Source organism: Phyllobates terribilis, unplaced genomic scaffold (genome assembly GCF_046119375.1).
Source record: "Phyllobates terribilis strain yellow unplaced genomic scaffold, ASM4611937v1 Scaffold_11__3_contigs__length_659146591, whole genome shotgun sequence".
Lineage (NCBI taxonomy): Eukaryota > Metazoa > Chordata > Amphibia > Anura > Dendrobatidae > Phyllobates > Phyllobates terribilis.
Window position 1 is genome coordinate 191,704,518 of NW_027362771.1, and position 144,179 is coordinate 191,848,696.

At 48.2% G+C, this 144,179-nt stretch overlaps 1 protein-coding gene across 1 annotated transcript; it reads right to left on the reverse strand.

The window, feature by feature from the left end:
- Window positions 1-55,106: 55,106 nt before the first annotated feature.
- On the reverse strand, window positions 55,107-114,694 carry TES (testin LIM domain protein). Its single transcript, XM_073651917.1, has 7 exons — window positions 114,537-114,694; window positions 71,165-71,250; window positions 67,817-68,069; window positions 67,136-67,471; window positions 63,230-63,445; window positions 60,912-61,070; window positions 55,107-57,361 (listed from the first exon to the last, which is right to left on the reverse strand). Exons 1-7 carry the CDS (start codon window positions 114,561-114,563, stop codon window positions 57,170-57,172), a joined length of 1,269 nt encoding a protein of 422 aa, XP_073508018.1. The 5' UTR covers window positions 114,564-114,694; the 3' UTR covers window positions 55,107-57,169.
- Window positions 114,695-144,179: the final 29,485 nt, after the last annotated feature.

The following is a 144,179-nucleotide window of genomic DNA, read 5'->3' on the forward strand; positions in this document are numbered from 1 at the left end:
AGGTTTGGTGGGGATGCGGTATTTCTCAACCAGGGACTGTGAAATAAGGTTCCCGGCTGCTCCAGAGTCAAGTTGGGCTAGTTCGAAATAACGGTTCTCCCCGTAGATGATCGAAACTGACAACAGCAGGGATGGAGAGGATTTATTCTTGTCTAGGTGGACCTCTCTGAGCGAACCTAGACACAGGCGTTTCCCGACCTCTCCGGGCAGGCACGGATCCGGTGCTCCTTACTGCCACAGTAGAAGCAGCTCCCCTCGGCACGGCGTGAGTCCTGACGGGTTTTGACCATCTTGGTCTGGTCGACCCGCATAGGCTCAGGAGAGTGTACCTGGGGAGAGATGGAGGGAATGACGGGTTTCTGGAAAGTAGGAGCTAAACGTGGAATCCTTCTCTCACGGGTGACCTCTTTGGCACGCTCCTGGAACCGTAGGTCAATCCGGGTGGCAAGAGTTATTAAGTCATCGAGAGTGGTAGGAATGTCCCGACCGGCAAGTTCATCTTTAATACGGCCGGACAGACCCTCCCAGAAGATGGAAACCAGAGCGTCGTTATCCCAGGCCAGCTCCGAGGCAAGGGTACGGAACCGTATGGCATATTGGCCCACGGTGAGACTCCCCTGACGGAGGCGTAGCAACGATGATGCAGATGAGGTCTTCCGTCCGGGTTCGTCGAAGACTTTCCGGAAAGCCGTGAGAAAAGCAGGCAAGTTGGACACCAGGGGGTCTCCTCTCTCCCATAGAGGATTCAGCCAGGCCAGGGCCTCCCCGGTGAGATGGGACATGATGAAGGCAATTTTGGCCCGGTCGGAGTTAAACTGGTAGGACAAAAGTTCAAAATGCAGGGTGCACTGATTTAAGAAGCCCCGAGCCTGGACGGGGTCGCCTCCGAAGCGAGGAGGTGCAGAAAGCCGGGGTCCGGGGTAGGATACCATAGTATTAGTGGGCAGCGGAGCTGCCGGATTGCAAGATATGGCACTGGCGGAGGTTGTTGGTGGATCAGACAGAGTGTTCAGGCGAGTATTAACATTCCGCAGGTGACCCAGGATGGCCTCCTGTTGGGACCTCTGACGGGTCAGTTCAAGACAGAGGTCCGAGAGCGAGGGAGCTTGGGTGCCACCGGGTTCCATGGCCCGAGCAAACTGTAACGGGTCTGGGAGGCGGAACCTCTGAGCTACTATACAAGGGGGCGGCCCTTGTAAGGGAGCGGGTGGCAGTCTCTGGATGAACGGACAGGGAGATACGGCAAGTGATCAGGGCAGTCTCTGGGTAAAGGGTAGGTACGACCTGTGATGGCAGAGCCTCCGGGTAGGCTAGCAGGCAGATGGTAGATGTGTGCTCCCAGGTGAGCAAGCGAGAGTCTCTGGAATAACAGGTGGTCACGGCACGTGACGGCGGAAGCTCCGGGCTGGCAAGCAGGTAGGTAAAGGAGAAGCGCTCCCAGGTGAGCGGGCAAGAGTCTCTGGAATAGCTGATGGTCACCGCACGTGACAACGGGACCTCCGGGCTGGCAAGCAGGCAGGTAACGGAGATGCGCTCCCAGGTGAGCGGGCAAGAGTCTCTGAGATAGCTGGTGGTCACAGCACGTGACAACGGAGCCTCCGGGCTGGCAAGCAGGCAGATAACGGAGAAGCGCTCCCAGGTGAGCGGGCAAGCTGGTCCATAGACAGACTGACCGGAGTAGTAAGGCAGACCGTCGGACCTCAGGCAAGCAGGCAGGTAGCTGATATGCGCTCCCAGGTGAGCGGGCAGGCTGGTCCTTTAGACAGACTGACAGGAGTAGTAAGGCAGACCGTCGGACCTCAGACTGGCAGACAGGTAACAAGTATTCAGGCAGGAATCAGGCAGGTAACTGGCAGGTAACTGGCAGGTAACTGGCAACGGGACCTGAGGGCTGAAGCACAGGTGAGACACAGGTGCAAACAACATTGCTCGGGCACCTCCATTTTGGAGGAAGTGCCTTATATATGATGAAGTCCTCCGGCCATTGGCCGGGGACTCTTTAGGGCGGCGCGCGCGGCCCCTTTAAGAGGAGGGGAGCGCGCGCGCGCGCCCTAAGCACAGGGGCCGGGAAGGAGCGCGCGCTGAGAGCAGAGCAGGAGGAGGACGCCGGGACGGAGCGCGCGCTGACAGCAGAGCGGGGGGAGGAAGCCGGGCACGGAGCAGAGCGGTGAGGGGAGCAGCGTCCCTGCCTAGCAGAGGGCAGGGACGCCGGCACTACACTTTATTCGTCACATCTTCCGTCTTCATGGCCTGCCCCTCCACATCGTGTCGGATCGTGGGGTACAGTTCACCTCACGCTTCTGGAGAGCCACTTGTAAACTACTAGACGTCACCCTGGACTTCTCTTCCGCTTACCACCCACAGTCCAATGGTCAAGTGGAGCGGATCAATCAGAACCTGACCAGTTACCTCCGGCACTTCGTTAATGCCCACCATTCTGACTGGGTGGATCTCCTACCATGGGCCGAGTTCTCTTACAATAATCACGAGAGCGAATCCTCCTCCAAATCCCCGTTTTTTGTAGTCTTTGGTCAGCATCCTCGGATTCCTTTTCCTGTCTCCACCTCGGTGGACAACCCGGCTGCGGAATCTCTCGTTAGCAAATTTTCCTCCATTTGGGAGAGTACCCGATCCGCACTCCTTCAGTCTTCCGAGCGTATGAAAAGACACGCTGACAAAAAACGTCTGGACCCTCCTCAATTCCGTCCTGGGGATAAAGTCTGGCTCTCGTCCAAATATATCCGGCTCAAGATCCCTTCCTATAAGTTAGGGCCTCGGTTCATCGGCCCACTGGAGGTCATCAGTCAGATCAACCCGGTGGCCTATAAATTGAAACTCCCGGCCAACTTACGGATCCCTAACTCCTTCCATGTATCTCTCCTCAAACCTGTGGTACTTAACTCTTTTTCCAAGTCTACAGGTACGCCTCCTGCTCCGGTTTCTGCTGAGGACGAGTTTGAGGTAGAGAACATTCTTGCCACCAAAAGGGTAAGAGGAAAGACCTTTTTTCTGGTAGATTGGAAGGGGTTTGGTCCTGAGGAGAGAACGTGGGAGCCCCGGGAGAACATCCATGCCCCTCTCATCCTAGCTAAATTTCTGTCTGGCCTAAAAAAGGGGGGGCCTAAAGGGGGGGGTACTGTAGCGCTGGCGTCCCTGCCCTCTGCTAGGCAGGGACGCTGCTCCCCTCACCGCTCTGCTCCGTGCCCGGCGTCCTCTCCCCTCTCTGCTGTCAGCGCGCGCTCCTTCCCGGCGTCCTCCTCCCGCTCTGCTCTCAGCGCGCGCTCCTTCCCGGCCCCTGTGCTTAGGGCGCGCGCGCGCGCGCTCCCCTCCTCTTAAAGGGGCCGCGCGCGCCGTCCTAAGGAGTCCCCGGCCAATGGCCGGAGGACTTCATCATATATAAGGCACCTCCTCCAAAATGGAGGTGCCCGAGCAATGTTGTTTGCACCTGTGTCTCACCTGTGCTTCAGCCCTCAGGTCCCGCTGCCAGTTACCTGCCAGTTTCCTGCCAGTTACCTGCCTGATTCCTGCCTGAATACTTGTTACCTGTCTGCCAGTCTGAGGTCCGACGGTCTGCCTTACTACTCCTGTCAGTCTGTCTAAAGGACCAGCCTGCCCGCTCACCTGGGAGCGCACATCAGCTACCTGCCTGCTTTCCTGAGGTCCGACGGTCTGCCTTACAACTCCGGTCAGTCTGTCTATGGACCAGCTTGCCCGCTCACCTGGGAGCGCTTCTCCGTTACCTGCCTGCTTGCCAGCCCGGAGGCTCCGTTGTCACGTGCTGTGACCACCAGCTATTCCAGACTCTTGCCCGCTCACCTGGGAGCGCTTCTCCGTTACCTGCCTGCTTGCCTACCTGGAGGCTCCGCCGTCACGTGCTGTGACCACCAGCTATTCCAGACTCTTGCCCGCTCACCTGGGAGCGCTTCTCCGTTACCTGCCTGCTTGCCTACCTGGAGGCTCCGCCGTCACGTGCCGTGACCACCTGCTATTCCAGAGACTCTCGCTTGCTCACCTGGGAGCACACATCTACCATCTGCCTGCTAGCCTACCCGGAGGCTCTGCCATCACAGGTCGTACCTACCCTTTACCCAGAGACTGCCCTGATCACTTGCCGTATCTCCCTGTCCGTTCATCCAGAGACTGCCACCCGCTCCCTTATAAGGGCCGCCCCCTTGTATAGTAGCTCAGAGGTTCCGCCTCCCAGACCCGTTACAAAATGGAGCAGTGAAAATTGTTTTATTATATTGGTTTTCACCAAAATTAGCAGGATTAAGAGCAAAAAGAACATTGTTATCCCTGATATCTAGGGCTATTGATAGGAGTTCCAGCAGCAGAAAGAATATGCAATGGACCCTATTCTGTACTAGACTAGGTCTCCACAAACTCTGGCTAACTAGTGCTATCAGCAGGATTACTATTCATCAGAATGAGTCCTTACAAGGACTGTTAGAGTAGATTAATAATTGTAGAATCTCTGTTTAAAATAACCGCCAATTCTCTCCCTTGCTCAGCTGCAGCTCTCCCTAATCAGGCTCTTTGACCGGTTGACTGTGACAAGCATAGGGTCCCTGGTCTTGTATAGACCCGATGACGCTATTAGGCCAGCCAATCACTGTAATGCCACAATTAACATGGCTACGGCATTACAGTGACTGTCAGGCAATCCCTGCATGGTAATTGGCAGCCTAATATGCGCCAAACATGAGGAGCGGGGACTCGAGCTCTCGCCCGACCATTCAAAAAATAGCCGCCGAGTAACGAGCATCTCGAGCACTGTGATGCTCGGGCGAGTAACGAGTTGTGAAGAGCATGCTTGCTCCTCACAGTGTTGCCACTTCTACACAATAAAAACAAATTTTATTGAAAAATTTTTGTCCACTGAAGGAGCTGTATTGGGGCTTGTTTTTTGCAGGACAAGATAATGTTTTCAGCTATTTCATTTTTATTTACATTCGTCTTTTTTCCACTTTTTTCCGACAGTATGATGAAAAAATGTGGTGAAAAACTATGTTTGTTAATTTTTTTATGGTATTCAATGTAGGGGTTAACTAGTGAGAGTTTTATATAGTGTATTGTGCTGGATGCAGTGATACCAAATATATGTACTTTATTTTTTATTATTGGTGTAATTTTTTTAGTTCTTCATTTTCTTTTCTTGGTTTTCTTTATAATTTTTTTTTCAATATTTTTCTTAAACTCTCATAGACTAAGTAAAAATGTTAACTTTTATTACGCTGATCACTGGTCTCATACATTGCAATACAGATGTACTACCCTTCCTATGGCTGGGTCTAACAGGCTACCCTACTTGTCACACCAGGAGGTCACTGTTTGACTTCCGGGTGCCATGACAACCATCAGCTCCCCGTGATTTCATCGCGGGGGTGCCGAAGGGGGTGAGAGAGGTAGCCCCCTTCTTCTCATAACTATTTAAATGCCGTGATAGCTATCAATCGTGACATATTGAGGGTTAATCGGCCAGGGGCGGTGCCTGCCCTCGCTGTTACCGCAGGAGCTCGGCTGTCAGCTTAGAAGAGCTACCGGCTGTGATTATGCAGGGAAGTTCTGATATTTCTGCATCTCCCTCTGATCACATGTTGTGATCGGTCAGTCAGACTGACTGACCTATCACAGCAATCAGAGCAGGGACAGCTGAAATGGGTCCCCACATCTCTAGCCATGAAGGTCAGCTGTCAGCGACTGCTGTCAGCATGGAGCTGTCACTGTGTTTTTTCACACAGTGACAGTTAAAGTTCATGTTGGGTATAGCACTTTTACATGTACCACCTACCCTAACCTTTTTTGCATACAAAATATACCCCCTTATGGAAACTGTGCCTTTCAGCCGGATAATGCGCCTAGTCACAGTGCAAAAAATGTTGAAGAATGATTTGAGGAACAGGAGTATCTGTGAGATGGGTCATTTATAATATCGGGGCTAGGAAAGGGACTTTTGGACCCCCTCATGCATTAGGCATGGTGGTAACTACTATATACAGTTGTGCTCAAAAGTTTACATACCTCAGCAGAATTTTTCTTTTCTTGGCCTTGTTTCAGAGAATATGAATGATAACAAAAAAACTATCTTCACTCATGGTTATTGGTTGGGTGAAGCCATTTATTGTCAAACTACTATGCTTTCTCTTTTGAAATCTTAATGACAACCAAAAACATCCAAATGACCCTGATCAAAAGTTCACATACCCCAGTTCTTAATACCGTGTATTGCCCCCTCTAACATCAATGACAGCTTGAAGTCTTTTGTGGTAGTTGTGGATGAGGTTCTTTAATTTCTCAGATGGTAAAGCTGCCCATTCTTCTTGGCAAAAAGCCTCCAGTTCCTGTAAATTCCTGGGCTGTCTAGCATGAACTGCACGCTTGAGATCTCCCCAGAGTGGCTCAATGATAATGAGGTCAGGAGACTGAAATGGCCACTCCACAACCTTCACTTTGTTCTGCTGTAGCCAATGACAGGTCGACTTTGCCTTATGTTTTGGATTATTGTCATGTTGCAACGTCCAAGTACGTCCCATGCGCAGCTTCCGGGCTGATGAGTGCAAATTTGCCTCCAGTATTTGCTGATAATGTGCTGCATTCATCTTTCCTTCAACTTTTACCAAGTTTCCTGTGCCTTTGTAGCTCACACATCCCCTACACATCAGCGATCTACCTCCGTGTTTTACAGTAGGAATGGTGTTCCTTTCATCATAGGCATTGTTGACCTCTCTCCAAATGTAATGTTTATGGTTGTGGCCAAAAAGTTCAATTTTGGTCTCATCACTCCAAATTACCTTGTTCCAGAAGTTTTGAGGCTAGTCTCTGTGCTGTTTGGCGTATTGTAGGCAAGATACTTTGTGGCATTTGCGCAGCAATGGCTTTCTTCTGGCAACTTGACCATGCAGCCAATTTTTCTTCAAGTGCCTCCTTATTGTGCATCTTGAAACAGCCACACCGCTAGTTTTCAGAGAGTCCTGAATTTCAGCTGATGTTATTTGTGGGTTTTTCTTTGCATCCCGATCAATTTTCCTGGCAGTTGTGGCCAAAATTTTTGTTGGTCTACCTGACCGTGGTTTGGTTTTTACAGAGCCCTTGATTTTCCATTTGTTAATCACAGTTTGAACTCTGCTGACTGGCATTATCAATTCCTTGGATATTTTTTGCATCCCTTTCCTGTGTTATAAGCTCAACTACCTTTTCCCGTAGATCCACACTGAACCGGGCACATGTTAGCTGATTATTACAGCTGACATGTGCCCGCAACAGCCGTGGGTGGAATCGCGATCCACCCGCAGCTGTTGACATGTTAAATGCCGCTGTCAATCTCTAAATCTCCAAAAAAGAATTAATCCGATCGGTAAAAGGCGTAACGAGAAAAAAATTCTAAAACGCCAGAATTAAGTTTTTTGGTCGCCGCAACATTGCAATAAAATGCAATAACGGGCGATCAAAACATCAGGTCTACCCCAAAATGGTATCAATAAAAACTGCAGCTCGGTGCGCAAAAAATAAGCCCTCATCCGGCCCAGATCCCAAAAAATGGAGACACTACGGGTCTTGGAAAATGGCGCCTTTTTTTTTGCAAACTTTGGAATTTTTTTTCACCACTTAAATAAAAAAGAACCTGTACGTGTTTGGTGTCTACAAACTCGTAATGACCTGGAGAATAAGAATGGCAGGTCAGTTTTAGCAGTCAGTGAACGTGGTAAAAAAAATAAAATAAAAACATCTGCGGTAATGCACTTTTTTTGACATTTCACCCCACTTGGAATTTTTTTCCCGTTTTCCCGTACACGATATGGTAAAACCAGTAATGTCGTTCAAAAGTACAACTCGTCCGGCAAAAAATAAGCCCTCACACTGCCATATTGACGAAAAAATAAAAACGCTATGGCTCTGGGAACAAGGGGAGCAAAAAACGAAAATGCAAAAACGGAAAATCCCAGGGTTGCGAAGGGGTTAATCTTATAAATGTGCCCCTGTGTAATGGCTGTGTCTGACCGTGTACGGAACATAGTCTGATCATACCACATCTCCTGGACAAGGGAGGAAGCAAAAGAGTATACAGTGTATTGCCTCAGTTCACATTGCCCGCATTCTCCACCACATTGCAGTGCGGCGGTGTTCACAACATGCGTTAATGAGGCAGTGACCCAACTAAAGTTCAACTTAAACATCTTTATTTTTCCAAAACTCACAAATTAAAGGCAAACGCTATTCTCCAGTTCACAGCCGGGTTGTTAAAGAACAGACCGTTTCCAAACCCGTTGCCAGGGGCAACTACGCCGCCGTATCCCTCTGAGGTGTGACAGAAGCTTTGCCTTCTTGGGCTATGTGTTCAGGTCACACAGGCCTGTATTGTAGAGCCTCCTACTCTGCAGCTTGCAAACACAAAACTGACACACCCAAACCTTTGCTGCAGGTTTTTAAATGAAAATTGTGGACATGAGCCACATGCAAGACCTGGGCTGGAGAGTGTGAACCGCCCCATTGCCATCTTGTAGTTCACTCCAAAAATAAAAGCCCATGCCGGGTTTTCTTAAATCCGACTTGGTCAAATAGAGTGACCAAGTCCAAACTTAATTTTATTTTGCACTGCAACCACAGATGTGTCTGCGATTGCAATTAACTCCAGCAGGTTCAATATGCCTCTATGCACATCCTAGGGGATACACACTGTCCCTCGCATATAATTTCCCTCACTGTCTCACATATCTTCCCCCCCTTCTGTTTAAACTTGTGGGGTTGAACACTTGTCACCATACAGGGTGCCCGTGACAGGGCATCTGCATTTCCATGCGGCTTCCCTGCTCGATGTTCCACTGAGAAACTAAAATTTTGCAGTGACAGGAACTATCTGGTGACTCGAGCATTCCTCTCCTTGGCATTTCTCATCCATACCAAGGGTGAATGGTCCATCATCAAGCGAAAATGTCGCCCGAGCAAATAATAGAGTAGGGACCATAAGGCCCATTTAATAGCCAAGCACTCCATCTCCACTATGCTATAATTTTTCTCTGCCGGGGTAAGTTTCCTACTCAAGTAGGTGACCGGATGTTCCTCTACATTCACCTCTTGCGACAGTACCGCTCCTAGGCAAACCTCAGAGGCATCCGTTTGCACGATGAAGCCTTTCGTGAAGTTGGGGCTGGTGAGGACCAGCTGTCTGCACAATGTCAACTTCATGGTTTGGAACGCTTTCTCCACCTGAGGGTTCCACCGAACCATGACCGACTTCTTCCCCTTTAGGAGATCGGTCAGGGGCCCTGATCTTGAAGCAAAATTAGGTATAAACCAGCAGTAGTACTGTCATGCAAGGTGTGGGAAAGACTAGGTGCAACACAAAGGGAAGAGGGAAAGGGATCCCAGACTCTAGGGAAAGGGGGAGTGGAGACCTCCTAGGCTGATCTAGTGTCACCCTGTCTCCATTAACGTCCCTACATTGGTTCTTCACCAATCGCCGCACGTGTACCTCGCCCTATCTTTCCCTGGCGTTAGGCTCAGGCTAGGGAAGGGAGAGGATGACAACTAGTTAATCCCCACTGAACACTAAAGACAACAAGAGGGGACAAACAAGTGAAAATCGCTTAGCTTTAGTTGACTGCAGACAAATGCACACACGTCCTCTAGCACCAGAGAGGAAGTACTGCTCTAGCTCAAGCCTTCACAAGGAGTATTAAATATCGCCGGCATCTCCCTCTGGCACACAGTAGATATTTATATACCCAGGCCAGGGTGTTAATTAGCCAGAGGAAGGAAGCCACTGGGTCCTAGAAATACAGCTTCTAAGAAGTTGTCTGTAATGCCAAACAAAGAGATCTCCTGTGACCAACTGTTTGCCACTTCTGACACACCCATAACAAGTCCCCAATGATGCCGAGGAACGCTCTCACCTGTTTAGCAGTCAAAGACCTGGGCCAGTTTTGAATGGCCCTTAATCTTGTTTATTTGGGGTTTAATAACCCCACGGCCAATCACATACCCCAAGTACCAGGCTTCCTCAAGACCTATTGCAAATTTTTTTGGGTTTGCTGTTAACCCTGCGACACTGAGTGAATCCAGCACCGCTTGTACCTGGGACAGGTGGGTATGCCAGTCGGTACTAAAGATGATGATATCATCAAAATATGCCGACGCGTATTTCTGACGAGGCTCTAACATTATCTCCATCAACCTCTGGAAGGTGGCTGGGACGCCATGTAATCCAAAAGGCAAGACGAAATAATGATAGAGGCCCTCTGGTGTTACAAAGGCGGTCTTTTCTTTTGCTGATTCTGTCAGTGGCACCTGCCAGTAACCCTTGGGGAGATCAAGCATGGTGAAGTACTGGGCCTTCCCCAGTCTCTCGATCAGCTCATCTACCTGAGGCATTGGATAAAGGTCAAATTTTGACACCTCATTCAATTTATGTAAGTCATTACAAAATTGTAACGATCCGTCTGGCTTCGGAATCGGCACAATGGGGCTAGCCCACTCACCCCTGGATTCCTCGATGACTCCTAACCTGAGCCACAATGGCTTGCCTCCGGGCCTCTGTCACATGGTACGGTTTCGTCTGCACCTTCACCCGAGGCTCGGTAACAATATCAAGTTGGATGACAGAGGTGCGGCCGGGTAGTTCGGAGAATTCGTCCGTATTCTGCTGCACTAATCTGCGAGCCTCCCGCCGCTGCTTAGTGAGAGCGTCACTTATCTTTAACTCTCCTGCGGCCTCCTCCCGGGTCAGCGTTGGAGGGTCTATGAGGAAGTGAAGATGGATCCAGCTCAACACACCAGGCAATTGATTAAAATTCAACAATCTTTATTGGCAAATCCTTTTAAAAATTTGTAGAAAAGACAAGAAATGGACATCTCAGACGACAAAGCATATATTATGGGGTGGTGTGTATAAAAATGCCATATGCGTTTCGAGTAAAAAACTCTTGAACACTGGCTATGAAAGGAGGGTCCACAGACAAAACGACTGGAGTCGCATCTGTAATCATACATTCCCGGTCTTTCCAGGCTTTAAGCAGATTTACGTGATATACCTGTTTGGGTTTCCTCTTCCTGGGTTGGTACACTCTGTAATTTACCTCCCCAACCTTTTCCCGGACTTCATATGGTCCTTGCCACTGGCCAAGAGCTTACTCTCTGCAGTGGGCACTAATACCAATACCCAATCCCCTTCTTTAAAGGACCTAGCCCTGGCTTTTCTATTGTATGCTCGGCTCTGCGCTGCTTGAGCATCAAGGAGGTGTTCCTTTACTAAGCGCATGACCACCGTGATCAGGTCCTGCATACTTGGCACATGTTGTATTATACTCCTATGTGGGGTAGGCTCCTGTTCCCACGTCTCTGGCTACATCCAGCAAACCCCTAGGATGCCTGCCGTACAATAGCTCAAAGGGTGAGAACTCTGTGGAAGTCGGTGGTACCTCGTGGACAGCAAACATTAAATAGGGCAGTAACATGTCCCAATCCCTCCCATCTTTGGAAACCACCTTTTTTAACATGGAGTTGAGGGTTTTATTAAACCACTCGACTAAACTGTCGGTCTGTGGATGGTACACCGACGTGCGCAACTGTTTTATTTTTAGCAGCTTGCACAGTTCCTTCGTCACTTTGGACATAAAAGGAGTCTACTGATCTGTAAGGATCTCCTTAGGCAGCCCAAGGAGAAAGAACGTGGCAAGCAACTCCCGGGTAATAAGTTTAGCCGAAGTGTGGCATAGCGGAATGGCCTCTGGGTAATGGGTGGCATAATCTACGACCACAAGTATGTGTTGGTGGCCACGAGCTAACTTTACAATGGGTCCCACCAAATCTACCGCAATCCATTCAAAAGGTACCTCTATAATTGGCAGAGGTACCAATGGGCTACGGAAGCTTGCGGTGGATGTGGTCAGCTGACATTCCGGGCAAGATTCACAATACCTCTGTATGTCAGCGTAAATCCCAGACCAAAAGAACCACTGTAAGATGTGCTCTAGCGTCTCTTTAGCCCCTAGATGCCCTCCCAGCATGTGTGTGTGGGCCATCTCGAGTACCGCCCGACGGTACGACTGAGGCACTACTAGTTGTTCCATGAATTCGTCCTGGATCTTGTCAATGCTATAGAGTAAATCTTGGTTGACCAACATGCGCGGAAAAATAGTCTTTGCACTAGGTTGCTGAGCCATCCCACTTACCTCTATTACCCTTTCCCGTGTCTGGGTCAGGGTAGGATCCTGTAGCTGAGCTGTTCCAAACGCTCCCCGGAACACTTCCAGCTCTGGGATCGATGGGGTCTCCTCAATCTATCCTACCAATACCTCTAGGGGAAACCTATTGGGTTTACACTCTGTCCCTAGGTTGGCGACCCCTATGGCAGGTATCCCTGATTCGGGATCTTCAGGTTCCGCGCCCGGAAAGACATTTACCCTGGGAGGGTTAATCTTATTCTCACACAGGGACCAGAACTGGGGCAAGTCTCTTCCCAAAACAGGTCTATAAGGAAGGGTCTTCACCACTCCCACCACGTTTCATCTCCCCACACGGGTTGGAAAAAATAACCTCCGCTGTCGGGTACTCTCCGAGGTCCCCATATATACAAACAACCTCCACTTTCCAACCGTCGGGGTTGTCCTCAGCAACCAATGATGCATGGAAAAGTGTCACTAGGCTCCGTGAGTCCAAGAGGGCCTCTGTCAGGTACCTGTTGATGAGTACTGTACCTGGTACAGTTGCGGTTCACTGCGCGTAGTGTCTGCATTCACGGTGCAGACTGTTTGGGCATACATGGACACCTGGCGAGTAAACGTGCAGTCCATGGGTTCAACAGTTAGGGGGCAATTGATAGCCACATGTCCTGGCCCTTGGCAATGCCAGCACCTGATAGTGGTGGCACTGTTAGTCCATGAGACCAGTTTAGGAGTAACTGGTCCCCGTCCACCGTCACTCCGGGGTACCCCATCAGTATGGGCTCGGTTCTGACTGTCCCCAGCAGAGGGATGTGACCCTTTCCCAGGGCTTGCAGGGTCCGGCGTGATAGCCGCAGTGGGGCAGAGTCCTGAGTGGCCATATAGCTCTCGGTCAGGCTAACCACCTGGTCTAGAGTGCCCAGGTCCCCTTGTCCCACCCAACGCTGTATAGCAGCTGGCAGAGTTCTCACAAGCCGGTCGAGCACCACCCTCTCCACTATCTGGGACGGAGTCAAGGTCTCAGGCTGGAGCCACCTTTTAACTAGCTGCAGCAAGTCATATGCCTGAGACCTGGAGGGTTGGGCCTCCACAAAGGTCTATGAAAACACCAGTTGGGCTGTCACATAGGTATTAACCCCCAGGCATGCAAGGATCTCACCTTTCAACTTCCCATAGTCCTGGGCTTCCTCCCGATTGAGTTCAAAGTAGGCCTTCTGAGCGTCGCCCACGAAAAATGGAGCCACCACTTCAGCCCACTGGTCGGCTGGCAGGCTCTCCCTGCTCCGCAGTGCGCTTGTAGATGGTGAGGAAGGCTTCCATGTTGTCTTCCAGACTCAGCTTCCTCAAAGTGGAACTGACCTTGTCCTGGGCCTCACGGGGCCTTGTCCGGGGTCATGATGGAGGTGCTTCATATAGGGTCGCAATCTGCTGCAGCAACAGGTTATTCATCTGTTGTTGCTGTTAGAGGACCAACTGTCTCAGGATTTCCTCCATCTTGTCAGCGGGCCTGGGCTGCAGTGTGCCAGGCCTAATGACAGACATGCAGCTGGCGTTGGGGTATGCCTCAGTTCACATTGACCACATTCTCTACCATATTGTAGTGCGGCGGTGTTCACTCTGTGCGGTAATGAGGCAGTGACCCAAGTAAAGTTCAACTTAAACATCTTTGTTTTTCCAAAACTCACAAATTAAAGGCAAACGGTATCCTCCGGTTCGCAGAACAGTCCGTTTCCAAACCCGTCGCCGTGGGCGACTACACCGCAGTATCTCTCTGAGGTGCGAAAGTAGCTTTGCCTTCTTGGGCTATGTGTTCAAGTCACACAGGCCTGTATTGCAAAGCCTCCTGCTCTGCAGCTTGCAAACACAAAACTAACACACCCAAACCTTTGCTGCAGGTTTTTAAATGAAAACTGTGAACATGAGCCACATGCAAGACCCGGGCTGGAGGGAGTGAACTGCCCCACTGCCATCCTGTAGTTCACTCCAAAAATAAAAGCCCATGCCGGATTTTCTTAAATCCAACTTGGTAAAATAGCTTGACCAAGTCCAAACGTACTTTTATTTTGCACTGCAACCACAGGTGTCTGTGATTGCAATGCACTCCAGCGGGTTCAATATGCCTCTATGCGCATCCTAGGGGATACATACTGTCCCTCGCATACAATTCCCCTCACTGTCTCATAACAGATATTACAGTACGGGATCACAGCTGATTCTTTTTGTAAGGTAAAACATTTCAATGCATGTTTTTAAACAATGTTTTACTTCAAAGAAAGAAGCTGTGATGCTGAGCTGTAATCTCTGTATACTCTTTTGCTTCCTCCCCTGCCCAGGAGATGTGGTATGATTAGACCGTGTTCCGTGCACGGTCAGACACAGCCATTACACAGAACACAGCAGGGGCACATTTATAAGATTATCTCAGCACAGGAACATTTTATTTAAATACATTCAACTGTGGAACTTATTATCATTCCAAGATCTATTGATTAAAATGAACCTTTGTTCATGAGAAAACCCCTTTAAGGGAGTGGCTTATATACAAAACCCTAGAATAGACTATATACCTACTCTCCATGCTTCTAGCTCAGGCTTCATCCATCAGGCCCACAGGCTTCTATCACTTTACAGCTAAATAGCAATCATCACTTGATAGAAGTCATATCATCTTATAAAGCTATAATGTAATTAATAGTATAGCACATCTCAAACTGTAATAAAAAGTTGGAGACGTCACTCTGTACACTTCCTCCTCCCCATTCAGCATTCAAAGCATTTTGGTTGTGCCCTGATCCTGAACTCCACACACACCATAGGCTTTTGCTACTTAGGGAGAATAATAACACCTGAGGCCACCAGGTCTATGGGGCCTTTCCGCTCAAGAACCTGCAAACAAGGTTCTCCTCTACAATGTCTGGTTCAGTAGAACTGGATAATCACCTTTCAAATGTAGTGTAGGATCTGTAATTCTCTTCCTGTCACTTACTGGAATATATTGACGTCATAAAGTACTCGTATAGTTTTACAACTCTGGACTACCCTTTTATGAGCCCGAATGACAAGTCGATCTGGTGAGTACGGTTCTTCCATAATTGCATGGTTTGAATGGCAAGACCTGATGCCAATTCTCTGATTGTCCCCCCCAAAAAAAGAATGAAACGTGTTCATTTTTTTATCTGATTTACAGATCCCATTGGATGGGTGGTCAAATGAATGGCTTGGTCAAAAACACGTATAGTACTCAGATGCCGTCTATGGCTCAATTTTTTACTGTCTCATAGGTAGAAGGAATCTTTTCGTGGATGAGAAAATTGGAAGCCAAACTTATGGTAAAAATGGATACACGGACCAAAAATGGCTGAAACCTGGATCTAGCACACTAATGAAAACATCCATTTTTTTCTTGTACCAAAAAAATGGACATCTGAATGAGGCCTTGTGCTACACACACCTCAGCTGGCTATTGGTGCTACATATGAAAAAAAATGAGCAAGGCGGCATAACTTGATTAGTTCTGCTTATCTTCAAATGTTTTACAAAAGTAGAGGACAAATTATATATTTAATTATTAAGTCACAGAAAATAATACGTGGCAAATATATGATTTATTCTTGGCTGGCAATAAGTTTGTGCAGAGGTAGCCAAGAATACCCACTTTGAATGGTGAGGTGACCCCTATTTTTTGTTGTGGTCATATGTAATGAAATCCCCTGATAAGGCATTGTTTATCATAAACTTGGCACTAACTCATGTAACTCATTTAATCTCTTGCTTCTCTTATCCTGTGATTGTGCATTGTGTCTTAAGGAAAATGGCATTTTTGTTCTTGACACTAAAATGTTCCACACTATGTACTGTAACCTGATTATATGCATCAACAATTACATTTGAAGTCCAAAATATTCATTTTTTATCATTGTGCTAATTGCATTTAAATTTAGGTCCAATATGGATATCGTTATATATACTGTATGGTGTAGCGTCGGCGTCCCTGCCTCCTGCTAGGCAGGGACGCTGTTCCCCTCACCTCTCCGCTCTGTGCCCGGCGTCTTCCTCCCGCTCTGCTGGCAGCGCGCGCTGCTTCCCGGCCACGGTGCTTAGGGCGCGCGCGCGCTCCCCCTCTCTTAAAGGGGCCGCGCACGCCGTCCTAAGGAGTCCCCGGCCAATGGCCGGAAGACTTCACCATATATAAGGCACCTCCTCCAAAATGGAGGTGCCCGAGCAATGTTGTTGCAAAGCCTTCACTCTGCTTCAGCCCTCAGGTTCCGTTTCCAGTTACCTGCCAGTCACCTGCCAGATTCCTGCCTGTTACCTGCCAGTCACCTGCCAGATTCCTGCCTGTTACCTGCCAGTCACCTGCCAGATCCTGCTTGATACCTGCCAGATATCCGTTTACCTGCTTGCAAGCCTGCGGTCCGACGGTCTGCCTTCCGACACCTGTCAGTCTGTCTATGGACCAGCCTGCCCGCTCACCTGGGAGCGCTCATCTGCTACCTGCCTGCTAGCCTACCTGGAGGCTCCGCCGTCACTTGCCGTGACCACCTGCCTGTCCAGAGACTCTTGTCTGCTCACCAGGGAGCACTCATCTGCTACCTGCCTGCTAGCCTACCTGGAGGCTCCGCCGTCACTTGCCGTGACCACCTGCCTGTCCAGAGACTCTCGCCTGTTCACCTAGGAGCGCTCACCTGCTACCTGCCTGCTAGCCTACCTGGAGGCTCTGCCGTCACTAGCCGTGACCACCTTGCCTGTCCAGAGACTGTCCCTGTCACTTGCCGTGAGTACCCGTCCTTCTACCCAGAGACTGTCCCTGTCACTTGCCGTGACTACCTGCCCTTCTACCCAGAGACTGTCCCTGTCACTTGCCGTGACTACCTGCCCTTCTACCCAGAGACTGTCCCTGTCACTTGCCGTGATTACCTGCCCGTCTCCCCTGGGAGCCACCCGCTTCCTTACAAGGACCGCCCCCTTGTATAGTTGCTCAGAGGTTCCGCCTCCCAGACCCGTTACAGTTTGCTCGGGCCATGGAATCCGGTGGCACCCAAGCTCCCTCGCTCTCGGACCTATGTCATGAACTGTCCCGTCAGAGGTCCCAACAGGAGTCCATCCTGAGTCACCTGCGGAGGGTCAACTCTCGCCTGGACACTGTCTGCTCCACCTGCAACCACCGCTAGTGTCATGACTCGCAACCCGGCAGCGCCGCTGCCCACCAATACCATGGTATTCTGTCCCGGACCCCGGTTTTCTGCATCTCCTCGTTTCGGAGGTGACTCCGCTCAAGCTCGGGGCTTCATAAACCAGTGCACCCTGCACTTTGAACTCTTGTCCCACCAGTTTATCTCCGACCGGTCCAAAGTAGCCTTTATCATGTCCCACCTCACGGGGGAGGCTCTGGCTTGGCTAAATCCTCTGTGGAAGAGAGGAGATCCCCTGGTGTCCGACCTGCCAGCCTTTCTCACGGCTTTCCGGAAAGTCTTTGACGAACCCGGACGGATGACCTCATCCGCATCGTCTCTGCTAAGCCTCCGTCAAGGAGATCTCACCGTGGGCCAATATGCCATATGGTTCCGTACCCTTGCTTCGGAGCTGGCCTGGGATAACGACGCTCTGGTGTCTGTCTTCTGGGATGGTCTGTCCGGCCGTATTAAAGATGAACTCGCCGGTCGGGACATTCCTACCACTCTCGACGACTTAATAACACTTGCCACCCGGATTGACATCCGATTCCAGGAGCGCGCCAAAGAGGTCACCCGTGAGAGGAGGTTTCCACGTCTAGCCCCCACCTTCCAGAAACCCGTCACTCCCTCCGTTACTCCCCAGGCACACTCACCTGAGCCTATGCAGGTCGACCAGACCAAGATGGTCAAAACCCGTCAAGACTTACGCCGTGCCGAGGGGAGCTGCTTCTACTGTGGCAGTAAGGAGCACCGGATCCGTTCCTGCCCAGAGAGGTCGGGAAACGCCTGTGTCTAGGATCGCTCAGAGAGGTCGCCCTAGACAAAAGTAAACCCTCTCCATCTCTGATGCTGTCAGTCTCTATCACCTGCGGAGAGAACCGCTATTTCGAACTGGCTCAACTTGACTCAGGAGCTGCTGGAAATCTCATTTCTCAGTCTCTGGTAGAAAAATACCGCATTCCCAACAAACCTCTGGCCGTACCTTTATCTGTCGCCGCCGTGGATGGGGGCCTCTTACCACATCCCATCCAACTCATCACCGAATCCATAACTCTGCAGGTGGGAATGCTGCATTCTGAGAGCATCTCCTTTCATGTTTTGCCTGGACTCTCTCACGCACTCTTGTTAGGCCTACCTTGGCTCCAGAAACATGCACCCGTGCTTGACTGGCAGACCGGAGAAGTCCTTCGCTGGGGACAGGACTGCCATAGGACTTGTCTAGTTCCCGTTCATCCTGCTCATCCTTCTCCTACCCCAGTCAGTCTACCCGGTCTACCGGTTCCCTATTGGTCTTATGCGGATGTCTTCAATAAAAAAGAAGCAGAGACATTACCCCCTCATAGACCATACGATTGTCCAATCGACCTGATACCCTGCTCTACTCCTCCCCGTGGGCGTATCTACCCTTTGTCCGCAGCGGAGACCCGGTCCATGTCAGAGTATATTGAGGAGAATCTGGCCCGGGGATTTATCCGGAAATCTACCTCCCCGGCGGGAGCAGGCTTCTTCTTCGTCAAAAAGAAGGATGGCTCACTCCGTCCATGTATAGATTATAGAGGCCTTAACCAGATTACAGTGAAGAATAAATACCCCCTCCCGCTCATTCCTGAATTATTTGACCGCCTGAGGGGGGCTAGAATCTTCACCAAACTGGATCTCCGTGGGGCGTATAACCTGGTCCGTATCCGTCAGGGGGATGAGTGGAAGACGGCATTCAACACCCGGGACGGCCACTATGAGTACCTTGTAATGCCCTTCGGTCTCTGTAACGCTCCTGCCGTCTTTCAAGAGTTGGTCAATGACATCTTCCGTGACCTTCTCTACTCCTGCGTGGTGGTGTACCTGGACGACATCTTGGTCTTCTCTCCGGATCTTCCTACTCACCGGAGGGATGTTCGTCAGGTCCTGCTCAGGCTCAGGCAGAACCACCTCTACGCTAAATATGAGAAGTGCATCTTTGAGCAGACCTCTCTTCCATTTCTGGGCTACATAATCTCTCAGACCGGCCTACAAATGGATCCTGAGAAACTGTCTGCCATCAAGAAGTGGCCCCGACCAGAGGGGTTGAAGGCTATTCAGTGGTTCCTGGGCTTCGCCAACTATTACCGCCTCTTCATACCGCACTTCTCTTCCCGGACTGCCCCTATCTCTGCGCTCATCCGTAAGGGTACTAATTCCAGAAGATGGCCGCCCGAAGCTGAGGAGGCCTTTCTTTCCTTAAAACAGGCCTTCTCCTCCGCCCCGGTGCTGCATCGTCCGTACGGCAACAAACAATTCTTCCTAGAAGTTGACGCTTCCTCCTCCGGAGCCGGGGCGGTACTTACCCAAAAGTCATCTTCCGGAAGAATGGTAACCTGCGTTTTTTTCTCCAAACTCTTCTCCTCTTCTGAGCGCAACTATTCTATTGGAGACCGTGAATTGTTAGCCATTAAGCTGGCACTGGAGCAGTGGCGTTACCTGCTCGAGGGGGCTCTTCACCCGGTAATAATTTACACGGACCACAAGAACTTGGCTTACCTTCAGAGCGCCCAGAGACTTAACCCGCGCCAAGCCCGGTGGTCCTTGTTTTTTGCCCGCTTTGATTTTGTTCTTCATTTTCGCCCGGCAGACAAAAACATCAAAGCAGACGCCTTGTCCCGATCCTTCCTGGTATCTGATCTAGAGGAGGAACCTAAGCACATCATTGATCCCGCCAGAGTAATGCAAGTGGCTCCCGTGAATCTAAATAGTCTCCCTCCCGTTAAGACGTTTGTAACTGTACCTGATCGGAAGAAGGTCCTACACTGGGGTCACTCGTCTAAGCTAGCTGGCCACGCCGGTCAGAAAAAGACCCTCCAGCTCATTACCCGGCATTACTGGTGGCCTACCCTGCACAAGGATGTAATAGACTTTGTTTCTGCCTGTGTGTCCTGCGCCCGCAACAAAGTTCCGAGACACCTGCCAGCCGGTCGCCTTCTTCCTCTTCCAGTACCTGCTGCCCCGTGGCAGCATATTGCTATGGACTTTATAACGGATCACCCAAATGACCGGTTGTACGGTCATTTGGGTGGTCGCTGATCGCTTCTCCAAGATGGCACACTTCATTCCCCTGCCGGGTATCCCGTCTGCACCCGAACTGGCTAAAGACTTTATCCGCCACATCTTCCGTCTCCATGGCCTGCCCCTCCACATCGTGTCAGATCGTGGGGTTCAGTTCACCTCACGCTTCTGGAGAGCCACATGTAAGTTGCTTGACGTCACTCTGGACTTCTCCTCCGCTTACCATCCACAGTCCAATGGTCAAGTGGAGCGGATCAATCAGAACCTGACCAGTTACCTCCGGCACTTCGTTAATGCCCACCATTCGGACTGGGTGGATCTCCTACCATGGGCCGAGTTCTCTTCCAATAATCACGAGAGCGAATCTTCCTCCAAATCCCCGTTTTTTGTAGTCTTTGGTCAGCATCCTCGGATCCCATTTCCCGTCTCCACCTCGGTGGACAATCCGGCTGCGGAATCTCTCGTTCGCGAATTCTTCTCCATTTGGGAGAGTACCCGATCCGCACTCCTTCAGTCGTCCGAACGGATGAAAAAACACACTGACAAGAAACGCCTGGATCCTCCACAATTCCGTCCTGGAGATAAAGTCTGGCTCTCGTCCAAATATGTCCGGCTCAAGATTCCCTCCTACAAGTTAGGGCCTCGGTTCATCGGCCCACTGGAAGTTATCAAACAGATCAACCCGGTGGCCTATAAATTAAAACTCCCGGCCAACTTACGGATCCCTAACTCCTTCCATGTATCTCTCCTCAAACCCGTGGTACTTAACTCTTTTTCCAAGTCTACAGGTACGCCTCCTGCTCCGGTTTCCGCTGAGAACGAGTTTGAGGTAGAGAACATTCTGGCCACCAAAAGGGTAAGAGGAAAAACCTTTTTTCTGGTAGATTGGAAGGGGTTTGGTCCTGAGGAGAGAACGTGGGAGCCCCGGGAGAACATCCATGCCCCTCTCATCCTTGATAAATTTCTCTCTGGCCTAAAAAAGGGGGGGCCTAAAGGCGGGGGTACTGTAGCGTCGGCGTCCCTGTCTCCTGCTAGGCAGGGACGCTGTTCCCCTCACCTCTCCGCTCTGTGCCCGGCGTCTTCCTCCCGCTCTGCTGGCAGCGCGCGCTGCTTCCCGGCCACGGTGCTTAGGGCGCGCGCTCCCCCTATCCTAAAGGGGCCGCGCGCGCCGTCCTAAGGAGTCCCCGGCCAATGGCCGGAGGACTTCACCATATATAAGGCACCTCCTCCAAAATGGAGGTGCCCGAGCAATGTTGTTGCAAAGCCTTCACTCTGCTTCAGCCCTCAGGTCCCGTTTCCAGTTACCTGCCAGATTCCTGCCTGTTACCTGCCAGTCACCTGCCAGATTCCTGCCTGTTACCTGCCAGATCCTGCTTGATACCTGCCAGATATCCGTTTACCTGCTTGCAAGCCTGCGGTCCGACGGTCTGCCTTCCGACACCTGTCAGTCTGTCTATGGACCAGCCTGCCCGCTCACCTGGGAGCGCTCATCTGCTACCTGCCTGCTAGCCTACCTGGAGGCTCCGCCGTCACTTGCTGTGACCACCTGCCTGTCCAGAGACTCTTGTCTGCTCACCTGAGAGCGCTCATCTGCTACCTGCCTGCTAGCCTACCTGGAGGCTCCGCCGTCACTTTCCGTGACCACCTGCCTGTCCAGAGACTCTCGCCTGCTCACCTAGGAGCGCTCACCTGCTACCTGCCTGCTAGCCTACCTGGAGGCTCTGCCGTCACTAGCCGTGACCACCTTGCCTGTCCAGAGACTGTCCCTGTCACTTGCCGTGAGTACCCGTCCTTCTACCCAGAGACTGTCCCTGTCACTTGCCGTGATTACCTGCCCTTCTACCCAGAGACTGTCCCTGTCACTTGCCGTGACTACCTGCCCTTCTACCCAGAGACTGTCCCTGTCACTTGCCGTGATTACCTGCCCGTCTCCCCTGGGAGCCACCCGCTTCCTTACAAGGACCGCCCCCTTGTATAGTTGCTCAGAGGTTCCGCCTCCCAGACCCGTTACATATGGTCTCCATTATTTGCAAGTTTAATTTAAAGAATATTTGATATGTTTAGTTTTAATTGATCTAGATTGGAATTGTTGCATTAAATATGCAGACTATATTCTGATGACACACACAAAAAAACTAATAAAAAAACCCTATAAGAGCACTTTATTAAATATCAGTAACTAAAATATGCTCCATGGAGTTCCCATATCAAGGGAAAATGCACCAACATCCACTATATCCAAAAGTTATCTCCTAGAACGTGGGGGAAGAAACCAGGTGTGTCTCTTATTTGGCATGTGTAGTACAGTGGAATACACATTATACCATGGACATTACACATATTGAAGTTTGGCAAAGTGCACCAATCTCTGTAGTTAATGTGTTGGATGCCTCCCCCTTTTCCCTAATGGACCTCTACATCCCGAAAGGTAAAGGTGTTAGGAAATGTGACTTTGCCTTGGAAGAATAGCTCAAGCATGGGCCACTGGGACCATTGTTCTTAAAGGGTTTTTAAGACATCATGAACTTCATTATATTAATGCACCGATTACATTGTTGCCCAGTATCTATCTGTACATTTGAAATTAGTTTTGTGTACATTTGAAATTAGCTTTCTGTGTATACATTTTTGTTTTTTCCTTTCACTGTATCACTCTGTTTAGTCTGTAGGGCATCTTATGATTTTCAAGGGACTGCCTTCGCTGAGAGGGGGCAGCATAAAGTTGTTTCTTAGGTTGCCAACCGCCAGGGACTCTTTTCAAATTACGATATTTATAAGAGTTAGTGTAGCCCTGATTAATTTTTTGTGTTCTACTGTCCCCCCCCCCCCCTATTATTTCACAGTCTCTCAGTACTATAGCCACATAGTGGTATTGTTGCTATCTTTGTTTGGATACAATGGTTCTTATATTTGATAGTGACCATTTATTAGCTATGCATTTTTTTACTCATTTTTTGGGGTGCAAGTTTACCTTATTGGTTTCATCTAGTCCATTTTTTTTGGTCTATACGGACCTTGGTCCCTTTCTTCACCCACTTTCTATTTCTATTTAAATTGGTCACATAGGCAGCACAGAAAGACTGTCCACTGCACACAGAACAGAGAGATAAGTAGGGAGAGGTTGTAGCCAGAACAAGGATTAAGATATTAGCCAGTGAGTATTCAAGGACATGGTTAGATTACTTTATAGAGGTTACTAGGCTACAGGGAGATTGAATATAAACGCCTCAACATTGAAATTGCAACACAAAGAGTGAAAAGTTGGGGAATTCGGAAACTCACAGACATGTTAATGATATGCAAATCACGAAAAATATAGGTCTAGTCAGTACTTTTAACTTTTTGTCATGTTCCCCAAACCATTCCTGAACATTTTTTGCAATATGGCTTTATCTTGATTAAAAGGTCACTGCTATTAGGTAATACGGTTGCATTTGGATGGCCAAAAGGTTTAGCTAGGTGGTATGTGTCATATAAATATCCAAATGAATGCAAGCGTCCAAGATCTACCAGCAAAATATTGTCCAGACTATCACATTGTGTCCGAAGGCTTGTGCATTCTGATGCTAGACTTTCCAAGGTAAGACACACACAGCCTGTTGGTTCTCCACATCTTTCATGGTCCAATTGTGATGCTCACATGCCCACTCTAGATGCTTTTGGCGGTGGACACAGGTCAGCATGTGACTCAGCTACATAGCACACAGTGATGCAATGTTATCTATTCTGACATAGTCAGCTAACATTTTTCGGCAATTTGTGCTCTTCTTTGCGATTAGACGAAATGGGCTAGCCCTTGCTCCTCACATACGTCAATAAGTCTTGGACGTTCTTGACGTGATGCCACCTATATATAGTGTAACTAACTTAGTAAACCATCTGGAACTCTGCCAGTGAAACCTGTAACATGAGATAAATCCTATTGGGGCATGTTTCATAACTTTACAGTCTGGACAGTTTATTAATGCTTTAATATTGAGATGTCAGTTAATTTAACCACAAAAATCAATAATACTTTCTCTATTTGCGCAAAAAGTATGTATTTACAGCAGGTGAAATAAGGATTGAACACATCACCAATTTTCTAGGTAAATATATTTGCAAAAGGTGTTATTGACATGAAATTCTCACCAGGTGTCGGTAACAACCCATTCAATCAACACAAAGAAATCAAACCATAGATGTTCATAAATTAAGTTGTTATGTGTAATAATGAGAAATTAGACAGGGAAAAAGTATTGAACCTGCTTGCTGACATTTAATACTTTGTACAAAAGTCTTTGTTGATGACAACTTCAAGATGCCTCCTGTATGGGGAAACTAGTCACATGCATTGTTCAAGTGTGATTTTGGCCCATTCTTCCACACAAACACTGTTCAAATCATGAAGGTTCTGTGGGCTCCATTTATGAACTCTGAACTTTAGTTCCTTCCATAGTTTTTCTATTGGATTCATGTGAGATGATTGGCTGGGCCATTGTAGCAGCTTTACTGTTTTTCTCTAAAACCAATAGAGAGTTTCCTTGGCTGTGGGTTTGGGATCACTGTCTTGCTGAAATGTCCATCCTTGTTTCATCTTCATCATCCTGATAGATGGCAGCAGATTTTTATCAAAAATGTTTTGCTACATTTGTCCATTCATCCTTCCTTCAATTATAAGAAGTTTGCCAGTGTTGTATGCTGAAAAACAGCTTCACACCATGATCCCACCTCCAAACTTCACTGTTGGTATGGTGTTTTTGGGGGGATATGCAGTGCCTTTTGGCCTCCAAACATGGTGTATATTATAGCATCCAAAGAGTTCAATTTTGGTTTCATCTGACCAGACTATATTCTCTCAGTATGTCACAGGCTTGTCTAAATGTTGAGCAAACTTTAAAAGGAGCTTGAACATGCTTTTTGTTCAGCAATGGAGTCTTGTGTGGTGAGTGTACATACAAGTCATTGAGGTTGAGTGCACTACTTATCATTTTTTTGAAAAAATAGCACCTGCTGATTCCAGGTCTTTCTGCAGCTATCCACAGGTGGTCCTTGGCTTATGATCAACTCTTCTGAAATCTTGTGAGGAGCACCTGGTCGTGACAGGTTTATGGTGAAATTATGTTCTTTCCACTTGCGGATTATGGCACCAACAATGCTCCCTGCAAACGTTAAAAACGTAAAAGGTACTTAGTGTTTTTTGATCAAAGAGAGCAAAAGCCAACCAACTACGTCAAGGTGACCTTTTAATATAGATGGTCCCTAGCCACTAAATATCTTACCTCTCTATGTGCCAAAACAGCCTCATGTAATGTAGAGTGAAAAGGAAACCTGACATAGCTCACAATTAAAACCTTATATGGGACAGATGGGTGGATAAGGGTGCTGAGCCCTGGAGGGGGACCATACCTAACATATTTTGTGTAGTACATATCAGAGTGTGGCCTCCTCCAGGGCTCAGCACCAGGGCCGGCTCCAGGTTTTTGTGGGCCCTGGGCGAAAGAGTCTCAGTGGGCCCCTTTAACACATACCACGATTCATGATACACAGATATCACAGAGAAATATATATACAGTACAGACCAAAAGTTTGGACACACCTTCTCATTTAAAGATTTTTCTGTATTTTTGTGACTATAAAAATTGTACATTCACACTGAAGGCATCAAAACTATGAATTAACACATGTGGAATTATATAGTTAACAAAAAAGTGTGAAACAACTGAAAATATGTCTTATATTCTAGTTTCTTCAAGGTAGCCACCTTTTGTTTTGATGACTGCTTTGCGCACACTTGGCATTCTCTTGATGAGCTGCAAGAGATAGTCACAGGAAATGATCTTCCAACAATATTGAAGGAGCTCCCAGAGATGCTTAGCACTTGTTGGCCCTTTTGCCTTCACTCTGCGGTCCAGCTCACCCCAAACCATCTCGATTGTGTTCAGGTCTGGTGACTGTGGAGGCCAGGTCATCTGGCGTAGCACCCCATCACTCTCCTTCTTGGTCAAATAGCCCTTACACAGCCTGGAGGTGTGCTTGGGGTCATTGTCCTGTTGAAAAATAAATGATGGTCCAACTAAACGCAAACCGGATGGAATAGCATGCCGCTGCAAGATGCTGTGGTACCCATGCTGGTTCAGTATGCCTTCAATTTTGAATAAATCCCCAACAGTGTCACCAGTAAAGCACCCCCACACCATCACACCTCCTCCTCCATGCTTCACGGTGGGAACCAGGCATGTAGAGTCCATCCGTTCACCTTTTCTGCGTCGCCCAAAGACACTGTGGTTGGAACCAAAGATCTCAAATTTGGACTCATCAGACCAAAGCACAGATTTCCACTGGTCTAATGTCCATTCCTTGTGTTCTTTAGCCCAAACAAGTCTCTTCTGCTTGTTGCCTGTCCTTAGCAGTGGTTACCTAGAAGCTATTTTACCATGAAGGCCTGCTGCACAAAGTCTCCTCTTAACAGTTGTTGAAGAGATGTGTCTGCTGCTAGAACTCTGTGTGGCATTGACCTGGTCTCTAATCTGAGCTGCTGTTAACCTGCGATTTCTGAGACTGGTGACTCGGATAAACTTAGCCTCAGAAGCAGAGGTGACTCTTGGTCTTCCTTTCCTGGGGCGGTCCTCATGTGAGCCAGTTTCTTTGTAGCGCTTGATGGTTTTTGCAGCTTCACTTGGGGACACTTTCAAAGTTTTCCCAATTTTTCGCACTGGCTGACCTTCATTTCTTAAAGTAATGATGACCACTCGTTTTTCTTTCTTTTAAAAAAGCAGCTAACAGTCTATTCAGTAGGACTATCAGCTGTGTTTCCACCAGACTTATGCACAACACAACTGATGGTCCCAACCCCATTTATAAGGCAAGAAATCCCATTTATTAAACCTGACAGGGCACACCTGTGAAGTGAAAACCATTTCCGGTGACTACCTCTTGAAGCTCATCAAGAGAATGCCAAGAGTGTGCAAAGCAGTCATCAAAGCAAAAGGTGGCTACTTTGAAGAACCTAGAATATAAGACATATTTTCAGTTGTTTCACACTTTTTTGTTAACTATATAATTCCACATGTGTTAATTCATAGTTTTGATGCCTTCAGTGTGAATGTACAATTTTCATAGTCATGAAAATGCAGAAAAATCTTTAAATGAGAAGGTGTGTCCAAACTTTTGGTCTGTACTGTATATAGTACAATGCAAAGATTTCACTTACTACATTACATGAGCGATATCTATTGTAAATTCTACAATAGCTCAGAAACCGGCAAATCCTCACAGCGCACAGTGCAGACCGGACAGCATAGTCCTCCATACAGTATAATGGACCCCATATAATGCTCCATACAGGATACTGACCCCCATAAAATTCTCCATACAGGATACTAGCCCCCATATAATGCCCCATACAGGATACTGACCCCCATATAACGTTCCATACAGGATACTGGTCCCCATATAAAGCTCCATACAGGATACTGGTCCCCATATAATGCTCCATACAGGATACTGGTCCCCATATAACGCTCCATACAGAATACTGGCCCCAATATAATGCCCCATGCAGGCTGTTCCCCATATAACGCTCCATACAGAATACTGGCCCCAATATAATGCCCCATGCAGGCTGTTCCCCCCTTATAATGCCCCATGCAGGATGTCACCCCCCTTATAATGCCCCATGCAGGATGTCACCCCCCCCTTTTAATGCCCTATGCAGGATGTCACCTCTCCCCCCCTCCATATAATGTCCCATGCAGGATGTCACCTCTCCCCCCCATATAATGCCCCTTGCAGGATGTCACTTCCCCTCCTTTAATGCCCCATGCAGGATGTCAGACCACCCCCTCCCTTATAATGCCCCATGTAGGATGTCACCCCCCCCCCTTTTAATGCCCTATGCAGGATGTCACCTCTCTTCCCTCCATATAATGTTCAATGCAGGATGTCACCTCTCCCCCCCATATAATGCCCCTTGCAGGATATCATTTCCCCCACTTTAATGCCCCATGCAGGATGTCAGACCATCCCCTCCCTTATAATGCCTTATGCAGTATGTCACCCCCCCCTTATAATGCCCCATGCAGGATGTCACCCCCCCTTATAATGCCCCATGCAGGATGCCACCACCCCCCTTATAATGCCCCATGCAGGATGTGTGACACCCCAGGGGTCTGGTTGCCACAGTGATAGAGATGTTATGTCTGAGAGCAGGTGGGAGGTCCTTTGGTCAGGGATCCTGTGCATGCCACACCTCCTGCCCAGTCTTGGGAGGGGAAGAACTTCCCCTATATAAACCCGGGGCTGAAGCAGGGTTAGGAGTCCAGGAGAGTAGAGACAAGAAACAGTCATAGGAAGAAACAGCTGGAGCTCAGTGGGAGCAATACTACTACGAGTCAGGGGCTGGCAGCTGCAGAGCTCGCCCTGACTGAGAAGCTTTCTTACCGGACCCGGCGTCCGAGGCTGTGGGGACTAACTCTTACCCAGCAGCAGAAGCCGACCGGCAGGGGATTTCAGGTCCTCAGGCCCAGAAACCCGAAGGCACGGTCACACGTGTGGGACCAGCACCGCCATCGTGGAGCGGAAGCCAATAGAAGGCCCCGAGTCACCGGCCATACGGGTGAGCACCACACGGTACACTCAGGGACGTGGGCTACTTATATCCGCTTCTAGCAAGGTAGCCAGAAGAGTACAGTCCGTTTGGGAGGCCTACAACTCCGCCTGGCCAGGGGAGATCCCATCTGCTCAAGGACTGACCAGGCCCCGTTCGCTAGCAAGTACTCCGGGAGGGTCTATCGTTGTTACCAGTAAAGACCCTGAATTACACCGCACCGTCTCTGAGTGGTTCCTGCTACCCCCATCTTCCACGTCGGCTGCCCTGAGGCCATACCCCTCCCGTTGGGGGTTATACCATCCACGCTGCACCATCCTTCCACCGGCCTCAGCGGTCTGCCCTGCAGCGGCAGCTCCATAGCTGCATTCAACGGGTGGCGTAGTCATCCACCATCTACTGCTAATAGACTGCCACTTAGTCTGACTCCCTGGGCACGGACCGGGTCACCGCCACGAGACTACTACCCCCATCTGATCCGGCTCCGGGTAGGCTCCCGCGTGCGCAACGCTGCGCGACTCAGGCCCAGGGGCGCGTCAACTTTGGCGTAGTCGGCAGGATTTCGTGCCCGCAACCACCGGGTACTGCGTGCCTGAAAAGCAAAGACTGTTCAAACTTACCAGTGGTGAGGTTTCCCGCCATCCGGCGCCATCTTCTGCCTTCTTCCCGCCGTCCGCGAAGTTTTCCCGCCATCCGGCGCCATCTTCGGCCTTCTTCCCGCCATCCGTGGAGATTTCCCGCCATTGGACGCCATCTTGAGGACGCCGCGCGGGAAGAAGAGGGGCGTGGACTTCGAAAGCGCGCGAGAACTGAAGCCCCGCCTCACGTCCGGACGTTGCGTAAGGTCCTGGAAGGAGCCCAGCAGACGCCGACGTCACCGGAGCGCGACGGAAGGTCCTCAACCCTGACGATCTACTGCGGAGCCGCGGCCTACGGAACAGGATCATCGCAAGGTAGGCCACGGTCCACTAGGGGGGAGGAAGATGTCGGATACGGAGGAGAGCTTCACTGCCTCAACCCCCGCCAGCGCCACCGCTGCTGCAGTTATGCCCTTCACCATGCCCTATATCCCGGGAGCAGCTTGGCTACCCCAGTACTCAGGGGAGTCACATACCCTGCATGACTTTAGAGAAAAGCTGGATAGCCTCTTCCAGGTGTACCCCCTCACAGAAGAGCAAAAAGTGAGCATCCTGGTGGCCCAACTAACCGGGGCAGCTAAAAGGGAAGTAAAATCCTGGCCACCTGGGAGGAAGACTGTCGCAGGGATACTAACCCGGCTGAAGGATACCTTTGATACCCGCACCTCAGCCGAGATTAAGCTTAGATTCTACGGGTGCAAGCAGCGAGCGCATGAGAGTATAAGGGACTATGCACTAAACTTACAAGAGGCCCTGAGGGCCATTAAGCAGACCGACCCTGATGGAGTGGGAAACGAGGACAGGCTGTTGACTGAACAATTTATAGAGGGACTGTATTGTAATGCCCACCGAACCCAGTTGCGGGCGATGGCCTTACAGGATCCCCATCTGGGCTTTGCACAGTTCAAGGACAGAGCCATCCGGGTGCTCCGAGAACCGGCACCGGGTGGCGTTATGACCCACAGGCGCCCAGCTATTACTTACCACCAGGAGGCGGCGCCCTTGTCGGCAGGGCCTGTGGGAGCTGATGCGCAGGCTTTGGACAATGACCCGGCTCCAGACCTACACCATCAGGTCCAAGAGCTAGTTAAGAGCGTTGCTGCGCTAACCCGAACTGTGCAGTCTTTACAGGTTTCCACCCCAGGGAAGATCCAGCTGGCATCCGGACCGGAGGACATCCCGTGGCGTCGACCAAGGAGGACCCCACCGGCCAGAGGAAGACCCAGTGACCGATACAGCGAGGACGGACGACCCATCTGCCGCCGCTGCAATCAACCCGGACATATGGCAAGGTACTGTTCTTTAAACGGGCACAACCTGGGGTAGAGGGCCAACCCCCAGGAAAAAGATCACCAGGCCCATCGAACTGGCGCGACAGATATGTGGGAGGACGTCCAGTCTTGCCTGTGGTACTGGATGGCATTCCCATGAGTGCCCTACTGGACACGGGGTCACAGGTCACCACCATCCCGTACGTGCTCTTTAAGCAGTACTGGAATGACTCGGATATTACCCGCTACCCTGACGACGACTTGAGTATCATCGCCAGCAATGGCCAGCCCGTGCCACAGATCGGATTTAAAGAGGTGACCATCAAAATCGGTAGAGTCGAACTGGCAGCACAGGGACTGATCATTGTAGATATTGACAAACATGAGAGTCACCCAAAAATAACTCTAGGAACTAATGTAATTGAAAATTGTCTTGCAGAGGTGATTTTCCTTTTACAGCAGGTTGCCAAGAACGCCAGCTCCGGCGAGCAGCGGGTGCTCCAGAAAGAGATCCGGGCACTGATGCGACGGCAACAGGTGGAACTCTCCGGCGGTGAGATTGGTAGCGTAAGAATGTGTGACCCTTTTCCTATTGCCATGCCCCCAAAAAGTGAAATGATGATTTGGTGCCGGGCAGCTATTGGTCTGAGAGGTAGGGATTACCAGGCAATGGTAGAACCAGTTTACTCAGACAGTAGGCCCACCATTTTGACAGCACGGGGGGTGGTTGATGTACGCCATGGGAGGGTGCCCGTTCGCATAATAAATATCGGGGAGAGGGAAGTGTACCTGCCCCGGTATGCCACGCTAGCCAAATTATATACCATTAACCAAAATTCTATACAATCTGTGGAACCCTTGCCTCCATCTCACCCGGAGGAAGGTAACGGCTCTAAGAAAAACATGGAGGACTGGTGTCAGCAACTACATCTGGGTACTGACTCCACTCCCTCACACCAGAAACAAGGAGTCTATCGGGTGGTTCAGGAGTACGAGAGAGTGTTCAGTAAACACCCGTTAGACTTCGGGCGAGTCAAGGGGGTAGAACACCACATCCCCACGGGAGACCATCCTCCTATAAAAGAGAGGTATCGACCCGTACCCCCTGCCCACTACCAACACGCCAAGGGGATGCTTAGAGACATGAAGGAGGCTGGGGTGATCAGGGATAGCTGTAGCCCCTGGGCAGCTCCACTAGTCTTAGTCAGAAAAAAAGACAACACCATGAGGATGTGTGTAGATTACCGGAAAAATCAACCGTATCACACACAAGGATGCGTACCCCTTACCAAGGATAGAGGAGTCATTGGCTGCTTTAAGATCTGCTAACTTCTTCTCTACCTTGGATCTCACTAGCGGGTACTGGCAGGTTCCTGTAGCAGAGGCGGACCGGGAGAAGACCGCATTCACCACCCCGATGGGACTTAGCGAGTTCACCTGCATGCCGTTCGGACTCTGCAACGCACCAGGAACCTTCCAACGACTAATGGAGTGTTGTCTGGGCCACAGAAACTTCGAGACGGTCCTGTTGTACCTGGACGATGTCATCGTATATTCCAAGACGTATGAGGACCACCTGAAACACCTGGCGGAAGTGTTCGAAGCTCTGGCGAGTTACGGCCTAAAGGTGAAACCCTCCAAGTGTCACCTCCTGAAACCAAAAGTGCAGTACCTGGGACACGTGGTGAGCGCTGACGGAGTGGCTCCCGACCCTGATAAGATCACCGCAATTAAGGAATGGCCAAGCCCCTCCAGCGTAAAAGAAGTGCGGCAGTTCCTCGGGTTGGTAGGCTACTACCGAAGGTTTATTCCCGGTTTCACCAAAAAGGCAGCACCTATGCAGGACCTCCTGATAGGCCAGTCCCGGAAGGCCAAGAACCAGAAGCCGCCCTTCAAATGGGAGGAGCTGGAAGAAGAGTCCTTCCGCCAGCTGAAGATGGCCCTCACGGGGGACGAAATCCTGGCGTACCCGGATTATAGCCAGCCCTTTATCCTCTACACCGACGCCAGTAACATCGGGCTAGGAGCCGTACTGTCCCAGATCCAGCAGGGGAAGGAACGAGTAATCGCCTACGCCAGCCGAAAACTGCGACCCACCGAAAGGAACCCCGAGAATTACAGCTCATTTAAGCTAGAGTTCCTGGCCGTAGTATGGGCAGTCACCGAGCGCTTTAAGCATTACCTCGCTTCTTCCCGGTTCACCGTGTACACGGATAACAACCCGTTGACACACCTGGACACGGCAAGACTCGGTGCCCTGGAGCAGAGGTGGATGGCCCGTCTGTCCAACTACGAGTTCACAATCAAATACCGGGCCGGACGCTCCAATACCAACGCGGATGCCCTGTCCAGGATGCCCAACCTGCCGGACGAAGGAGAAGATCCGGAGGGACTGGAAGAAGTTGAACTCCCTGCGTTCCACCGTCATGGGACTATCCAGTATTCCCACCGGGTAAGGAGTAAGCAGGCTGCTACGTTGAACCCCTTACCTCACTACACCTGGGCGGAAACGCAAGACAGCGACCCTGCCGTCCGACTGGTGAAGGAGATGCTGACTCGCCCGGAGGCTTGCCTTGAACCAGACGCTCCGGAGGAAGCCAAACAACTATGGGCAGAGAAGAGTCGACTGTTCCTTTACAAGGGGAAGTTGTGCCGCAGAATGGTTAACTCCCGGACGCATGAACTACTCTGGCAAGTAGTGGTGCCACGAAGAGACGCAGCCATGGTGATGGAGGCATACCACGACGGAGCTGGACACTTCGGGTGGAAGAAGCTGGAGTTCCTGCTGCGTGAGCGATTCCACTGGGTAGGCATGAGGGGAACCATTGAGAAGTGGTGCAGAGACTGTGGCCCGTGCAACCTGAGAAGGAAGGACCGTGCCAGCCAGAAGACTCCCCTGCAATCCATCGTCCCCCGGCAACCGTTGGAACTGGTAGCCTTGGATCATGTAAAACTGACCCCAAGCAGAAGTGGCTACGTCTACGCGTTAACCATCGTGGATCATTACTCCCGGTTCTTGGTTGTCGTCCCCGTCAAGGACTTAACGGCTCAAACAGCAGCTAGAGCCTTCCAGCAGCACTTTTGCCGTCCACACGGGTACCCGGACCAAGTGCTGACGGACCAGGGACCTGCCTTTGAAGCGGAGGTCTTCCAGGAATTCTGCAATCTGTATGGCTGCCGGAAGATAAGGACGACACCCTACCATCCGCAAACTAATGGACTTTGTGAGAAAATGAACCAGGTGGTAATGGATCTTTTAAAAACGTTGCCCCTGGAAGAACGCAGTTTGTGGCCTGAGAAGTTGCCCGATCTGGTGGACCTATACAACCACATCCCGGTAGGTTCCACCAACTGTACCCCGGCTTACCTAATGAGGGCAAGACCTGGTAAGTTACCTGTAGACCTGGAAATGGGAGTCCTGACACCCGAGGACACTTCACCAGAAACAGACTGGGACACAGAGAGGCAGCAGCAGTACCGGAGAGTACAGGAGAGCGTGGAGCGAAGTCTCTGTCAGGCTAGGGAAAGACAAGAGAAAACTTACAACCAGTATGCTCCTGCTGTTCCCCTGGTACCCGGAGAGCAGGTTTTGAAGAGGAAGAGACGGCTCCACAAGTTGGACGACCAGTGGGAAAAGGACCCGTACACCGTACTGCCCTCAAGCCACGAGAACCCGAAGGTTTGTACCATCAGTAAAGACGGAGGGGAAACCACAGCTATTGTATCCCGGGACCACCTGAAGAAGTGTCCCGAACAACTGAGGAACCCTGAAGAGGAACAAGAAGACCATCGACCCGTAGAGGAAAGGGAAGATATGGTTAGTACTGTGCTCGGGGACTTCCCTCGGTCTTGGACTCAAGTCAATGGTGCGGTTGTGGTACCCGTACTCACCTTCCTCCAACCAGCCTCCCAAGCACCTACGGAGCAACAGGTAGAGCTGGAAGAACAGCCGGTCCAGGAGGCAGAAGACCCCACACCCGCAGACCAGGAGGATCAACCCTCTGCTTGCAGTGAGCCTGCCATATCCCTAGTGAGCCAAAGAGCCGGTAGACAGCTGCCCAGTTTACCCTTGACAGCTCCTACATCCTGTAGTTCAGGGCTAGGCAGTCAGCTCCGTAGGTCCACTAGGGCCACTAGAGGCCAGTTACCCGCACGGTGGAGGATTTGAAGTGTATAAATTGTTTTATTTATGTTTACCTGTGTATTGTTGCTTGTGTATAATTTTGTGTTTCTAGTTATTTGTAGGAGTCCTTGGTGGATTTACCGGGAATCCTGTGTACATAGTTGGAGCGTAACCCAGGACGGACTAAAGACTGTTAAGGACTCGGGGTAGGACAAACCCCTACCTGGTTACGTCTCCCTGTTTTGGTGAAATGGACACCTTGCTTTTCTTCAAAGACTGCACCCGGTTACGGACATGCCGTAACCATCTTTATATGTTTTTCTTATTGTATTATTATTGTTTTTATGTTGTTATGTTTTTCTAAAATATGTTTAGTCCCGGAGTACTAAATTTCACTAGGGGGGAATGTGACACCCCAGGGGTCTGGTTGCCACAGTGATAGAGATGTTATGTCTGAGAGCAGGTGGGAGGTCCTTTGGTCAGGGATCTTGTGCATGCCACACCTCCTGCCCAGTCTTGGGAGGGGAAGAACTTCCCCTATATAAACCCGGGGCTGAAGCAGGGTTAGGAGTCCAGGAGAGTAGAGACAAGAAACAGTCATAGGAAGAAACAGCTGGAGCTCAGTGGGAGCAATACTACTACGAGTCAGGGGCTGGCAGCTGCAGAGCTCGCCCTGACTGAGAAGCTTTCTTACCGGACCCGGCGTCCGAGGCTGTGGGGACTAACTCTTACCCAGCAGCAGAAGCCGACCGGCAGGGGATTTCAGGTCCTCAGGCCCAGAAACCCGAAGGCACGGTCACACGTGTGGGACCAGCACCGCCATCGTGGAGCGGAAGCCAATAGAAGGCCCCGAGTCACCGGCCATACGGGTGAGCACCACACGGTACACTCAGGGACGTGGGCTACTTATATCCGCTTCTAGCAAGGTAGCCAGAAGAGTACAGTCAGTTTGGGAGGCCTACAACTCCGCCTGGCCAGGGGAGATCCCATCTGCTCAAGGACTGACCAGGCCCCGTTCACTAGCAAGTACTCCGGGAGGGTCTATCGTTGTTACCAGTAAAGACCCTGAATTACACCGCACCGTCTCTGAGTGGTTCCTGCTACCCCCATCTTCCACGTCGGCTGCCCTGAGGCCATACCCCTCCCGTTGGGGGTTATACCATCCACGCTGCACCATCCTTCCACCGGCCTCAGCGGTCTGCCCTGCAGCGGCAGCTCCATAGATGCATTCAACCGGTGGCGTAGTCATCCACCATCTACTGCTAATAGACTGCCACTTAGTCTGACTCCCTGGGCACGGACCGGGTCACCGCCACGAGACTACTACCCCCATCTGATCCGGCTCCGGGTAGGCTCCCGCGTGCGCAACGCTGCGCGACTCAGGCCCAGGGGCGCGTCAGATGTCACTTCCCCCCTCCCCCTCTTATAATGCCCCATGCAGGATGTCGCACCCCCCCTCACCTTATAATTAATGCCCCATGCAGGATGTCATGCATGATGTCACACTCCCCCCACCATATAATGCCCCATGCCCCCATACATGAAAAAAATAAAAAAATCCAATACTCATCAGAGACGTCACAGTCAGAGGACGCGGAAGACGCTGCGGAGGCACGGGGAGGGGTAAGTATTGTGCCGGCAGCCGGGGCCCTGAGCAAGCAGGGGGGGGTGGCGGGAGCTGACACCGGCACCGCACCCCTCATGGGTTCCATAGCGCGGCGGGTGCCCAATGGCAGTGGGCCTCTCAGCCTGCTCAGGGCCCCGGCACTTGCCCGGGTGCTGATGCCGGCCCTGCTCAGCACCTTTCTCCTTTTGACTCTAGATTCAAATGAGGCTGTTTTGGCACAGAGGTAAGACATTTAGTGGATTGGATGTTACAGGCATCAGATAAGAATTTCATGTCAATAGCACCTTTAGAAATATATTTACTTAGAAAATTGATGACATGTTCAATACTTATTTCACCTGCTGTACATGTCTTCTCATCCCAAGGGAATAAATTACACCTCCCAGCTCTCTAATATCTTTTTCATGAACGGGTGCCCAAATTGGGCAAAACTTTCAATTTATTGCATCAGAACTCTAAACACCATGGGCCCGAGTCACCAATGAATTTGCCAGTTTTTTGGTGTAAATACTACTCCACTAGTGGCTGTAGGATTTGTGACAAATTCACTTTACGATTTGCGCCTTTTTTCAAGTTGTCTTATGTATTTTTACATCAGTGTAACTTCTTCAGATGATTTAGACAGATTCATCAAATGCAACTAAAGCTGCAAAATTTGGTGCAAATCTACTCTAGTCCTCCCTGGAGTGATTTTATGTACGATGGCTATTTTGACACATTTTTTGCAACATTTTGCAAAAACTGATCTTTTTTTGCACTAGAGAATCACAAAACCAGTTGGAGGCAGAAAAAAAAGGAATTTTGGAGAGGATTTATTTTATTGAATAGTATATGATAGTCACTGTCACATTAGCCATTGTCTATGCTTTCCAGTCATTGTTCTATCATAGTCTCTGATGATAGATTGGAGAAAGTTCCCTTTTATACTCACTATGACCTGACAAAAGTTATACTTATAACTAGTGTTGAGCGAGCATGCTCGACACTGCTCGGTACTCGCCCGAGCATCTCACTACTCAGGATGGTCGGCGAGCACAGAGCATTTTCGGGTTACTCGGGCGGGAGCTCGGGTCTCCGCCCTGCATGTTTGGCGCTCTTTACAGAGCCAAATGAACATGCAGGGATTGCCAGCCAGTCACTGTAATGCCGCAGCCATGTTGGTTGTGGGCATTACAGTGATTGGCTGGCCGCACAGCGTCACCTCGAGTATTTAAAACCGGGCGCCGCCATCATGGACACAGTCGCTCCGAATCAGACAGTGTAGGGAGAGTGCTGCTGAGCTAGGGAGAGTTTTATACTGCGAAATAGATAGTGTAGGGTCTCTAAAGCCTGCAAAATCAAACAAACAGTACTTCTGAGGACTAATAACCATCCCAGATATCAGGCAGGCAGGCTGTATAGGAGACGCAGTGGTTATACCAACAAACACTGCATTACAGTCCTGTGTGCTGCTTCTCAAATTGCTAGACTTAGCCCCAGGTCTCAGGGGCCAGGAAAAATCCTTTTTTTTTCATTTAAATCCTCTTTTTTTTTTCCCTCAGTCAGACTGTACAAATACCCATCTTATTAACCTTTTGGCACCCCCTCCCCCCCAAAAAAATTGAGTGTGTCTGTGAGTGTTCAGACGCAAATATATCTGTTTAAAAGATTCTGGTGTAGGCCAGAGAACTAGAACTGTGGTTTTCCTCTTCCACGGTTCTAATCTCCATTTTATTACCCTTTTGCCATTGATAGTGCGAGTGTAAGCTATTTTACTTAATTTACAATGGGCAAGGCGCGTGGCAAGGGACGTGGAACTGGACATTCTGATGGTGCGTGCAGAGGACAGGGTCATGGCCAAGGTGAAAATGTGCCACAACAAACAGCTACATCTTCTTGTTCCAAGTTCTTGACCGAATTACTAGGGAAGCACACAACAACACCACTGTTGCGAACTGATCAGTATGAACAGGTTATTAATTGGATAGCAGATAATACTTCCAGTCACCTGGGCACCACCACCTCCGGTCTGTCTTCCACATGGTCAAGTCTTAGTAGCCGTGAGTCTCGACCGCATACTCCTCCTCACCCTGATGCTCCTTCCTCCCACCATGCCGAATGTCATCAGACAGAAACTGATCCCACAGTTGGACACTCTGAAGAGCTCTTCACTGGTCCATTTCCAGATTTGTGCCCCTCGCCTGCTCCGCTTGAAGTGGTGGAAGAGGAGATCCCATGTAGAGATGGCCAAATATTTGAACAGCCACGGCCACAGGAAGGCGACGCTGGCAATTTGTCACAAGAGGTGGACGATGATGAGACACAATTGCCACGAAGTGAGGAGGAGGACCGTGGTGCGGAAGGGGAAGAGGAGGAAGTGGTGGATGATCTAGTAACTGACCCAACGTGGCAGGAGGACACGCAGAGCGAGGCCAGCAGCACACAGGGGGAGGGAGGCAGAGTACCCCAACAGGCAGGAAGAAGCAGTGTGGTGGCCGCAGACAGAAGGCGGGCAACCGTTCCCAGTAACACCAACACGAGGGACGTTGCCAGTACAACCGGTAGGTCTTCCAGAGTCTGGAATTTTTTTAAAGACTCTGCTGATAACCCCAAAAGTGCCATTTGTACCACCTGCCAGGCCAGCATCAGCAGGGGTGACAAAACTACCAGCCTGACAACCACCAGCATGATCAGGCACATGTCAGCAAACCACCCGACTTTGTGGGGCGAACCCCAGGGTCCACGACCAGTGTCAGCGGGTGTCACCACTGCTTGTTCCGCTGTTGTGCGTGTAAGAGCACCCCCTGTTGTGTATGCAAGGCAATCCCCTGTCCATACTGCATGCAAAGATGCCCCCTCCTCTCAGTCTTCACTTGTTATGGCAGTTTCTCAAGAAACAGCATCAACGTCCACGTCCCACCGAAGCGTTCAATTGTCCATATCCCAGACCTTTGAACGAAAGCGCAAATTCGCAGCCAACGCCCCACAGGCCACAGTCCTAAATTCGCACATTTCACGACTGCTTGCGTTGGAAATGCTGCCTTTTAGGCTGGTGGAGATGGAATCCTTCCACAACCTTATGGCGGTGGCCGTCCCTCGGCACTCGGTCCCCAGCCGACACTATTTTGCTCGGTGTGCCATCCCCGCACTACACAAGCACGTGTCCCAAAACATCTGCCGTGCCCTCAACAACGTAGTTACTAGGAGAGTCCACCTGACAACTGACATGTGGACAAGTACCGTCCCTGGCCACAAGCACAGTACATCTCCCTGACGGCACACTGGGTAAACATAGTGGAAGCCGGGACCCAGTCGGACCTTGGGACGAACACATCCTCCCCACACCGAGGATTGCGGGCCCTATGTCAGTCAGTTGCCCCCACAGTGTACAGCTCCTGCGCATCATCCTCCTCCTCATGTTCAGCCTCCATCTCAGATATCACATCAGTTACAAGCTGGAAGCACTGCAGTACTGCCTCAGCCAAGCGGCAACACGCTGTGCTGAAACTCCTAAGCTTAGGTGATAAACCTCACACTGCTTGTGAGTTGTGGACAGCTGTGAAAGAGCAGGCAGATCTGTGGCCGAGACCGCTGAACCTACATCCAGGCATGGTCGTGTGTGACAATGGCTGTAACCTGGTGGCGGCTCTGAGGCGAGGCGAGATCACACACGTACCATGCCTGGCTCATGTGTTTAACCTCGTGGTTCAGCGGTTTCTTAAATCATACCCAGAGTTGCCAGATCTGCTTGTCAAAGTACGCTGCCTGTCAGCTCATTTTCGGAAGTCGGCTACAGCTTCCGCCGCCCTTGCTGTGTTGCAGCAGCGTTTGCAGCTTCCGGCACACCGACTGGTGTGTGATGTCCCCACACGTTGGAACTCTACCCTCCACATGTTGCTAAGGATTTGTGAGCAGAAGAGAGCAGTTGTGGAGTACCAGCTGCAACAAGACCGTCGATATTCAGATCAGACTCCATACATAAGACATCAGGAGTGGACCTGGATTGTCTGACATATGTACCATCCTGACAAACTTTGAGGAGTCCACCAAGATGGTGAGTGGCGATGACACCATCATTAGCGTCAGCATCCCACTTGTCTGTCTTTTGCAACGCTCTCTGCAGAGAATTAAAGAGGAGGCATTGCAGCCAGAGTATGATGAGATGGATCAAGAAGCCGTAGCGGGCAATTACACACAGCCCAGCCTCATCTCATCCCAACGTGCATTGGGGGACAATGAGGGAGAGGAGGAGGAGGAAGAACAGGAGCTGGTATCATGCGCTGTAGACAGTAGTACCTATACAACTGTCATACCGTCGGTTCAGCGTGGGTGGCCTGAGGACAGGGGGCAGGAGGAGGAGGAGAGCATGGTCAGTCGTCATCTTGGTGAGGACACGGAAGTCTTGCCCGTTACCAGTCTGGCACGCATGGCTGACTTTATGTTACGCTGCCTTAACTGTGACCCTCGCGTTGTCAAAATGTTGGGTGACACTCATTACTGGTAGGTTACACTTTTACATCCCCGCTACAAGGAGAACTTTCACTCTCTTATTCCTGAGGTGGAGAGGTCTACAAAAATGGGACAGTACCAGAAGGCCCTTGCTGCAGAACTGTTAAAAAAAATTCCCATCTGAACAAGCTAGCGGCAGAGGTCACAGTTAGTTGCTCAACCAAGGCATACAGGCGAGAGAGACGCAACTCCAATCCAGCAGAAACAGGGGAACACTGTCAACGTTCTGGGACAGTTTTCTGAGACCCGCCCAGCTTACAGGCCCTGGGGCGCGGAGTACTCTCACAAGGAGTGGAAAGTTTCAAAAGATGGTCGGAATACCTTGCCGACTGTACCAGCGTCCTCCGTGATTCCTCTGTGCCTTTCAATTATAGGGTATCCAAGCTGGACACTTGGAATGAACTCGCTCTGTAAGCCTTGGAGGTCCTGGCCTGCCCTGCCGCTAGCGTGTTATCGGGGCGTGTTTTTAGTGCCGCTGGGGGAATTATAACTGATAAGCGCACTCGCCTGTCAACTGACAATGCTGACAAGCTGACCCTTATCAAAATGAACAAGGGCTGGATTGGGCCAGACTTCTCATCACCACCAAATGACAGCAGAGTAACAAAGTCAAATCCACTGTGTTATTTCGGGAGGTGTATTCCCATGCACCGCTTCACACCCACACATGGGTATACGCTTCCTCATTTCGGCTGTTTTTTGCTCTTCTCCTTATCCTCAGCCTCCACCACCACTATACCACCAGGGTGACTGTGGTCCTTGTTGCCAGCATTGCAAGTTCCTCCGTCCTAAGTTTTGGCAGCTTTTGCTTAGAAGGCATAGGCAAAGACTATGGGAGACCCACTCCCCAATAATGGGAATAATGTTTTTAATATGCTGTACTGCATGGCTCTTGTAAGGGGCATTAAAACCGTCTTGTTAAGCTACTGTGACCTCCACAGCTCTTCCAAGGGACATTGAAATGTTGTTTTTAATTACCTCTAACCTCCACGACTCTTCCAACGGGCATTGCATTTCCTCCTAATTTTAGTCAGGTTTTGCTTTTCAATGCATAGGCGAACACTAAGGGAGACCCACTCCCCAATAATGGGTAGAAGGTTTTTAGTACGCTGTAATCCACATCTGTTTCAAGGGGCATTGCAGTTCCTCATAATTTTTGGAATGCCTTCCATTCACTGCTTAGGCCAACAGTGTACAGGAGACCCAGTTGCTATAAATGGAAAAAACGGTTTAGTTAAGGCCCTCTGACCTCCATGTCACTTCCAAGGGGCATTGGAGTGCCTCAAAATTTTTGGTAGGCATTGCACTCACTGTATGCCGTATAACTGTTTAGCCGAACCACTCCTTTTGGTACAGAAACATATCCTACAAGACATGTGTGGTTGACTGGCCTGATATTGATGTGAATGGTCCCTGTTCCTCCTGCTCTTTCTCCTTGGCCACCACCTCATCCATCATTTATCACCTGAAGCTTTGTTTTAATGGGAGTCATAGAACTGGGATAGTAGCAGAAAACATCCAGTAATCCTCGAAGGAGGTAGGATATGCGCCAAAACGCTGACCACCTCAGGCCTAGCCGCTACTACATACATGCGCTTGCAGTCCAAGGAACTGAAAGCTAAGGAGATGGATGGCCTCATGATCATGAATAATTTACTCGTTGTGGAGGAGGCCGACCACTGCTGCCATCTACATTCTGAATTTTGTGTTGAAGCCCGATTGACCCAGGACCCGCAATCCTCTATGTCTGGAGGACGTGTTGCATCCCAGTGTCCAACTGTGTCCCGGCTTCCACAATATTAACCCAGTGTGAAGGCGTCAGTGAGATGGACCATCCCTGGCCACATTCACTTGTCCACGAGTTTGTGGTTAGGCTGTCCTTCCCACTAAATGCACTGGGGAGGGCACAGGTAATGTTTTGGTATGCGCACTTCTGTATAAGGCGCACCGGAACAAATAGGGGCGGCTGGGGACCGTTTATGGACACTCGGCCGCCCCCTGGCGGCTGGGGACCAAGCGTGGACACCCGGCCGCCGGGCGGCTGAGGACTGAGTATGGATACCAGGCCGCCGACGCAGCCATGACGTGGTGGCCAGATTCCGCCTCCACATGCCTAAAAGGCCCAATTTCAAGTGCAAGCAAGCAGTATGGTATTGCAGCCTGGGGGTGGGTGGGTGGCAGGCCGCATACTTGCGCTTGCATTGCAAGGAATGGGGGAGGTTAAATTGAACACAGCCCTGGGACAATGACTTGCACAGGGATAGTTGCAAGTCTGCATCTTCTGATGTGGCAAGGATCACTTCTGATGGGCACACTTTTAGGCAGTGACCTGGGTGTCAGAGATACTTCCAGGTGTCTTCCCCATGCTGTTCCCATGTCTTTTCAGCACTGTATGCATGTGTCACACAGCACATGGCCAGATAAGGTTGTAAAATGTTAAAATGACATTTCCCGGTGAATGCATCGGTCACGGTTGAAAGCCATACAAAAGTGCAAAAACCCATAAGAAAATGCTACTTGTGAACATAGCCCAAGGTGTGGAGGAGTATTTTTGGTTTTGGTTATTTATTTTACCTTATACACAAGTCTTTACCCTGGAAAGGAAGTTCCTTAACATATTTCTCAGGAAAACCGTTTCAGTTTCGTTTTTGAACGTTTTATTGCGAGCCCGTAAAAGTGGCTTAATACCTCTGACCACGTTGTTGACAGCAGTGACCTGGGGGTCAGAAATGCTTCCTGGGGCGATCCCCATGCTGTCCCCATGTCATTTGAGCACTGTCACTATCGTTTTGGGCACTTTTTAGGCTTTCTACAGACTGCCGGGGGTGACACCACAAAAATGCTCGGGTCTCCCATAGACTAACATTGGGCTTGGTGCTCGGGTCGAGCACCTGAGTATCACGGTGAGCTCGGCCCGAGCTTCGAGCACCCGAGCATTTTAGTGCTCGATCAACACTACTTATAACCTGAAGAATATAATAGTGAAATCAGATGGCACCCACATACACTGATGCAACAGTTATTAAAAACAAAACATAAAAAAAAAGAAAAAGATAATGCAAGTTACAACAATCAATGCTTTACTTTCTGCTCCTGAGAATGAACCTGTGAAATATACTAACGGCATTCTTATGAGGAAAGCACTAACACAAGTTATTTTACAGCAAAGTACTATTAATACTCATGGTTAGGTATGTGAACTTATCTACTCTGTTTAATTTTACAGCACCATTAGTTTGGACAACACTACAGCTAGATGGCAGTTAATCAGGTTACAGTAAAATACATCATCTTCAGAAGGCATGAACTTAGTGTGAACCTGCCCCACTCCACAGAATAGCATGCATTCCTTATAGGTTTACTAAGGACGTATATATGTTCAGATAAATGCCATAGACTCGGTCTTTGACTGCTGAACATATTTTAACAAAGGATCACTATAATCAGAGGGGTTATGAAGGCTATACAAACGATACTCATATCAGGGGCCAAGGCAAATAGGGGCCCAAACTGTCCTGTGGGTTGTTGTGTAGTTTTAGATATCAACCCCTTCATGACTGGAGCATTTTCCGTTTTTTGAGTTTTCGATTTTTGCTCCCCTTAGTCCAAGAGCCATAACTTTTTTATTTTTTGGTCAATTTGGCAGTGTGAGGGCTTATTTTTTTACGGGACAAGTCGTACTTTTGAACGACATCACTGGTTTTACCATATCGTGTACTGGAAAACGGTAAAAGAATTCCAAGTTCCAAGTGCGGTGAAATGGCAAAAAAAAGACCAATTCCACAGTTTTTTTTTTTTACCACGTTCACTGAATGCTGAAACTGACCTGCCATTATTATTCTCCAGGTCATTACCAGTTTGTAGACACCAAACATGTATAGATTTTTTTTCACCACTTAAATAAAAAAAGAACCTTTTTGCTAAAAAAAAAAAAAACTTGACTTGTAGCGTCTCTATTTTTCGGAATCTGGGGCTGGGTGAGGGCTTATTTTTTGCACGCTGAGCTGACGTTTTTATAGATACCATTTTGGGGTAGATCTGATGTTTTGATCGCCCGTTATTGCACTTTATTGCAAAGTTGTGGCGACCGAAAAAAAATTAATTTTGGAGTTTAGAATTTTTTTTCTCGTTACGCCGTTTACCGATTGGATTAATTCTTTTTTTATATTGATTGATCTGGCGATTCTGAAAGTGGTGAAACCACGTACAGGTGCATCTCACTAAATTACAATTTCAAAAAGTTAATTTATTTCAGTTCTTCAATACAAAAAGTGAAACTCATATTATATAGAGTCATTACAAACAGAGTGATAAATTTCAAGTGTATATTTCTGGTAATATTGATGATTATTATAAACATAGAACCTACGCTATGGGTATATATACACCATTCATAATGCAAAAGATAATAAGGAGGGGTATACTATATAACACATCATTATAAACCTATATTGAAAAAATAGTCAGCCCCTAAACAGTCGCAATTAGTGAGATAAAATTATGTTTTATTTAGTTACAAAAAATGATAAAATCAGTGATGATAGTAATCAGGTATGAGGTGAGTAGTCATTGAAAATCACAGAACCACGATCAGCTATGCCAACACATTAGTAAAAGTGGATAGATTAGCTATAACTCAGCAGTATAATATTAAGTCAATTCTATAAAAATATTATATTAGTTTGCACAATAACCCAGTATCCCATAGGGCCAGTGCACATACAGGGAATATCTGGTATGCCTCGAGTACCTAATCCTATGGCTCTCAAGTTATGAGTGGGACTTACCCATAGCAAAGACGTATCGTGTCCTGTGATCTACGCCCCGACGCGCGTTTCGCGTTGTGGGCTTAATATTATACTGCTGAGTAATATCTAATCTATCCACTTTTACTAATGTGTTGGCATAGCTGATATATTGTGGTTCTGTGATTTTCAATGACTACTCACCTCATACCGGATTACTATTATCACTGTTTTTATCATTTTTTGTAACTAAATAAAGCATAAAATTGTATCTCACTAATTGCGACTGTTTTGGGGCTGACTATTTTTTCAATATAGGTTTATAATAATGTTGATGATTATGGCTAACAGCCAATGAAAACACAAAACTCATTATCTCTCAAGACTGCTGACTTGACAGATGTCCAGAAGGCAGTCATTGACACACTCCACAAGGTCCCAGAGTCTAGAGGAAGAGTGGAGAGGCACACAATCCAAGCTGCTTGAGGTCTAGTGTGAAGTTTCCACAATCACTGATGGTTTGGGGAGCCATGTCATCAGCTGGTGTAGGTCCACTGAGTTTTATCAAGAGCAAAGACATCTACCAGGAAATTTTAGAGCACTTCATGCTTCCCTCTGCCGACAAGCTTTTTGGAGATGGAAATTTCATTCTCCAGCAGGACTTGGCACCTGTCCATACTGCCAAAAGTACCAATACCTGGTTTAAAAACAACAGTATCACTGTGCTTGATTGGCCAGCAAACTCGCCTGACCTTAACCCCATAGAGAATCTATGAGGTATTGTCAAGAGGAAGATGAGAGACACCAGACCCAACAATGCGGGGTAAGTGACGCGCATCCGGTTTGCGAGAGTTAAATGCCGCTGTCAGAGATTGACAGCAGCATTAAACTAGTTAGCATCCGCAGCTGTTGCGGGCACATCTCAGCTGTATAAATCAGCTGACTTGTGCCTGGTTTAGTGTGGGCTCAGTGCCGAAGTCCGCGCTGAATCGGGGGTTATGACGTGGTGCGTACTATTACGTACCACATCATAATGGGGTTAAAAGGCCCCATTAAATTATGTGAATACACCAACTACCAATCTTATCCACCCACATGGATCCACTAAATATATGGTATGTGTCCCAAGAAGAGTACATAAAAGCATAGTATTCGCTGTCATTCCATACTCGGCGGCCTTAAAGGGAATTTGTCACCAGGTTTTTGCCACCTAATCGAAGAGCAGTATAATAAAGAGACAGTCCCTTATTCCAGTGATGTGTCACTTATCGGACTGCTTGCTGTAGTTTTGCTAAAATAACTTTTCAGCAGAAGATTATCACTACAGGATTAGTAAACCTGCGGCCATTTAGTCTTTCATATTCATGAGCTCTGTATATCCTCGCCCCCACCACTGTCATCTTTCTGCCTATGCACAGTATACACAAAGCTGCTAATCAGTGGTGTGGGCAGGGTGATACAGAGCTCAGCATTCAGAGAACGGAGAGATCTGCAGCAGATAAAAGTGAATTTATGAATACTATAGCAAGCAGCCCAGGAAATGACAGATCGCTGGTATAAGGGTTTCGGCCCTTACTTCATACTGCCCTTTTGGGGGTAGCAAAAACCTGACGATAGATTCCCTTTAACCCCTTACCAACATATTACGTATTGGTACATCATATGTCAACTCCCTGACGCGGGCTCGCATGATTATATCAGCCATCATGTGTGTGGAGACACGGGGGGCAGAATACTACTCAGACAACACAGGGTGAGGGTAAAGCAGTATGGCAATACTTTATTGAACCACCAAATAAACATATAGAACAGTCCCAGCAAATACCCAAGGTGGTGCAAATTAGAGTCTCACAATCCGCTGACTCGCTGGGATTAAAGCCGCTACAACTTCGGGGCTTTCAGGGTGACCGGAAGGTCCCGACCTGGCTTCTCTAATCATATCCATGGGTTCCAAGTGACCGGAAGGTCCAAACCTGGCTACCCCAAACATATCCATGGGTTTCAGGTGACCAGAGGGTCCCCACCAGGCTACTCCAAACATCTCCATGGGACCAGGTGACCGGATGATCTCAACCTGGTTTTCCAACACATATCCCTGGGGGTCAGGTGACCAGAGGGTTACAATCCTAGCTTCCCCTAAAAACAAAACTAGCATGTTTGTTTGTTATATGCATACTCAAACTGACCTGGAAAATCATATTGCCAGGCCAGTTTTACAGTGTATTGAACATGGCAAATAAAAAAAAAAAAAAAACCCCAAAAAAACCACCAATTGTGCAATTGCACTTTTTTTGCCATTTGAACACACTAGGAGTTTTTTTCTTGCTTTCTAGTACATCACAATAAAAAGTACTACTTACTTAAAGAAGCATTCATATGGCTACATTGATGGGAAAATAAAGTTCTGGAACTTGATAGAGGAATAAATGAAAACAGAAGAATGGAACATGGTCCGGGGATGAAGGGGTTAATCGAGTGCCCGTAATTGGGTTCACAGTAAAAGGATGAGCCACGTTATATGGATTTCTGTGATCCTGATCATTTTCATACATGGAACTATATATTTGTAATAAAGACCTTGATATTAATTATTATGTTGTAACATTTGTGGTTTCATACAAAACAGATATGCTGGGCTGGCTGATTATGGTTTATAAGCATTTCATTATCATCTGTTTTAATGTTTCATTCTAAAGTCATATTCAAGGATGAGAAGACCGGGGACTACATATTCTCATACCAGATTGCATCTCCTGGTTCAGACATCATAAGAGTCATCAGAACATGTTAAGACCGGTGGCTTTGTTCTTGGGACTGTACATAAGTGGTTATTTATCATACAACATGTACAAAGGGAATCAGTCTGCTCAGACAGTATAAACTAGGTCCTTAGCCTTGTAGGGGATATCGCACATAAAAAAAAATGCATTTAAAAATGATCACACTTTTAAGCAAGATTCACACATTTGTGTGAAAGAGGAAAGGACTAATTTTTTTTACCTCGAATGTCATTCTAGTTGCATTAGTTTTTTTCTCACCCCCTTCTCTACTGAATCAGATAGACTGTCTGAATTTTTTTTATCTATTGACTCTTTCCTAACATTGTAAGAGTTAAAAACCAATGAAACTAGGATGGAACTCTAATACATAGTATGTCTTCCTAGGTTCATCCGTGTGTCACGGATCCCCATTGACTTTAATGGCGAAGTCTGATCTGCAAAATGGATGAAAATTGCACAAGGTCTTAGTCTTTTGTACTGGAGACATGGACCCATTTTTAAAACGGCTGTGTGTATGGCTCAATGAAACTACATGGGTCAGTGTGCTTTCTGAAAATAAAATGGACAGCACCAGGATGTGTCACACAGTTGTGTGAATGAAGCCTTAGTGTTCTAATTACTGCCTCTGTTCTGCAAGTACTTAAATGTAATATCCTAATTAGGCTGTTTGGGGCACCCTTGGCATAGCCAAGAATCTCAATGTATCACTCCACCCACTGCTTTTGCATGCTCTCGTCTCCTTCACTGGTGACTGACAGCGATGCCTGGAGCAAGCACAGTCTGCAGAGAAAGGTTAGGCAAACTGTCGATCACCATTAAAGGAAGCGGAACACGCAAAACCAGGGCAGAATGGTGCACTTAGACTTTTGGTGAGCAATTAAAACAATAAAAAAGGTGAGATTTTTATAGGACCAAGATTATGTGCTCAGTTTATACCGTTTCAAACTACACATAATAAGGGTATGTGCACACAACATTTTTAACACGGTGGTGTACACAGTTTTCCAAGATGAAGATGCTTCAGAAAAACACCTACACCGTCAGAGACCTCTAGACAAACAAACAGGTCGGTTCTTGACGTCGCTTTACAACTTTTGAAGTCTCAAATGGTTAAAAAGTGACAAAATATGGCATAGATGCACAAGTCTCTTTGACATTGCTGTGAATGATGTTCATTCTTTGGCGATATCTGACTTACCTAAGGGTATGTTCAAATGGTTTGAAGATTGAAAACTCCAGCACTGTAAAATGGGGAAAGCTGGAATAACTGATTTTTCAATGCTTGTGAAAGAAAATACACCCAATTCACCTATCAATTTCCAATCATTAAAATTAGACTTCGTCTTTCCAGAATTAGAGTTTATATATTTTCTTGCGTCTAAAAAAATTAGAAAAGGAAATATCTTACTTTCCCACAGATATCATATATCTTATTCAGAATCCTATGAATAATAACTTATGGAAAACAAAAGAAATCTACTCTATATTCAATGAAGATTTGACATTTATGAATCCTAATTATTCATTTAAATGGGAAAAAGATCTAAATACACAATTTTCCACTGAAAAACGGCAAAAGGCTATTAAATATACATATTCCTCCACTATCAATGCCACTCTCCATGAATCATAGAGATGGTACCTTCACACCAGTAAGATTGCATTCTGCTTTCTCGAACCAATCAGATTTATGCTGTAGAGAATACGGTTACAAGGCGAACCTCTGTCATATATTTTGGGAATGTCCTAAAATCAAAGAGCTATGGGAAGATGTATGTACCCTTTTAAAGAAAGTAACAGACATCACGGTTTCATTTTCTCCACATCTTTTATTGCTTTCTCTCGAAATAGATGATTTTCAACTCAAAATTTGATTAATCATAATCCATATTTTACTGGTTACCAAAACTGTTAGCTAGTAATTGGAAATCAACAAAAATCCCATCTGTTGGAGATTATAGACCGTTTCGTCCCACAATTCTTTTGAATTTTCTTTTGCAATTAGAAATGTTTCTCTATAGAAGTACAACATGAAATGGTATCTATAGAATAAGGAATTCCATCCCAAGTCAATGCCTTCACTTTCGAAAATGTAATAAAAAAATGCTGGAATATTATAATACATGATATATTAATCTTGAATTATTTTATGTTTATAACAGTTTCTTCCTGAAAGCAAACTGATTTATATCCATATAACTAAGATTATTCACAGCGACTCTATATTTCTTTTTGGTTTCCCTTCCCCATACCCCATTTTTCTTTAACCTTTACACCCTTTTTCCACCCATCTCCAGTCTCCCGCTCCTTTCCTTTCCTTCCATTCCTATCCCTTATTCCAAGTTTTTGTGATTTGCATTATTGTAAAAATTCCCTTAATAAAAATAATTTGATGAAAACTCCAGCATTGTTTTCAAGAGAGATCAAAACCAGAATCTATGCAGTTTTTGATGAGGTTTTCAGTTCAGACACTTTTTGATGCAGTTCTTTAACCCAGTATTAAGAATTTCTTGAAGCAATCCCCATTAAAGTGATGAAATGTCTCTTGTATTTCTGCTGCAAGGTTTTCAAAACCTACTCGAATAAAAAAAACAAAACACAACAACCCGCTGTATGAGCAGCAAGGTGGTTTTCTCAAAGACAATATGAAGCACTTAAAGAGCATTTGAAGAAGTTTTTGATGTGAATGTTGGTGTGGAACATGGCCTACATGAGAGGCATGTGGTGGTCAAGGACCACTGTAAATGTACGGTGCAGGTTTAATGCTCTTGAAATCTAACAAGAGCAAATCAAGCACCCAAGTTTACAGAACGTCTAGAATCCTGAGATGTCGTCAGAAGCAGGCAAGAGCTGTGTCTGTCTTTGTTTCTGCAATCTACATGGCGCTCATTTTTTTATTTGATTTTCTCTTTTCAAGAATATACCATGAGGGTAGTTTTGTCTAGTCACAAATATCCAACTTTTTTTTCTTAAAGGAAATCTCCAGTGGAATTGGTACCTGTCTTGTTCAACATATGACATGGATGTCAGTCATGTGTCATGTTTGAATTCTTCATCTTATAGTTTTGCAAAAGGTTTTTCCATAAAAAAAAATTAAAAAAATTCCCAGAAAGATCATTGGCTAGATTGAATGACTAAACAGTAATCTGGACTAAAGGCCTGCATATACATTATAAGAACATCAGCCTAACAAGCCAATAAATGCAGGCTCGGACAACAGTCTAATGAGAGATACGCTGCTCCTGAGGAGAGGCTCTCTAACGGCTCGCTCTCACTAGCAATTAAATTGGACGAATGCAATCAGATAAAAAAAAAAAAAAAAAAAATCGGATTGCATTTGGGCCAATTTAATCCTATGAGGGTGTGCTCAGTGGCGTTTTTTTCCCCAGCTCCGATCGCAGCATGCTGGATTCGGATCGCATGCATCGATATAAGCCTATGGGTGAGTGTGAAACATTGCACTGCACTCGGATATCACCCGAGTGCAGTGCAATTCCCACCGATGCCAGCAACAAAGGAGATGGAGAAATTGATTCCTCCGTCCCCTCTGCACCTGTGCGGTGATCCTCTCAGTGCAAGAGGATTGGAGCACAGAGCACTGACACTCGGATCACGCTCGCAGCAGAGCAGGAGCCGAGTATCATTAACATATCGCATCCAATGCTCTCGCATCGGATGCCATACGCTAGTGGGACCCCAGACTTATTTACAACATTAGAGCGCTCATCAAAGCCACCGCACCTGTGTATTGAACAATCGGGAAAAATCACCATCATTTATGCCACAGCTATGTTTTGTGCATGGAGTTGAGAAAATGTTTATTTGTTCAACCACCAGCCCACTTCTATCTACTGTGTTTGATCACTTCTGGCACTGGGACCTGCACTTATCAGTCACCTGACCTCATTGCGGCAATGCCCAGCAAGCTATGCTTGCAAATTGCATTATGCATTAGATAAACTGAAGAATTTAACATCTGTATTAAAAAAACAAACAAAAAAAAAAAAACACGTTGTCAATGCTACTGAATTTGCTTGGCAGAAAATGTATCTCACCAAGTCAACTAGACTGATTTTTTAAAAATCAGTGTATGCCTTTAAATCTCCCAGCGATTTATTTCTGCTTTGATCATATACAGTGTGTGTGTGTGTGTGTGTGTGTGTGTGTGTGTGTGTGTGTGTGTGTGTGTGTGTGTGTGTGTGTGTGTGTGTGTGTGTGTGTGTACACACACACACACACACTTATATGAAAAAGTTTGGGCACCCCTATTCATCTTAAGCTTATTGTTTTATAAAAATTGGTGTTTTTGCAACAGCTATTTCAGTTTGATATATGTAATAACTGTTGGACACAGTAATGTTTCTGCCTTGAAATGAGTTTTATTGTACTAACAGAAAATGTGCAATCTGCATTCAAACAAAAGTTGACAGGTGCATAAGTATGGGCACCTCACCAGAAAAGTGACATTAATATTTAGTAGATCCTCCTTTTGCAAAAATAACAGCCTCTAGTCGCTTCCTGTAGCTTTTAATGAGTTCCTGGATCCTGGATGAAGGTATTTTTGACCATTCCTCTTTACAAAACAATTCCAGTTCAGTTAAGTTTGACGGTCACCGAGCATGGACAGCCCTTTTCAAATGATCCCACAGATGTTCAATGATATTCAGGTCTGGGGACTGGGATGGCCATTCCAGAACATTGTAATTGTTCCTCTGCATGAATGCCTGAGTAGATTTGGAGCGGTGTTTTGGATCATTGTCTTGCTGAAAGATCCATCCCCTGCGTAACTTCAACTTTATCACTGATTCTTGAACATTATTGTCAAGAATCTGCTGATACTGAGTGGAATCCATGCGTCCCTCAACTTTAACAAGATTCCCAGTGCCGGCATTGGCCACACAGCCCCAAAGCATGATGGAACCTCCACCAAATTTTACGGTGGATGGCAAGTGTTTTTCTTGGAATGCTGTGTTTTTTTGCCGCCATGCAGAACGCCTTTTTGTATGACCAAACAACTCAATCTTGGTTTCATCAGTCCACAGGACCTTCTTCCAAAAAGAAATTGGCTTCTCCAAATGTGCTTTTGCATACCTCAGCCGACTTTGTTTGTGGCGTGCTTGCAGAAATGGCTTCTTTCGCATCACTCTCCCATACAGCTTCTCCTTGTGCAAAGTGCGTTGTATAGCTGACCGATGCACAGTGACACCATCTGCAGCAAGTTGATGCTGCAGCTCTCTGGAGGTGGTCTGAGGATTGTCCTTGACTGATCTCACCATTCTTCTTCTCTGCCTTTCTGATGTTTTTCTTGGCCTGCCACTTCTGGCCTTAACAAGAACTGTCCCTGTGTTCTTCCATTTCCTTACTATGTTCCTCACAGTGGAAACTGACAGGTTAAATCTCTGAGACAGTTTTTTGTATCCTTCCCCTGAACAACTATGTTGAATAATATTTGTGTTCAGATCATTTGACAGTTGTTTTGAGGAGCCCATGATGCCACTCTTCAGAGGAGATTCAAACAGGAGAACAACTTGCAAGTGGCCACTTTAAGTAGCTTTTCTCATGATTGCATACACCTGGCTCTGAAGTTCAAAGCTCAATGAGGTTACAAAACCAAAAAAAGTTCTTTAGTAAGTCAGTAAAAAGTAGGTAGGAGTATTTAAAACAAAAAAATGATAAGGGTGCCCATACTAATGCACCTGTCAAATTTTGTTTGAATGCAGATTGCACATTTTCTGTTAGTACAATAAACCTCATTTCAAGTCAGAAATATTACTGTGTCCAACAGTTATTACATATATCAAACTGAAATAGCTGTTGCAAAAACACCAATTTTTAAAAAACATTAAGCTTAAGATTAATAGGGGTGCCCAAACTTTTTCATATAACTGTATATATATATATTTGTTGGCACATGTTTGCGTCATCAATTACCTATATACTCAGTTCACCTCGTTAGTTATCAATTGTTATGACCTTTCCTTTAACAGTCAATAAAATTAAAAGAAACTGTAGAGCCCATGTATCAGACCCTAAAAAGTGTGCGGATTGTTTCCCGTTTTATGTGAATAGGGCTGCAAAATTTTTTCTGCTATATCCACAGGTAAAATCAACACCAACTATTGTAGCACATGAACCTATACCTTGTGCAAAAAGGAGACTATGAGGATGAACAGTAACTAACACTGGAAAGAGGACTTTTCAAATGTCTGCTGTTTGCACAGTTGCCACAGGACTATCACAATTTGACAGTGATTTATTTTAAAGGGTGTTCGTTTTAATTTACATAGCGATGGCAGAAGAAAGGCTTTGATTTGGAGAAGCACGATGGGTGAGGAACCTTTACACACGTTTCGTTGCTAGAATATCTTTGCATATAATGCATACCATTCAGAAGAATACAAAGAAATCTTTGAAGTGATCTCCCTCTGCAGGATCTTTGGAAAATCAAGTCAGAAAAATGTATAATGACACAAACCTGGGTTATCAAAAGTATCTTTTTATTATTTGCTGATAGAAGTGCGTGAACGTCAACAGTTCCTAAGGCTATAGATAGGTTTGCATAGTTAAACCTGGTAAACAGCATGCACATAAAGGTTCTGTATGACTTACATAGCCATACAATGGGTTTTCCTTCCAACTACAAAAGAGACCTGGAGGATTTATAGAACAGATTAACTCCTTGCTTGGCAAATGGCATCACTACATATATCATATACAGATTCTCTTCTTAGTCTGCTATACTGGAGGTTGAAATGCTGAAAGCTGCTTTCTTTTCATGAGTTATGGGTTTCCTATAACATTGGTCTTATTGTAAGAAACATTCAATATCCAATTTCTCACAAAGACAACCCCATTTTAAATCGAAGAAGTGGGTCCGACTTCTCAAACCCTTAAAGTTCAGCTACTATTCACTTGGACATTCTGCGGCAACATATACAGGGATTACAAGCCAAACACTAAAAGGAAGCTTGCCACAAAATGAGTGTTCAAACCAAGCAGAGGCGCTCAGTGCACCCTTACCATGGACAAGCCATTCAGTGCACCTTCTCACCTACTTATCTGTGCCCTTCTCTGACTTAAGTGACAGCTCTGGCTTTACAGAAGTAATAGGGACCAGAAAGCACCTGTGTGCTAGGTTTGAACACTCATTTTGTCCTGAAAACGCCCTTTAAATGAATTGACAGCCAAGTAATGCAGGAACTGGCCAGTTTTCCATTTTTGGCCCCCTTTATGATATCCAAATGAGACAAGGGAGTCAGATATCGGTTTTACATTCAGTCAACCCTTAATTATTTGGTTATGACTAGATGGGAGCAATATTCTTAAAGCCTAAGAAAACATTTCTCATGTTAAGTCTACACATACCAGGACCAGGATGAATCCTTGGGAGTGAGAACTTGTACTGGACCCAACCCATTTGCATTGTTTATACTGACTTGTATATGTACGTGTAAAGTGGCACAAATGTTACTCCAGTATAGAAGTCCTTAAAAGCGAACTTCACTGAAGGAATTACCCCTTTTTCAGCCCCCTTACAGGGTTTTAATGATCCCTATACGCTACATGTGTGCGTTTAAAAGTCTAGTTAAATTCTCCCTGCCTGTGGGTAGCAGACTAGTCAGAGACCTTTGTCGCTCACTGCTACAGCAAGATGGGATCACACCCACAGCAATGTTTACTACCCGCACATAGGGAGAGCCTGGAGGATTTAATATCATTTACTACCATTAAAATGGCACTAGAGGGGCTGATAGATCACTCCTAATGCCTCCTAAGGGTAAATCCTGCTGACAGGTTCCCTTTAAAAAGGTTTACTACAGTTTCAGCAAATAAACTGTATTCACTATACATTGAAAAGTTGTTTTCTTCCAGTGGATACAAAAAAATGTAAAAGTTTTACTTAATGACAAGAAGCAGAGATCTTACCAACTGTGAGAAATTAAAATATTAAAGTGTATTAGAAAACCGTATAACTTAATATGTATAAAGTTGTTAAAAATCTTTATGGGTCATTTCTTCGAGACATTTCTCTTCTAGTAACATCCAATATTGTAGCAATTAAATTTCCAATATAGCTCGTCATCAACCTAAATGTAAGTCTGTAAGATTTTAATCAGGTACTAAAACATTGGTTCAAGTCCTGGAGCACCCATTTTAGGCAGCATTACATCCCCCTGTATTGCTTGCCCAGAATGGAGCTTTCAATGCCTTGACAGCAAATAAGAACTCCGTGGCTACTATTTACTGGTGATACGTTACATTCACTATGAAGTGCAGCAATCAAATACCAGGGGATGGAATAGGTTAGGATACAAGGAAATCAGGCAGTGAAAGTGATGTGGTTTTTACAATCAAGCAAAGCAACATTTTCAGTTTTGATAAACTTGCATAAAACATGAAAATATTTTTCCCTTAAGAGCTTTTTCATTTCTAAACAGAATTAGGACCTCCTGTAGATTTATTCCATAATTGCTGGAAGATTCATCTTCGAAAAGTTCTACCTGATTCTGAAATGTAAAATATTGCGTTCTTTTCTTCTCTAGGAAGCCATCTTCTTCTTGCACTCCACAGAGCAGAACACCATCCCCTCTACTGGCATGAACTTCTGGCCGATCAGACACTTGCTGCAACAGGAGCACAAGAAGCAGTCGGATGAGGCGTGCCAATGGAATCCACTGTAGCTCACGCGCTGAACTTCTGGATCAATGGCATTGTGGCAACCTTGGCATGTCTAAAAGGAGGAAAAAAGTTAAGCCAGTCACAAGCTGTCTAAGATTATCTCCAGGGACAAAGTGAACACATATACACATCAATGTAGGCAGCCAGACCTTTACCTAGCTAAATGTACCATAATTCTGGCCACATTTACGCCCCAAAAAATAGCGGTCTTCAATGATATGCACCATATTTATTATGTGGGAAGAGAGAAGATAAGATCCAGCAGTATAACTCATGCCTTGTTAACATGCATCGTCTTTATTCTAGACACCTTGGAATAAATCATACAAGAGTTAAGTCACAAACGCGTTTCAGAGTCATGTTCTTAATCATTGCTATGTATGAGTCCTACTGCTGGATCTTGGCTCTTCCTCCATTCATCCTGCTGTACTCCAAGTGTTCCGTGCAGCGTGGAACGTGCCTGACCGGCATAATATGGAAATATAGGTGAACTGACTTAATAAATAGGAAAACTATGAGTCTCAGGCTATGTGCCCACGATGCAGAAATGAAGCAGAAAATTTCTGCAGCATTTCTGCATCTCCCTGGCAGAAAAAACGCATGCAGATTGTGCATGCATTTTTCCTGCAGAATACATGCGGATCCACATGCGTTTCCGCATGCAGATTGACAAGCGCTTTCCAGGCGATAGCATCACTTGGAAAGTGCTTGACAACTAGGTCACACTATATAAATCCATGCAAACAGCATGGATTTATACAGTGTGACCGTAAAAATGAAAACAACTAAAGCTATACTCACCCCCGAGGCCCCAGCGTGGCTGCAGCGCTGCTTCCTGGCTGGTTCCCGGCTGCCGGCATATCGCGAGACAGAGCGGTGAAGGGCCTGCGGTCACATGACTGTGACGTCACCGCAGGTCCTCAAGCGATGCCGGCATTCAGAGAGAAGACGCCGGACAGGTGAATATAAACTTTATTTGTTATTTTATTCTTTTTTTACAGGTACAAATGGTACCCAGGTCTGGATGAGAGTCTCCTCTCCTCCAGAACTGGGTACCATCCGCACATAGAGACGCATAGAAGCCGCTTGTACAAATGTACAGTCGCGGTTTCTATGCAAGTCAATGGCGGGAGTTCCGCTGCGCTTCTAAATAATTAAATGACATGCTGCGGATTTTTGTACGCAGCATAAATGCTGCGGAAAAATCCGCAGCATGTGCATAGAACATGCGGAATCCCCTTGGGGACCATGGGGTGCGGATTACCTAGCGTTTCACAAGCGTTTACGCTGCGGAAATTCCGCAGCATAAACGCTTGAAAAACGCTACGTGGGCACACAGCCTCAGGCTACATTAACAAATACATTTTACATTTATATGAAAATGGAAAAGTGTCTCGTGTCATGCATGATTCAGCTGATTTTTTTTTCTCATCTATTTTTTTTTCCCCTCACTGAATCGGGTAGACTGCCTAACCTAATTATTTATCTATAAGCAATGGATCAGTTAGAGACGGATTAACCAGAAATGGAAAACCAAAATAAAAAGTATGTCTTGAGTTTCTCATCACAGATCCTTATAGACTTTAATGGCGGAGTTTGATCAGCAAAATTAATGAGAATCCCAGTCTCTCGGATCGGAAAGATGGATCACTTTTTAAAACTGGTATGGTACATGGATCAATGAAACACAGGTCAGTGTACACTGATGTGAGAGTAGCCTCAGAGACCCTTTCCTTCTTGTTCGGCAAGGAGACATGGCCTTGTTGCAAAGGGTATGACTTACCGCAAAGGGAACACCGGTGACTAAAAAATACACAAAATTTCTGGTGTAAATTTCTGACACAAAGTAAGCTAACTAACGGATGGTGTAAACTTTGATAAACCCAGTGAATTTTAAGACTGTCTAGTCTAACAGCATAAACCACTTTCATAAGCTAGTCTAAGTTTCCATGCATAGACATTCATAAATATGCCCCATCATTTCTTTACAGATACAGTCTGGCTTAAGCCTGCACTAAGTGGGTTTAATGGGAATGTGTTGTCAGAAAATTACCTATTGTTTAAAATCAGGTTATGAAAAAAAAAAAAATATATATATATATATATAATTATTTAAAAAAAATACACTTAAAATATCACAATTTACACTTCTAATAAAAAAAATAAAAAAATATTCAGAAATCTTGCAATTTCTGGTGCTCTGCTTACATATTCATCGGTATGCTCTTATGACAGCTCACTGACCTGCTTCCTATTTTACATAAATGCATCTAGTAGTGCGGGGCTAGGTAAAATAGGAGGCAGGTCAGTGGAGGCACAGTGATGAGGGGCAGTACCCCGAAACACAGTGTCTTCAAATTGAGTTTCTGGTTCTGGCTTTTATCCCAAGTCATGTGACAAGGCTCGTTAAAGGGTCAAACCCTTCAGTTTTTAAAGTGGCACTTTGCACTAACTCATAGATTGTTATGAAGCGTGATCGAATGCATTGCAAAAAAAATTGCAAAGCCATTCCTTGTCATAAAAAAATTAAAACAAGAATAAAAAAAATTCCACTGAATTTCAGCCTTGCCACAAAATGACCTGCTTACATCATCAGTGATCTTCTCCTTAGCTCATGAGAAAGTGTAGAGAATAAAGCAGCTGATGTCAATTTGTCATGTTCACTGATTTATTACAGCAGACTGATTGGTTTAAAAGCGGGCTGGTGCTTGTAATCACACGCATCTTCTGTTAACCATGGTTACCTCCAATGAAAGGCATGCAATCATCATGGCTTTATAGGCAAGGCCATTGCGGACTGCAAGATTGCCCCTAAATCAACCATTTATGAGAACATCAAGAACTGCAACTGCTGTGAAGAAGGCTTCAGGGGACCCAAGAAAGTCCAGCAAGTGCCTGGACCATCTCCCAAGAAGGATTTAGCTACGGGATTTGTTCAACACTGGTGCTGAGCTTGCTGTACACAAGATTACATGGTAGCAGGCAGTCAACACCCACAAGAGAAAGGGATAAGAGTGTTCCTGCGCGGACACTGTGCTCCTGCGGTGCAAGAGTTGACATGCAGGGTCAGATTCAATTCAGGCAGCACTTACACTGGAAAAAACGGAGCGCGGCCGATCAAGCTAAGGAGAGGTACGCAGCATGCTGATTGGAAGGGACTAAATGGGGCACCAAGGAGCACTTATTTGCATATGAAGTAAAGCTTTTTTTTTCTGATAAACTAAAGAAGTGAAATCTATACTGCAAGTATGAGTTTTATAAGGGCCAAGTACCCTATAGGACTGCGCAAGTGATTTAAATAGAGTTTTCTGAGTGACAGCCTCCTTCAAAATAGTATGTGTGCCAAATCCAGATAATTGCATTTCACCGTTATGAAGGCACTGTTACATAGAAGTCTTTTTTTAAACTATCGTATAAACTGACACAAAGATGTAATCATTTTTCCTGCTACAAATAAAACTAATTAAAGATCTTTCTATGATCGCAATGTGCTGTCAGTTTCAGTCAGGATGTAATATAGCAGATTTTAACAGCCTTTAGAAAACTACAGAAGACAGTTTCAATTTTTTTCAGGATTAATAAAAGGAGTCACACGGTCTTACCACGGCATGATTTTTCACATAGCAAGGCTTGCACACTGGCTTGTCATTCACCATCACATAAATTTCTCCAGCCAGGACACAGTCACAGTCAAAACAGCAGAAGTGCTTCAGATGCCAGTTTTGTCCTTCTGCTTGAGTATATTCATTGCTGAAAATCAACTAATAAGAGAAAAAATATAGAATTCTGTTTATGGTGCTTTATCATGTAGTATAATGTTACCGGTTTCAAATCTGACCACTAGATGTCACTGGATCCTTACTTTTTAACTGATGATTTCTGCCACCTAGTGTAAGTTTAGGAGAAATGCAACAAAGTTTTAGCGACTGAAAAGCCTGTAACATGAAACTACTAGATAAATGTCGTAGCGTCTTCAACCTTGATGTTAATTTCTATTAACAGGTAAAACTGCAAAAATCGTAATTGTTCTTATGCATTTATATAAAACTAATGATGGTACTAAATTATTGCTATGCTATTGAAATATACATATTTAGCATAAATCACTGATCAACTCTGATAACTATAGTAAACTAGCAAATGAAGACTAGAAGTTTACAGCCGGGAGTAGACTATACACTATAATGGTACAATGCAGTTTTTATATTACACAGCAACGTTCCTCTGTTCTTCACAGGAAAAATGAATTGCTTCTTGTTACTAACATATTCATAGTCGATAGACGTTCTATACAGATGAATACGGATGGTCTTCGTTTTGGAAACATGCAGTAAAGATTAAGCCTGTGGTGCACAGAGATTTGCTGAGAAGTAAAGGAATAGCACACTAACCATATCAGGTATTTTAGTCAGAACCAGCATATCATGTATATTGCTGCTGTGTACCACACATTGAATAGGTTTTTTGTCCCCACTTTTGGCTGCTTACACCTATGGAAGGCAAAGGCTCTGCTCTTCACCAGGTGTTAAGCCAATCTCTGCCAACAGAATATGGAAATATAGAAATGATTTGTGCCCACACCTCCATATTAATTTTTTTTAATTAACAGAACTCATGACTTAAATTAATTCCATCCATGTAGAAGACAACGCTGCTGATGACTCGAGGAAGATTGGTTTTAATTAATGAATATTAAAAATAGATAGGACTGAAGACACTGCTCATATACACAGAATGACCACCAACTTCTGCCAGAAATCATCAACTGCCTAGAGGGGAAGTTACAGACACCGGAGCAGTGCGCTGGTTAAACACTCTGCTACCTCGCTGAACAGCTCCATAACTGCAACAACTCACTTTATGAATGAAACAGTAATTCTGTAGTCTGCCACAACTGCCTTTTAAAGGCCACAGCCCCACTATCAGTATTCGGTCAGTATTTTTTCTCAGGAGTGGGAGCTAAAACCAGGTGAGGAACAATCAGAGAAAAGGTATAATAGAAACAAGTCACCAATTCTGCATTTAATCACCCACTCCTGGTTTTGGCTCCCACTCCTGAGAAAAAATACTGACCAAATACTGATAGTGGGGCCGTGGCCAAATACATCAAATACCCTTATAAAAAAGTACACTTTATCAAAGATAACACTTTAAGAAAGAGGCCATAACTAACTACCCCAAGGCACATCGCAACCAGACAAGCCCTGCAGCGATTGGTGCATGGGATATGTAGTATTATATGGTGGCCATTCAGATGAATGACCACCCATGTAATAGAGTTCCAGGCCAGCAGAATGGAAGCTGCTTTAGTTCTGCAACTACAGCTCTATAGAATGGCTTTATATTCTGGCTCATGGGGTGAAAAGTCAAGAACTAAAGCTCCATAATTGTGGTGACTTTAGCAAGCTACTGTCTTACAAGCTCTATAGTGATGGAAGCAATATCTAATAAATAAAAGCATTCCTTAAAACTGTATTGTTATTAGGATTGCTGCTTAAAGGGATTGTACCAAGTTTGGATGTTATCCCCCAACCACAGGATAGGAGCTGACTTCCCATTCGCAGGGAGACCACCGCTGGAACTCCCACCAATCCCGAGAACAGGGTTCCATGTGAACAGAGTGGGGGTAGAGCATACGCACTGCCGCTCCATTCATAATGGGGCTACTGGAGATGGACAAGCACTGCGCTTGGCTGGTCTTCGACACTCAAACTAAGAATGAATGCTTGATAAATCACCACTCCATTTACAGGTGGCCCCGTTCTCAGGACTGGGGGAGGCTTTCAGCGTTCAGGAGGTTATCCCCCCATCCTACGGATAGAGAAGAACTTCTAAACTTGGCTCAAGCCCATTAAGGTATTCTTCTACATACAAGTCGTATAGTAGGTGATAGATTCTGTATAAGTGACCATGAGATTACCTCATCGCACCCTGCGCACCGCGGCTTCTCACTGTCACAGTAATGTCTGCCACAATAGAGTTTTCCCTTTTTCCAGAAGTAGATCATGTCTACTAGAAGCTCACTGCAGGTGTAGCAGACAAAGCACGAAGGATGCCACAGCTTGTCATAGCCGGCCCGCTCAGCATACACCGCAGGGTCACCTTCCTTCATGTTCTCCTTGCACCGGAAGCAGTACTGTGGACACAACAGAAAACAGTTGATAATAGAATAGATCTTACAACAAAGCACAGGTAGATGAGATTTAATATAGAGCAATGGGAAGGAAGCTGGAAGCCAAACCACAGGACTGTCAGTGCTAGATACAGAGCATGCCTGGGAGCGTGCCAACAGAAACATATGCTGTCCGGAAACCTACATGCATCCCAGCTCCATAGTGCCATGTAGACAGTGACATGGACCATCAATCAGCAATGCAGGGAGGCCTTCTAATCCTGCTGTGACAGGGATTGAGAAGGCATGCCACAGCTATTTCCACAGAGATCCCGAATGTCCCAACACTCCCTCTCTACGCAACAATAAAATGCTAATTAACAATCCAATTGTGAGTCGGGTCACAGTGCATTCTTCGCCCTCTCAATCTTTTAACCCTTCCCTGCCGTGACAAACATCCCATTGTCCGCAGAAAGGAACGCCTCTGATGGAAAGATTGCCTCAGCCGTGGCTTTTCCCATAACTGGAGATGTGCTTGTGACGGAGTTTTGTGAGTAATGAACGTTTTATGACATATGATTCACGTCCAAGCATGGAGCCGTCAGAGTAAATACAAGCAGAGTGGGCTGCTCGGCACAGATAACACAGGAACCAACATCGCTTTTCCACTTCACGTTTGCTGCCTTTTACATCAAGTCTGTAGAAGCTTAAAAAAAAAAAGCAAGGTTTATGCAAAGAATTCCTGACCGTGCACCATAAATTAGGAGAAAAGGATTTGGAGTCGGTGCTGTAAGCAATAGCTTCAGAATAGCAGACTTTCTGGCACAGACAATAAAATACAGAATGGAGACGTCTTTAAGAACGCACACTAAATGTCCCCTTTACGTGGCTCGATAATTAACTAGGTGGGCATTTATATTAAATATAAAAAGCTTGTTCCCAATCACTGGCCTGTGTTAATATGGCAGCCAACAAACAAGCTGAGCACCTTATCATCAGATCTCATCGGCCCACCCGAGTGCATTGCTTCTGCTGCCTGTAAACTGATTAATAGAATGATCGTTCTCATTGTGTACAGGTCGCAGTAACCTTTGAAAAAGGGCCTTGAACGTAATGTTGATCAATTTGTTATATCGTTCATTGGTGCCGATTATGCCCATAAGAAACCAGCTTTAAGGGGGTTGTCCACTCCTTTTATATTGAGGACATATCTGATCAATATCGGGTGGGATCTGACACCTTAAACCCCTCCACGCCCCCTGATCAGCTGCAATCTCCTCCATCAGGGGCCATCATAAATAGTGCAAGGAGTGGACACCACGGCGCCATACACCATTTAGTGGCCATTGCCAGGTACTGCAGATCAGCTACTATTGAACAGAATGCAGTGGACATAGGCCATGTTCACACATCATGTTTTTTTCAGTCTTTTTTTTTTCTGCAGCAAAACCTGATCTCTTGCCAGGTTGTTCAGGATTTTTCTTGCTTTTTTGCTTGTTTTTTGGTGCATTTTTTTCACTGTTCTTTTGTCTCTTTTATGCTTGTACTTTAAAGTTCAGTGGAAAAAAAACGTATTCTGGTTTAGGCACACAAAAAAAAAACGCTGAAAAAAACCCCACTGAAAAACCTGACACCTGCGTTTTTCTTCACCACCCATTACTTTCAATGGGTGAAAAAAAGTTGAAAAAAGTAACATGCTCTATTTTTGCAAAAAAACATGCAAAGCCCAAAATCCTGAACAAAAAAAAAATTACATGTGTACATGCGATTTCTGGAATCTCATTGACTTTGCTGATACTGTGAAACGCAGCTGAAAATTTGCATAAGAAAAATGCATTAAACAACGCTGAAAAAAACATGATGTGTGAACATAGCCTTATAGTCCAGGTTTTCATTAGGCTGCATGTAAGCTAGGTGCTGCTGTGAATACTTCACATGTTCTTAACAGACAGTTATCATCTGCAAGGCTCTGTGCCCACACAATATCAGAGCCATTTGTGGGAGGTAAAAGCTTTAGACGTATATACCAAAGCACATGGATATAGTGACAGTCTAGAGAGGAAAAAGGAAAAAAAAAAATAGTATCACGTGGCACCTTCTCTTTTTACCTTCTCTTGCAGTGACTCTCGTATGCATATAACCCAATTGTAGGCTATAAGGACACTCTTTTGGCCTCTGTAGATATGAGAGAATCACCCTGGCATATACCCTATACGTATGGTTCTGGTAAAGTGCAAGCACAGTCATAATGGGAGAAGCAGCAGTGCAGTACATACAAGAAATGATACTACAGAATGGTACTGAATGGAAACCGCCCTATTTTTATACACTTGTGTATTACATTGTACCTTCGTAAAGTGCTACGGAATATGTTGGTGCTATATAAAGCAGGAGGAGAATCAATCATTGTGGTCTATTTGACAGCAATTTACAGCCAAAACTCCATAGACAAAGTCAGTCACTGTAGTCGCACTGATAAACACTTGGTGCGACTACAGAAAGTTGGATTTCTTGGAGGCTGTGCTACACTGGGCTCCGATCTGGCCAGCCTGCAGCAAAGTGAGGGGAATACGACTCTCTACTATACTGAGACTACAAATTGGAGGTAAAAGTCAGGCGGCTAAAAACCAGAGAACGGTGTACAGCTGACTAAGAGACCTCCCCGAAGCTGTGTATTGAAGAATGGCTGCCAACAATATGAAAAGCTAGGAATGAATTAACCTTCCAGTGAACTGCACAGATTCATTGTATATGAGCAGTTATGTTTTTCCTACAAAGTTACTCTTACGGCTTTGTCTCCCACACAGTGTAGAAGCCAATTATCGCAGAGAAGAAAACAAATGGCTTGTAAAATATTTTTGGGAAAGTGAAATCTACTAAAGCAGACCAATGACGGACTCTTTGAGCTGTTTTTAGAACAGACTAGTGTAATCTACTGCAAACTCGAGGTCAGGCTTTATGGGGTCTGTCATTCAGATGAGCATGCATGTGCTTTCAAATAGGAGAATGGAGCCACTCTCTGTCAGACACTTCTGGTGGCTTATACCCCCAGAGACTAAAAGGATTAGGTGCTGCAAGGATCATACCTTCCCCTAACATCATCTGTCAGGGAAGAGGCAGGACACTGCGACACACAAAATAATTGGCTGCGCCCACCAGCTTTCCTGTAATGTGTATGGGCACCATTAAAGTGTTTGTCCCATCTTCACTCTTCAGGAGCGCACTGTTTCCCTGCTTGAGGACAGACTTTGAACCAACAACATGGTTGAGCCACTGGCCCGAGCTGTGCGCTCTCTGATGCTGCAAGCAGATGCAGCTTTGCCTTGGAGGAGAGAAGTTGTACTGAAGCTGGCGTGATCTTGTCAGCTTCAGAGGAGCGCTTACAAGCTCTACAGCAAAGAGCTGGCAAGACCTGCGCTCCTTGCCTAGGAGACCGGCCACCAATGATAGACTGCATTGCTGGTCGGTAACCCAGGCAAGGAGCAGTAAACAAAAGTCCCTCTGTCTTTGAGAATAGAGAGGATATTTAATAAGAGGTAAATTGCAAAAGGAGCTTGTAATAAAAACTCTGCAATTTTACCCAATTAAGAAGATGAGAAAACCTCTTAAATCACATGAAACAAGCAAGATTTGCCCATTCAGCATGGAGTAAGATAAAAGGCAATGTTGGGTGACATAAGAGTCATCAGATGTAATGCTATGTGAGTAACTTACATAAGTCGATCCCGATGGTGCAGCTGCCTTGTTTTCCACATTCTTTACAGTAGCAAGTGTGCTGCGATTTCCATTGTCTGGCTTAGCAGCCTCTCCAGCCGGTGTTCCCACTTCTTTAGGCAGCTTGATATCTCCAACACCAAGGACTTCATTTTTGTAGGTCTTCACAAACTGCTCCATCTGCTTCACTTCGTTAGGAGACAGCTCATGACACTTCGAAGGATCCTGATCGTGAGCGGGCAGCTGCTTGGCCAACTGTTTCTTCCTGTACTGGGCTCCCTCCGAACCAGCTACAGGCTGCTTGTCTTTTGGAATAAGTTCCATGTAACGCCTGGCCTACAAAATAAACAAAAACAGGGGTTAATAGAGAGAGAATAAAATACCGCATACACAATAAATGATGCCAGACAGTAAGAATGAGTGATATCGACATTATGATCTTTTACATATCACGATGACAGGATGGCTGCAGCTCCTCCACTCAACATAAGGCTTAGGCATTGCAGTAGATTATATAATCTATGTTTCCCACTGCAGCACGGTTTATACAGACTATCAGTTCAAGGCACATCTTCTTACTCTGCAAAGGATCTGAGCAACAATATGGTAATCCTGAAATTGCATGCTTCATATACCTCTTAGTAACGATGCACCCCCCCAGGCTTAGGTGTAGGTACTTACCAGAGTTTGGTTCTGCACTGGTGGTGCCCATTCATAGGTCACAGTATTGATGGACACATCTTTCTTTGCGGCCACTGGACTAGTCAGGATCATTACATTCCTTTTGTAAGTGGGAATGCCATCTGTTTTCAGCTTTGCAATCATAGCTGTGTATTTTGTGTCCTCGAACAGCCTGCCAACTTTACGATCATCTTCGTTGTTTGATGGAACATCATGTTCTTCTTGCCCACATTTGCAATTTCTACAGATCTTCCTACATTTCAGAAAACATGATTAGTCACATCAAAATCGCATCATAATGATGACCGAGAGAAACACTTCTTATTTTAAAACAGAACATGCATTTTGAGCAAATTCACATGCTAAATATTACAATATTAATGTAGTTTGTCAATATGACTATGTATACAATTTTTAAAATGTTCCAGTAAATCTAAAATATAAAAAGAGTATATTGTATTTGCAAATCTTTGCTCTAAATTACCGATTTCACACAAACTCCTATAAGTGAGCCACTGATTTAAGATTTATTGGTTTGGCAAAGCTCCTTGAGAAAAGGTATGTAGGTAAAACCTTCTCCACCAGAAAGAATGCTGTCTCTCTAGTGCCACCTGTTGGGCTAGCCTTGCAGCATATTATATTAGGATATTTAGTCAAAAGAAAAAACAGCTAATTTGGCAACAGTCTCGGTATAAAGTCAAAAACGGACTTTCAGAATAGCTACCCCTATAGGTTTCAGTAGAGAGACAGCCTTCTTTAACCTAGCATAGAAGTAATTTGCTTGGCTTCTTAAACAATTATAAGAGTAATTAAACTTTTTTTCTTTTTAATAATTATGTCCAGCATTAAAAGTTTTGGAACTTTGCAAATCACTTTAATGTCATCAGTTCTGAAAAAATATAATTGTATGGAAGTGGCTTCTAAACCCCCTGAATCTTCCCACCTATTTGCCAGCCTTTAGATGCATTGATATCAGAATGTACTCATTTGGAGTACAGATGATGGCAGTGTAAAGGTCAGTTCAGCACTGGCGTTTCACTAAGGGCGCATTTAGCTTTAGACGTCCATGTAAAATCGGTCTCCGATCGGATCTCAATGCATGGACTGGCCGCGGATCTCCAGACCAGAGCATGACAGCCTCATAGAAATACATGAAGCTGTCACATTCGGGTCAGGAGAGCCGCAGCCAGTCCATGCATTGCGGTATTTTGAACCAATTTACATGGACGACTGAATGCGCCCTAACTCTGGGGAGAAGCTGCTGCAGCAGATTGCTATGATAATAAACATAACACTCAAGAGGAGACAGGTGCTGTCCCTGACGATAAGCACAACAAGCAGGAGGAGGAGACGGGCGCTGTCCCTGACGATAAGCACAACAAGCAGGAGGAGGAGACGGGCGCTGTCCCTGATGATAAGCACAACAAGCAGGAGGAGGAGGAGACTGGCGCTGTCCCTGATGATAAGCACAACAAGCAGGAGGAGGAGACGGGCACTGTCCCTGATGATAAGCACAACAAGCAGGAGGAGGAGACGGGCGCTGTCCCTGATGATAAGCACAACAAGCAGGAGGAGGAGACGGGCGCTGTCCCTGATGATAAGCACAACAAGCAGGAGGAGGAGACGGGCGCTGTCCCTGATGATAAGCACAACAAGCAGGAGGAGGAGACGGGCGCTGTCCCTGATGATAAGCACAACAAGCAGAGGAGGAGAGGGGCGCAGTCCCTGATGAAAAGCACAACAAGCAGAGGAGGAGGAGACGGGTGCTGTCCCTGATGATAAGCACAACAAGCAGAGGAGGAGAGGGGCGCAGTCCCTGATGAAAAGCACAACAAGCAGAGGAGGAGGAGACGGGTGCTGTCCCTGATGATAAGCACAACAAGCAGAGGAGGAGGAGATGGGCGCTGTCCCTGATGATAAGCACAACAAGCAGAGGAGGAGACGGGCACTGTCCCTGATGAGCACAACACTTGGAGGAGGAGACGAGTACTGACCATGTCACTTCCATCATCTGTATTCCAAATGAATACATTTTGACATCAATGCAGCTATAGGCAAGCAAATAAACTAGGGAAGAGCAGGAGTTTGAAATCCACTTACATGCATTTATTTATTTTTTAAAGGAGTGAAGACAAATCTACTAATAAATTGATTTGCAAAGTTTCATAATGCTCCATATTGGACAAAATCATAATATATCTATCTATAATTTTTTAAGCTTAAAATGTGAATCTAGATTTCAGCTACCCTCACCATTTATGCGACATACACTGTTGCATATAAAATTATATAATTTTATGTTTCGTTCATTTATAATCTCAAATTTTCGTAGATCAAATTCAAAAGTGCCTTTGGAAACGTAACATAGATACATTATGAAAAAAGTATCATAAAACTCAAATGGGGTATTGGAAAATTCAGACAGTTGTAGATTTCTGGGAGTAAGACAGAGAACCTAACAGTCTCTTACGAGAATTCCCAGATTATTAGCGTTTTATAAATTATGATGATAATGACTTGGAATATATAGCTCTTCTTCAAGGAACAGGTCATTTGACATAAGTCAACTGTTACATAAAGTCTTGGAGTAGTCGCTATTGTTCAGGATATCTCGACCTAGTTGTATAAATGTTATCAATGTGGAAAAATCTGTTTTCCGTTAAGATGTTTAGTGTCTCAGAGACCTATCACATACATGGCATATTTTAGCCTTCTTTGGATACAATTTGTTTTTTCATCTGAACACTAGCCATACTCTGAATTATGGACAACATTAAGAAAGATTGAACAGTCTGTATTCTAAATCTGTTTTAATAAAGACATAGATTATTACTTTCACAATAAAGCACTAACCTATCTAAGGAGCAGTTGGTGCGCTGCTTAGCATCAAGGCGAACATCTCAACAGATGGACTGAAGAAAGTTTTACAAGTACTGAAGTAGAATTGCCATTTTCAGGTTTTCTTTTACGGTCTTCATATTATTTAGGATAAAGTCTTAAAAGGTTTGACCACTACTGGATAACCCCTTTTTAACAGGGGTCAGGTTCCTTATAAAGGGGTAAAGCTGGCTAAACTCACACAAGATAACACTCCCACAAATCTGCAAACTTGGATTGGCCAAACATTTTTATTTTAATGGAAAGGCTTTATATTATGACTATCAATAACATTTTTATCATAGATCATAAAAAAGACTTCAAAAGCTACTTTGGGTTCTGTCCAATCCAGAAATTATGATTTGTCATGAAATACATCTATACAAATCAAGTCCACTTATGATTTGTGCAGTGTTAGAGCAGTTGGGCTGAATGAAGACCGTGACAATGCGAAAGAGATGCAATACTCACCTCCAAAAATGAAGTTCAAATCCCTCACATTTGTCTTTACACTTGAAGCAAGGAGCTCCAGACCCCTCTTCATGTCCTAATGTCAGCTAGAAAAAAAACAAAACAAAAAAAGTTATTCAGAAATTCTATATCACATACTATAAAAGGACTACAAGATGCACTTTGGCCCCAACTCACCAAAGCTTTTAAGACAGCATTCTGGCATAAAAAGCTTTGAAAAGTAGCAAAATTTTATGACTTGGTGTTTTCATGCCAGTTTTGCCCAGCTCCACCAAAATGGGCAGAGCTGAGACGGAAGGGCGCGGCATCACAACTTTTATAATTCATGACTAGCTTTAGCATTCTTGACCCCAGAAATCTTACTCCAGTCCTTGACTAGAGCAAGATTTGTGGCAAGATATACACCACTTCTCAGACACTCATGATTGGTCTTGATGAATCAGGGTCATTTTATTGAGCTTGCCTCCCTGCTCTGCACGGTGAGGTATGAATTGTCTGCCCAATCATTAAAGAGGTTGTTTCATTTTCAATCTTCAGGAGTGCACTAGTCCCCAGCCTCACAGCTATCTGATGGCTGATGTCTGGTTTAGGAGGATGGGTGTGGGTATAGAGGTACCTCATACAGTGGTGCCATGCTGCAATTTCCATGTATTGTGGTCAAGACATCCCTCTTGCTCGTTATACTAGACCACCAGCATGTTTTCACTACATTGAGTCCTGCTCACAACCTTTCTGAGCAGTTGCTCACTTAGAGACCTTTGGTGGCCTCTCTGTTTTTTGCTCACAGTACTGCATACTGTGGTAGCTCTGGAAGAGAGAACTTGGAAGAGTGAGATGTTGGTGTAGAAATTATCCATGTAGTAGTGGTAACTCTGATCTAGTATCGAGTTTCCCAATTTCCACACAGTTTTCCTACACACTCTCAGGCTAGGGGAGCATTCAGTGAGTGTAATCAGAGTTTCCCTCTCTTTAGATACCCTAAATCTGGGTACCCAGAAGTACTCTTGCACAATTTATACATTTTGACTCCGTATCTTGCCTTCTTACAGTCAGCCATTTTTTTGCCTGTATTTAAGCTGACCCTACGCAGATGTCCTTTTTGGGGAATGTAGCATATTTGTTGCACAAGTGATCAGCCTAACTATTAATAAGCAGTCACAGGTGGAGCTGTCTCAAGGTGGACTCTGTACATTTTCATTACAATGTAAAAATTTGAAAATGGCCTCAATCTGTCCAGGTCATAGTAATGCGGAAAATTGTAGTGTAAATTTCTATATTCCTCACTATTACCATGTGAAGCACAAGGCCCAAAATGTATGTTTTCTATTGAATCTACAACACACATATCAAACTCCGGCCCGTGGTGGTTTTATTTGGCCCTTAACAGTAGAACCACCACACCTATGTGGGCCCATTATTCTGTATGGAGGACTGTGTGGGGCCCATTATTCTGTACGGAGGACTGTGTGGGGCCCATTATACTATATACAGGTTGGCCCGCGACTTTGTCCAAGTTTTTCATTTTGGCCCTCTGTGGGTTTGAGTTTGACATCCCTGATCTACAGGGTCCAAGTAGTGAATGATGAAGTAGGGCTTTAAGCAAGAAATTGTTAGATGTATAAATTAGTTTGGGCCAACATGTAATTTACAAAATCCTCAGAGAAAAAGACTTTGAAACTTAATGCCTTACAGAAATTGACCATTTCAAATTGGATTCCTGAGCATAATATTTTTTATTTCTATAGCGCCAACATATTCCGCAACACTTTACATTTTAGAGCTTCTCTTGAAATCAGGAATCTGAGGCTTATATTCTTCAGGGGTTGGATATATAGGCAATCACTACCTGTGAGCACTGTCTCCTCTGCAGTCCAGGGTGTCTACGTGGGGGATTCATTTACACTAGCCCATACATGTAAAACTCTGGCCAACAGGCTGGTTTTATTTGGCCCGTGACACCAAAACCACCACCCCTGTGTGGGGCCCGTTACCCTGTGGGGAGGGCCTTGAGGGGCCAGTTAGTTACTCTGTATACTGGTTGGCCCGAGACTTTGTCCGAGATTTTCATTTTCGCCCTCTGTGTGTTTGACATCCCTGCACTAGAGGAATAAAAATAGAGGAATGTAGCATCCTCTCCCTCACAATTGGTGTTGCAGGCAAGGAAGCAATATGCCTTTTTGGCTGAATACAGCCTTTGGATTGATCAGGTCATTTTATTTAATTTTCACAGGGGTGGTGTGCGGGTTCGTAAAGTTTTTCACATGTATTGTATAGTCAAATTTTATTCACGTGTGTGTGTGTTTGACACGTACTTTATCTATTGGATTAGAATAGAAAAGAAAAAATAATACGAGCATAGATAAATAAAAATGAAGAAAAGAACAAAATATAGCAATCAGAGAGAAAAATTGAATAAAAAGAAATAAAAGAAAATTTTATTGAAATATAAAATGTAGTTCAGTAATTGTCCTCTAAAATTCTAAAACGACACCAAATAAATTTACTATGCAAACATCAGCGAAAACAATTACTGAATATCTGCAACTAACTGCTGCTAACCGTAATTGTATATATTGGCAGAAAAAAAAGTTCCCAAGTTTAACCCCTTAACACCACGGCCCTTTTCAGTTTTTACACTTTCGTTTTTTACTCCTCTTTGCAGAGCCATAACTTTTTTTATTTTTCAGTCAACATGACCGTGCAAGGGCTTGTTTTTTTGTGTAATGAGTTGTCCTTTTGAACAGCATAATTGGTTTCACCATATCGTGTACTGGAAAACAAGAGAAAAAATTTAAGTGCGGTGAAATTGCAAAAAAAAAGTCTAATTTTTTTTTAACCATGTTCACTAAATGCTAAAACTGACCTGCCATTATGATTCTCCAGGTCATTAAGAGTGGTGAAAAAAAAATCTAAAGTTTGTTACAAAAAATAAATAATAAAAAAAGTCACCATTTTCTGAAACCTGTTGGGTCCCCATTTTTCAGGATCTGGGGCCCAGTGAGGAGAGAAAAAAAGTGCAGTGTCAAAAATTGAGCACACGTGGGGCAAATGAAAGAAAAAAAAAGTTCTAGGCCAAATGTAAGCACAGAAGATGCCAATTAGAGAGTTGTGTCACTGATTAGCGCTCAGAGGTCAGACACACACACGGAAAAAGAAATAAAATAAACAAAAAAAAAAAAAAAAGAGACAGACAAAATAATGCAGTATCAGAAATTGAACACAAATGCTATGAGAGACTCATGCCATGGATCAGCACTCAGCAGCAGTAGGGTGGGGGACAGGGGCAGGACAGTAGGAATTGGGTAGTTTTGGCTAAGGCAGAAAACACAGGAACAGTAAGATTGATGATCAACACAAGTCTGTGGGACCACAAGTTCCAGCACGATGCTCAGCACAATGACTGCTCTGCATGCTTTTTAAAACTGAAATGAAGCGTCGTAAAAGAGGTCATCAAAAGGTTAAACTGACCTGTCACACAGCAATTGAACAGTTGGGGTACGTGCACACGATCAGTGGTCAGATGTTACTGAATATTTGATGGAATTTATACAAATCCCATGTCCGCTATGCGGTTCTGTGCACCTGCGGATCACCCGCGAACACGGATATGCGGCGCATCTTCTCAGACCGCAGCATGTCAATTTCTCTTGCGGAGACGCTAGTTTCCACAAGAGAAATTATATCACTAATGTATAGGATGCAGTGAATCCTGCGTGCAGCGCTTTGGATGCAGTATAAAGTACTGCGTTCAAAGAGCTGCCAATACCGACCGTGTGCACATACCCTTATAGTGACAGTCTGATCGCATCAGTCAGCACCTGTGAGACAGACACCATCCTGGCAGCAGCATATGTTCGGAGCGGTCACAGCACTGATCGCCAATGTTACAGGCAGTGTGATTGGTTTTATACTTCAAACTGCTGCAACTGGCTGGTCAGAATTAACTAGGTGAAGGTTTTTTTCCCCCATGTCGTAACTATTGCAGGCACACAGTTCCCATTATTACTTCCATGATCAAATGTCAGGAAGGGGTTAAAAGGTTTAGGGATACATTTAACCCCTTCTCCACCCTTCCTGACCAGGTAAATTTTTTACAATTCTGACCAGTGTCACTTCATCAGATCCCACTGATACTGAGATTATTTTTCGTGACATATGGTAAATGGTTGATTTGATTTTCGTTTATTTATGAAAATATCAAAAATTTGACAATTTTGTAATTTTCAAACTTTTAATTTTTATGCCCTTAAACCAGATAGTTAATAAACATTTACCACATGTCTACTTCACATCAGCACAATTTTTGAAACAATTTTTTTTTTCTTAGGAAGTTACAAGGGTTAAAAGTTCATCAGAAATTCCTCATTTTTCCAACAAAATTTACAAAACCAATTTTTTTTTTTTTCGTACCACATCACATTTGAAGCAACTTTGGAGGGGCCTATATGACAGAAAATACCCAAAAGTGACACCATTCTAAAAACTACACTCCTCAAAGTCCTCAAAACCACATTCAAGAAGTTTATTAACTCTTCATACAAATGCACAAAGCATGGGCAACAAACAAGGAGAATTGGAACTACTAATGCAGGAAAAGGAATATGATGTCATTGGAATCACTGAAACTTGGTGGGACGATACACATGATTGGAATAAAAGGCTAAAAGGATACAACTTATTTGCAAGAAACAGACTTGATAAACGAGGAGGAGGTGTCGCATTGTATGTTAGAAAAGCGTATATCTGCACAGAGATTGAAGCTTCAGAGACTGGGAGTTCTGTGGAAACTGTTTGGGTAAGAATACAAGGAGAGAACAACGGAAAGGACACCATTGTAGGCATTTACTACAGGCCACCTGGGCAAGCTGAAGATATGGATGAACTCTTTATGTATCAAATGACCAAGTTCTCCAAAAAATATGACGTAGTGGTCATGGGAGATTTCAACTATCCAGACATTTGTTGGGAATCTCTCTCAAGTAAAACTAACAGGTCAAGCAAATTCTTATCCTCTCTTGCTGACAACTTTATCTTCCAAAAGGTAGGGGAGAAAACAAGGGGATCTGCTACTTTGGATCTAATCCTTATAAACAGGGAGGAAATGGTTGAGGAGGTAAAGGTGGCTGGGACCCTAGGAGGCAGCGATCATGCTATTATAGAATTTTGGATAACTAGAGGAGGAAGACATGTGAAGACTCAAACTTCAAGGTTAGATTTTAGAAAGGCAGATTTTAAGAGACTCAGAAAGAGAATAGGAGGGATCCAATGGCTGGATGTCCTTAAGGACAAAAATGTCCAGGAAGGATGGGAAATTTTTAAAAATGAGATTCTCAAAGCACAATCGTTAACAATCCCGAAAAGTAGGAAGAATGGGAAGCATTTAAGGAAACCAGGATGGATGAACACAGAACTTAAACACATGCTAAAAAGAAAGAAAGAAATGTTTATTAAATGGAAAGAGGGAGGCATATCTAAAGAAGATTATAATGCAGTCTGCAGATCCTGCAGGGCACGTATCAGGTTAGCTAAAGCTGACAATGAATTAAGGCTTGCAAGAGATGTCAAAAGCAATAAAAAAGGATTTTGGGGGTATGTCAAAAGTAAAAGAAAAGTCAAAGATGCTATAGGATTTTTACAGGATGAAAATGGAGAAATGGTAAGAGAGGATGTTGAGAAGGCCGAACTTTTTAATTCCTATTTTGCATCTGTTTTCTCTCAGAAAGAAAATGTAACATCAACTGATCTTCATTGTCCTTTTAAAGGAATAGAGGAATCCAAGTTATCTGTAAACAGAAAGATTGTGAGGGAATATTTAGCTAACATAAATGAGTTCAAGTCTCCAGGTCCAGATGAATTACACCCCAGAGTACTGAAGGAGATCGTAGAAGAAATTTTAGAACCACTCTCCATAATCTTTGAAAATTCTTGGAGAACAGGAGAAGTCCCAGAAGACTGGAGAAGAGCAAATGTTGTTCCTATCTTCAAAAAGGGGAAGAAGGTGGACCCAGGGAACTATAGGCCGGTGAGTCTGACTTCTATACCAGGAAAGATCTTTGAACAAATTATTAAACAACATGTATGTAAGTACATGGATAAGAATGAAGTGATTAACCAGAGTCAGCATGGGTTTGTAACTAACAAGTCATGTCAGACTAACTTAATTTCCTTCTATGACAGAATCACTGACTGGGTGGATCAGGGAAATGCTGTAGATATAGTATATCTTGACTTCAGCAAAGCATTTGACAAAGTATCTCACACCATCCTTATTGAAAAAATGACCAAGTATGCAATGGACCAGGCAACTGTTAGGTGGATTCATAACTGGCTTAGTGATCGGACTCAAAGGGTGGTTGTAAATGGCTTCACATCCAGCTGGATGAATGTCTCAAGTGGGGTACCACAGGGCTCCGTCCTGGGACCTGTATTGTTCAACATCTTTATCAATGATTTAGATGAAGGAATTGAGGGTAAACTGATTAAATTTGCTGATGACACAAAGCTAGGAGGGATAGCTAATACTAGAGAAGAGAGAGAGAGGATTCAAAAAGACCTAAATAAACTGGAGCAGTGGGCAGCAACCAACAGAATGGTTTTTAACAGGGAAAAATGCAAAGTACTACATCTGGGCAATAAAAATGAAAAAAGCATATACAGAATGGGAGGAATAGAGCTAAGCAACAGTACATGTGAAAAAGACTTAGGTATACTAATAGATCATAGACTGAACATGAGTCAACAGAGTGATGCAGCAGCAAAAAAGGCAAATAAAATTCTGGGATGTATTAACAGAAGCATACAGTCTAGATCACGTGAAGTCATTATCGGTCTTTACTCCTCTTTGGTCAGACCTCATCTGGAATACTGTGTACAGTTTTGGGCACCACATTTTAAAAAAAAGACATAGACAAACTGGAGCAAGTTCAGAGAAGAGCGACCAGAATGGTGACTGGTCTGCAAACCATGTCCTATGAGGAACGGTTGCAGTATTTGGGAATGTTTAGCTTGCAAAAAAGGAGACTTAATAGCTGTCTACAAATATGTCAAGGGCTGTCACATTGTAGAAGGATCATCTTTATTCTCATTTGCACAAGGAAAGACTAGAAGCAATGGGATGAAACTAAATGGGAGGAGACACAGATTAGATATTAGAAAAAACTTTTTGACAGTTAGGGTGATTAATGAGTGGAACAGGCTGCCACGAGAGGTGGTGAGTTCCCCTTCAATGGACGTCTTCAAACAGAGGCTTCTAGTGAATCCTGCTTTGAGCAGGAGGTTGGACCAGATGACCCAGGAGGTCCCTTCCAACTCTACCATTCTATGATTCTATGATTCAGGTGCTTCACAGGAATAAAAGCAATGTGGAAGGAAAAAATTACTTTTTCCCACAAAAATGTTGCTTTAGCCCCAAATTTTCCATTTTCACAAGGGTAACAGGAGAAAATAGACAGTACAATGTGTTGTGCAATTTCTCCTGAGTACATAGATTCTCCATATGTGGTGGAAAACTACTGTTTGGGCGCATGGAAGGGAAGAAGCACCATTCAACTTCTGGAGAGCAAAATTGGCTGGAATAGATAGCAGACAGCATGTCGTGTTTGCAGAGCCCCTAATGTGCCTAAACAGTGAAAAACCCCACAAGTAACCCCATTTTGGAAACTAGAGGTGTGGTTGAGCACCTTGAACACCCAAGGTGCTTCACAGAATTTTATAACGTTAAGCCGTGGAAAAAAAACAAAAAATATATTTTTCCCACAAAAATGTTGCTTTAGCCTTAAATTTTTCCTTTTCACAAGGGCAACAAGAGAAAATGGGCCCCAAAATCTGCTGTGCTATCCCCCCCCCCCCCCCCCGAGTACGCCGATACACCATATGAGGTGGAAAACTACCCCCACAAGTGACCTCATTTTAGAAACTACACTTCTTGAATTCATCTAGAGGTGTAGTGAGTATTTTTAACCCTTAGGTGATTCACAGAATTGTAGAACATTGGACTGAATCTATGAAAAATTCAAGTTTTTTCAACTAAAATGTTGCTTTGGCCCCAAGTTTTCAGAAGGAATAATAGGAGAAAAATGGACAGTACAATTTGTTACGCTATTTCTCCCAAGTACGTCAATACCCCATATGTGGTCAAAAACTACTTTTGAGGAACAGTGCAAAGCTCAGAAGGGAAGAAGCGCCATATTGTAGTACAGATTTTACTGTTATTGTTTGAAAGTGCCATGTCACATTGGCAGAGCCCAAGGTCACAGAACAGCAGAACCCCTCCATAAAGTGACCCCATTTTACAAACTACATCTCAATGAATTCATCTAAGGGTGCAGTGATCATACTGACAAGATAGGTGGTGTCATAGAATTTTATATCATTGGGTGGTGAAAAAAGAATTAAATTTTTACAACACAAATTTTGTTTTTGCTCCAGATTTTACATTTTCATACTGGTAAATGGAAAAAAAATGGCGCCAAAATTAGTCACACAAATTCTGCTAAATATTGCAATACCCCATACAGTACTGCTTAGCCACACGGCGAGACTCAGGAGGGAAGGAGCGCTATTTGACCCTCGGAGAACAAATTAGTATGCAATAGTCTGCAGATTCCATATACAGAGTCCCCAAGCAACAGAAAAGCATAATCCCCCTCAAGTGACCCCATTTTGGAAATTGCACCCCTCTGGGAATTTATCTACAGGTGTAGTGATGATTGTCTCCATGGGTGTTTTCCAGAAAACAAGCAGCAGTGGTTGCTGAGTGAAAATTGCAAATTTGCCATTGTAGTGCCCAGCAGTGTAGAGCTTCTGGAGACAAGCACCTCGTAAATTAAGCGAGCTCTCATCGCTTCAGAAATGCCTAACATGTGGATGTTAAATGATGTTTTGGCACACAGGGCCTCAGAAGGTAGGAGCGTTTTGATTTGGGAACGCAGAATTTCCTGTATTTTATTTGAGGGGCAAGGAACCATAGCACTTTCCCATAGCCTTTGTGCTACTGGTAACGTAGAAGCCCCATATACCGTATTTTGTGGACTATAAGACGCACTGGACCATGGGAAGCATCCCAAATTTAGGAGAGGAAAACAGAAAAAAAAATTCTTAATAAAATAGTGGTGCATCTTAAAGTGGGAATTTACGGTAGCTTACCGGTGGGGGAGGGGTTGAGGGGGGCAGGGTTGCTGCTGCAGGAAGTAGGCGGTTGCGTCAGGCAAGAGCGAGGCAATGCTGCGGGCCCCAGGATGGGAGGAGGGGGTGTCTTGGTGGTCCGAAGCTTTCAAAAAATGTTGGCGGTGTGCGGAGTCCCCACCCTTCCAACTGATTTCCCTGCGGTGGGCCGGAGGCAGTGCATATTGAGATCTCAGGAGCAGAGATCTCAATCTGCGCACGCGTCGTCTCAAGGGGTCATTTTCCCAAAGCCCACTGCAGGGAAATCAATGGGAAGTTCAGAGACTCCACTCACAGCAGACATTTTCTGAAAGCCCAGGGCCGCAACCTCCCACCGCCGAGAAACGCCCCCTCCCAGCCCAGGGCCCGCAACATTGCCCCACTCTAGCAGCGACCCTGCCTCCTGTGATCCTGGCCTGATAAGCTACATTCGGATTATAAGACATAACCCCATTTTCCTCCCAAATTTTGGGGGAAAAAAAGGGAGTCTTAAAATTAGAAAAATACAGTATTTCCATTGACGGACCCGAGTGGGGGCTTTTTTTGTGGATTAGGTTGGTGCTTTTATTGGGAACATTTTACTTAACGTTTGGGATCACATTTATCCTGTGCTCTACGCTGAGCACTTACATTGGGGTTTCCATCTAAATCTCCGAGTGACGCGATTCAGATGAAACCCCCGAGGGATGAATTCACTATGAGACAGCAGAGTTACTCTGGACTCAGTCTGGCCTCTGTTCAGCGCTGTCCTTTTCAGAGATGCACAAAACTGTGGCCTGGCCACGCTTTTATGCACTCTTAAAAAGACGGACACGACTGGATCATTGGCTAGACTGCGTCCAGTGTCTCCATATGCCTCATTATAGGAAATCTTCCATAGGGGGTTCCGTCTGAATGACGTATTTCAGAACGGAAACCCCAGTGTTAGCGCTCAACGTAGAGTACAGGATAAATATGTGCCAAGCCCTACTGCGATCTTTGGGTGTCAGAATAAACAAATCAACAGCAGGTCAAGACTTGATTTTATTTACTTTTTTATGCTGTTCCTTGTGCGGTATAAGTGATGAGATGACTTTATTCTCCGGGTCAGAGAATTCAGCTATACCAGATTTATACTGGCCTTTTATGTTTAGCTACTATAACACACTAAAAGATGCTTTTTTTGCAAATACAAGTTTTGGAATCTCCATATTTTGAGAGCTATATTTTTTATATATATATATATATTACTACTGACAGTCATGTTAGGGTTTGTTTTTTTCGGAATGAGTTGATGTTTTTATTGGTACAATTTTCGGGCACTTGAGATTTTTTGATCGCTTTCTATTCCGATTTTTGGGAAGCAGAATGAACAAAAACCAGCAATTTAGGAATTGCTTTTTTTATGCCGTTCTCCGTATGGTAAAAGTGACAAGGAAGCTATATTCTTAGGGACAGTAAAAGTACTGCGATACCACATTTGTATAAAAAAAAAAATTCTTAATGTTTTGCAGCTTTTACACAAAAACTTTTATAGAAAAAATATTTTTTGCATTGCTATATTCTGAGAGCTATAGCTTTTTTTTTTATTTCTCCTCTGATGGAGCTGTATGATGGCTTTTTTTTTTTTTTACGGGACAAGATGGCATTTTCAGCAATACCATTTTTATTTACATTCAACTTTTTGATGAAAAAGCATAGTTTTTTTTGTCTCTATGTTCTTACAGTGTTCACAGAAGGGCTTAGCTAGTGACAGTTTTATAGGTCGGGTCGTTCCGGATGCAGTGACACCAAACCAAATGTGTGTACTTTTGTTTTATTTTTACACAAATATACTAATTTATGGGTAGAATATTATTATTATTATTTTTTTTTAGTATTTATTTTGGGATTTGTTTTTTTAAATGTTTTTACTATTTGTTTTTTTACTTAGTCCCTCTATGGGACTTTGACTTTCACTACTCTGATCGTTGGTATAATGCATTGCAAAAAAAAGGTAAGCTAGCAGTGGCATTGTGAAGCTCTAGGGCAATGTTCTGTTGGGAAAGCACGGGTCCTGATTCTTGTCATACCAAAACATAGCTGAGTACATATCCACCCATTCCTTGCCAATAATATGACCTAATTGCTGTGGCCGTTTTCAGCTGGATAATGCACATGAGCCATATAGAAAAGGGCATCTGCAGAGGTTTGGGGGTCCATAGCTCAGTGCAGTTTAGGCGGCATCAGTATCATGTACACAACATTAGGCAGGTGGTTATATTGTTACTGCTAACTGCTATAATACATTAGCTCTGTTAGTTGTCATATTCTGATGTACAGTATACACCACGAATAAACAACTCCATAACGGAATGTGAAGAGGCCGCTTTATTCCTTGTTCTCAAACTCACTTTACTTAATGGTGTGCCAGAACTATTATTATACAAGTCTGATTTGACAAAGTGAACCAACAAAAGAACTATAAAATTTAGCATGAACAAGGCTGATACATTATTTCAGCTTTTCTATTCAGCACATATAGTGCCGATTCTTGATAAAAGTGCCCACATATATATATAAAAAAATTCCCCACTGAGAGAATAAGAAATGTAATGGCCTCATAATTGGAGGGGAAAGCAAAAATTCCTTCCAAACTTGAAATGAAAATGCAAAAAAAACCTCCTTCAACGGATCACAAGAAGATCCCAGCTTCACTCTACCACTGCGTACTGTCCACTGATATATTTGTATACAGTTATTAGGTCATACCTAAGTCACGGATCTTCAGAAGTAGATGATCTAAACTTCTGTAATCTTTCTTAGGCTGGGTGCCCACGTAGCGTTTTTCAAGCGTTTATGCTGCGGAATTTCCTTGTGAAACGCTAGGTAATCCGCACCCCATGGTCCCCAAGGGGATTCCGCATGTTCTATGCACATGCTGCGGATTTTTCCGCAGTGTTTATGCTGCGTACAAAAATCCGCAGCAGGTCATTTAATTTTGCGGAAGCGCAGCGGAACTCCCGCCATTGACTTGCATTGAAACGCATAGAAACGGCGACTGTACATTTGTACAAGCGGCTTCTATGCGTCTCTACGTGCGGATGGTACCCAGTTCTGGAGGAGAGGAGACTCTCATCCAGACCTGGGTACCATTGTACCTGTAAAAAAAAGAATAAAATAACAAATAAAGTTTATACTCACCTTTCCGAAGGCTTTTCTCTGAATGCCGGCATCGCTTGAGGACCTGCGGTGACGTCACAGTCATGTGACCGCAGGCCCTTCACCGCTCTGTCTCGCGATATGCCGGCAGCCGGGAACCAGACAGTAACGAGCGCTGCTGCACACGCCGGGGCCTCGGGGGTGAGTATAGCTTTATTTGTTTTAATTTTTACGGATCTGCATGCGTTTTTTCTGCCAGGGAGATGCAGAAATGCTTAAGAAATTTTCTGCTTCATTTCTGCATCGTGGGCACATAGCCTTAGTACTACAATCCATCCATTGCCTGTAGATCTTTCTCCTACACTGGTGAATTTGAAAGGCAACTACGGACCTGACAAATGTGTATCTGTCCATTAGGGTTTGCTCACATCTGCGTATAAAATCGGCGAGTGCAATGTGAGAAAAATAAATAAACCGCAGCATGCTGCGTATGGCCGTATAAAAAGGCCGAGACTCACGTCAATGGGTGCGGGGAAAAAAAATGGGTCCGATTTTTACGCACCCATCTCAAAGGAATGCCAACATTTCATCAGCCAAGCACGGTAAATTCACAGCCCAAACCATCAGAATAGAATAGATATATAGACATAGATAGAAATGTCAGAGAGATATATAATTAGTGCAGAGCGCATGTAGTTTACTGTACATGTAATTTAGATAATATAAAAATAAATGAAAAAAAATGGTGTCAGGTCACCCTTATTTTTAATAACCAGCCGAAGGAAAGCAAACAGCTGTGATCTGGTGTTATTATTCTGGGAAGGAGCAAATATCCATGGATCTTCCCAGCCTATTAACCCCTTCACGACTTTAGATGTATCCATACGTGCTGCTTGAGAAGGACATCCCGACATTCGTTGTAGGGATACCTCCTAGTGATTTTGCGTGCACAGAAACTGTGCCCTTGCAATTGCACCAGGTGTTCACTGAATCTGACAGCTGACACCCGTCTCTCACTGCCAGGAGCGGTGCCCGCACTGCTCCTGACTGTTTAACCCCCTAAATGCTGATATCAATATCAATAGCAGCATTTAGAAGGCAGCGAGAGGGAGTGGGCTTCCACTCCCCTCCGATCAGCGCCCCTACCACGTCATCATGAGAGGCCTATCGTTGCCATGGTGACCCAACACAGTCACAACGATATCTGGGTCACCAGGGCTAGCAAGCTTGCTAGATCATGTGCAATGCATGGTCTAACAAGCTTGTTTCAGTGCAGCACTGAGTTTATAAAGCACTGCAATGCTTTAGGCTATGTGCCCACGATGCAGAAATGCTCAGGATTTTTTCCTGAGCGTTTCTGCATCTCCCTGGCAGAAAAAAACGCATGCGGATTGTACATGCGTTTTCCTGCCAGGGACAAGCGGAAGTGAAGCGTTCTTCACTTGCATTTCCGCATGAGGGTTGACAAGCGCTTTCCAAGCGATTTTAGCATCACTTGGAAAGTGCTTGTCAACTTGGTCACACTATATAAATCCATGCAAACAGCATGGATTTATATAGTGTGACCCGAGACAATGTCAAAACATAAAAAAATAAATATATACTTACCCTCCGATGGCCCGCGCTGTCTTGCTTCGCTCGGTGCCGGCTGCCGGCAGCGGTAGACTGAAGGACCTGCCGACGTCAGCGTCGCGTGATCCGTCACATGACTATGACGTCAGCGCAGGTCCTTCATTCCATCGCGAAGAGCCGGGAAGTAAGGAGGAGAGCATCGGGGGCCACCAGACGGTAAGTATATATTTATTTTTTATTTTATTCTTTTTTTACAGCTTTTTTAATGGTACCTGGGTGTGGAGGAGAGTCTCCTGTCCTCCACACCCGGGTACCATCTGCACATTTGAACGCGCCAATTACACAAGTACAGTTGAAGTCTTGCGGAATTGGCGCGTTCTAATGCAAATCAATGGTGGCGAAAACGCAGCGCTTCCGCAAAACTAATGGACATGCTGCGGATTTGAGCGCAGCATAAACGCTGCGGAAAAATCCGCAGCATGGGCATTGAAAGTGCGGAATTGCATTGGAGACCAAGGGGGAAGGTTTACCAAGCGTTTCCCAAGCGTTTACGTTGCGGAAATTCCGCAGCATAAACGCATGAAAAACGCATCGTGGGCACACAGCCTTATAAAAATTTGGTATTGCCGCGTCCAGAACGACCTATCCTATAACACTGTCCCACTAGTTAACCCCTTCAGTAAATACCGTAAATAAAAAAAAAGCTTATTATCATACTGCCAAACAAAAAGTGGAATAAAACGCAATCAAAAAGACAAATGTAAATAAAAATGGCAACGCTGAAAACGTCATCTCCTGCAAAAAAAAACAAACCAAGCTGCTAGTTCCCGATTACATGCAGGGTATTCTCACACTCAGGAGAAATTGCACAACAAACTGAGAGGTTCATTTTTTCCTATTAGCCCTTATAAAAATAAAAAATTTGGGGCTAAAACACATTTTAGCAGTAAAAATGTAATTATTTTTTCTTCAACACCCAATGGTATAAAATTCTGTGAGACACACGTGGTGTCAACATGCTCACTGCACCCCTAGTTGAAATCATTGAGAGGTGTAATTTGTAAAATGAGGTCACTTATGGGGGTTTCTGCTGTTCTAGCACCTCAGGGGCTCTGCTAATGTGACATTGCACCCTCAAACCATTCCAGCAACATCTTAACTCCAATGTGACGTTTCTTCCCTTCTGAGCTTTGGACTGTGCCTCAAAAGTAGTTTTCGACCACATATAGGTTATCTGTACTTAGGAGAAATTGCATGGTCCATTTTGCTCCAGTTATCCTTGTGAAAAATTAAACAAAACCAACATTTTTTTATTTTCACAGTTCAACAATATAAACTTTTGTGAAGAACTTGGGGGTTCAAGGGGCTCACCACATGTCTAGATAAATTCCTTTAGGGGGTCACGTGTGTGTGTGTGTGTGTGGGGGGGAGTTTCCATTGTTTAGGCACATCAGGGGCTCTCCAAACACGACATAGCGTCCACTAATGATTCCAGCAAATTTTGCGTTCAAAAAGTCAAATGGCGCTCCTTCACTTCTGAGCCCTGCTGTGTGTCCGAGCAGTAGTTTTCCCCCATATATAGGGTATCTGCGTACTCAGGAGAAATTGCGCAACAAGTTGTACAGTGCATTTTCTCCTGTCACCCTTGTAAAAATGCAAAATTTGTTGCTAAAGAGAACATTTTAGTGGGAAAATGTGTCTTGATTTTCACGGCTCTATTATAAACTTCTGTGAAGCACCTGGGGGTTCAAGGTGCTCACCACACATCTAGATACATTCCTTGAGGGGTCTAGTTTCCAAAAGGTGGTCACTTGTGGGGGGTTTCCACTGTTTAGGCACATCAGGGGCTCTTCAAACATGTAATGGCGTCCGCTCTCGATTGCAGACATTTCGGAGTTTAAAATGTCCAACGGTGCTACTTCCCTTCCAAATCCTGTCATGCGTCAAAACAGTAGGTTTCCCACACATACGGGGTATTGACAACTTTTGGGGTCCATTCTCTTCGGTTACCCATGTGAAAATAAGAAATTTGGGGTTAAAATAAAATTGTGAAAAAAAAGTAAAATGATCAATTTCTTCTTCCACGTTGCAATAATTCATGTGAAGCACCTGAAGGATTAATAAACTTCTTGAATGTGGTATGAGCACTTTGAGGGGAACAGTTTTTACAATGGTGTCACTTTTGGGTATTTTCTGTCATAGTGTTCCCCCAAAGTCACTTCAAATGTGATGTGATCCCTAAAAAAAATTGTTTTCTTAATTTTGTTGGAAATATGAGAAATTGCTGATCAACTTTTAACCCTTACCGTTACCTCCTGATGGGGAAGTAAGCTGTCTATAAAACACATTTACCCATTTAGATTGATGATCTCAGCTGGAAACCAGCTAATATGGCAATAATATAAAAAAAAACACATGCAGCTACATTGATGCAGATAGTAGAAAATAAAAATCAGACAGACACTACTGTCCAGGACCATACATTGCAAAGAAGAATTGTGTAGCCTAAGTGTAGAGTGCACTCAATCTTGGATGCATAGCAGAGATATGCTGGAATGAATCCAGCTGGAAGAGATTAGAATGCGCATGCGTGGTCAGGAGCAGTGGAACTACTTCAGATGCATCCAATGACAACTACAACCCCTGGCAAAAATTATGGAATCACCGGGCTCGGAGGATGTTCATTCAGTTGTTTAATGTTGTTGAAAAAAAGCAGAACACAGACATGGAACAAAACTAAAGTCATTTAAAATGGCAACTTTATGGCTTTAAAAAACACTAAAAGAAATCAAGATTAAAAATGTGGTACTCAGTAAGGGTAATTTTTTTCAGACCAAGCAGAGGGAAAAAATTATGGAATCACTCAATTCTGAGAAAAAAATTATGGAATCATGAAAAACAAACACACAAAAGAACACTCCAATACATCACTAGTATTTTGTTGCACCACCTCTGGCTTTAATAACAGCTTGCAGTCTCTGAGGCATGGACTTAATGAGTGAGAAACAGTACTCTTCATCAATCTGGCTCTAACTTTCTCTGATTGCTGTTGCCAGATCAGCTTTGCAGGTTGGAGCTTTGTCATGGACCATTTTCTTCAACTTCCACCAAAGATTTTCAATTGGATTGAGATAAGGACTATTTGCAGGCCATGACATTGACCTTATGTGTCTTTCAAGGAATGTTTTCACGGTTTTTGCTCTATGGCAGGATGCATTACCATCTTGAAAAATGAAGTCATCATCCCCAAACATCCTTTCAATTGATGGGATAAGAAAACTGTCCAAAATATCAATGTAAACTTAGGCATTTATTGAAGATGTAATGACAGCCATCTCTCCAGTGCCTTTACCTGACATGCAGCCCCATATCATCAATGACTCAAAAATCTCATTGGAACGGCACCAAACAAAAGTTCCAGCATCATCACCTTGCCCAATGCAGATTCGCGATTCATCACTGAATATGACTTTCATCCAGTCATCCACAGTCCACGATTGCTTTTCCTTAGCCCATTGTAACCTTGTTTTTTTCTGTTTAGGTGTTAATGATGGCTTATGTTTAGCTTTTCTGTATGTAAATCCCATTTCCTTTAGGCGGTTTCTTACAGCTCGGTCACAGACATTGACTCCAGTTTCCTCCCATTCGTTCCTCATTTGTTTTGTTGTGCATTTCCTATTTTGGAGACATATTGCTCTAAGTTTCCGGTCTTGACGCTTTGATGTCTTTCTTGGTCTACCAGTATGTTTGCCTTTAAGGGTATGTGCCCACGTAGCGTTTTACAAGCGTATTTGATGCGGAAATTCCGCAGCAGAAACGCTTGTAAAACGCTTGTTAATCCGCACCCCATAGTCCCCAATGAGAATCCGCAAGTTCTATGCCCATGCTGTGGATTTTTCCGCAGTATTTTTGATGCGCACAAAAATCCGCAGCATGTCAATTAATTTTGCGTTTCCGCATGCGGAATTGCCTTTTCAATGCACTAAAAAACGAAAGGCAATTCCGTATGTCGAAAACATGCGAAAAATGCGCGATAAACGCTTGCGAAATTCAGCATGCATTTTTCCGGGAAAGGACATGCAGAAAAGAAGCGCAAAATTTCCGCTTCATTTCCGCAACGTGGGCACATAGCCTAACAACCTTCCCATGTTGTTTGTATTTGGTCCAGATTTTAGACACAGCTGACTGTGAACAACCAACATCTTTTGCAACATTGCGTGATGATTTACCCTCTTTTAAGAGTTTGATAATCCTCTCCTTTGTTTCAATTGACATCTCTCGTGTTGGAGCCATGATTCATGTCAGTCCACTTGGTGCAACAGCTCTCCAAGATGTGATCACGCCTTTTTAGATGCAGATTAACGAGCAAATCTAATTTGATGCAGGTGTTAGTTTTGGAAATGAAAATTTACAGGGTGATTCCATAATTTTTTCCCTCTGCTTGGTCTGAAAAAAATTACCCTTACAGAGTACCACATTTTTTATCTTGATTTCTTTTAGTGTTTCTTAAAGCCCTAAAGTTGCCATTTGAAATGACTTTAGTTTTGTGCCATGTCTGTGATCTGCTTTTTTTCAACAACATTAAACAACTGAATGAACATCCTCCGATCCCGGTGATTCCATAATTTTTGCCAGGGGTTGTAGATGGTAAATAGAGCCTGATGGGGCATCCTTGGGTCACTTCACCTTGGAGTATATGTGCAAAATGAGGCAGATTTTTACAATGAAATATATTGGCACAAATGAATAAATATGTACATTACTATAAGACCACATTGTGATTTTGGGAATGAACTTTTTAGTCTTTACATTTATAAATAAACGAAAAAGTATAATAAAAGCACGTCACTACTTCTGCATTTATTACCCTGTCCCGATTTTGGTTTACAAATACTGATATAAAATACTGACCAAATAATGAACGTGTGAACATGGCTGTAGAGTGAGTTACAACTTTTGTCTGATGGTTACCATTGAAGCATTTTCTTAAGTGGTGCATCTATTATGTGCAAACTGTTAAATGCAAAGCTAGTCATTAGTTAGAAAGAAAGGGCCGCTGTAAATCACTGCACTTATCTGTACACAGGGCTGTAAAAAATACCAGAGATAAAATAAAACACCCTCAGCTAACAGAGCTGGAAGGTTCCTGGCTGCATTGTTTGCTTTCATCATCTTAAGATATACTAAACAGAGCTTTAAGCCAAATACTTTCTATGACGTTCCCAGTTACTCATTCCAAAAATCATTGACGTGCCAAGTCATCATCTTTATTGGAACGAAAAACTTCAGTTAAAAGTCACAAAATAGTGTGATTTGGGAGTTTCTATCTTCATTCAGTACCAAAAATTTTCTATAATGTTGAAGAAGGGGTTTATTCTTTATCAATCTCAAACAAGCTTTCTGCTACCCTGTTTCTTAACACCTTGCCACAGTCAATTCTTGTTTTTTGCACTTTTCTCCCTTACTTTCAAAGGCCATAGCTTCATGATTTTTCTGTCAACATAACCACATAAGGGAAAGTTTTTAGCGGAATAAGTTGTCTGGAGTGAGCTCAACTACCAACCCCGCTTCAGAAACAAGCAAACCCAACATGTACAATGCTTGTTGGGAAAGGTTTAAAGGAGAACTCCAGCCTACAAAAATAAATATCCCTATCCACTGGAGGTATTGCAGCCAGAGGATCATTGGGACATAAATACCACTTTTTAGCTATTAGTAAGGGTTTCAGAGTTAAAGGGGCATTCCCATCTCCAAGATCTTATCCCAATATGCAGTAGGTGCAATAATAATATTAGCAAATATATCCAATTAGAAATGTAGTATAGTTTTTCTGATTCGCTATGTCTTTTTCCTCTGTGCAGGCATTGCAGAACCTTAGGTATCCATGGTTACCTAAGTTAACATGTTTAAGCTGCTGTCAATCTCCAACAGTGGCATTTAACATGGCCGTGCCGGAAGCGCAGTACAAGACCCGCCCATTGTCGCCGATGGGTTGGCATGACAACCTGAGGTCTGCAGGAGACCCCTGTAGTTGTCATAGCCGATCTGCTATGAGCGCCGCCCAGCGGTCAACGTTAATAGATGAGCACTTGTTATGTGTAACACAAGCACAAGCGATCAAATGATCGCAGCTTCAAGTCTCCTAAGGAGACTATTGAAGAATGAGAAAAGTTAAAAAAAAAAAAATAAATAATATATATATATATATATATATATATATATATATATATATATATATATATATATATATATATATATATATATATATATATATATATATATATATATATATATATATATATATATATATATATATATATCACACACACACACACACACACACACACACACAGTGCAGACCAAAAGTTTGGACACACCTTCGCATTTAAAGATTTTTCTGTATTTTCATGACTATGAAAATTGCACATTCACACTGAAGGCATCAAAACTATGAATTAACACATGTGGAATTATATACTTAACAAAAAAGTGTGAAACAACTGAAAATATGTCTTATATTCTAGGTTCTTCAAAGTAGCCACCTTTTGCTTTGATGACTGCTTTGCACACTCTTGGAATTCTCTTGATGAGCTTCAAGAGGTAGTCACCGGAAATGGTCTTTCAACAATCTTGAAGGAGTTCCCAGAGATGCTTAGCACTTGTTGGCCCTTTTGCCTTCACTCTGCGGTCCAGCTCACCCCAAACCATCTCGATTGGGTTCAGGTCTGGTGACTGTGGAGGCCAGGTCATCTGGCGTAGCACCCCATCACTCTCCTTCTTGGTCAAATAGCCCTTACACAGCCTGGAGGTGTGTTTGGGGTCACTGTCCTGTTGAAAAATAAAAGATGGTCCAACTAAACGCAAACCGGATGGAATAGCATGCCGCTGCAAGATGCTGTGGTAACCATGCTGGTTCAGTATGCCTTCAATTTTGAATAAATCCCCAACAGTGTCACCAGCAAAGCACGTCCACACCATCACACCTCCTCCTCCTCCTCCTCCATGCTTCACGGTGGGAACCAGGCATGTAGAGTCCATCCGTTCACCTTTTCTGCGTCGCGCAAAGACACAGTGGTTGGAACCAAAGATCTCAAATTTGGACTCATCAGACCAAAGCACAGATTTCCACTGGTCTAATTTCCATTCCTTGTGTTCTTTAGCCCAAACAAGTCTCTTCTGCTTGTTGCCTGTCCTTAGCAGTGGTTTCCTAGCAGCTATTTTACCATGAAGGCCTGCTGCACAAAGTCTCCTCTTAACAGTTGTCATAGAGATGTGTCTGCTGCTAGAACTCTGTGTGGCATTGACCTGGTCTCTAATCTGAGCTGCTGTTAACCAGCGATTTCTGAGGCTGGTGACTCGGATAAACTTATCCTCAGAAGCAGAGGTGACTCTTGGTCTTCCTTTCCTGGGGCAGTCCTCATGTGAGCCAGTTTCTTTGTAGCGCTTGATCGTTTTTGCAACTGCACTTGGGGACACTTTCAAAGTTTGCCCAATTTTTCGCACTGACTGACCTTCATTTCTTAAACTAATGATGGCCACTCGTTTTACTTTACTTAGAATTTGTATTATGGCAAGAAATAAGCAGCTAACAGTCTATTCAGTAGGACTATCAGCTGTGTATCCACCTGACTTTAGCACAACACAACTGATGGTCCCAACCCCATTTATAAGGCAAGAAATCCCACTTATTAAACCTGACAGGGCACACCTGTGAAGTGAAAACCATTTCCCTTGACTACCTCTTGAGGCTCATCAAGAGAATGCCAAGAGTGTGCAAAGCAGTCAAAGTAAAAGGTGGCTACTTTGAAGAACCTCGAATATAAGGCTGTGTGCCCACGTAGCGTTTTTCAAGCGTTTTTGATGCGGAATTTACGCAGCGGAAACGCTTGTAAAACGCTTGGTAACCCGCACCCCATGGTCCCTAATGGGATTCCGCAAGTTCTATGCACATGCTGCGGATTTTTCCGCAGCGTTTATGCTGCGTTCAAAAATCCGCAGCATGTCAATTAATTTTGCGTTTCCGCAAGCAGAATTGCCTTTGTCCAATGCATAAAAAACGCAAGGCAATTCCGCATGTGGAAAACGCGTGATAAACGCGCGAAAAATGCGCGATAAACGCGTGCGGAATTCCGCATGCATTTTTCCGGGAGAGGACTTGCAGAAATGAAGCAGAAATTTTCTGCTTCATTTATGCAACGTGGACACATAGCCTAAGACATATTTTCAGTTGCTTCACACTTCTTTTGTTAAGTATATAATTCCACATGTGTTAATTCATAGTTTTGATGCCTTCAGTGTGAATGTACAATTTTCATATAGTCATGAAAATGCAGAAAAATCTTTAAATGAGAAGGTGTGTCCAAACTTTTGGTCTGTAAAATTATTTATATATATATATATATATATATATATATTATATACATATATATATATATATATATATATATATATATATATATATATATATATATATATATATATATATATATATATATATATATATATATATATATATATATTTCAAATCGCCCCCTTTTTGCACCTGACTAAAACATTAAAAAAACAAAAAGAAAAACAACAATACATATTTGGTATTGCTGCGTTCAGAATCGCCCGATCTATCAATGTAAAAAAGGCATTGCAGGACCTTAGGAATCCATGGTTACGACCACTGATATAGTGACAGCTAGTTACTAGTGGTCGTAACCATGGATACCTAAGGTCCTGCAATGCCTGCACATGTGGAAAGAGACATAGCGAATCAGAAAAACTATACTTCATTTCTAATTGGAGGTATTTGCTAATAATGTTGTTATACCTACTACATAGGAATACCCCTTTAAGGCTATGTGCGCAAGTTCAGCATTTGATTGCAGAAATTTCTGCATCTCTTAGCAGCCAAAACGCAGCAGCAAAAACGGGCGCTTTGCCGTGATTTTGTTGCATTTTTGGAAGCGTTTTTTGTACAGCAATTATTGCTTTTTGAAGCTAAATAAAGATATTTGAAAAAAAAAACAAAAACCTGGGACATCACTTTAACCCTTGGATGACCATCAGACCTGGGGTGAGTATACAGGTTAAATTAAAATGTTTAAAGAATGTGTGTTTTGTTTCAAATAAAGTGTTTTATTCTCAGTGTGTATGTTTATTTAACTCTTTACTTACAGGTTTAGTAAGGATGGTGTCTGGCTGACACCTCTTCTTTACTAAAGCTAGGGTTAGTTGTCAGCAAGACCTAATCCCATTACTCCTAATGCTGCACATGTTATGTCAGTACATGCAGATCCACCGTATGCAATGACATTTCAATTGGTTAAAACCTGCAGAGAAGACGCTAGAAATTGACATGATGTGGGTGAGTTTGGGTACATGCCCATGATCAGGAAATTCTGCGGGTTTGACGCTGCTTAGCTATGCAGTGTCGTACCTACAGCAGTTAGATGTTACAGCATAGTGAATGGTATTTCTACAATTCCCATGTTCTCTATGCGTGCATCTGAGACTGCAGATCACCCACGGACACTGACACGCGGCGCGCCTTTCAGGACCGCAGCATGTCAATTTCTCTTGTGGAGTCGCTAGTCTCCGCAAAAGAAATTTGACCACTACAATGTATTGAATGCGGTAAATCCGCATGGTTCAGTGAACACATGTGAATTTACCTGCGTTCACTAGAATGCAGCAAAAATATGCTGCGTCTAAGGCGCTCCTACGTTCGGATCGTGGGCACATAGCCTAAAATGAAAAAAATTGATGTGGGCTCCCGGGTCATTTCATTTTTATGGAAATAAAAACACGGCAAGAATAAAAGTCTTTCATTTTAACCGGTTCAGGACCGCCCACTGTACATAAACGTCGGCGCTGCCCGGGCTCTGTGCAGCGCCGACGTTTAAAAACGGTGGGTGGTCCCGCAGCGCTCAGGACCCCCAGGGTCCTGCTAGCGCTGCGGTACCGGTTCAGAGCGATAGCTCTGACATGTGGCATCATGGGGACCTGAATGGATCAGGTCCCCATGATGTTAACCTGTTCCTATCTTCTAGATGCCGCGATCCATAGCGATCGCGGCATTTAAAAGATAGTAACAGCTGGTGGTCGGCGATCGGGACCCCCCACATACCTCAGGAGCGGCGGGGATCCCGGTGCTGTGACCTCTGACATCATTGAGACCTGATTGGCTCAGGTCTCGATGATGTCAGCGTCACACCAGCCAATCAGAGAGATCACCAGGGAAGTTTGTTTTAGCAACAAACTTTCCCGGGCGATCTGGCTGATAAATACACTGTTTCTCCTCCGATCTCAGTGAGAGAGCAGAGGAGAAACAGTGTGACAAGAGCTGTGTCAGCCTTGCCACTGTGAAAGTAAAAAAAATAAAATAAAAAAGAAAGTAAGAGTTAGGGTTAGTGAGTCTGTCAGATCAGTCAGTCCTGTCAGTCCTGTCAGATCAGTCAGTCCTGTCAGATCAGTCAGTCCTGTCAGATCAGTCAGTCCTGTCAGATCAGTCAGTCCTGTCAGATCAGTCAGTCCTGTCAGATCAGTCAGTCCTGTCAGATCAGTCAGTCCTGTCAGATCAGTCAGTCCTGTCAGATCAGTCAGTCCTGTCAGATCAGTCAGTCCAGTCAGTCCAGTCAGATCAGTCAGATCAGTCAGTCCAGTCAGATCAGTCAGATCAGTCAGTCCAGTCAGATCAGTCAGATCAGTCAGTCCAGTCAGATCTATCAGTCCAGTCAGATCAGTCAGATCTATCAGTCCAGTCAGTCCTGTCAGATCTATCAGTCCAGTCAGTCCTGTCAGATCTATCAGTCCAGTCAGTCCTGTCAGATCTATCAGTCCAGTCAGTCCTGTCAGATCTATCAGTCCAGTCAGTCCTGTCAGATCTATCAGTCCAGTCAGTCCTGTCAGATCTATCAGTCCAGTCAGTCCTGTCAGATCTATCAGTCCAGTCAGTCCTGTCAGATCTATCAGTCCAGTCAGTCCTGTCAGATCTATCAGTCCAGTCAGTCCTGTCAGATCTATCAGTCCAGTCAGTCCTGTCAGATCTATCAGTCCAGTCAGTCCTGTCAGATCTATCAGTCCAGTCAGTCCTGTCAGATCTATCAGTCCAGTCAGTCCTGTCAGATCTATCAGTCCAGTCAGTCCTGTCAGATCTATCAGTCCAGTCAGTCCTGTCAGATCTATCAGTCCAGTCAGTCCTGTCAGATCTATCAGTCCAGTCAGTCCTGTCAGATCTATCAGTCCAGTCAGTCCTGTCAGATCTATCAGTCCAGTCAGTCCTGTCAGATCTATCAGTCCAGTCAGTCCTGTCAGATCTATCAGTCCAGTCAGTCCTGTCAGATCTATCAGTCCAGTCAGTCCTGTCAGATCTATCAGTCCAGTCAGTCCTGTCAGATCTATCAGTCCAGTCAGTCCTGTCAGATCTATCAGTCCAGTCAGTCCTGTCAGATCTATCAGTCCAGTCAGTCCTGTCAGATCTATCAGTCCAGTCAGTCCTGTCAGATCTATCAGTCCAGTCAGTCCTGTCAGATCTATCAGTCCAGTCAGTCCTGTCAGATCTATCAGTCCAGTCAGTCCTGTCAGATCTATCAGTCCAGTCAGTCCTGTCAGATCTATCAGTCCAGTCAGTCCTGTCAGATCTATCAGTCCAGTCAGTCCTGTCAGATCTATCAGTCCAGTCAGTCCTGTCAGATCTATCAGTCCAGTCAGTCCTGTCAGATCTATCAGTCCAGTCAGTCCTGTCAGATCTATCAGTCCAGTCAGTCCTGTCAGATCTATCAGTCCAGTCAGTCCTGTCAGATCTATCAGTCCAGTCAGTCCTGTCAGATCTATCAGTCCAGTCAGTCCTGTCAGATCTATCAGTCCAGTCAGTCCTGTCAGATCTATCAGTCCTGTCAGTCCTGTCAGATCTATCAGTCCTGTCAGATCTATCAGTCCTGTCAGATCTATCAGTCCTGTCAGATCTATCAGTCCTGTCAGATCTATCAGTCCTGTCAGATCTATCAGTCCTGTCAGATCTATCAGTCCTGTCAGATCTATCAGTCCTGTCAGATCTATCAGTCCTGTCAGATCTATCAGTCCTGTCAGATCTATCAGTCCTGTCAGGTCAGTCAGTCAGTCCTGTCAGGTCAGTCAGTCCGGTCCGTCCAGTCCGGTCCGTCCAGTCCGGTCCGTCCAGTCCGGTCCGTCCAGTCCGGTCCGTCCAGTCCGGTCCGTCCAGTCCGGTCCGTCCAGTCCAGTCCGTCCAGTCCGGTCCGTCCAGTCCGGTCCGTCCAGTCCGGTCAAAAAATCTAAAAATAAAATGGCCCGTCAGACTTATACCGCAGAGGAGGTGTATGCCCTGCTGTGTTCTGACACTGATGACAGCGCAATCTCAGATGGAGATATGGATTTTGAGGGCTTTAGTAGCGGCGACACTGAGAGCTCAGAAATGAGCAGTGATTCTGGTCCATCCTCAAGCCCAAGGACCAGTACAACAATAGGGGCAAATAGCGCTACTGGAGAAACGTCTCCAAATCAGGGAACACTGCCCAGTACAAGCGCTGTCCCTGCTACTAGTGAATTGGCGCACGCCAGTGTACAAGGGGCTTTGCCACATGATCTAGCATTTCCCAGATGGGAGGCTTCGGATTCGGCTGCTCCATTCAGCCCTGATTTCAACGCCACTCCTGGTATAAATGTGGAGGTGGAAGATTTTGGACCAATTCATTTTTTTAATTTTTTTTTTACAGACAGCTTGCTAGAGCATATTGTAGTGCAAACAAATTTATATGCATCCCAATTCATAAGCCAGAATCCCCGATCTTACTATGCTAGGGCAAATTTATGGACACCAACTAATGTCCCGGAAATAAAAAAATTTTTAGGACTTACATTTGCCATGGGGCTTGTTAAAAAACCGAGCATTCGATCCTACTGGTCCAACCACCCTGTTCAAGCCACCCCTATGTTTTCAGTCATTCTGCCTAGGACCCGTTATGAAATGCTCATGCGGTTTTGGCATTTTAACGACAATAGTCAATGCCTGCCCAGAAATGCCCCAGAACATGACAGGTTATATAAAATTAGACCCATCATTGAAAATTTGTCAGAAAAATTCTTAAGCCTCTACACCCCAACACAAAATATTTCTATAGATGAGTCCCTTGTAAAATTCAAAGGAAGACTGCACCTCAAGCAATTTATCCCATCTAAAAGGGCAAGGTTTGGAATAAAGATCTATAAAATGTGCGAAAGTTCAACCGGATACACATCCGCTTTCCGCATATATGAGGGGAAAGATAGCCAACTAAACCCACCAGGATGCCCTACTTATCTGGGGACATCTGCAAAAATTGTTTGGGAGCTGATAAGTCCATTTTTTCAAAAAGGCTACAATCTATATGTGGACAATTATTACACCAGCATACCCCTATTTAAAAGTCTGGTTGAACACAACATCGGGGCTTGTGGGACCATCCGTAAAAACCATCAGGGGTTTCCACAACCATTGGTCAACCAAAAGTTCCAAAAGGGGCAGTCAGGGGCTGTACGCAACGGAGAGCTGCTTGCCCTGAAATATAGGGATAAGAGGGATATTTTTGTCCTCAGCTCGATCCACACAGATGCCACAAGGGCCACTGTAGAACTAGGATCCACCACTCCGAAGCAAAAACCTGTGTCAGTCATTGACTACAACAAACACATGGGGGGTGTGGACCTTGCAGACCAGGTTCTACAGCCATACCAGGTATCAAGAAAGTCCTATACCTGGTATAAAAAGTTGGTTATCTATTTGTTTCAGGTGGCCACATACAATTCTTTTGTGTTGTACAAAAAAGCAGGAAATTCAGATCCTTTTCTTGATTATCAAGAAAAGGTAATTGAAAATCTTGTCTTTCAAAGTGTTAGCCCCGCTCATCCATTAGAATCTGAGGATGTGAAAAGACTCACTGAGCGACATTTTATTGCACTTATTCCAGCAACGGAAACAAGAAGGAACCCCCAGAAAAGATGTCGTGTATGTACTAAGAGAGGAATGAGGCGTGATACCCGCTACTATTGCCCACAATGCCCATCATTGCCAGCCTTATGCGTCACTGACTGCTTTAAAATCTACCACACAGAACCACGTTTTTAAACTGTAAAAATGTATCCCAATTTGTCATTCAAACATTTGGTTCATTTAGTGAATGACATATTCGAGTAGAGCTCACTTAATTTCCAGGGGGGGTTCTCCAGAATCTAAACCTTCCATTGCGTGCTTGTTTCTGGAAATCATCCATCGAGTTAAAATGGTCACTAAACCCATAGATGAATTCCCAGAGGGGTGTCATTTCCAAAATGGGGTCACTTCAGGGGGGATTCTTTAGCTCTGGTACTCTGAAAAGTGCCAGAACAGCATAATCCCCCCTGAAGTGACCCCATTATGGAAATGACACCTCTGTGGGAATTCATCTATGGGTTTAGTGACCATTTACCTACTTATTTTCCCACCACTAGATTAATTTATACAGAGGAGTAGATTGTAAAATTCGGTCACTTGTTGTGGGTTTCCTCTGTTTAGGCACCTCAGGGGCTCTCCAAATGCAACATGGCGTCCGCTATCCATTCCAGTCAAATTTCCATTCCAAAAGTCAAATGGCGCTCCTTACCTTCTGAGCCATGCCGTGCGCCCAAACAGTGGCTTTGCGCCACATATGGGGTATCAGCGTGCTCAGGAGAAATTGCACAACACATTTTGGGGTCCATTTTTTCTGGCTGCCCTTGTGAAAATTAAAAATTTGAGGCTAAAGTAGCAGTTTTGTGTTAAAAATGTGTTTTTTTATTTTCACCCTTCAACATTATAAAATTGTGTGAAGCCCCTGGGGGTTCAAGGTGCTCACCACACATCTAGATAAGTTCCTTGAGGGGTCTAGTTTCCAAAATGGGGTGACTTGTTGGGGGTTTCCTCTGTTTAGGCACCTCAGGGGCTCTCCAAATGCAACATGGCGTCCGCTATCGATTCCAGTCAAATTTCCATTCCAAAAGTCAAATGGCGCTCCTTACCTTCCGAGCCATGCCATGCGCCCAAACAGTGGCTTTGCACCACATATGGGGTATCAGCGTGCTCAGGAGAAATTGCACAACACATTTTGGGGTCCATTTTTTCTGGCTGCCCTTGTGAAAATTAAAAATTTGAGGCTAAAGTAGCAGTTTTGTGAAAAAAAGTTAAATGTTCATTGTTTTCTTCCACATTCCAAAAATTCCTGTGAAGCACCTGAAGGGTTAATAAACTTCTTGAATGTGGTTTTGAGCACCTTGAGGGGTGCAGTTTTTAGAATGGTATCACTTTTGGGTATTTTCTGTCATAAAGGCTCCTCAAAGTCACTTCAAATAAGATGTGGTCCCTAAAAAAATGTTTTTGCAAATTTTGTTGTAAAAATGAGAAATCGCTGGTCAACTTTTAACCCTTACAGCTCCCTAACAAAAAAAAATTTTGGTTCCAAAATTGTGCTGGTGTGAAGTAGACATGTGGGAAATGTTATTCATTAACTATTTTGTGTGATATATCTCTCTGATTAAAGGGCATGAAAATTCAAAGTTTGAAAATTGCAAAATTTTCAAAATTTTCACCAAATTTCCGATTTTTTCACAAATAAACGCAAGTGATATCAAAGAAATTTTACCACTATCATGAAGTACAATATGTCACAAAAAACAATCTCAAAATCAGGGGGATCCGGTGAAGCGTTCCAGAGTAATTACCTCATAAAGTGACAGTGGTCAGAATTGAAAAAATTGGCCCGGTCACGAAGGCAAAAACAGACTCTGGCGCGAAGTGGTTAAATAAAATTCCACACTGTTTTAATAATTTAACAATAAAAACACCATTCTACTCACCTAACGCCTAATCCGCTGAAGCCATTGTCACCTGTAAAACAAACAAAAAAAAAACACAACCATATCCCTCACCTGTTCTACGTGATGACATAATCCATAGCATTCCACAAAGATCTGGGTCACTTCTAGAGCAGTCACATCAGCAATCACTGGTGTGACTGTTCTAGAGGACAGCTCTCTATACACTGACCGGAGTGTAATCACTCCTGTCAGTGTATAACGCTCAGTTTCCGGGAACGAGGTCACTGGAGTTGATGTTAACATGATCAACTGATGAGCTCCAGTAACCTGACTTACTGCACCAGTGCTGTGTGAGAAAATTCTCAAGCAGCATCCACCGATGCTGTGAGGTCACCAGAGCTCTCAGCTGATCATCAGCTGATTGAACTCCAGTGACATCACTGCTGGCAGCTCAGCGCTATACACTGCCAGGAGCGATCGCTCTCCTGTTAGTGTATAGAGTGCAGCCAGGTGATCAGATCACCGTGGAACACTCGAGATTACAGCGGTGAGTATAAAGTGTTTTTTATTTTAATATCGATTTACTATAACTTTTTTTTTTTTTTAATACACTGTGAACAGACATCAGCTGACGAGACTACTCCCCTTGGCAGCGCCTGCTCTCACTATTATCAGCGGGAGAGGCTGTACGATGATGGGAGGAGTAGTCAGTCTCCTGCTGGGAATTCTTTGTGCATTTTTGACTCATTGACTAGAATTGAGTCAGTCAAATACATAGCAAAAATCCGCAGCAAATACACAAATATATATATTTTTAAATCAAATATTTTTTATTGTTAAAACTTTTTTTGTAACAACAGCGAAACAAATAAAACAACCCAACCAAAGAAGGGACCCAGTCCCTATTCTGTCCCTCTCCCCACAACACATTGCCCTTTCAAACAAAACATTTTGAGTTAAATGTTCCACAGTTCTGTCCATAGCAAATTAACAATCTTACAGTATGAATAGTCACAATTGTATTAAGGGGTGTCTAACTCTTGCTTTGGAGCAGTTGTATACGTGCCTAAAGCAGTCCAATGTAGGATTTTGCACCTGTCAAGTAATCTATACACCAATCATAGCAGACCAAGTCGAAATCTATGCAGTTCTCTGGATGCTAGGCCGGAGCCGTCACTCCATGGAGCCCATATTTTTTCAAATTTGGAGATGGCCTTCCTTTTCAGATACATACTTTTTTCCAGATTTAATAACCAATTAATCTTATTTATAAATTCTGTCACCGTGGGCGCCTGCTCTGATAACCAATGTTGGGCTATTAGTTTCCTAGCCATGTATAACATGCGTGCCACTGCTATTTTGCCATGTTCGTCAGTGCTCAGATCTTCTATATATCCCAGTATACATACTCATGGTGAGGGATTTGAATCAACTGAGTATGTTCTATCAATGATCGCTATAACATCCCTCCAGAAGTTTTCCAGAGCAGGGCAGGTCCACATATGAAGCATGTTAGCCGGGGATGTTTTACATCTAGCACATAGGGGGTCTGGTCGAAGCCCTATATCGTGGAGAAATTGGGGTGTTCTATATGACTGGTGCAGCACCTGTAAATGGGAGAATCTATGGGACTCACTCAGATAACTGGGGAACTCTTTCCAGTATTTCAGACCACAGCCCCTCTTCAATAGGGCCCATCATGCCTTCCCATTTTTCTTTTGATCTTATGGGGTGTTTTGCTAATACTAGGTCCAGCAGACCCCTATAAAGCAATGAGATTAGCCCCCCAGAATTATGTGAGCTAGCCATTCTCTGTATTATAGCATTTTGAGGAATTCCGTTACTTAGGACAAGACTCTCTGCCTGATATGCATGTCGTAAATGAAGGTACTTATCAAATGAATATGGACTGCCCAACACCGAATTTTATATCTGTGAAAACTCCTTGAGTGAATCTCCCGCTAAAACATGAGTGAATCTTTCTAGTCCTATTAGACTCCAATTTTTAAACCCTTCCAATTTATATAGTTTAGGGAGCCATGGCGTTTCCCACAGTGATGTAAATTGTGAGATCCCTTGTATCCCCTGTAATTTCCTCACTGCCCACCAAAGTTTGTGTATTAACAGCGTAGTTGGGGTCCTACAAGAGGGTGTCTTAAATTTGTGAGCCTCCAATGCTCCATAGTCTGAGTGATTTAAAATGTGATTGGAGTAGAAGACGTTGAGCCCCCACTCCCCCTCCAGGGTCGTCCCACCCATGAATGTGCTGGAGCGAAGCTGCCATATAATAAACCCACGGATTTGGGACAGCAAGGCTATCCATTGTTTTATCTCTTTGCAAAGTTTCCAGTTTAATTCTTGGAGCTTGTTTTTCCCAGATTAAGTCCCTGAACATGCTGTTTACTTTAAGGAAATAACTCTGGGGAAGCCATATTGGAGAATTATGCAATACATATAGCAATTGTGGCATCCAGATCATCTTGACCAAGTTAGTGCGGCCCACCACTGACAGAGGCAATTTAGACGACGTGTCCAGTTTACATTTGAATCTGGCCAGTATTGGGTTGAGGTTTTGTTTCTCATAGTCAGTTACTTTAGATGTTACATTAATACCCAAATATTTAAATTCATTGACCACTTGTAAGCCCGAGTCAGTATAGTGAGGTGCATTAATGTCCCCATTATCTATTGGAAGCAGTACCGACTTAGTCCAATTAATCACCAAACCCGAAAATTTCCCAAACTTCTCGATTGTCTCCATAGCTACAGATAATCTTTTGGAGGCTTCCGCTAAAAATAGTAGTGCATCGTCAGCATAAAGCAATTTTCTCCTCTATATTCCCTCTGCGAAATCCCGTTATGCCAGGGTGCATCCTGATAGCCGCAGCTAGTGGTTCAATGGCCAGTGCGAACAGTAAAGGGGACAACGGGCAGCCCTGCCGGGTGTCCCTCCCCAGTTCAAAGGCTGAAGTAAGACGCCCATTTACCCTTAATCGTGCCAATGGCCTCTCATATAGTAGCTTGATCCATGAAATAAATCCAGCGCCCATACCAAATTTCTCCAAAACTACCCATAGATATTCCCATTCAACAGAGTCAAATGCTTTAGCGGCGTCTAGCGAGCAAATAACCCAGTCTCCTGCATTGTCCACAGGTAACTGAAGATTAAGAAATAGTCTACGGATATTAAAGGCTGTAGACCTAGCTGGCATAAAGCCCGAATGATCACTATGTATAACATTAGATATTATGTTATTTAACCTGGAGGTCAGAACTTTTGCTATAACTTTAATGTCCGTAGGTAGCAGGGATATAGGCCTATAGGATTCGGGAAGCAATGGATCCTTACCCGGTTTGGGTATCACTACGATAACCGCTTCTCTCATTGAGAGGGGCAGAATGCCTTCCTTGGCTGCCTCCTGGAAGGTGCACAGCAATTGAGGTAGGAATATATCCCCAAATTTCTTGTATATTTCCATAGGGAACCCGTCCAAAGCTGGTGATTTATTATTGGCCATTGAAGCTGTGGCCATTTGTAACTCCTCTAATTGCAGGGAACTATTTAAGTATTTTTTTTATCTGCTTCACAGATAGCTGGAAGATCAATCTCCTCCAAATAAGTCAGGATTTGTTCTCTGCTAAACCCTGTTTTGGTTCTGTAGAAGTCCTGATAAAATTCTCTGAAAGTATTTGATCTGGCTGATTAACCATTGCACCTTCCTTATTTTTTAAAGCGCCTATAAAGGATGTCCCTATTTGAGCCCTAGCAATCATAGCCAGTAAATGCCCTGCCTTTTCCCCTTCTTCATAAAAGTGTGTTTGGGAAAAGTCGCTTAATTCTTGGCCTTCTCCCTAATGTGTGTGGAGTATGCCTCCTGCGCCTCTTTCCAGGTCATTAGGTCCTCCTCTGTACCTGATTGGACAAATTTATTTTCCGTAAGTCTAACCCTGTCTTGCAAGAATTCCCCAAATTGCTTAGTTTTAGTCTTGGATCTATTTATAGCTTGTATCAAGACTCCCCTCAGACAGGCCATCATAGCGTCCCATAGTGAGTTCTGCATCACAGAGCCGTTATTTTTTATAAAATAGTTTTGAAGAGCTGATGTAATCAAATTTATGTCTATGATTTGCAACCAAAAGGGGTCCGACAGTACTCTAGGTAAATATTCCACCCTTTCCACTAAAGGGAGAATGTGTTCTGTTCCCAGTACTAAATCTATGCGGGAGAGGGTGTTATGCGATTTAGAGTAGCAGGAGAATTGTTGTGTTTGGGATATTTAAGACGCCATATATCAGTCAAGGATAACTCTGACAGGAGCTCACCAAACTTAGTTATTGGGGTAGCCTCTGTAGCTGTGTCTGATCTGAATCTATCCCAGTATGGGTGTACAATATTGTTAAAATCTCCCATGCATAGCACAGGGACCCCCGGTACTTTGTCTATGAGTGACGTAATTTCCTTCATAATGATATTATAAGGACATTCAGTGTCTCCCACTCACACACCACCTCTTCATCTCGCCCCCTATCTGTCGGTGTCCCCCAAGGTTCAGTTCTAGGACCCCTGCTCTTCTCCATCTACACCTTAGGCCTGGGACAGCTCATAGAGTCTCATGGCTTTCATTATCACCTCTATGCTGATGACACACAGATCTACCTCTCTGGACCCGATATCACCTCCTTATTAACCAACATCCCACAATGTCTGTCTGCTATTTCAGCCTTCTTCTCTGCCAGATTTCTAAAACTTAACATGGACAAAACAGAATTGATCATCTTTCCGCCATCTCATTCAACCCCCCCAACTGACCTATCTATCAACGTCAATGGCTGCCCACTCTCCCCAGTCCCTCAAGCTCGCTGCCTTGGGGTAACCCTGGACTCTGAACTCTCCTTCAAACCACATATCCAAGCCCTTTCCACTGCCTGCCGACTCCAACTCAAAAATATCTCCCGGATCCGCACATTCCTAAACCATGAATCTGCAAAAACACTAGTGCATGCCCTCATCATCTCCCGCCTCGACTACTGCAACCTCCTGCTCTGTGGCCTCCCCTCTAACACTCTCGCACCCCTCCAATCTATCCTAAACTCTGCTGCTCGACTAATCAACCTGTCCCCCCGCTATTCCCCGGCCTCTCCTCTCTGTCAATCTCTTCACTGGCTCCCCATTGCTCAGAGACTCCAGTTCAAAACCCTAACCATGATATACAAAGCCATTCACAACCTGTCTCCTCCATATATCTCCGACCTAGTCTCCCGTTACATACCTGCACGCAACCTCCGATCCTCACAAGATCTCCTGCTCTACTCCCCCTCCCACAACCGTATACAAGATTTCTTCCGTGCTTCCGCCCTACTCTGGAACTCTCTACCCCAACGTATCAGACTCTCGCCTACCGTGGAAACCTTCAAAAGGAACCTGAAGACCCACCTCTTCCGACAAGCCTACAACCTGCAGTAACCACCGCTCCACCATACCGCTGCACGACCAGCTCTACCCTCACCTACTGTATCCTCACCCATCCCTCGTAGATTGTGAGCCCTCGCGGGCAGGGTCCTCGCTCCTTCTGTACCAGTCGCTGTCACATTGTGTTCAAGATTATTGTAATTGTTCTTGTATTATACCCCTTTTTCACATGTAAAGCGCCATGGAATAAATGGCGCTATAATAATAAATAATAATAATTATAGGGAGGGGGAGTGTAGACTGACACTAGTAATAATTCTTTGGTGAATATTCTACAATGAATCCCAATGAATCTGCCCTCCTCATCCACCTTAGCGGATATCAATTCAAAAGGGATAGATCTATGTACTAAAATACTGACGCCCCTCGAGTAACTTGAAAAGGTAGAATAAAAACTATGGCTGATCCATGAACGCTTCAGGGCCGCTATATTACTTTTTCCTAGATGCGTTTCCTGCAGACATACCAATGCTGGTGAATTTCCCCGTATATATTCCATGACAGCCGTCCTCTTTAAGGGGTCTCTCAACCCTCTCATGTTCCAAGAAAGGAATTTTACTTAGTTAGCCATTAGGATATAACGCATAGGGGATGGACAGGATACGTATGACAAGCGTTAACATAACTCCGGTTCTCAAATACAAGGCTATGATAATACCCCCTTTTCAATACAAGATCACTGTAATCCATACAGGTGGCAGAACTGCTCAGCACAATCTATAAACATACAACTTACAAAAACATACAAACAGAAAAATACCGATCCATCCAGAAAAACAGATGGATGGGGATACCAGTCCAACTCGCATCCGCACATGAAGCAAGCGAGCAACCTACAAAAAGAGAAAAATAAACGTTTCTTGGGAGCCTGCCATTTTAGGATAATAGACAGAATATCCATTTTCCACTGGGCCGTGGGTTACTTGGTAAGAATTATGACTCCAACAGTCAATCAGATATCTTCTGATGGCACATGACTTAAGTTATACGTCTTTATTCAGCGTTGTGGGTTCTGGCGAAGTTGCTGTTCATTTAGATCAAGCCAGCGGAGTGCTTCCTTGGAATTTTCAAAAAAAAGGTCGCTCCCAGGGCGGCCACTCTGAGTTTCGCCGGGTAAAGCATGGAATATGGTATTTGTAGCTGGCGTAGCCGGCGTTTCACATCCACAAATTGTGCCCTGCGTTTTGACACTTCAATGGAGTAGTCAGGGAAAAAGGACACCTTTTGGCCATTGACAGAGATGTCCCCTTTATCACGAGCTGCCTTAAGGATGTTGTCACGGTCCTTATAGTGGAGCAGCTTCATTAGGACTGGCTGCGGCGGGGCTCCAGTTAACAGCCGAGTAGGAACTCTGTGCACCCTTTCCACATAAAATAGAGGAGTCAGGTGTTCTGCCCCAAACAGGGAGAGCAGCCATTTCTCAAAATACTCAGTAGGGTTATTGCTCTAGTTTTTTTCAGGGATGCCAATTACCCTTATATTATTCTGCCTGAGTCTGTTCTCCAGATCGTCAGTTTTAGCTAGCAATGCCAGGATCTGTTGGTCATGTCTGCGATAGTCACTGATAATTTGGGGCTGTTTATCCTCCAAATCACTAATTCTCCCTTCAGCTGCTGTGGTGTGATCTGTCACTTTCTGCAGCCCCTGTCTCATATAGGAAAGTTCTTCCTTAATCTCACCCATTTGATTACTAAGTGAAGACAGGACAGATCCATACTGTGTAACAACCATGAAAACATTCTTAATTGTAGGGTCTTCTGTCTGCTGGGTTGAGAGAGTGCTGAAGGGGTTAACCTCTGGCGGAAGCTGCAGGCTGCTATCTGAGGTGACAGTATTATCAGCATTGTCACATTCTCCTGAAAGAGTAGAGAAGCGATTAGCCATCTCCCTCATCTGTGTCTGCACTGTATTACTCAAGGGGGCTGCTCTGTTTGTCCTAGCATAACTAGCTAGTTTAACTGCAGCGTTCATGGAAGTAGACTTGCCTGGTGCATCTAGGGATGTGGAAAGCTTCGGCCTCTCGGCGCCATCTTGAGATCGTCTGTCTGCTCCTGCAGTCACCTCCTTCAGCCTGCTTTCCCAGCCATAAAAAACTCCTCTGTTGTGCACTGATGGTTACAGGAGCTCAGAGGGAGATGTTATCTTTGGTTTTAATACTATTTAGGGCCCAGTGGAGACTTTTACAGGCTATTGCTCCCCGAGCTGATCTGTCCTGCGACCGCTCACATGCCCAGCCAAGCCACTATCCGCAAATATTTTTATACCTGCGTTTTTGCTGCAGATTTGACTGACTCAATTGAAGTCAATGGGTGAAAAACACAAAAAGAATTGACATGGTGCAGATTTTAACGCAATGACAATCCTGACAGGAAAATTCCTGATCATGTGAACAGCACTTCAGGATTGTCAATGCATTAGTCAGCATATGGATTACCTAGCGTTTTTTGGCCCATTTACGCGTGGGAAAATGCACACAACCTAAAAGGAGAACATGGCCTTTGAATGGTCAACTAGTAATTTATTAAATCCTGGGCTCATAAGCCCAGTGGGCAGTTGCAATCAGTGACTATCTGCCCACATATTGTATAGAATTTTTAAGGAGACAGGTTACTTTTAAACTTATTCTCTGTTATGCGTTCATTACTCTAAACTTCAATGACTAGCAGTGTTCTTCATTTAGAAAAGGCCCTGAAGCATCTTTTGCTGGAAAAACTTAGCGGGTAAGCCAGCATCTAAAAGACACCGCATGCACATACCCTAAAGTAGTATGTTTCTGCAGTCACTCTGCAGCTGCAATTTGATGAATTCTGACACTGTGCATTAAGCACAGTTGATCCCCCTCAATTGCCCAATCAAGTGGGCCATCATGTGACCTGCATAACAGCGATGGTCACAAGCTTCTTTCAACATTGAATACGGACAAGCCGCTCATCCGTTTCTCTCAAGGCTGAGAGTAGTAGATGAGAGTCTAGTAGGCACGTAACTTCCCACTTGATCGAGCAATTGAGGGGACTCTTGACAGTTGCACACTATCAGGATTCCCCCATCTACAGTCAAATAGAGTTGACTACTGAAACTTATTTCAAGCAGGAAAAAAAACCTTAAAAGGGAATCAATCATCTGAGAGCAGCATGAATCAGAGCCTGGCTGCTTGATAACAGCTAGATTTATTTTTTATCCAAAGCACACCCTATGTAAACCGGAGGGAGAGACCAGTCAATCACCTCTTGCAGTGCTGGGAAGTTCTTATATATTCTTTGAAACACTGGAGAATCTTATACTTAGACCACAGCCCCACTATCAGTATTCGGTCAGTATTTTTTCTCAGGAGTGGGAGCCAAAACTAGGAGGGGGTGATAAATGCAGAATTGGTGACTTGTTTCTATTATACCTTTCTCTGTTCCTCCCCTGGTTTTGGCTCCCACTCCTGAGAAAAAATACTAACCGAATACTGAGAATAAGGCCATGGCCTTAGCTGCAATCATACAGCCAGGCACGGATTCATGCTGTTCACAGTTTGTGCAGCATGAAAACAGATGATAGGTTCCCTTTAATGTGGTATTTGTTGGTGTTGGGAGACCTTTGCTGTAAAGGGTAGTATCATACTCGTGATGCATTTCATATTCATTATACTTGCTTGATTAGGTGTAATAGCAGACTTTTTCATTTATGCAAGCTGATGTCTACGTGTTTTCGCTTTTTGGTTTGACTTGTAGCAGATTTGGGACTGACATGTAATGATTTGTACTTGTAAGGTCATCAATTAGGCCGGCTGTCTATAAACAATATGCACAACCCAAAACAACCACAGACATAGCAAGTAGTTAGACAAGACGGTAACAGAAAATATTTTGTAGTCAAGACCACATGGATATTTCTATATTTGGAAGCCAGAGCACATCTCCCACTATAGTGGCATGTATTATATCTGCAAACATTATTATTTATATTCATCATAATGCTGGCAGGGAAAGTAGTTAATTAGGTTCTGACAAATAAGTCTCAACTTTTGAGGCATAGGTGCAATTTGAGCTGCCACATAAATCCTCAATATGTCACCCTATTAGAGTTATTCTTCTATCATCCAATGGAAAACTGGCACAACTGTTCTGACTAATTCCATAAAAGTCAGCCATAAAGTCCTTTAGCTTTCTGTGGGTTCCTTACTAAAACTTCGGACAAAAGCAGTTAAGCAACATGCTTGACTGATGTCCTTAGTGCCATAGACTTTGCTTGGAGTAGCAGGCTGCATGCGGGATTGCTCCTCAGTATTACCACAGTGGTTGAAAGTCCCTGCCAAATAGTGGAATTCCTAATGAACAGACCCCACCGATCAAACATTTATCATCTATTGATGGATGGAGATAAGTGTTTCAGATTGTAATACCCTTTATCTAAGGAACAGTTATGTGAACACTCGCTCATACCCAGGTTTCAATAGTTTGTGATCACATTTTCAGGTAGGAGGGGGAAAAAAAAGAAAAAAAAAAAAAATCAAGAAAGTGCTGCAATGGTTGCCAATGGTCCTACATAGACACGATATTACAAATCCTATAAAATAGGTGAACCATAAGCGGCCTCCGGCTGTGGAGTCAGAGCCCATTTTGGTGGAGTCGGAGTCTGTATAAAATGGACCGACTCCTAAAATATATAATAAATTGGTTACAGTAGTTCAATGCAGTTTGTGGGGAATATTTTTTCATAAGAATTTGGGAAAGTTATGAAATGTCCTATAAATGTCTGTCCTATTCCTGATCTAAGGGTCTAGACTTTTAGCTGAGATGAATCTGAGCTACAGTAAATTTATCACTTAAACATGAGCCATGTGTGAGGGAGTCGGAGTTGGAATCATGGAAATTGAGAAGTCGGAGGTTTGGCTTACAGACTCCACAGCCCTGATAAGGGCTTGTTCATACATCAGTGATTTTTCTCGTATGCAAAGAAAAAATGGTCTCAGTTTCATCAGAGTTTTATCAGTGTGTCAGTCCTTATCAGAATTTGGACAGTGTTTCATCAGCTATTCTTGGATGAAGATGGGGAAAAAAATACCTGATGAAGGTTTCTCCACCTTCATCTATCTATCAAACAGTCCATCAAAAACAGACAGCACACGAATGGCATCTGTGTGCTGTCATTTTTTTCAATTGCATTGGAGAATTTCATCCGACAGTTGTATCAATATCAGACACGTCTCCACAATTTTGTGCAGACCAGTTTGTCTGAGGAAAAATTACCGTATATAAAAAATAAATAAATATCAAATAGATGAACTATCCCATAGACTATCAAACGTACAAGTGCTATAACTGAACAGCACAGATAGCACTCATACGAGGAAAACTGACATGTAAATGAGCCCAAACAGTATTTTAACTACTGGCCTTGAAAAAAACAACTATGGCAGTATAAAATTAGCACTGGTCAAGAGTCCTGGGATTCAGGGTACTTCAACTTACTACAACTATATCCAGAGACACTTAGCTTTTTTATAGTCTTCATTCAAGAGCTGCACTTAAATTGATTTACGTCTTCCAAATTTAAAATAAAAAATAAAAAAAAAACACAAGAAATCCTGCACTAACCAGAAATAAACCCATTATGTTCATGTAGCTGTGTGCAATACATCAGATCATAGGATGCTAACATAACTATTCCATGTAATTGTTAACTTAGCTAGAAAATCTAGATTGTTTTAATTGCACCCAACATGAGACTACATATAGTGAACAGAGGAATAGTCAGGATGAGTCTCAGACACGTTCAGCCACTAGACTCACCAGGTTATACCTGCCCGCTACATTACTAGTGCTGCCCAGCAGAAGGCCTGAGACTTGCATTCCTTCTCCGTTATCAGCCAGAGATCTGCAGCCGTTAGTCACTTCCTGTTTGCATGTGTCATGGGTGTGGAGCCCAGAACACTGCTCAATACATTTCTGTCTAATTTCACGGTGTTAAAATATTATTCGCACTGTCATTTATAACTATTTCTGGCACACAATATAGAAAATCTGTCAGTCTGCAGGAGTAATGCTCATCCGGTTAGCTCTGTCCAATGTGAGTGGCAACAAAAAGTGGCCAATATGGCATGTGTACAGGAAAAAATATAAATTACCACTTATAAATTCCTTTTAAAATCTTTACATTTCATTGGGCGGCACGGTGACTCAGTGGTTAGCACTACAGCCTTGCAGTGCTGGGGTCCTGGGTTCAAATCCCACCAAACACAACATCTGGAAGGAGTTTGTATGTTCTCCCTGTGTTTGCGTGGGTTTCTCCAGAGTTCTCCGGTTTCATTCCCCACTCCAAAGACATACTGATAGGGAATATAGATTGTGAGCCCCAATGGGGACAGTGCCAATAATGTATGTAAATCACTGATGTATATGATAGCGCTATATAAGCAAAGCATAATAAATATGAAACGATACGGGATATGGAACTACTATGAAAAATCCAATTTGCTAACTATATGCTCATCGGTCTGTGCCTGGTGGTGTTCCCCTGATGTAAAAGTTCCCAAAACAAACAGCTGCATGCCAAACAGTTGGCTCCCTGAATCATCATTGCCATTTATACAGTTTTCTGGAGAAATTTGCTCTTTTTTAGTGGCATTATAATTTGTGCCTTTTTCTCCACTTTATAAAAGTTGTGTTTCCTTTTTAAGTCTTTTTTTATTTTTTTTCCAGGACAATTTTGCTTATCCTGATGCTTGAGCCAGATTCATGAAATGCGACTTTAACCAAATCTTGCATTTTCTGACTCATCTTACTCCACTGCCCCACTTGAGTAAGGTTTCTGGAGGAGTTTTCAATTTGTGTATTGTTGAGACTTTTTAAAAAACTTGCAAATTTTGGTGCAAAAAAAAAAAAAAAAAAAAAAAAAGCAAGCATTTTTGATTTTGCTTCAAATTCATGAACCACGTGACTTCAATAAATCGCAAAAGTTGAAACTTGCCCATATAGCTCTGATTCATCTAGACGTGCGTTCTGCACATGTGGAAAATGTAAACTTGTGGCAGCAAAACAGTTAAAAATGTCCATGTTAGCTGATCAGCCTAACACAATGACAGGGGCGTTACCATCCCTGGGTCAATACTGTCATTCTTACTCACAGACCTTGCTGCAAAAACATCTACCAAGAAGTTTCCACTAAGGATCCAATAAAGCAAAGGTGATTGGTGGTGCAGAGCTTGTACCAAACTGCCTCTTACACCCACCCAGCCCATGGTCCTAAGCCCCCAAGGTAAGGACACAGCCAGCACATCTGTGAATCCATGTACACGCTGCACGAGTCACGTGGATGAGACAGATTTACAGGGGCAGCATCATGCCATGTGTGACATATACTTTATACAAGGTGCCATGTGTACAGCACTTACCTTACCACACAAGCACCCACTTGTCCTCTGCTCAGCAGCAGCCACACCCTACAGTGCACAATGCAGGGGATGGGGGCTGATATAATACACAGAGGTAGATGGGTGGGGGCTGATATAATACACAGAGGTAGATGGGTGGGGGAGGGTGATATAATACACAGAGGTAGATGGGTGGGGGAGGGTGATATAATACACAGAGGTAGGTGGGTGGGGGCTGATATAATACACAGAGGTAGATGGGTGGGGGCTGATATAATACACAGAGGTAGATGGGTGGGGGCTGATATAATACACAGAGGTAGATGGGTGGGGGAGGGTGATATAATACACAGAGGTAGATGGGTGGGGGCTGATATAATACACAGGTAGGTGTGGGGGAGGGTGATATAATACACAGAGGTAGGTGGGGGGGCTGATAATATAATACACAGAGGTAGGTGGGGGGCTGATATAATACACAGAGGTGGATGGGTGGGGGCTGATATAATACACAGAGGTAGGTGTGGGGGAGGGTAATATAATACACAGAGGTAGGTGGGGGGCTGATAATATAATACACAGAGGTAGGTGGGTGGGGCTGATATAATACACAGAGGTAGATGGGTGGGGGCTGATATAATACACAGAGGTAGATGGGTGGGGGCTGATATAATACACAGAGGTAGATGGGTGGGGGAGGATGATATAATACACAGAGGTAGGTGTGGGGGAGGGTGATATAATACACAGAGGTAGGTGGGTGGGGCTGATAATATAATACACAGAGGTAGGTGGGTGGGGCTGATATAATACACAGAGGTAGGTGTGGGGGAGGGTGATATAATACACAGGTGTCACACACAGCCGGACGCTCTCACCTTCTTCACTTTGTTCTCCAGCTCCATCCTGCGCTCCTGCTCTCCTCTCCGTCCGCTCACACTCACTGCCGCCTCAGTGGACTCAGGGGCAGGATGCTGGTAACTAAAGGACCTTTGGTGACATCATCGCCATGTGATCAGTAACCTGTGTGGGCGGAGTCCGGCTGCAGGCTGCGCTGCTGGGGAAGTTTCACGTAGTTTCTTGTTAGTGTGGGAAGTGCCCTATGAGCAGGTCACAGAGCCTCGTGGACTATGGAGCATAGGAAAACACCTCACTAGTGTACGCCTGTCCCACACAGAGCTCCACCAGGTGCACGGACCCTGTACATAACCAATGTATGCTGCAGGGCTGTGTGACGGGCTCTGTACCGAGCCGTACACTGCAATGTACAGGCTGCACATCGGGCCGACTGCTGTAGCTCCTAATTACCTGAGGAGATCCGTGCGCTTTTGGTCAGCTTTGACTTCTGCAACAAATCTACATGTGTGAGGGGCAGTGCACAGCTATGTGAGGTGACAGGTATGGGGCACTGTTGTGTGAGGTAACGGGTACGGGGCACAGCTGTGTGTGGTGACAGGTATGGGGCACAGCTGTGTGAGGTGACGGGTACGGGGCACAGCTGTGTGAGGTAACGGGTACGGGACACAGCTGTGTGTGGTGACAGGTATGGGGCACAGCTGTGTGTGGTGACGGGTATGGGGCACAGCTGTGTGTGGTGACAGGTATGGGGCACAGCTGTGTGTGGTGACGGGTATGGGGCACAGCTGTGTGAGGTGACGGGTACGGGACACAGCTGTGTGTGGTGACGGGTATGGGGCACAGCTGTGTGTGGTGACGGGTATGGGGCACAGCTGTGTGTGGTGACAGGTATGGGGCACAGCTGTGTGTGGTGACAGGTATGGGGCACAGCTGTGTGTGGTGACAGGTATGGGGCACAGCTGTGTGTGGTGACAGGTATGGGGCACTGTTGTGTGAGGTGACAGGTATGGGGCACTGTTGTGTGAGGTGACGGGGACGGGGCACAGCTGTGTGAGGTGACGGGGACGGGGCACAGCTGTGTGAGGTGGCGGGGACGGGGCACAGCTGTGTGAGGTGGCGGGGACGGGGCACAGCTGTGTGAGGTGACTGATATGATGCAGAGCTGTGTGAGGTGACGGGTATGGTTCACAGCTGTGTGAGGTGATGGGTATGGGGCACAGCCTTGTGTGGCGACGGGTATGGGGCACAGCTGTGTGAGGTGAAGGGTACCGGGCACAGCTGTGTGTGAGGTGACGGATAGGATGCACAGCTGTGTGAGGTGACGGTTATGAGGGACAACTGTGTGAGGTGACGGGTATGGGGCACAGCTGTGTGAGGTGACTGGTATGGGGCACAGCTGTGTGAGGTGACTGGTATGGGGCACAGCTGTGTGAGGTGACTGGTATGGGGCACAGCTGTGTGAGGTGACGGGTACGGGGCACAGCTGTGTGAGGTGACGGGTACGGGGCACAGCTGTGTGAGGTGACGGGTATGGGGCACAGCTGTGTGAGGTGACAGGTATGGGGCACTGCTGTGTGAGGTGACAGGTATGGGGCACTGCTGTGTGAGGTGACAGGTATGGGGCACTGCTGTGTGAGGTGACAGGTATGGGGCACTGCTGTGTGAGGTGACAGGTATGGGGCACTGCTGTGTGAGGTAAAAGGTATGCTGCACCGCTGTGTGTGACAGGTGTGAGGTGAAGGGTATGATGCAGAGCTGTGTGTGTGGTTACAGGTATGGGGCACAGCTGTGTGTGGTTACAGGTATGGGGCACAGCTGTGTGTGGTTACGGGTATGGGGCACAGCTGTGTGAGGTGACGGGTACGGGACACAGCTGTGTGAGGTGACGGGTACGGGACACAGCTGTGTGAGGTGGCGGGGACGGGGCACAGCTGTGTGAGGTGGCGGGGACGGGGCACAGCTGTGTGAGGTGGCGGGGACGGGGCACAGCTGTGTGAGGTGGCGGGGACGGGGCACAGCTGTGTGAGGTGGCGGGGACGGGGCACAGCTGTGTGAGGTGGCGGGGACGGGGCACAGCTGTGTGAGGTGACGGGTATGGTGCACAGCTGTGTGAGGGGACGGTCATGAGGGACAGCTGTGTGAGGTGACGGGGACGGTGCACAGCTGTGTGAGGTGACGGGGACGGGGCACAGCTGTGTGAGGTCATGAGTATGGGGCACAGCTGTGTGTGAGGTGACGGATATGATGCAGAGCTGTGTGAGGTGACGGGTATGGTTCACAGCTGTGAGGTGACGGTCATGAGGGACAGCTGTGTGAGGTGACGGGTATGGGGCACAGCTGTGTGAGGTGACGGGTACGGGGCACAGCTGTGAGGTGACGGGTACGGGGCACAGCTGTATGAGGTGACGGGTACGGGGCACAGCTGTGTGAGGTGACGGGGACGGGACACAGCTGTGTGAGGTGACGAGTATGGGGCACAGCTGTGTGTGAGGTGACGGATATGATGCAGAGCTGTGTGAGATGACGGGTATGGTTCACAGCTTTGTGAGGTGTCGGGTATGGGGCACAGCTGTGTGAGGTGACGGGTATGGGGCACAGCTGTGAGGTGACGGTCATGAAGGACAGCTGTGTGAGGTGACGGGTATGGGGCACAGCTGTGTGAGGTGACGGGTACGGGGCACAGCTGTGTGTGAGGTGACTGGTACGATGCAGAGCTGTGTGAGGTGACTGGTATGGGGCACAGCTGTGTGAGGTGACGGGTACCGGGCACAGCTGTGTGTGAGGTGACTGGTATGATGCAGAGCTGTGTGAGGTGACGGGTATGGTTCACAGCTGTGTGAGGTGATGGGTATGGGGCACAGCCTTGTGTGGCGACGGGTATGGGGCACAGCTCTGTGAGGTGGCGGGTACGGGGCACAACTGTGTGTGAGGTGTCGGATATGATGCAGAGCTGTGTGAGGTGACGGGTATGGGGCACAGCTGTGTGAGGTGAAGGGTACCGGGCACAGCTGTGTGTTAGGTGACTGATATGATGCACAGCTGTGTTAGGTGACGGGTATGGGGCACAGCTGTGTGAGGTGAAGGGTACCGGGCACAGCTGTGTGTGAGGTGACGGATAGGATGCACAGCTGTGTGAGGTGACGGTTATGAGGGACAACTGTGTGAGGTGACGTGTACGGGGCACAGCTGTGTGAGGTGACGGGTACGGGGCACAGCTGTGTGAGGTGACGGGTACGGGGCACAGCTGTGTGAGGGGACGGGTATGGGGCACAGCTGTGTGAGGGGACGGGTACGGGGCACAGCTGTGTGAGGGGCCGGGGCACAGCTGTGTGAGGTGACGGGGACGGGGCACAGCTGTGTGAGGTGACGGGTCTGGGGCACAGCTGTGTGAGGTGACGGGGACGGGGCACAGCTGTGTGAGGTGACGAGTATGGGGCACAGCTGTGTGTGAGGTGACGGATATGATGCAGAGCTGTATGAGGTGACGGGTATGGTTCACAGCTGTGTGAGGTGTCGGGTATGGGGCACAGCTGTGTGAGGTGACGGGTATGGGGCACAGCTGTGAGGTGACGGTCATGAAGGACAGCTGTGTGAGGTGACGGGTATGGGGCACAGCTGTGTGAGGTGACGGGTACCGGGCACAGCTGTGTGTGAGGTGACTGATATGATGCAGAGCTGTGTGAGGTGACGGGTATGGTTCACAGCTGTGTGAGGTGATGGGTATGGGGCACAGCCTTGTGTGGCGGCGGGTATGGGGCACAGCTCTGTGAGGTGGCGGGTACGGGGCACAACTGTGTGTGAGGTGTCGGATATGATGCAGAGCTGTGTGAGGTGACGGGTATGGGGCACAGCTGTGTGAGGTGAAGGGTACCGGGCACAGCTGTGTGTGAGGTGACGGATATGATGCACAGCTGTGTGAGGTGACGGGTATGGGGCACAGCTGTGTGAGGTGAAGGGTACCGGGCACAGCTGTGTGTGAGGTAACGGATATGATGCACAGCTGTGTGAGGTGACGGTTATGAGGGACAACTGTGTGAGGTGACGGGTATGGGGCACAGCTGTGTGAGTTGACTGGTATGGGGCACAGCTGTGTGAGGTGACTGGTACGGGGCACAGCTGAGTGAGGTGACTGGTACGGGGCACAGCTGTGTGAGGTGACTGGTACGGGGCACAACTGAGTGAGGTGACGGGTATGGGGTACAGCTGTGTGTGAGGTGACGGGTATGATGCAGAGCTGTGTGAGGTGACGGGTATGGGGCACTGCTGTGTGGGGCAACGCTGTGTGAGGTGACGGGTATGGGGAACAGCTCTGTGAGGTGGCGGGTACGGGACACAGCTGTGTGTGAGGTGACTGATATGATGCAGAGCTGTGTGAGGTGACTGGTATGGTTCACAGCTGTGTGAGGTGTCGGGTATGGGGCACAGCTCTGTGAGGTGACGGGTATGGGGCACAGCTGTGAGGTGACGGTCATGAGGGACAGCTGTGTGAGGTGACAGTATAGGGCACAGCTGTGTGAGGTGTCGGGTCTTGGGCACAGCTGTGTGAGGTGACGGGTCTGGGGCACAGCTGTGTGAGGTGACGGGTCTGGGGCACAGCTGTGTGTGAGGTGACGGGTCTGGGGCACAGCTGTGTGTGAGGTGACGGGTCTGGGGCACAGCTGTGTGTGAGGTGACGGGTCTGGGGCACAGCTGTGTGTGAGGTGACGGGTCTGGGGCACAGCTGTGTGTGAGGTGACGGGTACGGGGCACAGCTGTGTGAGGTGACGGGTACGATACAGAGCTGTGTGAGGTGACGGGTACGGGGCACAGCTGTGTGAGGTGACGGCGACGGGGCACAGCTGTGTGAGGTGACGGCGACGGGGCACAGCTGTGTGAGGTGACGGCGACGGGGCACAGCTGTGTGAGGTGACGGCGACGGGGCACAGCTGTGTGAGGTGACGGCGACGGGGCACAGCTGTGTGAGGTGACGGCGACGGGGCACAGCTGTGTGAGGTGACGGCGACGGGGCACAGCTGTGTGAGGTGACGGCGACGGGGCACAGCTGTGTGAGGTGACGGCGACGGGGCACAGCTGTGTGAGGTGACGGCGACGGGGCACAGCTGTGTGAGGGGACGGGGCACAGCTGTGTGAGGGGACGGGGCACAGCTGTGTGAGGGGACGGGGCACAGCTGTGTGAGGGGACGGGGCACAGCTGTGTGAGGGGACGGGGCACAGCTGTGTGAGGGGACGGGGCACAGCTGTGTGAGGGGACGGGGCACAGCTGTGTGAGGGGACGGGGCACAGCTGTGTGAGGGGACGGGGCACAGCTGTGTGAGGGGACGGGGCACAGCTGTGTGAGGGGACGGGGCACAGCTGTGTGAGGGGACGGGGCACAGCTGTGTGAGGTGACGGCGACGGGGCACAGCTGTGTGAGGTGACGGCGACGGGGCACAGCTGTGTGAGGTGACGGGGACGGGGCACAGCTGTGTGAGGTGACGGGGACGGGGCACAGCTGTGTGAGGTGACGGGGACGGGGCACAGCTGTGTGAGATGACGGGGACGGGGCACAGCTGTGTGAGATGACGGGGACGGGGCACAGCTGTGTGAGGTGACGGGGACGGGGCACAGCTGTGTGAGGTGACGGGTATGGTTCACAGCTGTGTGAGGTGTCGGGTATGGGGCACAGCTTTGAGGTGACGGTCATTAGGGACAGCTGTGTGAGGTGACGGGTATGGGACACAGCTGTGTGAGGTGACGGGTACGGGGCACAGCTGTTTGTGAGGTGACTGGTACGATGCAGAGCTGTATGAGGTGACTGGTATGGGGCACAGCTGTGTGAGGTGACCGGTACCGGGCACAGCTGTGTGTGAGTTGACTGATATGATGCAGAGCTGTGTGAGGTGAAGGGTATGGTTCACAGCTGTGTGAGGTGATGGGTATGGGGCACAGCCTTGTGTGGCGACGGGTATGGGGCACAGCTCTGTGAGGTGGCGGGTACGGGGCACAGCTGTGTGAGGTGACGGGTACGGGGCACAGCTGTGTGAGGTGACTGGTATGGGGCACAGCTGTGTGAGGTGACGGGTACGGGGCACAACTGTGTTAGGTGACGGGGACGGGGCACAGCTGTGTGAGGGGACGGGGCACAGCTGTGTGAGGGGACGGGGCACAGCTGTGAGGTGACGGGAACGGGGCACAGCTGTGTGAGGTGACGGGTATGGTGCACAGCTGTGTGAGGTGACGGGTATGGGGCACAGCTGTGTGAGGTGACGGGTATGGGGCACAGCTGTGAGGTGACGGTCATGAGGGACAGCTGTATGGGGCACCGCTCTGTGAGGTGACGGGTATAAGGAACAGCTCTGTGAGGTGGCGGGTACGGGGCACAGCTGTGTGTGAGGTGACGGATATGATGCAGAGCTGTGTGAGGTGACTGGTATGGTTCACAGCTGTGTGAGGTGTCGGGTATGGGGCACAGCTCTGTGAGGTGACGGGTATGGGGCACAGCTGTGAGGTGACGGTCATGAGGGACAGCTGTGTGAGGTGACAGTATAGGGCACAGCTGTGTGAGGTAATGGGTATGGGGCACAGCTGTGTGAGGTGACAGGTATGGGGGATAGCTGTGTGAGGTGACTGGTATGGGAGACAGCTGTGTGAGATGATGGGTATGGGGCACAGCTGTGTGACGGGTATGGGGCACAGCTGTGTGAGGTGACGGGTCTGGGGCACAGCTGTGTGAGGTGAAGGGTACCGGGCACAGCTGTGTGTTAGGTGACTGATATGATGCACAGCTGTGTTAGGTGACGGGTATGGGGCACAGCTGTGTGAGGTGAAGGGTACCGGGCACAGCTGTGTGTGAGGTGACGGATAGGATGCACAGCTGTGTGAGGTGACGGTTATGAGGGACAACTGTGTGAGGTGACGGGTACGGGGCACAGCTGTGTGAGGTGACGGGTACGGGGCACAGCTGTGTGAGGGGACGGGTACGGGGCACAGCTGTGTGAGGGGACGGGTACGGGGCACAGCTGTGTGAGGGGACGGGTACGGGGCACAGCTGTGTGAGGGGACGGGGCACAGCTGTGTGAGGTGACGGGGACGGGGCACAGCTGTGTGAGGTGACGGGTCTGGGGCACAGCTGTGTGAGGTGACGAGTATGGGGCACAGCTGTGTGTGAGGTGACGGATATGATGCAGAGCTGTGTGAGGTGACGGGTATGGTTCACAGCTGTGTGAGGTGTCGGGTATGGGGCACAGCTGTGTGAGGTGACGGGTATGGGGCACAGCTGTGAGGTGACGGTCATGAAGGACAGCTGTGTGAGGTGACGGGTATGGGGCACAGCTGTGTGAGGTGACGGGTACCGGGCACAGCTGTGTGTGAGGTGACTGATATGATGCAGAGCTGTGTGAGGTGACGGGTATGGTTCACAGCTGTGTGAGGTGATGGGTATGGGGCACAGCCTTGTGTGGCGGCGGGTATGGGGCACAGCTCTGTGAGGTGGCGGGTACGGGGCACAACTGTGTGTGAGGTGTCGGATATGATGCAGAGCTGTGTGAGGTGACGGGTATGGGGCACAGCTGTGTGAGGTGAAGGGTACCGGGCACAGCTGTGTGTGAGGTGACGGATATGATGCACAGCTGTGTGAGGTGACGGGTATGGGGCACAGCTGTGTGAGGTGAAGGGTACCGGGCACAGCTGTGTGTGAGGTAACGGATATGATGCACAGCTGTGTGAGGTGACGGTTATGAGGGACAACTGTGTGAGGTGACGGGTATGGGGCACAGCTTTGTGAGTTGACTGGTATGGGGCACAGCTGTGTGAGGTGACTGGTACGGGGCACAGCTGAGTGAGGTGACTGGTACGGGGCACAGCTGTGTGAGGTGACTGGTACGGGGCACAACTGTGAGGTGACGGGTATGGGGTACAGCTGTGTGTGAGGTGACGGGTATGATGCAGAGCTGTGTGAGGTGACGGGTATGGGGCACTGCTGTGTGGGGCAACGCTGTGTGAGGTGACGGGTATGGGGAACAGCTCTGTGAGGTGGCGGGTACGGGACACAGCTGTGTGTGAGGTGACTGATATGATGCAGAGCTGTGTGAGGTGACTGGTATGGTTCACAGCTGTGTGAGGTGTCGGGTATGGGGCACAGCTCTGTGAGGTGACGGGTATGGGGCACAGCTGTGAGGTGACGGTCATGAGGGACAGCTGTGTGAGGTGACAGTATAGGGCACAGCTGTGTGAGGTGTCGGGTCTTGGGCACAGCTGTGTGAGGTGACGGGTCTGGGGCACAGCTGTGTGAGGTGACGGGTCTGGGGCACAGCTGTGTGTGAGGTGACGGGTCTGGGGCACAGCTGTGTGTGAGGTGACGGGTCTGGGGCACAGCTGTGTGTGAGGTGACGGGTCTGGGGCACAGCTGTGTGTGAGGTGACGGGTCTGGGGCACAGCTGTGTGTGAGGTGACGGGTCTGGGGCACAGCTGTGTGTGAGGTGACGGGTCTGGGGCACAGCTGTGTGTGAGGTGACGGGTCTGGGGCACAGCTGTGTGAGGTGACGGGTACGATACAGAGCTGTGTGAGGTGACGGCGACGGGGCACAGCTGTGTGAGGTGACGGCGACGGGGCACAGCTGTGTGAGGTGACGGCGACGGGGCACAGCTGTGTGAGGTGACGGCGACGGGGCACAGCTGTGTGAGGTGACGGCGACGGGGCACAGCTGTGTGAGGTGACGGCGACGGGGCACAGCTGTGTGAGGTGACGGCGACGGGGCACAGCTGTGTGAGGTGACGGCGACGGGGCACAGCTGTGTGAGGTGACGGCGACGGGGCACAGCTGTGTGAGGTGACGGCGACGGGGCACAGCTGTGTGAGGTGACGGCGACGGGGCACAGCTGTGTGAGGTGACGGCGACGGGGCACAGCTGTGTGAGGTGACGGCGACGGGGCACAGCTGTGTGAGGTGACGGGGACGGGGCACAGCTGTGTGAGGTGACGGGGACGGGGCACAGCTGTGTGAGGTGACGGGGACGGGGCACAGCTGTGTGAGGTGACGGGGACGGGGCACAGCTGTGTGAGGTGACGGGGACGGGGCACAGCTGTGTGAGGTGACGGGGACGGGGCACAGCTGTGTGAGGTGACGGGGACGGGGCACAGCTGTGTGAGGTGACGGGGACGGGGCACAGCTGTGTGAGGTGACGGGGACGGGGCACAGCTGTGTGAGGTGACGGGGACGGGGCACAGCTGTGTGAGGTGACGGGGACGGGGCACAGCTGTGTGAGGTGACGGGGACGGGGCACAGCTGTGTGAGGTGACGGGGACGGGGCACAGCTGTGTGAGGTGACGGGGACGGGGCACAGCTGTGTGAGGTGACGGGGACGGGGCACAGCTGTGTGAGGTGACGGGGACGGGGCACAGCTGTGTGAGGTGACGGGGACGGGGCACAGCTGTGTGAGGTGACGGGGACGGGGCACAGCTGTGTGAGGAGACGGGGACGGGGCACAGCTGTGTGAGATGACGGGGACGGGGCACAGCTGTGTGAGGTGACGGGTATGATGCAGAGCTGTGTGAGGTGACGGGTACGGGGCACAACTGTGTTAGGTGACGGGGACGGGGCACAGCTGTGTGAGGGGACGGGGCACAGCTGTGTGAGGGGACGGGGCACAGCTGTGAGGTGACGGGAACGGGGCACAGCTGTGTGAGGTGACGGGTATGGTGCACAGCTGTGTGAGGTGACGGGTATGGGGCACAGCTGTGTGAGGTGACGGGTATGGGGCACAGCTGTGAGGTGACGGTCATGAGGGACAGCTGTATGGGGCACCGCTCTGTGAGGTGACGGGTATAAGGAACAGCTCTGTGAGGTGGCGGGTACGGGGCACAGCTGTGTGTGAGGTGACGGATATGATGCAGAGCTGTGTGAGGTGACTGGTATGGTTCACAGCTGTGTGAGGTGTCGGGTATGGGGCACAGCTCTGTGAGGTGACGGGTATGGGGCACAGCTGTGAGGTGACGGTCATGAGGGACAGCTGTGTGAGGTGACAGTATAGGGCACAGCTGTGTGAGGTAATGGGTATGGGGCACAGCTGTGTGAGGTGACAGGTATGGGGGATAGCTGTGTGAGGTGACTGGTATGGGAGACAGCTGTGTGAGATGATGGGTATGGGGCACAGCTGTGTGACGGGTATGGGGCACAGCTGTGTGAGGTGACGGGTCTGGGGCACAGCTGTGTGAGGTGACGGGTCTGGGGCACAGCTGTGTGTGAGGTGACGGGTCTGGGGCACAGCTGTGTGTGAGGTGACGGGTCTGGGGCACAGCTGTGTGTGAGGTGACGGGTCTGGGGCACAGCTGTGTGTGAGGTGACGGGTCTGGGGCACAGCTGTGTGTGAGGTGACGGGTCTGGGGCACAGCTGTGTGTGAGGTGACGGGTCTGGGGCACAGCTGTGTGTGAGGTGACGGGTCTGGGGCACAGCTGTGTGTGAGGTGACGGGTCTGGGGCACAGCTGTGTGTGAGGTGACGGGTCTGGGGCACAGCTGTGTGTGAGGTGACGGGTCTGGGGCACAGCTGTGTGTGAGGTGACGGGTCTGGGGCACAGCTGTGTGTGAGGTGACGGGTCTGGGGCACAGCTGTGTGAGGTGACAGGTCTGGGGCACAGCTGTGTGTGAGGTGACGGGTCTGGGGCACAGCTGTGTGTGAGGTGACGGGTCTGGGGCACAGCTGTGTGTGAGGTGACGGGTCTGGGGCACAGCTGTGTGTGAGGTGACGGATATGATGCAGAGCTGTGTGAGGTGACTGGTATGGTTCACAGCTGTGTGAGGTGACGGGTATGGGGCACAGCTGTGTGAGGTGACGGGTATGGGGCACAGCTGTGAGGTGACGGTCATGAGGGACAGCTGTGTGAGGTGACAGTATAGGGCACAGCTGTGTGAGGTGTCGGGTCTTGGGCACAGCTGTGTGAGGTGACGGGTCTGGGGCACAGCTGTGTGTGAGGTGACGGGTCTGGGGCACAGCTGTGTGTGAGGTGACGGGTCTGGGGCACAGCTGTGTGTGAGGTGACGGGTCTGGGGCACAGCTGTGTGTGAGGTGACGGGTCTGGGGCACAGCTGTGTGTGAGGTGACGGGTCTGGGGCACAGCTGTGTGTGAGGTGACGGGTCTGGGGCACAGCTGTGTGTGAGGTGACGGGTCTGGGGCACAGCTGTGAGGTGACTGTTATGGGGCACAGCTGTGTGCGAGGTGACGGGTATGGGGCACAGCTGTGTTCTAGGTGACGGGTATGGGGCACAGCTGTGTGAGGTGACGGGCATGGGGCACAGCTGTGTGAGGTGACGGATATGATGCACAGCTGTGTGAGGTGAAGGGTACCGGGTACAGCTGTGGGGTGACGGTTATGAGGGACAACTGTGTGAGGTGACGGGTATGGGGCACAGCTGTGTGAGGTGACAGGTACAGGGCACCGCTGTGTGAGGTGACGGGTACGGGGCACAGCTGTGTGAGGTGACGGGTACGGGGCACAGCTGTGTGAGGTGACGGGTATGGGATACAGCTGTGTGTGAGGTGACGGATATGATGCAGAGCTGTGTGAGGTGACTGGTATGGTTCACAGCTCTGTGAGGTGATGGGTATGGGGCACAGCTCTGAGGTGACGGTATGGGGCACAGCTGTGTGAGGTGATGGGTATGGGGCACAGCTCTGAGGTGACGGTATGGGGCACAGCTGTGTGTTGACGGGTATGGGGCACAGCTGTGTGTTGACGGGTATGGGGCACAGCTGTGTGTTGACGGGTATGGGGCACAGCTGTGTGAGGTGACGGGTATGGGGCACAGCTGTGTGAGGTGACGGGTATGGGGCACAGCTGTGTGAGGTGACGGGTATGGGGCACAGCTGTGTGAGGTGACGGGTATGGGGCACAGCTGTGTGAGGTGACGGGTATGGGGCACAGCTGTGTGAGGTGACGGGTACGGGGCACAGCTGTGTGAGGTGACGGGTACGGGGCACAGCTGTGTGAGGTGACGGGTACGGGGCACAGCTGTGTGAGGTGACGGGTACGGGGCACAGCTGTGTGAGGTGACGGGTACGGGGCACAGCTGTGTGAGGTGACGGGTACGGGGCACAGCTGTGTGAGGTGACGGGTACGGGGCACAGCTGTGTGAGGTGACGGGTACGGGGCACAGCTGTGTGAGGTGACGGGTACGGGGCACAGCTGTGTGAGGTGACGGGTACGGGGCACAGCTGTGTGAGGTGACGGGTACGGGGCACAGCTGTGTGAGGTGACGGGTACGGGACACAGCTGTGTGTGTGAGGTGACGGGTACGATGCAGAGCTGTGTGAGGTCACGGGTATGGGGCACAGCTGTGTGAGGTGACGCGTGTGAGGCACAGCTGTGTGAGGTGACGGGTATGGGGCACAGCTGTGTGAGTTGAAGGGTACCGGGCACAGCTGTGTGTGAGGTGACGGATATGATGCAGAGCTGTGTGAGGTCACGGGTATGGGGCACAGCTGTGAGTTGAAGGGTACCGGGCACAGCTGTGTGTGAGGTGACGGATATGATGCACAGCTGTGTGAGGTGACGGGTATGGGGCACAGCTGTGAGGTGACGGTCATGAGGGACAGCTGTGTGAGGTGACAGTATAGGGCACAGCTGTGTGAGGTAATGGGTATGTGGCACAGCTCTGTGAGGCAATGGGTATGGGGCACAGCTGTGTGAGGTGACAGGTATGGGGGATAGCTGTGTGAGGTGACTGGTATGGGAGACAGCTGTGTGAGGTGATGGGTATGGGGCACAGCTGTGTGAAGTGAAAGGTATGGGGTACAGCTGTGTGAGGTGACGGGTACGGGGCACAGCTGTGTGAGGTGACGGGTACGGGGCACAGCTGTGAGGTGACTGGTACGGGGCACAGCTGTGTGAGGTGACGGGTATGGGGCACAGCTGTGTGAGGTGACGGGTATGGGGCACAGCTGTGTGAGGTGACTGGTACGGGGCACAGCTGTGTGAGGTGACTGGTACGGGGCACAGCTGTGTGAGGTGACTGGTACGGGGCACAGCTGTGTGAGGTGACGGGTACGGGGCACAGCTGTGTGAGGTGACGGGTACGGGGCACAGCTGTGTGAGGTGACGGGTACGGGGCACAGCTGTGTGAGGTGACGGGTCTGGGCCACAGCTGTGTGAGGTGACGGGTCTGGGCCACAGCTGTGTGAGGTGACGGGTCTGGGCCACAGCTGTGTGAGGTGACGGGTCTGGGCCACAGCTGTGTGAGGTGACGGGTCTGGGCCACAGCTGTGTGAGGTGACGGGTCTGGGCCACAGCTGTGTGAGGTGACGGGTCTGGGCCACAGCTGTGTGAGGTGACGGGTCTGGGCCACAGCTGTGTGAGGTGACGGGTCTGGGCCACAGCTGTGTGAGGTGACGGGTCTGGGCCACAGCTGTGTGAGGTGACGGGTCTGGGCCACAGCTGTGTGAGGTGACGGGTCTGGGCCACAGCTGTGTGAGGTGACGGGTCTGGGCCACAGCTGTGTGAGGTGACGGGTCTGGGCCACAGCTGTGTGAGGTGACGGGTCTGGGCCACAGCTGTGTGAGGTGACGGGTCTGGGCCACAGCTGTGTGAGGTGACGGGTCTGGGCCACAGCTGTGTGAGGTGACGGGTCTGGGCCACAGCTGTGTGAGGTGACGGGTCTGGGCCACAGCTGTGTGAGGTGACGGGTCTGGGCCACAGCTGTGTGAGGTGACGGGTCTGGGCCACAGCTGTGTGAGGTGACGGGTACGGGGCACAGCTGTGTGAGGTGACGGGTACGGGGCACAGCTGTGTGAGGTGACGGGTACGGGGCACAGCTGTGTGAGGTGACGGGTACGGGGCACAGCTGTGTGAGGTGACGGGTACGGGGCACAGCTGTGTGAGGTGACGGGTACGGGGCACAGCTGTGTGAGGTGAAAGGTATGGGGTACAGCTGTGTGAGGTGACGGGTACGGGGCACAGCTGTGTGAGGTGACGGGTACGGGGCACAGCTGTGTGAGGTGACGGGTACGGGGCACAGCTGTGTGAGGTGACGGGTACGGGGCACAGCTGTGTGAGGTGACGGGTACGGGGCACAGCTGTGTGAGGTGACGGGTACGGGGCACAGCTGTGTGAGGTGACGGGTACGGGGCACAGCTGTGTGAGGTGACGGGTCTGGGGCACAGCTGTGTGAGGTGACGGGTCTGGGGCACAGCTGTGTGAGATGACGGGTCTGGGCCACAGCTGTGTGAGGTGACGGGTCTGGGGCACAGCTGTGTGAGGTGACGGATATGGTGCACAGCTGTGTGAGGTGACGGGTCTGGGGCACAGCTGTGTGAGGTGACGGGTCTGGGGCACAGCTGTGTGAGGTGACGGGTCTGGGGCACAGCTGTGTGAGGTGACGGGTCTGGGGCACAGCTGTGTGAGGTGACGGGTCTGGGGCACAGCTGTGTGAGGTGACGGGTACGGGGCACAGCTGTGTGAGGTGACTGGTATGGGATACAGCTGTGTGTGAGGTGACGGGTATGATGCAGAGCTGTGTGAGGTGACGGGTACGGGGCACAGCTGTGTGAGGTGACGGGTACGGGGCACCGCTGTGTGAGGTGACGGGTGCGGGGCACCGCTGTGTGAGGTGACGGGTGCGGGGCACCGCTGTGTGAGGTGACGGGTGCGGGGCACCGCTGTGTGAGGTGACGGGTACGGGGCACCGCTGTGTGAGGTGACGGGTACGGGGCACCGCTGTGTGAGGTGACGGGTACGGGGCACCGCTGTGTGAGGTGACGGGTATGGGGCACCGCTGTGTGAGGTGACGGGTATGGGGCACCGCTGTGTGAGGTGACGGGTATGGGGCACCGCTGTGTGAGGTGGCGGGTACGGGGCACAGCTGTGTGTGAGGTGACTGGTACGATTCACAGCTGTGTGAGGTGACTGGTATGGGGCACAGCTCTGTGAGGTGACGGTCATGAGGGACAGCTGTGTGAGGTGACGGGTACGGGGCACCGCTGTGTGAGGTGACGGGTACGGGGCACCGCTGTGTGAGGTGACGGGTACGGGGCACCGCTGTGTGAGGTGACGGGTACGATTCACAGCTGTGTGAGGTGACTGGTATGGGGCACAGCTCTGTGAGGTGACGGTCATGAGGGACAGCTGTGTGAGGTGACGGGTACGGGGCACCGCTGTGTGAGGTGACGGGTATGGGGCACCGCTGTGTGAGGTGACGGGTATGGGGCACCGCTGTGTGAGGTGACGGGTATGGGGCACCGCTGTGTGAGGTGACGGGTATGGGGCACCGCTGTGTGAGGTGGCGGGTACGGGGCACAGCTGTGTGTGAGGTGACTGGTACGATTCACAGCTGTGTGAGGTGACTGGTACGGGGCACAGCTCTGTGAGGTGACGGTCATGAGGCACCGCTGTGTGAGGTGACGGGTACGGGGCACCGCTGTGTGAGGTGACGGGTACGGGGCACCGCTGTGTGAGGTGACGGGTACGGGGCACAGCTGTGTGAGGTGACGGGTACGGGGCACAGCTGTGTGAGGTGACGGGTATGGGGCACCGCTTTGTGAGGTGACGGGTATGGGGCACCGCTGTGTGAGGTGACGGGTATGGGGCACAGCTCTGTGAGGTGGCAGGTACGGGGCACAGCTGTGTGTGAGGTGACGGATATGATGCAGAGCTGTGTGAGGTGACTGGTACGGTTCACAGCTGTGTGAGGTGACTGGTATGGGGCACAGCTCTGTGAGGTGACGGTCATGAGGGACAGCTGTGTGAGGTGAAAGGTATGGGGCACAGCTGTGTAAGGTGAAAGGTACGGGGCACAGCTGTGTGAGGTAATGGGTATGGGGCACAGCTGTGTGAGGTGACAGGTATGGGGGATAGCTGTGTGAGGTGACTGGTATGGGAGACAGCTGTGTGAGGTGATGGGTATGGGGCACAGCTGTGTGAGGTGAAAGGTATGGGGTACAGCTGTGTGAGGTGACGGGTACGGGGCACAGCTGTGTGAGGTGACGGGTACGGGGCACAGCTGTGTGAGGTGACGGGTACGGGGCACAGCTGTGTGAGGTGACGGGTCTGGGGCACAGCTGTGTGAGGTGACGGGTCTGGGGCACAGCTGTGTGAGGTGACGGGTCTGGGGCACAGCTGTGTGAGGTGACGGGTCTGGGGCACAGCTGTGTGAGGTGACGGGTCTGGGGCACAGCTGTGTGAGGTGACGGGTCTGGGGCACAGCTGTGTGAGGTGACGGGTCTGGGGCACAGCTGTGTGAGGTGACGGGTCTGGGGCACAGCTGTGTGAGGTGACGGGTCTGGGGCACAGCTGTGTGAGGTGACGGGTCTGGGGCACAGCTGTGTGAGGTGACGGGTCTGGGGCACAGCTGTGTGAGGTGACGGGTCTGGGGCACAGCTGTGTGAGGTGACGGGTCTGGGGCACAGCTGTGTGAGGTGACGGGTCTGGGGCACAGCTGTGTGAGGTGACGGGTCTGGGGCACAGCTGTGTGAGGTGACGGGTCTGGGGCACAGCTGTGTGAGGTGACGGGTCTGGGGCACAGCTGTGTGAGGTGACGGGTCTGGGGCACAGCTGTGTGAGGTGACGGGTCTGGGGCACAGCTGTGTGAGGTGACGGGTCTGGGGCACAGCTGTGTGAGGTGACGGGTACGGGGCACAGCTGTGTGAGGTGACTGGTATGGGATACAGCTGTGTGTGAGGTGACGGGTATGATGCAGAGCTGTGTGAGGTGACGGGTACGGGGCACAGCTGTGTGAGGTGACGGGTCTGGGGCACAGCTGTGTGAGGTGACGGGTCTGGCACCGCTGTGTGAGGTGACGGGTATGGGGCACCGCTGTGTGAGGTGACGGGTATGGGGCACCGCTGTGTGAGGTGACTGGTATGGGGCACCGCTGTGTGAGGTGGCGGGTACGGGGCACAGCTGTGTGTGAGGTGACTGGTACGATTCACAGCTGTGTGAGGTGACTGGTACGGGGCACAGCTCTGTGAGGTGACGGTCATGAGGCACCGCTGTGTGAGGTGACGGGTACGGGGCACCGCTGTGTGAGGTGACGGGTACGGGGCACAGCTGTGTGAGGTGACGGGTACGGGGCACAGCTGTGTGAGGTGACGGGTATGGGGCACCGCTTTGTGAGGTGACGGGTATGGGGCACCGCTGTGTGAGGTGACTGGTATGGGGCACAGCTCTGTGAGGTGGCAGGTACGGGGCACAGCTGTGTGTGAGGTGACGGATATGATGCAGAGCTGTGTGAGGTGACTGGTACGGTTCACAGCTGTGTGAGGTGACTGGTATGGGGCACAGCTCTGTGAGGTGACGGTCATGAGGGACAGCTGTGTGAGGTGAAAGGTATGGGGCACAGCTGTGTAAGGTGAAAGGTACGGGGCACAGCTGTGTGAGGTAATGGGTATGGGGCACAGCTGTGTGAGGTGACAGGTATGGGGGATAGCTGTGTGAGGTGACTGGTATGGGAGACAGCTGTGTGAGGTGATGGGTATGGGGCACAGCTGTGTGAGGTGAAAGGTATGGGGTACAGCTGTGTGAGGTGACGGGTACGGGTCACAGCTGTGTGAGGTGACGGGTACGGGGCACAGCTGTGTGAGGTGACGGGTACGGGGCACAGCTGTGTGAGGTGACGGGTCTGGGGCACAGCTGTGTGAGGTGACGGGTCTGGGGCACAGCTGTGTGAGGTGACGGGTCTGGGGCACAGCTGTGTGAGGTGACGGGTCTGGGGCACAGCTGTGTGAGGTGACGGGTCTGGGGCACAGCTGTGTGAAGTGACGGGTCTGGGGCACAGCTGTGTGAGGTGACTGGTCTGGGGCACAGCTGTGTGAGGTGACGGGTCTGGGGCACAGCTGTGTGAGGTGACGGGTCTGGGGCACAGCTGTGTGAGGTGACGGGTCTGGGGCACAGCTGTGTGAGGTGACGGGTCTGGGGCACAGCTGTGTGAGGTGACGGGTCTGGGGCACAGCTGTGTGAGGTGACGGGTCTGGGGCACAGCTGTGTGAGGTGACGGGTCTGGGGCACAGCTGTGTGAGGTGACGGGTCTGGGGCACAGCTGTGTGAGGTGACGGGTCTGGGGCACAGCTGTGTGAGGTGACGGGTCTGGGGCACAGCTGTGTGAGGTGACGGGTCTGGGGCACAGCTGTGTGAGGTGACGGGTCTGGGGCACAGCTGTGTGAGGTGACGGGTCTGGGGCACAGCTGTGTGAGGTGACGGGTACGGGGCACAGCTGTGTGAGGTGACTGGTATGGGATACAGCTGTGTGTGAGGTGACGGGTATGATGCAGAGCTGTGTGAGGTGACGGGTACGGGGCACAGCTGTGTGAGGTGACGGGTACGGGGCACAGCTGTGTGAGGTGACGGGTACGGGGCACCGCTGTGTGAGGTGACGGGTACGGGGCACCGCTGTGTGAGGTGACGGGTACGGGGCACCGCTGTGTGAGGTGACGGGTACGGGGCACCGCTGTGTGAGGTGACGGGTACGGGGCACAGCTGTGTGAGGGGACGGGGCACAGCTGTGTGAGGGGACGGGGCACAGCTGTGTGAGGTGACGGGGACGGGGCACAGCTGTGTGAGGTGACGGGTCTGGGACACAGCTGTGTGAGGTGACGGGGACGGGGCACAGCTGTGTGAGGTGACGAGTATGGGGCACAGCTGTGTGTGAGGTGACGGATATGATGCAGAGCTGTGTGAGGTGACGGGTATGGTTCACAGCTGTGTGAGGTGTCGGGTATGGGGCACAGCTGTGTGAGGTGACGGGTATGGGGCACAGCTGTGAGGTGACGGTCATGAAGGACAGCTGTGTGAGGTGACGGGTATGGGGCACAGCTGTGTGAGGTGACGGGTACCGGGCACAGCTGTGTGTGAGGTGACTGATATGATGCAGAGCTGTGTGAGGTGACGGGTATGGTTCACAGCTGTGTGAGGTGATGGGTATGGGGCACAGCCTTGTGTGGCGGCGGGTATGGGACACAGCTCTGTGAGGTGGCGGGTACGGGGCACAACTGTGTGTGAGGTGTCGGATATGATGCAGAGCTGTGTGAGGTGACGGGTATGGGGCACAGCTGTGTGAGGTGAAGGGTACCGGGCACAGCTGTGTGTGAGGTGACGGATATGATGCACAGCTGTGTGAGGTGACGGGTATGGGGCACAGCTGTGTGAGGTGAAGGGTACCGGGCACAGCTGTGTGTGAGGTAACGGATATGATGCACAGCTGTGTGAGGTGACGGTTATGAGGGACAGCTGTGTGAGGTGACGGGTATGGGGCACAGCTGTGTGAGTTGACTGGTATGGGGCACAGCTGTGTGAGGTGACTGGTACGGGGCACAGCTGAGTGAGGTGACTGGTACGGGGCACAGCTGTGTGAGGTGACTGGTACGGGGCACAACTGTGAGGTGACGGGTATGGGGTACAGCTGTGTGTGAGGTGACGGGTATGATGCAGAGCTGTGTGAGGTGACAGGTATGGGGCACTGCTGTGTGGGGCAACGCTGTGTGAGGTGACGGGTATGGGGAACAGCTCTGTGAGGTGGCGGGTACGGGACACAGCTGTGTGTGAGGTGACTGATATGATGCAGAGCTGTGTGAGGTGACTGGTATGGTTCACAGCTGTGTGAGGTGTCGGGTATGGGGCACAGCTCTGTGAGGTGACGGGTACCGGGCACAGCTGTGTGTGAGGTGACTGATATGATGCAGAGCTGTGTGAGGTGACGGGTATGGTTCACAGCTGTGTGAGGTGATGGGTATGGGGCACAGCCTTGTGTGGCGGCGGGTATGGGGCACAGCTCTGTGAGGTGGCGGGTACGGGGCACAACTGTGTGTGAGGTGTCGGATATGATGCAGAGCTGTGTGAGGTGACGGGTATGGGGCACAGCTGTGTGAGGTGAAGGGTACCGGGCACAGCTGTGTGTGAGGTGACGGATATGATGCACAGCTGTGTGAGGTGACGGGTATGGGGCACAGCTGTGTGAGGTGAAGGGTACCGGGCACAGCTGTGTGTGAGGTAACGGATATGATGCACAGCTGTGTGAGGTGACGGTTATGAGGGACAGCTGTGTGAGGTGACGGGTATGGGGCACAGCTGTGTGAGTTGACTGGTATGGGGCACAGCTGTGTGAGGTGACTGGTACGGGGCACAGCTGAGTGAGGTGACTGGTACGGGGCACAGCTGTGTGAGGTGACTGGTACGGGGCACAACTGTGAGGTGACGGGTATGGGGTACAGCTGTGTGTGAGGTGACGGGTATGATGCAGAGCTGTGTGAGGTGACGGGTATGGGGCACTGCTGTGTGGGGCAACGCTGTGTGAGGTGACGGGTATGGGGAACAGCTCTGTGAGGTGGCGGGTACGGGACACAGCTGTGTGTGAGGTGACTGATATGATGCAGAGCTGTGTGAGGTGACTGGTATGGTTCACAGCTGTGTGAGGTGTCTGGTATGGGGCACAGCTCTGTGAGGTGACGGGTATGGGGCACAGCTGTGAGGTGACGGTCATGAGGGACAGCTGTGTGAGGTGACAGTATAGGGCACAGCTGTGTGAGGTGTCGGGTCTTGGGCACAGCTGTGTGAGGTGACGGGTCTGGGGCACAGCTGTGTGAGGTGACGGGTCTGGGGCACAGCTGTGTGAGGTGACGGGTCTGGGGCACAGCTGTGTGTGAGGTGACGGGTCTGGGGCACAGCTGTGTGTGAGGTGACGGGTCTGGGGCACAGCTGTGTGTGAGGTGACGGGTCTGGGGCACAGCTGTGTGTGAGGTGACGGGTCTGGGGCACAGCTGTGTGTGAGGTGACGGGTCTGGGGCACAGCTGTGTGTGAGGTGACGGGTACGGGGCACAGCTGTGTGAGGTGACGGCGACGGGGCACAGCTGTGTGAGGTGACGGCGACGGGGCACAGCTGTGTGAGGTGACGGCGACGGGGCACAGCTGTGTGAGGTGACGGCGACGGGGCACAGCTGTGTGAGGTGACGGCGACGGGGCACAGCTGTGTGAGGTGACGGCGACGGGGCACAGCTGTGTGAGGTGACGGCGACGGGGCACAGCTGTGTGAGGTGACGGCGACGGGGCACAGCTGTGTGAGGTGACGGCGACGGGGCACAGCTGTGTGAGGGGACGGCGACGGGGCACAGCTGTGTGAGGGGACGGGGCACAGCTGTGTGAGGTGACGGGGACGGGGCACAGCTGTGTGAGGGGACGGGGCACAGCTGTGTGAGGTGACGGGGACGGGGCACAGCTGTGTGAGGTGACGGGGACGGGGCACAGCTGTGTGAGGTGACGGGTACGGGGCACAGCTGTGTGAGGAGACGGGTACGGGGCACAGCTGTGTGAGATGACGGGTACGGGGCACAGCTGTGTGAGATGACGGGTACGGGGCACAGCTGTGTGAGATGACGGGGACGGGGCACAGCTGTGTGAGGTGACGGGTATGATGCAGAGCTGTGTGAGGTGACGGGTATGGTTCACAGCTGTGTGAGGTGTCGGGTATGGGGCACAGCTGTGTGAGGTGACGGGTATGGGGCACAGCTTTGAGGTGACGGTCATTAGGGACAGCTGTGTGAGGTGACGGGTATGGGACACAGCTGTGTGAGGTGACGGGTACGGGGCACAGCTGTTTGTGAGGTGACTGGTACGATGCAGAGCTGTGTGAGGTGACTGGTATGGGGCACAGCTGTGTGAGGTGACCGGTACCGGGCACAGCTGTGTGTGAGTTGACTGATATGATGCAGAGCTGTGTGAGGTGAAGGGTATGGTTCACAGCTGTGTGAGGTGATGGGTATGGGGCACAGCCTTGTGTGGCGACGGGTATGGGGCACAGCTCTGTGAGGTGGCGGGTACGGGGCACAGCTGTGTGAGGTGACGGGTACGGGGCACAGCTGTGTGAGGTGACGGGTACGGGGCACAGCTGTGTGAGGTGACGGGTATGGGGCACAGCTGTGTGAGGTGACTGGTATGGGGCACAGCTGTGTGAGGTGACGGGTACGGGGCACAACTGTGTTAGGTGACGGGGACGGGGCACAGCTGTGTGAGGGGACGGGGCACAGCTGTGTGAGGGGACGGGGCACAGCTGTGTGAGGGGACGGGGCACAGCTGTGAGGTGACGGGAACGGGGCACAGCTGTGTGAGGTGACGGGTATGGTGCACAGCTGTGTGAGGTGACGGGTATGGGGCACAGCTGTGTGAGGTGACGGGTATGGGGCACAGCTGTGTGAGGTGACGGTCATGAGGGACAGCTGTATGGGGCACCGCTCTGTGAGGTGACGGGTATAAGGAACAGCTCTGTGAGGTGACGGATATGATGCAGAGCTGTGTGAGGTGACTGGTATGGTTCACAGCTGTGTGAGGTGTCGGGTATGGGGCACAGCTCTGTGAGGTGACGGGTATGGGGCACAGCTGTGAGGTGACGGTCATGAGGGACAGCTGTGTGAGGTGACAGTATAGGGCACAGCTGTGTGAGGTAATGGGTATGGGGCACAGCTGTGTGAGGACACGTATGGGGGATAGCTGTGTGAGGTGACTGGTATGGGAGACAGCTGTGTGAGATGATGGGTCTGGGGCACAGCTGTGTGAGGTGACGGGTCTGGGGCACAGCTGTGTGAGGTGACGGGTCTGGGGCACAGCTGTGTGAGGTGACGGGTCTGGGGCACAGCTGTGTGTGAGGTGACGGGTCTGGGGCACAGCTGTGTGTGAGGTGACGGGTCTGGGGCACAGCTGTGTGTGAGGTGACGGGTCTGGGGCACAGCTGTGTGTGAGGTGACGGGTCTGGGGCACAGCTGTGTGTGAGGTGACGGGTCTGGGGCACAGCTGTGTGTGAGGTGACGGGTCTGGGGCACAGCTGTGTGTGAGGTGACGGGTCTGGGGCACAGCTGTGTGTGAGGTGACGGGTCTGGGGCACAGCTGTGTGTGAGGTGACGGGTCTGGGGCACAGCTGTGTGAGGTGACGGGTCTGGGGCACAGCTGTGTGAGGTGACGGGTCTGGGGCACAGCTGTGTGAGGTGACGGGTCTGGGGCACAGCTGTGTGAGGTGACGGGTCTGGGGCACAGCTGTGTGTGAGGTGACGGGTCTGGGGCACAGCTGTGTGTGAGGTGACGGGTCTGGGGCACAGCTGTGTGTGAGGTGACGGGTCTGGGGCACAGCTGTGTGTGAGGTGACGGGTCTGGGGCACAGCTGTGTGTGAGGTGACGGATATGATGCAGAGCTGTGTGAGGTGACGGGTATGGTTCACAGCTGTGTGAGGTGACGGTTATGGGGCACAGCTGTGAGGTGACTGTTATGGGGCACAGCTGTGTGCGAGGTGACGGGTATGGGGCACAGCTGTGTTCTAGGTGACGGGTATGGGGCACAGCTGTGTGAGGTGACGGGCATGGGGCACAGCTGTGTGAGGTGACGGATATGATGCACAGCTGTGTGAGGTGAAGGGTACCGGGTACAGCTGTGGGGTGACGGTTATGAGGGACAACTGTGTGAGGTGACGGGTATGGGGCACAGCTGTGTGAGGTGACAGGTACAGGGCACCGCTGTGTGAGGTGACGGGTACAGGGCACAGCTGTGTGAGGTGACGGGTACGGGGCACAGCTGTGTGAGGTGACGGGTATGGGATACAGCTGTGTGTGAGGTGACGGATATGATGCAGAGCTGTGTGAGGTGACTGGTATGGTTCACAGCTCTGTGAGGTGATGGGTATGGGGCACAGCTCTGAGGTGACGGTATGGGGCACAGCTGTGTGAGGTGATGGGTATGGGGCACAGCTCTGAGGTGACGGTATGGGGCACAGCTGTGTGAGGTGATGGGTATGGGGCACAGCTGTGTGTTGACGGGTATGGGGCACAGCTGTGTGTTGACGGGTATGGGGCACAGCTGTGTGTTGACGGGTATGGGGCACAGCTGTGTGTTGACGGGTATGGGGCACAGCTGTGTGTTGACGGGTATGGGGCACAGCTGTGTGAGGTGACGGGTATGGGGCACAGCTGTGTGAGGTGACGGGTATGGGGCACAGCTGTGTGAGGTGACGGGTATGGGGCACAGCTGTGTGAGGTGACGGGTACGGGGCACAGCTGTGTGAGGTGACGGGTATGGGGCACAGCTGTGTGAGGTGACGGGTACGGGGCACAGCTGTGTGAGGTGACGGGTACGGGGCACAGCTGTGTGAGGTGACGGGTACGGGGCACAGCTGTGTGAGGTGACGGGTACGGGGCACAGCTGTGTGAGGTGACGGGTACGGGGCACAGCTGTGTGAGGTGACGGGTACGGGGCACAGCTGTGTGAGGTGACGGGTACGGGGCACAGCTGTGTGAGGTGACGGGTACGGGGCACAGCTTTGTGAGGTGACGGGTACGGGACACAGCTGTGTGTGGTGACGGGTATGGGGCACAGCTGTGTGTGTGAGGTGACGGGTACGATGCAGAGCTGTGTGAGGTCACGGGTTTGGGGCACAGCTGTGTGAGGTGACGCGTGTGAGGCACAGCTGTGTGAGGTGACGGGTATGGGGCACAGCTGTGTGAGTTGAAGGGTACCGGGCACAGCTGTGTGTGAGGTGACGGATATGATGCAGAGCTGTGTGAGGTCACGGGTATGGGGCACAGCTGTGAGTTGAAGGGTACCGGGCACAGCTGTGTGTGAGGTGACGGATATGATGCACAGCTGTGTGAGGTGACGGGTATGGGGCACAGCTGTGAGGTGACGGTCATGAGGGACAGCTGTGTGAGGTGACAGTATAGGGCACAGCTGTGTGAGGTAATGGGTATGTGGCACAGCTCTGTGAGGCAATGGGTATGGGGCACAGCTGTGTGAGGTGACAGGTATGGGGGATAGCTGTGTGAGGTGACTGGTATGGGAGACAGCTGTGTGAGGTGATGGGTATGGGGCACAGCTGTGTGAAGTGAAAGGTATGGGGTACAGCTGTGTGAGGTGACGGGTACGGGGCACAGCTGTGTGAGGTGACGGGTACGGGGCACAGCTGTGAGGTGACTGGTACGGGGCACAGCTGTGTGAGGTGACGGGTATGGGGCACAGCTGTGTGAGGTGACGGGTACGGGGCACAGCTGTGTGAGGTGACTGGTACGGGGCACAGCTGTGTGAGGTGACTGGTACGGGGCACAGCTGTGTGAGGTGACGGGTACGGGGCACCGCTGTGTGAGGTGACGGGTATGGGGCACCGCTGTGTGAGGTGACGGGTATGGGGCACCGCTGTGTGAGGTGGCGGGTACGGGGCACAGCTGTGTGTGAGGTGACTGGTACGATTCACAGCTGTGTGAGGTGACGGTCATGAGGGACAGCTGTGTGAGGTGACGGGTACGGGGCACCGCTGTGTGAGGTGACGGGTACGGGGCACCGCTGTGTGAGGTGACGGGTACGGGGCACCGCTGTGTGAGGTGACGGGTATGGGGCACCGCTGTGTGAGGTGACGGGTATGGGGCACCGCTGTGTGAGGTGACTGGTATGGGGCACCGCTGTGTGAGGTGGCGGGTACGGGGCACAGCTGTGTGTGAGGTGACTGGTACGATTCACAGCTGTGTGAGGTGACTGGTACGGGGCACAGCTCTGTGAGGTGACGGTCATGAGGCACCGCTGTGTGAGGTGACGGGTACGGGGCACCGCTGTGTGAGGTGACGGGTACGGGGCACCGCTGTGTGAGGTGACGGGTACGGGGCACAGCTGTGTGAGGTGACGGGTACGGGGCACAGCTGTGTGAGGTGACGGGTATGGGGCACCGCTTTGTGAGGTGACGGGTATGGGGCACCGCTGTGTGAGGTGACTGGTATGGGGCACAGCTCTGTGAGGTGGCAGGTACGGGGCACAGCTGTGTGTGAGGTGACGGATATGATGCAGAGCTGTGTGAGGTGACTGGTACGGTTCACAGCTGTGTGAGGTGACTGGTATGGGGCACAGCTCTGTGAGGTGACGGTCATGAGGGACAGCTGTGTGAGGTGAAAGGTATGGGGCACAGCTGTGTAAGGTGAAAGGTACGGGGCACAGCTGTGTGAGGTAATGGGTATAGGGCACAGCTGTGTGAGGTGACAGGTATGGGGGATAGCTGTGTGAGGTGACTGGTATGGGAGACAGCTGTGTGAGGTGATGGGTATGGGGCACAGCTGTGTGAGGTGAAAGGTATGGGGTACAGCTGTGTGAGGTGACGGGTACGGGTCACAGCTGTGTGAGGTGACGGGTACGGGGCACAGCTGTGTGAGGTGACGGGTCTGGGGCACAGCTGTGTGAGGTGACGGGTCTGGGGCACAGCTGTGTGAGGTGACGGGTCTGGGGCACAGCTGTGTGAGGTGACGGGTCTGGGGCACAGCTGTGTGTGAGGTGACGGGTCTGGGGCACAGCTGTGTGTGAGGTGACGGGTACGGGGCACAGCTGTGTGAGGTGACGGGTACGATACAGAGCTGTGTGAGGTGATGGGTACGGGGCACAGCTGTGTGAGGTGACGGCGACGGGGCACAGCTGTGTGAGGTGACGGCGACGGGGCACAGCTGTGTGAGGTGACGGCGACGGGGCACAGCTGTGTGAGGTGACGGCGACGGGGCACAGCTGTGTGAGGTGACGGCGACGGGGCACAGCTGTGTGAGGTGACGGCGACGGGGCACAGCTGTGTGAGGTGACGGGGACGGGGCACAGCTGTGTGAGGGGACGGGGCACAGCTGTGTGAGGTGACGGGGACGGGGCACAGCTGTGTGAGGGGACGGGGCACAGCTGTGTGAGGTGACGGGGACGGGGCACAGCTGTGTGAGGTGACGGGGACGGGGCACAGCTGTGTGAGGTGACGGGGACGGGGCACAGCTGTGTGAGGTGACGGGTACGGGGCACAGCTGTGTGAGGAGACGGGTACGGGGCACAGCTGTGTGAGATGACGGGTACGGGGCACAGCTGTGTGAGATGACGGGTACGGGGCACAGCTGTGTGAGATGACGGGTACGGGGCACAGCTGTGTGAGATGACGGGGACGGGGCACAGCTGTGTGAGGTGACGGGTATGATGCAGAGCTGTGTGAGGTGACGGGTATGGTTCACAGCTGTGTGAGGTGTCGGGTATGGGGCACAGCTGTGTGAGGTGACGGGTATGGGGCACAGCTTTGAGGTGACGGTCATTAGGGACAGCTGTGTGAGGTGACGGGTACGGGGCACAGCTGTTTGTGAGGTGACTGGTACGATGCAGAGCTGTGTGAGGTGACTGGTATGGGGCACAGCTGTGTGAGGTGACCGGTACCGGGCACAGCTGTGTGTGAGTTGACTGATATGATGCAGAGCTGTGTGAGGTGAAGGGTATGGTTCACAGCTGTGTGAGGTGATGGGTATGGGGCACAGCCTTGTGTGGCGACGGGTATGGGGCACAGCCTTGTGTGGCGACGGGTACGGGGCACAGCTGTGTGAGGTGACGGGTATGGGGCACAGCTGTGTGAGGTGACGGGTACGGGGCACAGCTGTGTGAGGTGACGGGTATGGGGCACAGCTGTGTGAGGTGACTGGTATGGGGCACAGCTGTGTGAGGTGACGGGTACGGGGCACAACTGTGTTAGGTGACGGGGACGGGGCACAGCTGTGTGAGGGGACGGGGCACAGCTGTGTGAGGGGACGGGGCACAGCTGTGAGGTGACGGGAACGGGGCACAGCTGTGTGAGGTGACGGGTATGGTGCACAGCTGTGTGAGGTGACGGGTATGGGGCACAGCTGTGTGAGGTGACGGGTATGGGGCACAGCTGTGAGGTGACGGTCATGAGGGACAGCTGTATGGGGCACCGCTCTGTGAGGTGACGGGTATAAGGAACAGCTCTGTGAGGTGACGGATATGATGCAGAGCTGTGTGAGGTGACTGGTATGGTTCACAGCTGTGTGAGGTGTCGGGTATGGGGCACAGCTCTGTGAGGTGACGGGTATGGGGCACAGCTGTGAGGTGACGGTCAAGAGGGACAGCTGTGTGAGGTGACAGTATAGGGCACAGCTGTGTGAGGTAATGGGTATGGGGCACAGCTGTGTGAGGTGTCACGTATGGGGGATAGCTGTGTGAGGTGACTGGTATGGGAGACAGCTGTGTGAGATGATGGGTATGGGGCACAGCTGTGTGAGGTGACGGGTCTGGGGCACAGCTGTGTGAGGTGACGGGTCTGGGGCACAGCTGTGTGAGGTGACGGGTCTGGGGCACAGCTGTGTGTGAGGTGACGGGTCTGGGGCACAGCTGTGTGTGAGGTGACGGGTCTGGGGCACAGCTGTGTGTGAGGTGACGGGTCTGGGGCACAGCTGTGTGTGAGGTGACGGGTCTGGGGCACAGCTGTGTGTGAGGTGACGGGTCTGGGGCACAGCTGTGTGTGAGGTGACGGGTCTGGGGCACAGCTGTGTGTGAGGTGACGGGTCTGGGGCACAGCTGTGTGTGAGGTGACGGGTCTGGGGCACAGCTGTGTGTGAGGTGACGGGTCTGGGGCACAGCTGTGTGTGAGGTGACGGGTCTGGGGCACAGCTGTGTGAGGTGACGGGTCTGGGGCACAGCTGTGTGAGGTGACGGGTCTGGGGCACAGCTGTGTGAGGTGACGGGTCTGGGGCACAGCTGTGTGAGGTGACGGGTCTGGGGCACAGCTGTGTGAGGTGACAGGTCTGGGGCACAGCTGTGTGTGAGGTGACGGGTCTGGGGCACAGCTGTGTGTGAGGTGACGGGTCTGGGGCACAGCTGTGTGTGAGGTGACGGGTCTGGGGCACAGCTGTGTGTGAGGTGACGGGTCTGGGGCACAGCTGTGTGTGAGGTGACGGATATGATGCAGAGCTGTGTGAGGTGACGGGTATGGTTCACAGCTGTGTGAGGTGCCGGTTATGGGGCACAGCTGTGAGGTGACTGTTATGGGGCACAGCTGTGTGCGAGGTGACGGGTATGGGGCACAGCTGTGTTCTAGGTGACGGGTATGGGGCACAGCTGTGTGAGGTGACGGGCATGGGGCACAGCTGTGTGAGGTGACGGATATGATGCACAGCTGTGTGAGGTGAAGGGTACCGGGTACAGCTGTGGGGTGACGGTTATGAGGGACAACTGTGTGAGGTGACGGGTATGGGGCACAGCTGTGTGAGGTGACAGGTACAGGGCACCGCTGTGTGAGGTGACGGGTACAGGGCACAGCTGTGTGAGGTGACGGGTACGGGGCACAGCTGTGTGAGGTGACGGGTATGGGATACAGCTGTGTGTGAGGTGACGGATATGATGCAGAGCTGTGTGAGGTGACTGGTATGGTTCACAGCTCTGTGAGGTGATGGGTATGGGGCACAGCTCTGAGGTGACGGTATGGGGCACAGCTGTGTGAGGTGATGGGTATGGGGCACAGCTCTGAGGTGACGGTATGGGGCACAGCTGTGTGAGGTGATGGGTATGGGGCACAGCTGTGTGTTGACGGGTATGGGGCACAGCTGTGTGTTGACGGGTATGGGGCACAGCTGTGTGTTGACGGGTATGGGGCACAGCTGTGTGTTGACGGGTATGGGGCACAGCTGTGTTGACGGGTATGGGGCACAGCTGTGTGTTGACGGGTATGGGGCACAGCTGTGTGTTGACGGGTATGGGGCACAGCTGTGTGTTGACGGGTATGGGGCACAGCTGTGTGAGGTGACGGGTATGGGGCACAGCTGTGTGAGGTGACGGGTATGGGGCACAGCTGTGTGAGGTGACGGGTACGGGGCACAGCTGTGTGAGGTGACGGGTACGGGGCACAGCTGTGTGAGGTGACGGGTATGGGGCACAGCTGTGTGAGGTGACG

What these genes read in the sequence shown, in the direction of transcription:
- TES (XM_073651917.1), bottom strand. Translation starts at nt 114,563, where the DNA reads ATGGAGCTGGAGAACAAAGTGAAGAAG. An exon ending in TTTGAACTTCATTTTTGGAG is followed by an intron (nt 68,070 to 71,164) that starts GTGAGTATTGCA and finishes TCTGAAATGTAG; the next exon opens with GAAGATCTGTAGAAATTGCA. An exon ending in ATGTGAAAAATCATGCCGTG is followed by an intron (nt 57,362 to 60,911) that starts GTAAGACCGTGT and finishes TCCTCCTTTTAG; the next exon opens with ACATGCCAAGGTTGCCACAA.